The sequence below is a fragment of the Schistocerca piceifrons genome, chromosome 7 (assembly GCF_021461385.2).
Source record: "Schistocerca piceifrons isolate TAMUIC-IGC-003096 chromosome 7, iqSchPice1.1, whole genome shotgun sequence".
Taxonomy (NCBI): Eukaryota; Metazoa; Arthropoda; class Insecta; order Orthoptera; family Acrididae; genus Schistocerca; species Schistocerca piceifrons.
Genome location: NC_060144.1, coordinates 569,126,933 through 569,271,111, shown reverse-complemented (window position 1 = coordinate 569,271,111; position 144,179 = coordinate 569,126,933). Strand labels below are relative to the sequence as shown.

Genomic DNA, 144,179 nt, shown 5'->3' with positions numbered 1-144,179 from the left:
GGTCCGCTTCCTACCTGCTTGCTGACTGCGGACTTCAACACTTCATCACAGATGATCTGCAAGCCATAATCTACACACTGACCAAGCTTGAAGCATTCGTGCAGTCCCGTTACCAACTCCTGAACATCTGCTGAAGTCTATGATAATTATAGCAATTGGAGAAATAAATTAAAATGTGTGCAATGGTCGGTATTTGAACCCGGCCTTAGCACAAATTTTAATTCATTTCTTCAGCTACTACCATTATCGCAGATACAGTTGAGACTCAATTGTCTCAAGGTAAATTTAATCATATGACATCTATAGACCACCTATGCCTGATGCATACGCAGGATTTTCCCATTATGTGGAATACTGGGGTGCTATTCCAGTACCGGAGAGCCTCGACAATAGTGACAATTTAAGAAGGGTAAATAAGCTGAAGGGATGAATTGAAATTTGTGTTGGAGATGCCATTGGATTATGGTAGTCCATGCAAGTGTGTTAGCTATACTGCTGCGATGCCTAGTAGGCCTGGGGACCTAGATTCAAGTCCTGGCTATACCACAAAATTCATTTCTTCAGCTTCTTTCATTACCATAGAGAAAGCTGAGACTCAAATGTCTCAAGAAAAATTTCATTATATCTGCTGAAGTCTCGGTCGATCCATGGTGGATGACCAGGGCTCAGTCTTCACGACAACCGACATCCTGGACCACAGTCGCCAGCGCACAACGGGTGCCTCAGATGCTGCAGTTTTGCTTGTTCTCGAAGCCGTTGGACAGAGAAGTGCGCCTCATCAGTGAGCATTATTTCTTCATGAAGTTGTTGTCCGCTCTTTGTCTCATAAGCATCCAGTGGGCAAATTCTCGGCGCTTTTCGTGATCGTTTGGCTTCAGCACTTGTGTCAGTGGATTTTATAGGTCCAAAGGTATTCGTGCTTACTGATTCTGAGAATTTCCAACTTCCGTGGACATCAGCAAATAGATTTCACGGGATGTACAGGGTGATTCAAAAAGAATACCACAACTTTAAAAATGTGTATTTAATGAAAGAAACATAATATAACCTTCTGTTATACATCATTACAAAGAGTATTTATAAAGGTTTTTTTTTCACTCAAAAACAAGTTCAGAGATGTTCAATATGGCCCCCTCCAGACACACGAGCAATATCAACCCGATACTCCAACTCGTTCCACACTCTCTGTAGCATATCAGGCGTAACAGTTTGGATAGCTGCTGTTATTTCTCGTTTCAAATCATCAATGGTGGCTGGGAGAGGTGGCCGAAACACCATATCCTTAACATACCCCCATAAGAAAAAATCGCAGGGGGTAAATGGCTCAAATGGCTCTGAGCACTATGGGTCTCAACTGCTGAGGTCATTAGTCCCCTAGAACTTAGAACTAGTTAAACCTAACTAACCTAAGGACATCACAAACATCCATGCCCGAGGCAGGATTCGAACCTGCGACCGTAGCGGTCCTGCGGTTCCAGACTGCAGCGCGCAGGGGGTAAGATCAGGGGACTAATGACCTCAGCAGTTGAGTCCCATAGTGCTCAGAGCCATTTTGTAAGATCAGGGCTTCTTGGAGGCCAGTGATGAAGTGCTCTGTCACGGGCTGCCTGGCGGCCGATCCATCGCCTCGGGTAGTTGACGTTCAGGTAGTTACGGACAGATAAGTGCCAATGTGGTGGCGCTCCATCCTGCTGAAATATGAATTGTTGTGCTTCTTGTTCGAGCTGAGGGAACAGACAATTCTCTAACATCTCCAGATACTGTAGTCCAGTTACAGTAGCACCTTCGAAGAAAAAGGGACCAAAAATTTTATTGGCTGAAATGGCGAACAGATGTACAACTAAATGAAACTTTATAGCTCCCTTAATTTGCCGACAGATAGTGCTTAGCTCTGCCTTTTGTCGTTACAGAGTTTTAAATTCCTAAAGTTGTGGTATTCTTTTTGAATCACCCTGTATAATAACTGTATCACTCATGATGGTGATGATTTGCACAGAACGACTAATACGAGGACACTCCTAGGGTTTAGTGTCCATCTAAATTTTATTTGGTGCATTACGTTGACCAAACATTTCACGGAATTTGCGAACCGTATCTGCACAACATTTAGATGTAGTAAGCTTCCATTATGACAACACACTATTCTGCTGTGAAGCGCACCGCAAAGAAAACAGATTAAAATCGTACAACCTTCAGCGCTGTCAACTTAGCAGAACAGAAATGACGAGCGTTTCAAAAGTTCCGTTCTCCATGGGACAGCCTCTTTATGTGTCTGCCTGTAGAGTGTATTCCTCTTTTTCCTAGTAGTTCCAACATCTTGCGCTGCAACATTTGTCAAACGCTTTTTCTAGAGCGACAGTTCCTAGTAAGGTTTACTGGTTTTTGCATTGATACTTGTTTTTGCATTGATTGACTGGTCCGTCGGTTCTCGATAGAATATTTTATGCATTATGAACGGAAAACACATATTTATCTTTTTAACTGATGATGGCGTAGCAGTCGAAAATAAGTTTGCGAAATAAATAATAAATATCGCAGGATATTACACTAGTGTCCATTATCAAGACAACGTCACAACTGCCTCCCCAGTGCCTTTTCCCTAAGTATCCTATACGCAGAAAATCCTAAGAAATTTTGGTCTTATGACAAAGCGCTAGATGGCTCAAAACAAAATGTCCAGACACTCTGTGACCAAAATGGTACTGAAACAGAGGATGATAGACTAAACGCCGAAATACTAAATGTCTTTTTCCAAAGCTGTTTCACAGAGGAAGATTGCACTGTAGTTCCTTCTCTAGATTGTCGCACAGATGACAAAATGGTAGATATCGAAATAGACGACAGAGGGATAGAGAACCAGTTAAAATCGCTCAAAAGAGGAAAGGCCGCTGGACCTGATGGGATACCAGTTCGATTTTACACAGAGTACGCGAAGGAACTTACCCCTCTTCTTGCAGCGGTGTACCGTAGGTCTCTAGAAGAGCGTAGCGTTCCAAAGGATTGGAAAAGGGCACAGATGACAAAATGGTAGATATCGAAATAGACGACAGAGGGATAGAGAAACAATTAAAATCGCTCAAAAGAGGAAAGGCCGCTGGACCTGATGGGATACCAGTTCGATTTTACACAGAGTACGCGAAGGAACTTACCCCTCTTCTTGCAGCGGTGTACCGTAGGTCTCTAGAAGAGCGTAGCGTTCCAAAGGATTGGAAAAGGGCACAGGTCATCCCCGTTTTCAAGAAGGGACGTCGAACAGATGTGCAGAACTATAGACCTATATCTCTAACGTCGATCAGTTGTAGAATTTTGGAACACGTATTATGTTGGAGTATAATGACTTTTCTGGAGGCTAGAAATCTACTCTGTAGGAATCAGCATGGGTTTCGAAAAAGACGGTCGTGTGAAACCCAGCTCGCGCTATTCGTCCACGAGACTCAGAGAGCCATAGACACGGGTTCACAGGTAGATGCCGTGTTTCTTGACTTCCGCAAGGCGTTCGATACAGTTCCCCACAGTCGTTTAATCAACAAAGTAAGAGAATATGGACTATCAGACCAATTGTGTGATTGTATTGAAGAGTTCCTAGATAACAGAACGCAGCATGTCATTCTCAATGGAGAGAAGTCTTCCGAAGTAAGAGTGATTTCAGGTGTGCCGCAGGGGAGTGTCATAGGACCGTTGCTATTCACAATATACATAAATGACCTTGTGAATGACATCGGAAGTTTACTGAGGCTTTTTGCAGATGATGCTGTGGTGTATCGAGAGGTTGTAACAATGGAAAATTGTACTGAAATGCAGGAGGATCTGCAGCGAATAGACGCATGGTGCAGGGAGTGGCAATTGAGTCTCAATGTAGACAAGCGTAATGTGCTGCGAATACATAGAAAGATAGTTCCCTTATGATTTAACTACAAAATAGCAGGTCAGCAACTGGAAGCAGTTAATTCCATACATTATCTGGGAGTACGCATTAGGAGTGATTTAAAATGGAATGATCATATAAAGTTGATCGTCGGTAAAGCGGATGCCAGACTGAGATTCATTGGAAGAATCCTAAGGAAATGCAATCCGAAAACAAAGGAAGTAGGTTACAGTACGCTTGTTCGCCCACTGCTTGAATACTGCTCAACAGTGTGGGATCCGTACCAGATAGGATTGATAGAAGAGATAGAGAAGATCCAACGGAGAGCAGCGCGCTTCGTTACAGGATCATTTAATAATCGCGAAAGCGTTACGGAGATGATAGATAAACTCCAGTGGAAGACTCTGCAGGAGAAACGCTCAGTAGCTCGGTACGGGCTTTTGTTGAAGTTTCGAGAACATACCTTCACCGAAGGGTCAAGCAGTATATTGCTCCCTCCTACGTATATCTCGCGAAGAGACCATGAGGATAAAATCAGAGAGATTAGAGACCACACAGAGGCATACCGACAATCTTTCTTTCCACCAACAATACGAGACTGGAACAGAAGGGAGAACCGATAGAGGTACCCAAGGTACCCTCCGCCACACACCGTCAGGTGGCTTGCGGAGTATGGATGTAGATGTAGATGGTCATCTGACACATCCTCAGTTTTCTTTTCCGTTGCTCTGGTAATTATTCTGCGTAGTAATTTGGATGCATAAACTGTCATGTCGATTGTGCAATGAATCTCGAATTTATCTACCCCTGCTGTCTTCAGGATTGTGTGGCAACACTATAAAAAAGTAAGAGCGCTTATGAGGATGTTTTTCCATAGCTAAATACGATAATGGAGTAGCGTTCCCCACGCTAGATACACTCTTACACACAAATTGAGCGAAGAAATGTTCTTCGGGGATATATGCGAGTCCTCTTTAATTTCAAATCAAGTCGTCTAGAGGTAGGAATGTAGCACATTCGTGCTACACACACATCAGAATTCCCAAAGCTGGAGATGACGTATAACTATTATCCCTCGAATATGAACAAATGCTTCGCAGAATTCTTGACGCGTCGTATGCGTATCCAGTCTCTAGATTTCCACAACCTCCTCCGTCGTCGCCCTCAGGTGATTTATGCAGGCCGTGTGGTGCTTTATTTACTTGGCTGAATTATGTCATGGAGACGTCACGAAGTCACAGAACTTCCGTCTGCTATCAAAGATTCTGCCGATGTCTTTGATCGAAGAACATTGGTAGCGATGTTGATTTCGTTAGATAGTGGATGACTCAGTTTATTTGTCTGTCGCCTTACAGCGTGAAGTGCCTTTTACCATCGACCACTAAGGGTGCAGCCGCTGTCCCAGTTACAACTTAACAACTGTTGCTACGCGTTCTTATTTAAAGTCTTCTTTGATGACAGAATGCCAGTAGATCCTTGCGTGGCCAATATTTCCGTTTCATCAAACATTCCCCGATGTTGTTTTTTTTTATGAGGTTGTGTTCGGCAGCGGCAGGTTTGTCGAAATCGCGATATTTAATGTGGCGTCAGTGCTTCGTGCAGCCCTCTGAAATCGTTCGTATTGCCTGACCAAAAGTAGCTGCCACCACATTCACAAGGTGTTTCATTAATTACAGGAACACCAAGAGCGAAGCTGTCCTCTACTGGACACAGCGTCGCTTTTATTTTGTTGGGTGAATTGATGGGTTGGTTAATTGATATAGCCGCACGGGATTAGCCGAGCGGTCCAAGACGCTGCAGTCAAGGACTGTGCGGCTGGTTTCGGCGGAGGCTCGAGTCCTCCCTCGGGCATGGGTGTGTGTGTTCGTCCTTAAGATAATTTAAGCTAAGTAGTGTGTAAGCTTAGGGACTGATGACCATAGCAGTTAAGTCCCGTAAGATTTCACACACATTTGAACATTTTCTTTTTTTTGATTGATTGATTTGGGGGAGGGGACTAAACAGCGAGGACATCGGTTCCATCGGAGTAAGGAATGATGGAGAAAGAAGTTTGCTGTGCCCTTTCCATCCCGGCATTTCCCTGAAGCGATTTAGGGAAATCACGGAAAACTTAAATCAGGATGACCGTACGCGGCTTTGAGCCGTCGTCCTCCCGAATGTGAGTCCAGTGTGCTAACCACTGCGCCACCTCGCTTGGTGCGGTGGATTGATGCTGAAAGGCAAGGGAGAAATAAACTAAGTCATCTATCATCTAAGGAAATCGACATCGCTACCAGTGTTATTCCATCAAGTACATTGCCATAAATTCTGCTTGCATGTTGTTGTTGTTGTGGTCTTCAGTCCAGAGACTGGTTTGATGCAGCTCTCCATGCTGCTCTATCCTGTGCAAGCTTCTTCATCTCCGAGTACCTACTGCATCATACATCCTTCTGAATCTGCGTAGTGTATTCATCTCTTGGTCTCCCTCTACGATTTTTACCCTCCACGCTGCCCTCCAATGATAAATATGTGATCCCTTGATGCCTCAGAACATGTCCTACCAACCGATCCCTTCTTCTAGTCAAGTTGTGCCACAAACTTCTCTTCTCCCCAATCCTATTCAATACCTCCTCATTAGTTATGAGATCTACCCATCTAATCTTCAGCATTCTTCTGTGGCACCACATTTCGAAAGCTTCTATTCTCTTCTTGTCTAAACTGTTTATTGTCCATGTTTCACTTCCATACATGGCTACACTCCATACAAATACTTTCAGAAAAGACTTTCTGACGCTTAAATCTATACTCGATGTTAACAGATTTCCCTCCTTAAAATGCTTTCTTTGCCGTAGTCAGTCTACATTTTATATTCTCTCTACTTCGACCATCATCAGTTATTTTTCTCCCCAAATAGCAAAACTCATTTACTACTTTAAATGTCTCATTTCACAATCTAATTCCCTCAGCATCACCTGATTTAATTCGACTGTATTCCATTAGCCTCGTTTTGTTTTTGTTGATGTTCATCTTATATCCTCCTTTCAAGACACTGTCGATCCCGTTAAACTAATCTTCCATGTCCTTTGCTGTCTCTGACAGACTTACAATGTCATCGGCGAACCTCGAGGTTTTTATTTCTTCCCCATGGATTTTAATTCCTACTCCAAATTTTTCTGCTAGCATACGGTATCGAATTTCCGCGACTTCGCGACTTCGGCATGACATAATTCGATCAACGAAAAGAAGTACGAAACGTCCTACCGAGACCTACTGACGATGGGGATGGAGAAAGTCGACGATAGACTGAGATTGAACGCGAGTTTTGGGAGGCTAGAACTGCGTGGAGCATTTATCAATGAATGTCACTGCGAAAACCTACGAGGACGTGCTGAAAAATAATGCCTCCGAATTTTTAATGTGAAAACTCTTAAAGAATTTAAAAAAAAACGTTATTACCATTCTATATCTTTATTCTTCATGTCTACATATTTGCAGATCTTTGGCCCTAGAGGGCTCCAAATTGTTGGTAACATGGCGGTGTGTAACGAAACTATGTCGGTGCGTGATGAACACCGTTCTGTAATCGAGTTTCGAATTCGAAGACTTCGTCCACACGTGGAACATCCTCTCCTTCGAGATAACAATGCCAGATCACACACGAGCACTGCGTCATCTGCGACAATCCGACGCCTTGGCTTCACTGTCTTCGATCATCCTCCTTATAAATGCGATTTGGCCCCATCCGATTTTCACCTGTTTCCAAAAGTTGAAGATCACTTTCGAGGACTTCACTTTGACAGCGATGAAGCGCTGTAAGTAGAAGTGAGAAATAAATCTTTAGACATGAAGAATAAGTATGTAGAATGTTACTAACGTTTGTTTTATTTAAAAAGCTTTAAGAATTTTCACATAAAAAATTCGAAGCGTTAGTTTTCAGCATGTCTTCGTATGTGGTCATCTCCTGAATTTGTTTACTTCCTATTACTAATACAGAAGAGGGACAAACATATGGAAACACCAGAAAGACGACACATCAAACATGCCCAGCACGGCGCGGGAAAAACCGTTGGTATTCAAAACACCTTTCACTGGATAAATGCAAGTTGTGTGTGGTTTTCAAGAGAAACTTATACCAGCCTTCCTGCAAAATTGAAGCAAGTTCAGGCACCGATGATGGAGATGGGAAGCTACGACGTATCCTTCTCTCCAAAGTAGGCCGGCTGGTGTGACCGAGCGGTTCTAGGCGCTTCAGTCTGGAAGCGTGTGACCGTTAGGGTCGCAGGTTCGAATCCTGCCTCGGGCATGGATGTGTGTGATGTCCTTAGGTTAGTTAGGTTTAATACTTCTAAGTTTTAGGGGACTGATGACCTCAGATGTTAAGTCCCATAGTGCTCAGAGCCATTTGAACCATTTCTCCAAAGTAGAACACAAACGCTCAATAACATTGAGATCTTGAGACTGGCAGCAGGGAAAAGGAAAAGAGTTTCTGCCATAGTGACAGACACTCCAGTAAAAACAGCCCTCGAGGAGGAACAAAAAGGTCAAACGAAAAGAAGGCGAAAATATTGGAAAGAAAAATTAAATTATAGGCTAAAGAAGCACTTTTTCAAAAAGGAAGTACCAGCAATGGTAGAATGAAATTAACTAAATCCCTGCAGTAGGCCTAAAACGCAGGAAGAAACCAAGGCAAGACGACATCGATGATGGCGATGACCATGAGGAAGATGAAGACGCAATGTGCCTAAGGTGTCTCAAGCCTTTTTCAAACAGTCAACCTGGAGCACAATGGATTCAGTGCACAAACTGCAAGCGTTGGGCTCATCAGACATGCGTGAAAAATGAAATCCGTGGCATGTTTTATGGGTGTTATAACTGTGCTGATCCTTTGGATCTGGACAGTGATTAAAGTTGATTGGTTTGTATTACGACATTATAAATCCTAATAAGTTTAAGGTTTCCCATTGTCATAATAAAATGTTAAGCATTTAACTCAATATTCAACTTGATTTTATGTACGTTAAAGTATGTTTCTTAATAACTATTAGTTTTATTTACGTTTCCTAAAGTTATACTAGTTTAACTTATCAAAAGATTACACGGGTCAAACTGCCCCAGCCTTTAGGCCAACTTACCCCGAGGTATGGGCAGATTAGTCCACGTAGCATATGTCCAGTAATTAATTTTGTTTTTAATTTTGTAACTCATATTTTCAAGTTTAATAATTGCCAACCAGATTAGATAATACTGCTCTAGAATATAACAATAATTTCAGAAATTTAAATATGTAAAAAATAATAATATAAAAAAATAAAAAAGTATTGCCAACATGTCCTGGTCTCCCCTAACCGCCAGAATATTGACTGCAAGCGTAAAACATGCGTGAATTGTGTTATACAGGTGCTGCATGTCAGAGTAAGGGAGGGAGTTTCGTGTTTGTTGCACTTGGTCGGTCAATACAGGGACGGTGAATCCTGTTTGTGAATGACGCTCGAATTGTCGTTCGATGACGTTCCATATGTGCTCAATTGGAGACAGATCTGGTAATTGAGTAGGCCAAGGCAACATTTCGACACTTTGTAGAGCATGTGGGGTTACAACAGCGATATGTGGACAAGCATTATCCTGTTGGAAAACACCCCCTGTAATGCTGTTCATGAATGACAGTACAATAGGTCGAATCAGCAGACTCAGGTACAGTTTTACAGTCAGGGTGGGTGGCATGACCACGAGACTGCCCCTGCTGTCATACGAAATCCTGTCCCACGCCATAGCTCCTGTTGGAGGTCCAGTGTGTCTAGCACGCAGACAGGATGGGTGCATGTCCTCAACTAGCCTGCTTCTAACCAACACACGGCCATCACTGGCACCGAGGCGGAACCAGATTACAGCAGAAAGCACAACAGACCTCCACCCTGGCCTCCAATGAGCTCTCGCTTGACACTACGGAAGTCGCAAATAGCGGTGGTTTGGGGTCAGTGGAATACACGCTACCGGCCATCTGGCACGGAACTGTCCTTGAAGTAGCCGATTTGCAACAGTCCGTTGTGTCAGTGTGGTGCCATTGCTGCTGCAGATGCAGTACGATGCGCCAGAGTCATACTCTGAACACGACGGTCTTCCCTTGCGGTAGTGCCGCAGGGCCGTCTGGAGCTCAGTCTTGTTGAGGTCGGCAGCAATTCATTTACAGTGGCTGCGTTCCTGCCACGTCTTTCTGCAATATCCGAGAAGGAATACCTAGCTTCTCGTAGCTCTATTACACCACCTTGTTCAAACTCAATGAGGTGTCGATAATAGCGTCTTTGACCCCTCAGAGGCACTCTTGACTAACATCAGCTCATCACTCACGACGGTGTGTAATGGTACTTGAATTACGTAACCATTACAGCTCTCCTCATCTCAACCTCTCGATACCAGCAATATTCTACTGTGTTTCTGTAAAATAGTTAACATATTTCTGTGACAACCTTCAGATTTGATTTCATTAATGTAGAGGTACTTCGATACATCGATATGTATATATTCCAATGATATTATTCTTATGTGTATTCTTTCTTTTGTCACTATGATCTTTGATGTACTTGTAACTCTGATTTTTGGGCGCGTAAGAGGTTATTAGAGAGTCAAGCTTTGATCGTCGTGTTAAAAAGACGCAAATTGTAGTCAGCTTATGAAATGTGAACTTTAATAGTGAGGAAGATATTTTCAAGTATGTTTTAAATTGTGAAGTGATGTTTTGGAACGAGTTACGTGATATTGCAACAAAAGTAATAAAAAAGAAGTGTAACTTAAATTCGGAGTGCTGATTACTTTTTTACATCACCATTGTCCTAAATTGCAAAAGTTTAATCTTCAAGAATGGTTTATGAAACACATCTACAAAAGTTTTGAATATCGCAGAATAACACCTAGGCCTATTTGCATCCGAGCTTGGAATCATCACTACCTAGATTTTCGACGATTGAGCCATGAGTTCACGAGACCAGCGTGGGAAACACGAAAAGATGAGTGCCTAGTTTATCCATTATTTCGAGAAATGAATTTATTAACTGTGCTCTAATGCCACCTGCCACATAATATAACTTTGTTGATGCCCGAAAATGCAATATTTAGCAGCGTGAGCAACACTACAGTCATAATTAATTTTTTACCTTTGTTGTGGTAGGGTTGTTAGAAGTTGAAGTGTGTATTTAAAGAAAACTTGATTTGCATTCCTCATTGTGGCGCAGCTACCACCACTCTTATGCGACTAGCGCGAAATTTGAATAGACCTCATCTTTCAGATGCAGAAACACGCCTACAACTTTTTATTTATGTCGCACAACTCCTGCTTGCAGTTACCCATTTTTTTCGTCATTGTATTTGTGGGCAGAGTTCAAATGAACAGCTCAAATTGTTGCTGTAAACAGGGACAGAAACTGAGTGTAAACCATGGGTACTCCCAGAATTCGTGCGTGAGATTTTAACTGAAGAACTCACAGACGAGGTTAATGCAAGGATGGAGACAGTCAGACTAATGAAGCGAACAAGTCGCTCGCAAGGATGCGTGAGACTGGCGGTGGTCTCGAAGCGGTGACCAGCAGCTCAGGAAACCCACGCGCGTCTGCAGGGCGCTCCCCGCTCGGTAGAATGTGTACCCTCGAGGAGGTCTAGACTGCAGGGTCGCCGCTTACGAATGAAATCGAGTGGAATCCGATGAGCAGCTCAAGAGCTTAAAACTGGCACGAATTAACAGTGCTGTGTGTTCTTAGTTAATGATGAAATACGTAGCAGAGGACGCAAAGATTCTGAAAAACATGTGGTAATGTCCACCTTGATAAGAATCAATAAACGGTAACTCTTCTGTTCAAGTTCTGTTTAGTGTGACCAGTTGAGTAATTATTGCAGAACGACTATAGTGCGCGTCATTTACGATGGCGGCCGAGATAAGGTTTGTTCTGCGCATCTGACATCACAAAACACAGTCAGCCAATGAACAGAGAATGACGCCAGAGCTCGACTGCAGTGCTGAGCACGGACGAGTGTCTTCAGTTTTAGAAACGTTCAGTCATAAATAAGGTAATTGAACAAAAGCAATGTCTTGATAGCAGACTTTCTTTTATAGAATGTTCGAAAAAGCATTCTTTATACCAATTGCTTCATATTCTATTAATTCATTAAACCAAACAAGCAATAAGCCTACTAATTCAGGCGATAGCAAGGAAAGGTGTTTGTATCATTCTCACGAACCGCTTTTCCGCAATAAAGAACAGTGGTAATTGTTTATTTCCTATTGTACTTCGACGAAACGTGAGTAATTCATAGTCATACCAACAGTGGTTGTCGGTATTTTTAGAGTCATCCAGGAGTTCTGTTCAACAACGAGCTGTGTTAGCATAATGGTTAAGGTGACTAGCTGCTATGCAAAAGGTGCTGAGTTCAAACCTTGTTCAGAGATTTAAAAACGATATCGAAGTATCTAACTGCATGCATTTGTATGTAATTTTTTGAAATTTCTAGTGCTTTGTCTCTTCATTATAATCATAATAATTTCTCGGTTTTTCTAATTTTGTCCTCCAATATTTCTTTTCAGAGAAATTAAAAACAATGAAAAGGCATACATACAACATTCATGTTATCTGTGTGTTTGTATATCTTCTCTTCCGCAGTCGCTGTTTTACTGTTCGTATTGAAATATATTCTTTCCTGACAGTATTAATAGTATTATTTAGAGCAGAATTTCGGCTCGTACGTTGCCGAGCTACTTGATTGTCTGACGCAATTCTTTGCTTCGCTGCTTTTGGCAACGTCATATTCAATGTTTTCGTCGACTGATCTATGTTTTGGCAAGTATTTGCTCTCCATTGTGACAAACACAAATTGTTTGCGCACTGCGCCTCACGGACAATATGTTTTAGTTTCTATGTTTTATTACGTGCACAATTCAGTTTTGTGTAGTTCGCCAACTTTGTTTTAATCAAAACGTTTTGGAAAAAAGCGAAATGACTCTGGTATAAATAAAAGTTTTATTACGGTCGCTAAAGATGGAATATTTCCCAGTTTATAAACACTGTTTATCTTATAAAGGTTGTTCATTTTAACTGGGGACATGCTTTTGTAAGTCGACAGTTGTGTTTAATTTATTTTGTGTACTTCCTTTTGATTGATTGAAGTGCTTTAAAATAAAGTCAGACGCGCCTGGTGTAAATAAAACTTTTATTACAGTCGCGAAGGACGGAATATTTCTCAATATTACATACGACACCTATTTGGCACTTAAATTAAATGAGATATTGTTATACAGTAAATTTTATATGAAATTTAGGTATCTTGTCCACATTTCATTCTCAACATTGTGGCAACTAAAATCGACCATACGGAAAGTACAGGCTATGGACTTTTATCTCTGCAAACTCTTCAAAATTTCGTGCAATGGTTTACTACATTTAATGCTGACAGTAACTGCGCTGAAAATCGAAACAAAATTAAGTCATTTATGGGGGAAAGGTATCAGTCAAGAAGATGTGTGAAAATCAAATTTTTGGGCCAAACAGTTTATGTGAAATCGAATGATAAGTGTGCTAAAGCAGTCGAAACACCATGTCTCTGCACAGGCGAGCAGTGCAGTGCTGACAAAATCGCGCACAGCGTGGAATGCGGGGAGCACGTGTCTGTAGCAGCGAAAGGGTTAATGCGGCCGTGGAGGCTTTACTTCACAAACTGCGCGCTCCCCCCTAAACGCAAGTTTGCGAACTATACTATACTATGGCGCTGCTTCTCTCGGCGTGTGCGTCGTTTGCAGCTGACAACGCAGTAATCTCCCGCGTCTGGGCGGGCATGCGCGAGCCGCCAAGATGAAAGAATTGAACTATAATTGTTAAACGTTAAAAGTCGTTGTACATTAGAAAGTTCTGAGACAATGATTTTATCTTGGAACTCTTTCATTTGGTCCGTGTTTGCATAGAAAAACAGTAATATCAGAAAATTGAGTCCTCCTTGATGCAAAACACCTTGTTATTCGTTTATTTCTTTATTCTCCCAAACTAGTTTCGGCGACAAATATCACCATCATCAGTGGTTTTTTTTTAATCTTATTTATTGTATGTTACAGCATGTTTTAAGCAATTATTGTCGCTGTTTACTAACAGCCACTCACACGGTTGCAGATGACATAATGTTCGCTAAGGAAAAAACGGCAACAGAAAGAAGCGCACAGAAAATATGTCGCAAACAGCGACAATAATTGCTTAAAACATGCTGTAACATACAATAAATAAGATTAAAAAAAACACTGATGATGCTGATATTTGTCGCCGAAACTAGTTTGGGAGAATAAAGAAATAAACGAATAACAAGGTGCTTTGGTTCAAGGCGGACTCAATTTTCTGATATTACAGTTTTGAGACGTTATGTTTGCAACACACTGGTTTAACGACTGGTCAGACGTAGACGTTTTGGTGTTACGCATTACATTTTACAATGGTGAACAAGATCGAGGTACCGGCTAGTTTAATGGCTGAACACATTCATACGCTCTGGAAATCTTTCCAGCGACTTCGTATCTGTCCGTCTCATTTTGTATTTTAGGTGCAGGCTACTCTTTTTCAGGTCCTTGACAATCGTCTCACTTTTTTAGCACTGTTTAGAGTTATCAAATCAAATGACCTAAAGCTCTGCCATTAGTCATGGGAATAAAAATAATCAGAGGGAACAAGGTCGGAGCTATAAGGCATAGGTAGTAATGAACTCAACCAGAAACTGCACGACTCGATTTGTGACATGAGGCTCTACATTGTCATGATGAAGTCGACAACCAGGCCGAGAAAGTTCTAGTCATTTCCTTGCAATTTACTGCCTCAGTTTAGCCGATACTGACGTGTTCTATGCTGCTGTGACGGTAGTGCAAGAGGGAACTGCATGCAGGTAGATCATTCCATGAAAGTCAAAAAATGTGATCACCATCATTTTCCCTGAGGATGGAACTACTTTCGCCTCTTTTGATTTTGTGGAACCTCGCAATTTCCACATCGTGCTGACTCGTTTTCCTTCAATATAATAATAATGCAGCCATGACTCATCACAGTGATAATCGATTCCAAAAACGCATACCTTCCATTGGCAAAGAGGTGCAGCACCTCACGGCTTGTCTCCATTTGCAGAGCCTTCTGCTGAGGAAGCAACAGACGTGGCACCCCACTGGCGCAAACACAGGTCGTGTGGAGATGATCATGCATAATCGAAAGAACACTGCCATATGAAAGTCTCAACACTTCACTGAAGTTACATAATGTTATATGCTGATCCTCAAGGACAATCACAGCAGCTGCGTTGATTTTGACGTCAGCCATAGCAAAAGACAAAACACCAGGCTCACCTTGCTTAACGCAGACAAGTCGGCCTTGAACCACCTAAACACTGTTGTACGAGGTAGTTGATCTTTACTGTATGCTTACTGCAGCTTTTCGTTAAGTTTCAGTGGCTGTATGGTTTAACCGAACACAGAAATTTACTGCGCCATACTACTCCTCTAGCGTAACCTCCAGTGTTTGGTATGAAAAATGCAATAGAGCATTACTACCAGCCTAGCAATATGAGAGCGTTGCTGCCTATAGACATTAGCCACAAAAACCAGCTATTTTGACACATTCGTGGTAAAAATAGGAAAAAAAAAATCGCTCCCTGTCTTTGTTGATCAGCCCTTGTACGTCAGAGTAGATATCGTCTGTATTGTCATCCCTCAAAGTTTGGTAACATGGGGGCTTCTCTCTGAAATGCTCCCTTCACAATGTGTCTCCTCTGCTCTGTGGTTCTGCCGCATATATATAAAGCAGAGTGCATTTGTGTTTTTCTGCTACCTCCTCTCAAACCTGAGGATCGATTTCAATCAAATATGGCACAGAAACAGCAGTCCTCATGAGTATCTGCATTGTGGGGCTTATAACCTCCTAGCTCCAGTAGGAGCAGAGATACAGGCAAAAGCACACTTCTTTCCAGCCTCTGGCATATAGACTGCCCTGCACGACAGGCATGTTGTGTAGGAATAGCATCAGCCTGCCAAATCAACCTGCTTTACAAGGCAGATTACGTGTCAGGGGTAAGAAACGGTACCACAACATGTACACTGCCCTGTATGACAAGTGTGTTGTGTTGGAGTACTGTAGTATCGTCCTATTTTATCGACTTGCTTTGCATGGCAGCCTTTACATCAGGGGCACCTAATTGATTTTGGCAACCAAATGACTTTGAGGCCGCTGTTGTGGATCCTGCCCTACATGACAGGCATGTTGTGGGAGTAGTATGAGCTTGATTTTTTGAACTGTAGTGCACGAGCTACGCGTGCTGATGAGCATGGTTGTGAACAGGGTGAGATGGGTGGAGGAGAGTATGGACAGGGTGATTGGTAGGAATGAATCGACAGAAATAGGGGAGGAGAGGCACATGCTTGTGGCAGATGGAAGATGTGGGCAGATGGAAAAGGAAGAGGGGAAGGCGAGGATGAAAAGAGAGAGGCAGAGGAGTGTATGGTCAGAGGGATGGGGAGGAAGAGGGGGTGGAGGAATTAGGGAAAGAGAGGGGGGAGGAGATGAAGAGACACAAAGAGTAGGACGAGGAGATAGACAGAAGTGGGAGGATGACGGTGGACAGACAGAGGGAGGAAGAGGTGGACACAGAGAGGGAGACGGGAAGTGTGTTCAATGCACACTTGGGTGAAGCCACGGGGTAAAGACTGTTTAAGTCACTTTTTCCTAATATTTATCATAATGGTGCATTAAGGAAGCATTGTATTGTATTGTATATTAACCGGGGACATAGAAATGACGGAGAGGTTCCGTCCCCAATGCAGCCGCAGTGGTCCACAACCCCACGACGACTACCGCAGTCCACTTCACCCCTCCGCTGCCCCACACTGAACCCAGGGTTATTGTGCATTTCGGCCCCCAATGGACCACCCCCAGGGAACGTCTCACACCAGAAGAGTGTAGCCCCTACGTTTGCGTAGCAGAGTAACGGTGGTGTACGCGTACGTGGAGAACTTTGCGCAGCAATCGCCGACATTGTGTAACTGAGGCGGAATAAGGGGAACCGGCCCGCATTCGCCGAGGCAGATGGAAAACCGCCTAAAAACCATCCACAGACTGGCCGGTTCACCGGGCGCTCCTTCCCGCCCGGAAAGTCGTGCGTTACACCGCAGGCCAACTGAGCGGGCATTAAGGAAGCATACTGGCACGGAAGCACGGAGACATTATCAAGTGCGTTATAGTTACGTGAAGACTGATTTCATGTATGGTGAGGATTACTTGCTGGATGTTCTAGTGAGGTTATGTACAAAAATTTAAACTTGTACAGAGAAATTTATGTACAGGGTTAAATTTCGTTTCATAAATGCACCGGCACACCCATCAAATAATCAACATCACACTTCAGAGAAATATATGGGGTGGGTATAACCAAACTTGAGCTACTAGGGAGGACCTCCGTTAAAAACGAGTGATCGTAGGACTATCAAACTTTGTGGAAACATTTGTAGGGACATGTGGAAGAGAAGTAACGAATAAACCATTGAAAGAAACACATTTTAATTTGCACATGAAATATTAACATTCACGGATTTCCAACGCGCTTGGTTAATAAGGGGACAACCATTTGTGTCAACCAATTTGTGTGTTTGTCCTGCCAATGTTCATTGATAAACTTGACTTCGATATGAGTGTATGTACAATCTTGACCTGGTTTTATGCTATTACCGATTACACAATTTTGTCTGTTTGGATGATTTGAAAATGGGCTCAGTTAACCCGCAACTAGTCATCAATTAAATTAAAACAAACAATTTTGCAAAGTTGGCTGTTTTCTGCATGAAACAGGTTAACATTTGTTAATTGCATATCATGTTTAACATCCAGAGTACAAACGTTACTCAATGTGACGACCATCTCCATCCACGAGGGCCTCGAACTTTGCACAGATACCATTTCACACTTATTCGCAGCATTTTTCGAACAGTTGCCATGGACTGTTCAGCTATTGTGACACAGATCGTGCACTGCTTGAAGACTGCATATTGTGTCCAACATTCTCAGTCGTGGAAACAGTAACGTCTACAACAATTTGTGGTGCAAAGGCCGTCGGCCTCCCCCAGGAGCAATTCACAAACAGCCAGTTAGTTCAGACTTCAGAATCACGTTCTTCAAGCCCAGTGCGAAAAGAGGACCTCTGCGTGCTCCTTTAATGTGTCGTTAGTCGAGAAGAGCAGCGGCTTCGATGAAACAGCTTTATGAGTAAAGCCCTGCTCATCTTGTACAGACTAACGTTGACTGTCTGCATCTGTTATGGACACTGATGCTTGTGTTTCAGCCCTACGTGTCGTACCAGTATAGGCGCCTAACGGCAAGTCATGACACCAACACTACTCACAACACAAGTCATTCAGCGCACAGTCTAAAGATCGTTCCTATAAAGTTAGGTAATGTTGTGTACATAGTTCCGCGAAGTCAGCGCTTACACAACTTTCCCACTAGAGCGCACCCCGCTAAGCACAACAGCGCAGGTGCAGCGCTCGTCCGTCTCCGCACTACGAGATGGCGCTGCCATAGAGATGGAACAAATTCTGCTTCCGCCGATCCGCGTATTAATATATAACGCAGCCAATGAGATTGCTGCTTACGTAGAACCTTTTCTCCTCGCGGATCACACTCGCGCAGTGATACATGAACGCGCGAGGTATTATAACGAGTGTACAGACCTCCGATTAACCAGTCTGCATTAGTCTGTACCAGTCTGTACGAGTTCTACATTTGTCTGTACCAGTCTATAGTCAAGTTTCAGTTTGCGCCTAATAAGATTACCATATTCCTGTACATAGCCATGAAGATAAATGTATAGACACTTTGCCAAGTATCGGAGATATATGTGAGAATAAGGTTAACGTACCAATACCAAAGGAACTTCAGATTGTTAATTGTAAATAGAATCCAGAACCAAGTTAAGTAATTTTTATGCTTGTTATTATTTTAATAAATGTGTGTGAAAATTAATCAAGTTCTGTTTAAAGTTGGTCACCGTCAATCTGCTACTCTAAGCGTGCAAGTGGCATTTCTATCGTCTGACCTCACGGCAGAAGATAAACACGCCACGATAAGACCACGAGACATATTGCTGACACTCGCCTACTTCATTAGAGCGACAAATCAAATAATCTGATGGTGTGTGTACTGAAGGTCTTACAGTACGCACACCACAGGTAACCATACTGTATTTAGTTTTCCGTCTGCACTGGCTCAAATAGTGAAAGTTTAATTATAACCACCCTGCAGTAATGCACTTGATGGAGGCAGGATGCTGTCGAAACGCTTCATGCTAATGGTTCAAATGGCTCTGAGCACTATGGGACTTAACTTCTGAGGTTTTCAGTCCCCTAGAACTTAGAACTACTTAAACCTAACCAACCTAAAGACATCACACACATCCATGCCCAAGGCAGGATTCGAACCTGCGACCGTAGCGGTCGCGCGGTTCCAGACTGTAGCGTCTAGAACCGCTCGACAACACTGGCCGGCAGGATTTAAGTAAAAACAACTAAGCGCCGGCTGCGCTTCATGCTAGTATGTATTAGTAAAAAGTGACTGAAGAAGTTAAAATGATTTCATAAATTTATAATTCAGCCGTTGTCCTCAACCAGTTCCATACAACATTGAAAAATCTTGGTTATATATCATTCAAGACTGTTTCGAGAGTTTATGGTCGAATTCGAGCACTCTTTACACTGATCAGTGGTCACCGTTAGACATGAATACGAGAAGAAACAGGCGCGGTACGTCATACTGACTGCGTGAGTAGATAATGGCTACCGAGCGAGGTGGCGCAGTGGTTAGCACACTGGACTCGCATTCGGGAGGACGACGGTTCAATCCCGCGTCCGTCCACCCTCATTTAGGTTTTCCGTGATTTCCCTAAATCGCTCCAGGCAAATGCCGGGATGGTTCCTTTGAAAGGGCACGGCCGAATTCCTTCCCCATCCTTCCCTAATCCGATGAGACTGATAACCTCGCTGTTTGGTCTTTAAAAAAAAAAAAGAAAAAAATGGCTGCCACTGGTCGACCTCAGGTATGACTTCCACATCTCATCATTTAGTGGTGTGCGCGCTGTTAGCAGGAAGACACTGCAGTGCCTGACACGGGGTAGAGATACGTTGAGGAGGAGGGCACATCGTATTGGGGCGTGTTCTACCCTCTGTCACGTTGTTATTTACTGTCTGGACAGACAACCGACCCGTTTACACCTGGAGAGAGCGTCAAATGCGATGTAAGCCTGTTAAGAGCGAGAGTCGCCGCAGTGTAGTGAGGAAGCAGCGCCGACGTCCACGCTACCCTAAACTGTTGTTGAGGGTACCGAGGTACAGGGTCCAAGTCCTCAGAGCTACTGCTTCCTTCTATGAACAACACTATTTGTGCCCAAGGATCTCACTTCTCGGGTGTCTTACTACCCGACAGTGTGCGGCGGGGCGGGGTTGGCGGCTCTCGTTGCGATTTAATTATTGTCCACCTATCTTAGTGTAGCGCCCATTCACCACCCGTTGCTGTGCAATCGTAAGTACTATGTAGACGATGAGAAAAACAGCGTTGAAGACAACCGCCGTCCATACTTACGATTACAAAGTCCGCGAACTCAAGTAACAAGATAAACATGTAAATCTCTATTAATAACGGGCAAAGTGGGTGCTTCCTCCCTTCATTGAAAATGTTTGTTTGTAGACACTGATGTTTTATTACGGTCCTTTTCATTTATGGTGTCACCAAGCCCATATTTATGTTGGTAGTACATCTACTACTAGTTCGTGCAGCTTATATCACACGTAAGACAGCCAGAAATGTGCCAAGTCCGACCCGAAATATTACGAAATTCACTCAGGCAATACACTGTTACAAAACTAGTTCACATTCGGTCCTTTTCAGTGGATTCTTTGAAAGAAAATGATCGCCAAAATGTTCTGTACATGCATACGTAACACGCCACGCAGAATTATACAAAAAGGCCGACAGTTTCACACGCGGTTTTTTCTGCAACTAACATACAAAAACCTCTCAAAACTTCACCGAAATGTCCGTAATTGCCTCTGCTAGCACGGCGATGTAAACCGAGCGCGATTTAACGGTCATTTCTTCATCTTACAGATAATTTTTTCGGACACATTTAACATTACCTTCTTGTCCGACAGCAACTCCACGACTGCCTGAATGCCGTGGCTCACAGGCCATGTAACTCATTCAAATACGCGGGAAAGACTTCTGTCTCATTGGATGATCAAAATGATCATCCAGTCAGATTAACCTTTCATGATCAATTTCGCGCGCAAACCGCTTTTCTCCAATCAGCATTCGCAGATGCGTCTACGTCATTTTATACGGCAAAATTTCACAAAATGTTTCACAAAAGCAAACGAAACGAAAATCAAAAGAAAACTATGCTTGAAATATACTTTAGAACTAAGTATCCTCTTACTATCGTTCTGGCTGAACAAATGTAGCCCGGTGACATGACGTATTGTTATCCGTAAAAATTCCATTGTTGTTTGGAAAGGAGTATCCGAACATAACCGTTTCCAGTCAATGATCGGTTCAATTGGACCTGACGACCCAGTCCATTCCATGTAAACATATCGCACACTATTATGGGGCCATCGTCTGCTTGAAGAGCGGCTTGCTGACAAGTTGGGCCCATGGCTCCGTGGGGACTGCGCCAAACACGAACCCTACCATCAGCTGGCAATATCGATCTCAGAATATTGAATACACTAACGATTTTTGAAATGGAACGTCTCACGCGATTTGCTCAAACTACCATTCTTCGTTCAAAGTCTGTTTATTCCCGTCGTCCGACTGTAAAGACGTCGGAGACCTTTTGACGTGAATCACCTGAGTGCAAATGGCAGCTCCGCCAAAACGCTGCCGTTTTATACTTTGTGTACGCGACGCTACCGCCATCTACCAACGTGCATATCGCTGTCCCACCACTTTTGTCACCTCAGTGTAGAGTAACAATGTAACGCACGGTCTGTTGGTATTGTGGTCTTCTCTTCAGTCCAGAGACTGGTTTGATGCAGCTCTCCATGCTACTCTATCCTGCGCAAGCTTCTTCATCTCCGAGTACCTAGTTCAACCTACATCCTTCTGAATCTGCGTAGTGTATTCATCTCTTGGTCGCCCTCTACGATTTTTACCCTCCACGCTGCCCTCCAATGCTAAATTTGTGATCCCTTGATGCCTCAGAATACGCGCTACCAACCGATCCCTTCTTCTAGTCAAGTTGTGCCAAAAATTTCTCTTCTCTCCAATTCTATTCAATACCTCCTCATTAGTCATGTGATCTACCCATCTAATCTTCACCATTCTTCTGTAGCAACACATTTCGAAAACTTCTATTCTCTCCTTGTCTAAACTATTTATAGTCCATGTTTCACTTCCATACATGGCTACACTCCATACAAATACTTTCAGAAACGACTTCCTGACTCTAAAATTTATCCTCGATGTTAACAAATTTTTCTTCTTCAGAAACGCTTTCCTTGCCATTGCCAGTCTACATTTTATATCCTCTCTACTCCGACCATCATCAGTTATTTTGTTCCGCAAATAGCAAAACTCATATACTACTTTAAGTGTCTCATTTCGTAATCTAATTCCCTCAGCATCACCTAATTAGCCTACATTCCATTATCCTCGTTTTGCTTTTGTTGATGTTCATCTTATATCCTCCTTTCAAGACACTATCCATTCCGTTCAACTGCTCTTGCAGGCCCTTTGCTGTCTCTGATAGAATTACATTGTCATCTGCAAACTTCAAAGTTTTTACTTCTTCTCCATGGCTTTTAATTCCTACTACAGATTTTTCGTTTCCCTTACTGATTGAATAACATCGGGGATTGGCTACAACCCTGTCTTACTCCCTTCCCAACCACTGCTTCCCTTTCATGCCCCTCGACTCATATAACTGCCATATGGTTTCTGTACAGTTTGTCAATAGCGTTTCGTTCCCTGTGTTCGACCCGTATCACCTTCAGAATTTGAAAGAGAGTATTCCAGTCAACATTGTCAAAAGCTTTCTCTAAGTCTATAAAACCAAGAAACGTGGGTTTGACTTTCCTTAGTGTATCTTCTAAGATAAGTGGTAGGGTCAGTGTTGCCTCACGTGTTCCAACATTTCTAGGGAATCCAAACTGATCTTCCCTGACGCCGGCTTCTACCAGTTTTCTCATTCCTCTATAAACAATTCGTGTTAGTATTTTGCAGCAGTAACTTATTAAACTGATAGTTCGGTAATTTTCACATCTGTCAACACCTGTTTTCTTTGGGATTGGAGTTATTATATTCTTCTTGAAGTCTGAGTGCATTTCGCCTGTCTCATACATCTTGCTCACGAGATAGCAGAGTTTTGTCATGTTTGGCTCTCCCAAGGCTATCAGTAGTTCTAATGGAACGTTGTCTACTCCCGTGACCTTGTTTCAACTTACGTCTTTCAGTGCTCTGTCAAACTCTTCACGTAGTATCATATCTCCCAAATCATATTCATCTATATCCTCTTCCATTTCCATAATATTGCCCTCAAGTACATCGCCCTTGTATAGACCCTCTATATACTCCTTCCATCCTTCTGCCTTCGCTTCTTTCCTTAGTACTGGTTCTCTTTTCTCCAAAGGTCTCTTTAATTTTCATTTAGACAGAATCTATCTTATCCCTAGTGATATATGCCTCTACATCCTTACATTTGTCCTGTAGCCATCCTTGCTTAGCCATTTTGAACTTCATTTGAGACGTTTGTATTGTTTTATGCATGAACTATTTGAGCCGTGTGCGGCTCGCGTTCTTGCCATTCATAACTTGATGTCATGTAATAGCGGTAACGGCGTCTCGGTTCCTTCTTGTGTTAATGGTGCCACTGAGTTGCTAGCATTGTTTTCTCTGCGTGTGGCAGCGGCAACGGTTATCGATAGCCAGTAATGTGGTACTATCTCTGTTCGGACGGAGCAGCGAGGAGGTCCCGGGACCACTGGCGGCGTACAGACACTGTCGGACTGAGGGGCTGTAGCCGACGACCGAACCCAGGACATTTGAAGTTGAGTGAACCGTGTCCAGTACTGAAACCTCCACTGTTTGAGATCTCGCTGTTGTTTGCGTGTTGCTGCTCCCAGGGTCGGTGAGACCAACCGCAACAAGTGGAGTCTGTCAGGTTGGTGGAAGCTATCAGCCGCCTTCTGCTCCTCAATGTTAGTTTGGATTTAGTATTATTCTTATTAGTGAAGTGCAACCAGCGGTATTTTCTGCCTTGTGGCCGCTAACGCCCCAGTTACTTGCCCTGGAGGTTAATGTGTTAATGTACTTTTCCAGCAGTGTACCTTTCCTCATCGTGTTGATGCTGTCCGACATGGCGTGTAGTTCGACAGCCTCTTGAATTGTTCTGTGCACATGTTTTTGGGAGGTCTACCTTGGTTCTAGCGTTTCATTCGGCCTTTGGCGTGTTTCTGAAGACGTGATGCTGTCCGTCTCTTCGCCCTTGCCTAAAAATATTCCATCGTTGTACCGGTGATCGGACGTTAGGCGGATTGGTTAGTCGGGCGGTCGGCGCTTAAGCTACCCCTAGTGAGAGTTGCCATCCTGCTATGTGAATACAACTCTTGGCTGCCTGTCTCACCGCTTACACAGCTGTAGTCACCTTCCTCAGGTCGACCCAGGGAGCACTGTCTGTGGATCACTCCATCTTATTTGGGCATGTTGTCATAATTGTTTAAAATGTACCCTAATGTTTTAACATGTTATTGCCTTCCCCACCTGTAATTCCGGCCTTCAGCCGTTATTTGTTTGTAACACTGCTTGTGGCCTTCAGCCGACAACTTATAATAAGGCCTGCAGCCGTCACTATAGCTTGTTACAGTTCATTAAGATTGTTTTAAAGAGGTTTTAGTATTTTAAGATGCAACTGCCTTCCTTACTTGTAATTCAGGCTTTCAGCCGTTGAGTGTTCTGAAAATTGTTTGTGGCCTTCAGCCCCAATAACTTTGAATCCTTTCTTAATCAGGCCTACAGCCATTAATTGTTTGTAACATTGCATGTGGCCTTCAGCCGACAAATAATTTTCAATCCTGTTTTAGTGAGGTCTTCAGCCATCACTATAGCTTGTGACAGCTTATTAAGAATATTAGAAAGGGTTTTATTGTCCACCTTATTTGTAATTCAGGCCTTCAGCCCTTGTGTATTCTGAAATTTCTTGTGGCCTTCAGCCCAAGAATAATTTTAAACCTTCTTAATCAGGCCTTCAGCTGTTGATTGTGTGTAACATTGTTTGTGGCCTTCAGCCGACCAATAAATTGCAATTTTTTCTTAATAAGGCCTTCAGCTGTTACTATAGTTTGTTACCGTTTGATTGTTAAGAAGAAAATATCTTAGTATTTGTTAATATGTAACTGCCTTTCTCACTTGTAATTCAGGACTTCAGCCATTGTGTATTCTGAAATTGCTTCTGGCCTTCAACCGTTAGTTGTTTGTTACATTGCTTGTGGCTTTCAGCCGAGAAATAGTTTCAGTTCTGTCTTGATAAGGCCTTCAGCCGTCACTGTAACTTGTTACAGTTATTAAGTTTGTTAAAGGGGTTTTTGGTATGAAACTTCCTGGCAGATTAAAACCGTGTGCCGGACCGAGACTCGAACTCGGGACCTACCAACTGAGCTACCCAAGCACGACTTACGCCCCGTCCTCACAGCTTTACTTCTGCCAGTACCTCGTCTCCTACCTTCCAGACTTTACAGAAGCTCTCTTGCGAACCTTGCAGAACTAGCAGTCCTGAAAGAAAGGATATTGCGGAGACATGGCTTAGCCGCAGACTAGGGGATGTTTCCAAAGTGAGATTTTCGCTCTACAGCGGAGTGTGCGCTGATATGAAACTTCCTTGCCCGCGAAAGGCAAAGGTCCCGAGTTCGAGTCTCAGTCCGGCACACAGTTTCAATCTGCCAGGAAGTTTCATATCAGTGCACACTCAGCTGCAGAGTGAAAATCTCATTCTGGGTTTTTGGTATTTTAACGTGTGATTTTCCACCTTATTGGTAACTCAGGCCTTCAGCGGTTGTGTAGTTTCGAAATTGCTTCTGGCCTCCAGCCGACGAATAATTGTGAACCTTCTTAATCAGGCCTTCAGCCATTTATTGTGTGTAACATTGCTTGTGGCCTTCAGCCGACAATAACTTGCAATTCTTCTAATAAGGCTTTCTGCCACCAGTTTAGTAAAATCTTTAAAAATGATTGTTGAAAGTTTTGTTTTTTAAAAATAAAGTGTATGTGTTTTCTGTGCAACCAACGGAAACTGATGGGTTCCGTCCACACCTTTCCTGCTTTCCCTAAGTTCCACATCTCACTATTAAATACAATAATGGTAAAATTTTCGCAACTGCAACTGTTTCAAATGTGAACAGAATATTTGTTCGTCGGTACACGACCCCGTCATACCTTGAAACAGCTTTCCCATTTGGGATAGCCTTACTTTTCCGAAGCAATTTTTGTAATTTTAGAAAAAGACTACAACACTCGTAAATGCTATCATTTCAAAATGGAACAAGCCAACATATTAATTTTCTGTTACAGAATGGGAAAAGGCGAAAGTCTGTAAAGTGCTCCAGGATGCAATGCTCTCTCCTGCTCCATGAAGAGGACTGCACTAATCGTTTCCTTAACTGTATACTTTATAGACCACAGGAAATAGTCATCCTCCAATAGGATATTTCTTTCACAATAGCTATCCTCTTGATTACATGTAGTGTTACTGATTATTTCTTTTCAGATACCTGAAATTATGAACTCATGGTGCTAATTTGTAGTTCATGATGTACAGGTGGTAATGTCGTGGAATAATCACGCAACACACGCACAAATAGCGCACTTTTACTAACGAAGCGAGGGTACATGTCAGAGGCATCCGAACTCAACAATGTCACAAGCCAGACTGACAGTCAGAGAGTTTTGTGCGAGGTTCCGGTGGACCTCCCTCGGCGATGATGTTGTCGACTCACTTGATAGGTAAAAGATCGATCGTTAGGTTCTTGGGCGGGTCGTGAGTGAGGGCTTGTCACTGTTGGTCTTGTTGTGCCTCAGCAAACTGTTTGCAGTCGAGGTGAGATGACAAGGCGCTGATGCGCTAGGAATAGTCTGCCACAACGTTCTCCACACCTTTCTGGTGGCGGACGTCCAAGGTGGAGTGAGCAAGGCAGTCCTAAGTGCTGGAACCGTCTACGCAGATGTCCTGAGGTAGGTTTCGAATAGAGACGGCAAGCAGGCGACGGTCAGTGTAAATAATCAGGGGGCGTCCTTCTGCGCATTGCCTGAAGTGGTGCACTGGTCTGTAGAATGCTAACACACGCAGGTTACTTGCTTTGTGACAGCATGAGATTGGTTGAGAAGAAACGGAGTGGCTGCTGAATGCCCCACACTTCTCGTTGCTGTGCTGCGACGGTGGCTGAGTCACTCGCGTCTGCTGTTTGGATCTGCTGTGCGTCAGGGGGGCGGTGTGCTAAGATGATGAGTAGGGCAAGGCTGTCTTTAACGCGTTCAAAATCAGTCTGCATTTCGATCGTTCACGTGAGTTTGCGTTCGTATTCTTGCCCTAGAGGCCATGCGTTAGCAGTGTTTGCAACAAGGCTGCCTGTGGAAGTTGTTTTCTGTAGAAATTTATTATGCCTAAGAAGCTAAGCAGTTGTTGATAGTCTAGCGATGGTGGCAGTTGCTGAATAGTCTCTCTACGTTGTGGCGTGGGACGGATGGTATAAGCATTTATAATGCGTCCAAGGCAGAAGATTTTTTTGACTTCAAGTTGGCATTTGCCTCGGCCACCTCACAAAGAATTTCTTCATAGATTTTTGCAGAAGTCGAATCCTTCAACCGAGAATGCTTAATATTGGCACGAAACTCGGTTTTCTCCAATTCTGATCGCAGTCGACAGATTGACCAATTCAGACGCTTGTTAACAAAGAACAGAACACTGTGCATCGTTTGTACAATAATTGCAATAATCAAACTTACCAACTATGGTGGCCCAACAAAAATGTTCCATTCTTTCGTGGAAATTTGCCAGACTTAGCAAATCACTTAAATATTCTGTGAAGCAGTAGTGAAGGTGGCTAACTTCTTAAACAAATGTCGACAAGATGATCGTGGCTGAGTACTACATATTATTCTTACAGCACGTTCTTCAGCAATGATGGCTTCCTTTCTTGAAGATAAGATACGCCAGAATGCTAGTCCATATGACACTACTGATGAAAATATGTAAAATATATCAACTTGCTGATTTGTTTCTCCGCAATACTAGGGTACTCTCCTGCAGATGTCGAAAGAGGACACATTGCGGGGAAAGCGACTTAGAGACTTCACTGACCCGATCAAACACATCCCAGATGTGTTAAACTGTGTGAGGTCTGGCGGAATGGGGGCCAGTACGGCAACTGGAACTTGCCACTGTGTTCCTCGAACCAGTCCATCACACTGCTGGCATTGTAACATGGCGCATTATCTGGTTCAAAAATACCACTGCTGCCGGGAGACATTGAAAGTCGCGAGCTTTATCTTCTTATCTCGTGTTTTCTACTGAAAATCTCGTGCTTTTACTCTTGTTAACTTTACTATTACAGAGATCGCCTAAACTTTATTTTTTTTTTAATTGGTCCTGTGCGCAACAAATAACTTACTTGGTCTTTCTGCTGCCACTGCTTGATGTGCTGCATTTCATTATTTAACAAAAACATAAAAAACCTATTATTCATGCTGAGTGCAATGCATGTTCTGTATGGCAGCTCCTGCTGTTGCTGCGGCTGCTGCTGCTTACTACAACTACATATAATTCAAGAGAAAGGGTTTGGTCAAATCTAAACTCGATAAATGATAACCCAAACACGTAATTCTCTTTTTTTCCAAAACTATATTCTGAAAGCGATTCTTTCTCATTCAATTAACAAAACGCTAGAAGCTCTTTGAACAATCGCTTCGTATGTAAATCTGCCTCCAGTGGCATTAAAGCAATATTGCAAATTAATCAAACTCTTGAGACAGACTGAAATACCTCTCAATTTAATACATTGTGAAACAAGTCCCTGACAATTATAAAAGAAATCAATGACAAAAATCAATACCTAATCTATTCGCCTGACAATGGTTTCCCTTAAGAATTCAACTCCTACCATTATCAAAATCACCGTCTCCTGCTACGCACATACACAAACCCTAAACCCTTTTCTTTAAATTAATAACCGCGCTGCAAATTATAAAAAAAACATCAACTCAATACCAAATCCTGTGTCGCTGCTGGCGGACACGGCAGTACGGCAGCTCGGCGACGACCTCTCGCCCAACACACGTGCGCACCACAGCAGGCGGGCAGGCGGGCTCCTACACTGGCTTCCAAACTGCCACTAGTTAATCCGTGCGCTGCGAAGCGCGACAACAATACCTTAGATTCCAGAGCTTGTGTATGCGCGCTGTAGCCAACCTTTAAATCCTAAGAGAGTATTGCCAACTCTCAACATGATCGTCCTGAAGGGCTGTATGTGGTCTGCAATCAGTGTATGATACTCCTTGGGCGTCATGGTGCCTTGCAAGAGCTCCACTGGACCCATGGATGCGCACTTGAATACCCAGAGTATAATGGAGCCGTCGCCAGCTTGTCTCCGTCCCGCAGTAGAAGCGTCAAGAAGCTGTTCCGCTGGATGACGACGGATTCGGAATGATCAAGAAGGTATCGGAATTCATCAGACGGTGCAACGCTCTGCCTCTGCGTCAACGTCCAGTACAGATTGTCAAGTGCCCATTTCAGAAGTAGTTGCCGATGTCGTGATATTGAATTTGGCACGTGCATGGGTCGTCGGCTGCAGAGGTCCGCCAAATGAGTGTTCGGTGCACTGTGTGTTCAGACACACTTGCAGTCTGCCCAGCATTAAAGTCTGATGTTAGTAACGGCACAGTTCGCCGCCTGTCCCGCTTTACCAGTCTGCCCAACCTAAATAGAGATGGGGCCCCTCCACGCCCGCACCAACGTGGTGACCAAACCAAAAGTTCTACTGTCACCTCCGTAAACATGTTAGTTGTCTAGTAAGTGGATCACAGGATGCTGGGCTGTGATGTTGTCCGTGCGTCTGGGTAAGACTACGCATTAACACGGTCCATCAGGTGATAGATAGTGGACGAAACGCGAGTGAGGATAGCGATTTGAAGAGCAGAGGAAAAAAAGTGCCATGGCTCGTGCCGTGGGGAAAAAACCTCTGCGACAGTGGGATGGGTAGTAAGAGCAGTAGTGGCTTACTAGCTGCGATAGTTCGTGCAAGGTTGGATTTGTTAGTATAGGTATCATGCATCATTACCGTGGCAAGCGATGGCGATGTATCCCAGTTGCTGCAGCCACTACATTCCTGGAACAATCAAGATCGTTATACAGTAGTGGGAGATCGGCCATAGATCATCTCACTGTGTGGGGGATGTGTGGAGCTTGTCTGCATGCAGTGTACGGTACGGCTTCCCTGCGTGGTGCCAGTTATTCGGCAGTGTCTTCCAGCTGGATATCCAGTAATGGCGGCTGATTAACAGGGGCTCACCTGTACCGTTGTGTTTGCGTGTGCTTGGCCATAGGTGTTAGGTCCTCTGCCCAACCTACGACGTCAGACATGTGTAATGAGTAGTGGTCGCCCAACCCCGCGGCGTCTGGACGTGGTTTCACCTTGGTATCGCCACGTGTTAAAGACACTCACCGCCGCATTCCTCGACCACACGAAAAGTCGTGTGGTATCCGAAATGCTCGAGCCAATTCTCCAGGCCATCACAATCTGCCCTCGGTCAACCTCAGATCGCGGTCCTACCCCATTCTAGTCACAGACAGCACGCGCACTGATACTACAGGCAACATGCGTGTGTCTGGCTAGCAGTCATTCCTTGCCAGGTGACGCTGCTATGGCCTGGACGGGCTTATGTCGATAGTAGGTCGGTGGTCATAATGTTCTGGCTTATGATTGTATCTTTTACTTGCAAATATATCGGAAAAGCAAAGACAGTTGGTACTGACATAGAGAAAAGGTGCGTGTGGTCATTCGTTTAATACGTATATATCTCAGAATGAGATTTTCACTCTGCAGCGGAGTGTGCGTTGATATGAAACTTCCTGGCAGATTAAAACTGTGTGCCGGACCGAGACTCGAACTCGGGACCTTTGCCTTTCGCGGGCAAGTGGTAGAGCACTTGCCCGCGAAAGGCAAAGGTCCCGAGCTCGAGTCTCGGTCTGGCACATAGTTTTTATCTGCCAGGAAGTTTCATATCAGCGCACACTCCGCTGCAGAGTGAAAATCTCATTCTGGAAACGTCCTCTAGGCTGTGGCTAAGCCATGTCTCCGCAATATCCTTTCTTTCAGGAGTGCTAGTTCTGCAAGGTTCGCAAGAGAGCTTCTGTAAAGTTTGGAAGCTAGGAGACGAGGTACTGGCAGTAGTAAAGCTGTGAGAACGGGGCGTGAGTCGTGCTTGGGTAACTCAGATGGTAGAGCACTTGCCCGCGAAATGCAAAGGTCCCGAGTTGGAGTCTCGGTCCGGCACACAGTTTTAATCTGCCAGGAAGTTTCATATCAGCGCACACTCCGCTGCAGAGTGAAAATCTCATTCTGGAAACGTCCTCTAGGCTGTGGCTAAGCCAGTCTCCGCAGTATCCTTTCTTTCAGGAGTGCTAGTTCTGCAAGGTTCGCAGAAGAGCTTCTGTAAAGTTTGGAAGCTAGGAGACGAGGTACTGGCAGTAGTAAAGCTGTGAGAACGGGGCGTGAGTCGTGCTTGGGTAACTCAGATGGTAGAGCACTTGCCCGCGAAATGCAAAGGTCCCGAGTTCGAGTCTCGGTCCGGCACACAGTTTTAATCTGCCAGGAAGTTTCACGTATATACCTGTTCAAAACAAGTTGAGCACAGGTAACTGGCTCTAGTCGGAAACCAGTTGACTTGTTGCATCTTCACCATCCATTTTGTCGTTAGCTCCTAGTCTTTTATACGAAATCTGTAATTATTGAAAAGTAAACGACTTTCCTACATTTACCTTAAGTATAATTACAATTGGAATACAACCCTTGATCCTGTAATAGACTTTCCTACATTTACCTTAAGTATAATTACAATTGGAATACAACCCTTGATCCTTTAATAAACGTTAAAATGTATTTTGTAGTTTAGTTATACTAATATATTTGCCTGTAATACGAAATACCAGGTGATCAAAAAGTCAGTATCAATTTGAAAACTGAATAAATCACGGAATAATGTAGATAGAGAGGTGCAAATTGACACACATGCTCGGAATGACATGGGGTTTTATTAGAACCAAATAAATACAAAAGTTCAAAAATGTCCGACAGATGGCGCTTCATCTGATCAGAATAGCAATAATTAGCATAACAAAGTAAGGCAAAGCAAAGATGATGTTCTTTACAGGAAACGCTCAATATGTCCACCATCATTCCTCAACAATAGCTGTAGTCGAGGAATAATGTTGTGAACAGCACTGTAAAGTATGTCCGGAGTTATGGTGAGGCATTGGCGTCGGATGTTGTCTTTCAGCATCCCTAGAGATGTCGGTCGATCACGATACACTTGCGACTTCAGGTAACCCCAAAGCCAATAGTCCCACGGACTGAGGTCTGGGGACCAGGGAGGCCAAGCATGACGAAAGTGGCGGCTGAGCACACGATCATCACCAAACGACGCGCGCAAGAGATCTTTCACGCGACTAGCAATACGGGGTGGAGCGCCATCCTGCATAAACATCGTACGTGCCAGCACTTGTTTATCAGCCAGGCTGGGGATGATGCGATTCTGTAACATATCGGCGTACCTCTCACCCGTCACAGTAGCAGTTACAAAACCAGAATCGCGCATTTCCTCGAAGAAAAAAGGCCCGATAACGGTAGATGTGGTAAATCCAACCCATACCGTGACTTTCTCGTCGTGCAGTGGAGTTTCCACGACAGTTCTAGGATTTTCGGTAGCCCAAATTCTGCAGTTGTGGGCGTTGACAGATCATCGGAGCGTGAAATGAGCTTCGTCGGTCCACAACACGTTACTCAACCAATCGTCATCTTCCGCGATGTTTTGAAACGCCCACACGGCAAATGCCCTCCACTTCACTAAATCGCCAGGTAACAGTTCATGATGCCGATGGATTTTGTACGGATAGCATCGGAGGGTACGCCTTAGTGTCAACCAAACAGTAGTGTATGGAATGCCGGTGCGACGTGCGACTGCACGAGCGCTGACTACCCCATGCATAGACGAACCCGCTACAGTCTCCATTTCTTCCTGAACTGTCTCCGCAGCAGTACGCCTTGTGCTCGGTCGGCCACTACGGGGTCTATCGTCTAAACAACCCGTGGCTTCGAACTTCGAAATCATCCTCGCCACCGCTGTATTTGTCAACGGGCCTTTACCCGTTCGAATCCCCTTCCTATGGCGATAGGATCGTGACGCTGAACTAGCACATTCCCCATTCTGATAATACAGCTTCATTAAAAACGCCTTTTCAGGTAACGTCAACATGCTGCGCCTGCTGGCGCATCTGATTCTCTCTCTCATTACAGCTCCTTTTCTACACGATTGTCATGTGCAGTCACTGACGTTTTGCTGTCCAGCGCCATCTGTCGGACATTTTGTGAACTTTGTTTTTTTTTTTTTTTTGTTCTAGTAAAACCCCATGTCATTCCAAGCATGTGTGTCAATTTTACCTCTCTATCTACATTATTCCGTGGTTTATTATGTTTTCAAATTTATACTGACTTTTTGATCACCCGGTATTTATTGTTTTATCGTTTCGATATGTGCAATTGAATACTGAAGATATTGCATATATGTTTAATTTGTATTTTGTTACACAAATGTTCCACAAAAATTAAATATTTCTCTAACAGCAAAACAGGTAACACTTCGAAGCCCAGAAACATACCGGCTTCTCGTAATCAGGCGTCCAAGTTAGCACTGGCTGCCGCAAGGGGTCGCTCTATGAAATTGTAATTCGTTGTGTCGTGCATAGGTAAAAAGCTTAAGAATATTTGTGAGAATCTCAGTGGACACCAGCTGAGCTGGGTACTCACTTACATCGGGCGGGGTAGGTTGCTCCAGAGACAGCGGTCGCGTCCAAAGTGCGGGCAAATATTGGCCTTAAAGCCGCTCGTGTGAGGTTTGCTGAACGTCAGCAGCCCGTGAGCGCGTAGCCAGAGACACGTAGAGTGAATCATTAGGTCCAAGTGCAACTTACAGTCAAAGGACAGCGTGCACGTGGTCGGAGAATGAGGTACAACATTTTCGATGACAAGCAAGTGTGTGGACTCTGTGATGTGACGCCGGAAGTGTGCGCCACTAGAGGGCGTTAATACTGGGCGTTGCCGCAAGACAGTCAGTTGAGTTCAGGGTGTCAGCAGAGTCATGAGTCATGGAGAGTTGCAGAGTTGAGCACAGCTGAGTCTTTAGAGAATTCAAGAGCGGTCCCTGTGTCGCTTCGTACGATGGGATAGGGTTAGAAATTTGGAAATTTTAGTTAAGTTTTTATGGGACCAAACTGCTGAGGTCATCGGTCCCTAGGCTTACACTCTACTTAATCTAACTTAAACTAACTTACGCTAAGCATAACACACACACCCATGCCCAATGGGGAGCCGCGCGGACAGTGACAAGGTTTAGAAGACAGACGCAGGTCAGTATGGTGTCTCAGATGGTCTTTCCATAGCACATCACCTTCTCCACTCCTTTTATTTCCATCCCTTGCATTTAACCTGCCGAGTTCCTCAGCTGACAAAGCCCTGTTGTCGGATCCACGAGTCCTACACGCAGACGCCCGTTCGCAAAAGAGATGGGGCCCCTCCACGCCCGCACCAACGTGGTGACCAAACCAAAAGTTCTACTGTCACCTCCGTAAACATGTTAGTTGTCTAGTAAGTGGATCACAGGATGCTGGGCTGTGATGTTGTCCGTGCGTCTGGGTAGGACTACGCATTAACACGGTCCATCAGGTGATAGTGGACGAAACGCGAGTGAGGATAGCGATTTGAAGAGCAGAGGAAAAAAAGTGCCATGGCTCGTGCCGTGGGAAAAAAACCTCTGCGACAGTGGGATGGGTAGTAAGAGCAGTAGTGGCTTACTAGCTGCGATAGTTCATGCAAGGTTGGATTTGTTAGTATAGGTATCACGCATCATTACCGTGGCAAGCGATGGCGATGTATCCAAGTTGCTGCAGCTGCTACATTCCTGGAACAATCAAGATCGTTATACAGTAGTGGGAGATCGGCCATAGATCATCTCACTGTGTGGGGGATGTGTGGAGCTTGTCTGCATGCAGTGTACGGTACGGCTTCCCTGCGTGGTGCCAGTTATTCGGCAGTGTCTTCCAGCTGGATATCCAGTAATGGCGGCTGATTAACAGGGGCTCGCCTGTACCGTTATGTTTGCGTATGCTTGGCCACAGATGTTAGGTCCTTACAAGTATGTCTTTTGGTCTTTTATGTTTCCATCTATGGTTGTGGTCGTAGTTCCCCAGATTCGGAATAAACGGGTTCTGCGAATGTCTGGAGTTTCTGTATAGTCTTGTGGTGAGTTTGTGGATTACCTCCGTGAGAGTCTCAAGTCGGTATTCCCGGTGAAGGTCCGCGATGCGTGTGTATCGTGGAGCATTGCTTATGATTTTGAGTACTTTGTTTTGTATGAGCTGCAGACGGCGCAGGCGTGTAGGCGCAGCGTATCCCCAGACAGGAGCTGCGTACGTTATTAGGGGTCACATAAGTGTCATGTACATGGACCTCGACACCCTTCTGTTCAGTGTGCTACGCCTGTTGAGCATAGGATAGAGCTGTTTGAGCCTCGCGCTAGCTCGGTTGGTCATGTGTTGTATGTGGTCCCCCCCCCCCTCCCCAGAGTAGTTTCCTGTCCAGCCAGACACCGAGGTATTTGACTTTCTCGCGGAAACGGATTGGGCGTGCATGTAGAATGGTTCAAATGGCTCTGAGCACTATGGGACTTAACATCTATGGTCATCAGTCTCCTAGAACTTAGAACTACTTAAACCTAACCAACCTAAGGACAACACACAACACCCAGCCATCACGAGGCAGAGAAATTCCCTGACCCCGCCGGGAATCGAACCCGGGAACCCGGGCGTGGGAAGCTAGAACGCTACCGCACGACCACGAGCTGCGGACGTGCATGTAGAGTTATTGGTCTGCAGTAGCGGTGTTTGCGCAGTTGCTTCGGACTTCTAGTGAACAGGACGGCTTCGCACTTGTCGACGTTTACTCTAACACGCCATTTCTCCAGCCAAGGCTCAGCCACTCTGAGTGCAGTCTGTAGGCGTGACGTAATGTTTGATGGTTTGCAATCTTGCGCGAGGATGGCTGTGTCATCCGCGTAGATTGCCATCGTTGTGTTGTGTGTGGCTGGGAGATCGTTTATGTAGAGGTTAAACAGTAGGGGCCCTAGGATGCTTCCCTGGGGTACTCCCGCGTGTATATACCGTGTCGTGTTGATTGTTTTCCCTGCACGTCAGTGTTTAAACTCCTGTCTGTGAGGTATGAGTGTATTAGACGCACCAGCCCGTTTGCGAATGAGGCCGTTGTGCCATAGACGGTCGAAAGCCTTTTCGATGTCCAGGCACACCGCCCCTGTTGCTTTGTTTGTGTTGAAGCCATGTGTTATATGTTCAACGACCCGTAAGAGTTGTTGTGTTGTGACACTCCTAGCTTTATTCCCAAATTTACTTACTGACGTCCAGGATCTGGAGCAGCAGCCAGCGATCAGTAATACGCTGCGCCTCAGCACAGATGTCACTAGTGTTTTTGTTGACGGCGGTTGTTGCTTAAGACTGAATCAAACTGTCACATCCTTGAAGCTGCCGTTTTGTAACTCCCACTTCATTCTGCTGCGCCCTTCTCCTTGTCTGTCGCTTCTTCCCGTTTGTCACGATATGTAACAAATTAATAGTTATCACTTTCGCGTAATCATCTGCACAAGGGTCGACAGTGGCCACATCTGCCGCTTAGGCAGACTAAAATGGCCACCTAGCTCAGCGAATTTTGGAGGACGAGCGCCAGACTCGTTTATAACGTCTTTTCCTAGATTAAAAGAACTAAATCGTGACCAAGAAGTAGACTCCATAAAACGTGACCCTTTTTAACCACTTTTACTACTAATTAGTTGTTACTCTTTGTCGAGCAGCGTAGCACTATCAGCCTAACATATTGGCTGTTTCACAAAGTTTTGACGACTTGAAAATTTGAATAACGCGCGATAGTGGCACCATCTATTAGTAGTCCAGAGTGTCGAGCTTCATCCCACATACAGATATGTCGTACTAACCACAGCAGCATCGTGCGTTCGCGTTGGTGTGCTGTTCGCTTCGAGGAATCTTCTGTGCGCGTGCAACGTGCCTTTCGTAAGCATTTCGAGATTGAGCCGCGATATTCAATTCCTCCTTGTAGGACAATACTGAACTGGGTACGAAACTTCCGTGCAACTGCCAGTGCATCGAATCGAAATTCAACCGGCGCTCGGAAAGTCGTCTGAATTTCCGAGCAGGTCGAACGTATGCGTAGCAGCTTACAGGTGAGCCCTCGTCGTTCGTTACAAAAACGGCCGGCCGAGAAGCTTAAAACAGCTAAAAGATCAAACTTTCGATCAATTTTTCAGAATCTTTGTAGCAGTTACGAAAGACGTGTTCAGACAACTGGATGAAATGCCTCGACAATTGGTGTAGCCGCGAAGGGTCGTCATTTGTCCATTGCAGTATTTCTTAGGTAAATTTGAATAAATTTTGTACCTTGTGTAAAATTTTCAACTTTGTTTCGCCATTAGTTTGAAACCATCGAAACATTCTGAAACACCTTGTATTTTCTCTTGAGGGTCTACGTCGCTAAATTCCATGAGGCTTTTCACGGATTATGCTGTTGTAAGCAGAAAAGCCGCAACGCTAGAAAACTGTAACGAAAAGCAGGAACACATGCAGACTATCCACACTTGGTTCGGGGTTTGGCACATAATTCCTAACATAAACAAATGTAACTAGGTAGAAAGACCCACTACTTTATGATTATACGACTACAAAACAATCACTGGAAGCAGCTACATGCGTAAAATACGCAGGAGTGTGTCTGTAAGCAGTGACTTAAAGTGTAACGGTCACAAAAAACTAATCGCGGAAACGGCAGATGCCAGACTGATACTTACTGAAAGAGTCCTCAGGGATAGTCTGGCCACAAAGGAGGTACCTTTAAAACACCCTAGCTAGACCAATAAAGTAATGTTCCTTTTCAGTCTGAGATCCGTACCAGGTAGGATCGATAGAGGAAACGGAGAAGAGGCAAGGTGCTAGCGGAGGTGGTTTGCCACTGCCTTCCTCCACAGATTCGCTTACTAAGCACGAAGCCTCGCAAGGCGCTCAGCCTTCTCCAGTAGCACACGCTGCCAAGACGCGCGTTTTGCATCACGATGCGGTTTATTGTTAAAATTTCCGAGTGCGTATGTCCCTAGAAGAGTCAACCAATATATTACTCTCTACTGCGTATATTTAGCGAAAAGAACACGAAGACAGAATTAGAGAGATCCAATCGCTCTTCCAGGTCACCGTTCGCGACTGGAACAGGAAAACGGGCAATGTACCCTACGCCAGACACCAAATGGGGCTCACAGTGGCAGTCGACACGAGCGGCTTCTTGGGGCACCGAACTGGGCGGCGAGGAGTGGGGGTGGAGGGGGGAAGGAGGAGGGAGGGGAGCGGTTTCGGGTGAGATGACGCCAGACAGTATACGATAGAAGAAGAAAATACGCTCCTGGAAACGTGGAGCTAAACGTCTTGCGAGACAAGTGTGTATATGTGGTTAAAAGCTACATCTACATCTACATTTAGACTCCGCAAGCCACCCAACGGTGTGTGGCGGAGAGCACTTTACGTGCCACTGTCATTACCTCCCTTTCCTGCGGTAGCGTTCTCGCTTCCGACGCCCGGGTTCCCGGGTTCGATTCCCGGCGGGGTCAGGGATTTTCTCTGCCTCGTGATGGCTGGGTGTTGTGTGCTGTCCTTAGGTTAGTTAGGTTTAAGTAGTTCTAAGTTCTAGGGGACTGATGACCATAGATGTTAAGTCCCATAGTGCTCAGAGCCAACCAACCTCCCTTTCCTGTTCCAGTCGCGTCTGGTTCGCGGGGAGAACGACTGCCGGAAAGCCTCCGTGCGCGCTCGAATCTCTCTAATTTTACATTCGTCATCTCCTCTGGAGGTATAAGTAGGGGGAAGCAGTATATTCGATACCTCATCCAGAAACGCACCCTCTCGAAACCTGAACAGCAAGCTACATCGCGATGCAGAGCCTCTCTCTTGCAGAGTCTGCCACTTGAGTTTGCTAAACCTCTCCGTATCGCTATCACGCTTACCAAATAACCCTGTGACGAAACGCGCCGCTCTTCTTTGGATCATCTCTATCTCCTCCGTCAACCCCATCTGGTACAGAACCCACACTGATGAGCAATACTCAAGTATAGATCGAACGAGTGTTTTGTAAGCCACCTCCTTTGTTGATGGACTACATTTTCTAAGGACTCTCCCAATGAATCTCAACCTGGTACCCGCCTTACCAACAATTAATTTTATATGATCATTCCACTTCAAATCGTTCCGCACGCATACTCCCAGATAGTTTACAGAAGTAACTGCTACCAGTGTTTGTTCCGCTATCATACAATCATACAATAAAGGATCCTTCTTTCATGTATTCGCAATACATTAAATTTGTCTATGTTAAGTGTCAGTTGCCACTCCCTGCACCAAGTGCCTATCCGCTGAAGGTCTTCCTGCATTTCGCTACAATTTTCTAATGCTGCAACTTCTCTGTATACTACTGTATGTTACATCAGTAGCAAACGTTGTCCCAATTAAAGGTCCCTACACACGCATGTTTTTATCGGTCGCCCCACCAATTCCGTGTCACCCTACACACGACCCGCCCTGTTGCTGTGATTTACTTAGTTCGTTGAGTTTATGTCCGCCCCCGGTAGCTGAGTGATTAGTGCTACAGAATGTCAATCCTAAGGCCCCAGATTCGATTCCCGGGTGGGTCGGAGACTTTCTCCGCTCAGGGACTGATTGTTGTGCTGTCGTAATCATCATCATTTCATCCCCATCGACGCGCAAGTCGCCGAAGTGGCATCAAATCGAAAGACTTGCACCTGGCGAACGGTCTACCCGACGGGAGACCCTAATCACAAGACATTTATTTTTTATTGCGTTTGTTTTACGAAATCCCGCTTGCTTTTACACTGAAACAAAAACTGAGGTTTGCCTTGGCTGTTTCACATGTAATAAGGCAAAAAATGCCGAGAGAAAGCTGTCGGCAAGGAAGTGAATATCGATTAATCCTTTCGGTCATGGAGTCCTCATATGAGGACATACTAAATAAATGCTTAGTATATTAAAATTCGTTAAATTTTACCATTTGTGATTGTTTTCCTCAGACTGTCACAAGCAGAGAGTAATTGAGAACAGCGTCGACATCTTCTGTCAATCTATGGTACCACAAAACAAAACTGAATGTGTACAGTCACATGGTCGCTTGCCAGTAATCTTTGTAGCTCCCATCAGCCGGTTAGTATCTTCTGAGTCTAAGTAAAAAAAAAAAATATTTGTGCGTAGAAAGGTGCATTCTTGAAGGTGAAAACTAAAGATGTCTTTCAGAACGAGAGGTAAGTGACAAATTTATAACTTTATACATATCTCTAAATGAGGACATTGTGATTGAAAGGTTGTAATAGAAAAGAAATTTAGGACATTATTTCGCTGTCTTTTTAGTCATCTTATGGTGATTTCACAATGCCCCGTGTCAAAGATAGACGAAAGCCACTTACAGAAGAAGTTATATAACTCCTTAATACATCTGAAATTGACAATCTATCCGATGATCCTGGCGATAATTTTGAACAAGAGAACAATGATGGAGGTAATGTTAACGTTTTACATCATACGGTATATTGAAAGCTGAGAAGCCCAGACGCAAAGCCCGCTAACTGCATGATAAGTGACGCTGAGATAATCACGGAACACTCGTCCCATCCAAACGACAATGCATTGCCAGCAAGAATGCTATATTTGTGTAAGAATTTGTTACAGCGCAGCCAACCTAAAATTGATATTTCATTCGTAAATACATGAATTGAGTACAAGATAAACGCATCAGAATTAGGTGCTCCTAAAAGTAAGACCTTTGATTTGCTTCACTATAGGGCAAGTGTGGTCAAACTACTGACAAAATAGATAATCCAGCTGCCAGGAAAAGGTGAGAGTCCAAGTACTTCAAAATGAGCCAATACGGAAGGTCGCCAGAAGCTGAAGTTCGTTTGGACGACGTTAGGCATCTTCCAGTGGTCAGTGACATCGGGCTGCAAAGGCAAAACCAAATTTTACTATGTAAAATGTAACATTCACTTGTGTCTGTAAAGAAAAAAAATTGTTTCTTTGATTATCATTCTTCATTACGTAAGCTTTGTGTAATGTATGGTATATTGGTGAAATAAAATCAAATAAAACACTTTGGCTTTCCGACTTATACTGCACCCACTTGAACAGAATGTCCCCCCACCCCTTCCGGAGGCACCTCGGAATATTTTATACCTCTGAAAAATCATAATTTAATTCGAAGAACGGGATAGAAAAACCATGATTTTTTTCAGGAAAAAAATAATTCGTGACCGAAAGCGTTAATGTAAAGAAAGAAATTAATCCACCCTCTGCTACTTAAGGAGATGCAAGTCTATGATTTCTTAATTACCTAAAAATGGACGAAACATGCATTTTCAAGCCACTGAATATCATCAAACCATTTTTAGCGGAAATGAATACAGTCATGAGAGCTTACAGCCGTAAGCTGCGAGGAGAGACAGCTACATTACGTTTTCTGGTCACTGGTTGAAGTTAAGAAGACCTCATATTCAGTGCTGTTGTATCCTCTCAATTATTACCTAAAATGGTTCCTCAAACTTGCAGCGTGGTTTATAGTTGGTTGAGGAAATACATCATCGTAAAGCAAAATAAATAAAACGAAATAGGTTGTGCCTATTTTATTAACTTATTTATGTATGTAGCATAAAAGATGCCCTGTATGTTTAAGAACTCATTTCAGGCTGGATGAAGAAAAACTAAAACTTGTTGTGGCTCACACCATCTAATAAATCCAACAACAGATACATAAGAAATGAACCATTTAGCCGCTGTCAGAACTGTGAAAAATTCCAGAGGTTGCTCATAAGAGCAGAAGGCTTGGATATAGGCTGGGCTTTTTTAATACTTACAGGAAAGCAGCAAGCATATTTTATGAATAGATGTCCATGGCTGCTTATATTTTAGCTTTTGGGTTTTACTTCGTGTTGGATCTTCCACCACCCGTCGCTAATAGGATGCCTAAGGTTCAAAATGGCTCTAAGCACTATAGGACTTAACATCCGAGGTCATCAGAACTACTTAAACCTAACTAACCTAAGGACAGCACACACATCCATGCCCGAGGCAGGATTCGAACCTGCGTCCGTAGCAGCAGCGCGGTTCCGAACTGAAGCGTCTAGAACCGCTCAGCCACAACGGCTGGCCTGGATGCCTAAGAGATGCATCATTCTCTGAATGCTATACAACTATTCACACAAATAAGATTAGTAGTTTTATTTCTCTAAAGCAGTTGACAATACTTAACTTTGAGATTTACAAGTTATTTATTGTGGTCTTCAGTCCAGAGACTGGTTTGATGCAGCTCTCCATGCTACTCCATCTTGTGCAACTTCTTCATCTCCCAGTACCTACTGTAGCCTACATCCTTCTGAATTTGTTTAGTGTATTCATCTCTTGGTCTCCCTCTACGATTTTTACTCTCCGCACTGCCCTCCAATACTAAATTGGTGATCCCTTGATGCCTCAGAATATGTCCTACCAACCGATCCCTTCTTCTAGTCAAGTTGTGCCACAAATTTCTCTTCTCTTCAATTCTGTTCCATACCTCCTCATTAGTTATGTGCTCTACCCATCTAATCTCCAGCATTCTTCTGTAGCACCACATTTCGAAAGCTTCTATTCTCTTCTTGTCCAAAATATTTATCGTCCACGTTTCACTTCCATACAAGGCTACACTCCATACAAATGTTTTCAGAAACGACTTCCTGACTCTTAAATCTATCTTCGATGTTAACAAATTTTTCTTCTTCAGAAACGCTTTCGTTGTCATTGCCAGTCTACGTTTTATATCCTCTCTACTTCGACCATCATCAGTTATTTTGTTCCCCAAATAGCAAAACTCATATACTACTTTAAGTGTCTCATTTCCTAATCTAATTCCCTCAGCATCATATAATTAGCCTACATTCCATTATCCTCGTTTTGCTTTTGTTGGTGTTCATCTTATATCCTCCTTTCAAGACACTGTCCATTCCGTTCAACTGGTCTTCCAAGTCGATTGCTGTCTCTAACAGAATTACAGTGTCATCAGCGAACCTCAAAGTTTTTATTTCTTCTCCATGGATTTTAATACCTACTCCGAATTTTTCTTTTGTTTCCTTTACTGGTTGCTCAATATACAGATTGAATAACATCGGGGAGAGGCTACAACCCTGCCTCACTCCCTTCCCAATCAGTGCTTCCCTTTCATGCCCCTCGACTCTTATAACTGCCATCTGCTTTCTGTACAAATTGTAAATAGCCTTTCGCTCCCTGTATTTTAGCCCTGCCACCTTCAGAATTTGAAAGAGGGTATTCCAGTCAACATTGTCAAAACCGTTCTCTAAGTCTACAAATGCTAGAAACGTAGGTTTGCCTTTTCTTAATCTAGCTTCTAAGATAAGTCGTAGGGTCAGTATTGCCTCACGTGTTCCAACATTTCTGCGGAATCCAAACTGATCTTCGCTGAGGTCGGCTTCTACCAGTTTTTCCATTCGTCTGTAAAGAATTCGCGTTAGTATTTTGCAGCGGTGACTTATTAAACTGATAGTTCGGTATTTTTCACATCTGTCAACGCCTGCTTTCTTTGGGATTGGAATTATTATATTCTTCTTGAAGTCTGAGGGTATTTCGCCTGTCTCATACATCTTGCTCACCAGATGGTAGAGTTTTGTCAGGACTGGCTCTCCCAAGGCCGTCAGTAGTTGCAATGGAATGTTGTCTACTCCCGGGGCCTTGTTTCGACTCACGTCACACCGCCGTAAATAGAGGGCTACTATCATACTTCACACGAGAGATCGCTACTGCAGATTTCACCTGAGACGTCAGAGGCAACTTGGCGTCACGGGGAATATCTGGAGGTAACGGTACGAGGCCTGCCAGAAGAAGCGACCCACTGGCCGCGTGACGTCACAGCGCTTCCCCAGTGGCGGGGCGGAGCTGAGCGGATGACCAGCGCGTCCCGCCGGCGACCTTGCTCGCGCAGTGGCTGACGCGCGGCCTGCAGGCTTTTCCCGGTTCACGGTCGGCGTTGAGAGCTGCGCGCGCAGGCGCCGTGCAGCCGCGCAGGCGGGCGCAGCTTCGCTCGCAAACATCCGCGCCAGTGTTGTTCGGCGAGCGGCCGTGTGTGTTTGATGCTGCCACCGGCGTACACGATATTCTTCTGACGCGTGGCCAAAGCCGACCAGTGTGACCTCCCAACGCCCTGGGAACTGACTCTGCGCAGAACACGTGAGTACTGCTGTATCTACTCTTACACTCTGCAAACCAGTGCGAAGTGCGTAGCAGAGGGTACTTAGCCTGGGACAGTGTTCGATTTGTGCTTTTACCAGTGTGGAGGGGGGGGGGGTTTAGTATAATTATATATGTTACTAGCTTGGACCGTGGCGTTACCCATGGTTAAACAGTTATTTATAAATAGATGTTAATGCCGAAACTCACTATTCGCGCGTAAGCACGATCAGAAAAGCCATCCCTTGTTATATCTTTAAAAGTACTTTATAGATAAAGCTTATTTACAAAATCATCTACATACAGGTATTCGAGGGGAATTCAAAAAGTAAAGGCACATTTGTGAAAAGCTGTACTTTTTCTGCTGATAGAAAACTGAAACATGCGTTATTTTTCTACGTAACCTCCCTGGACTTCAATGCAGTTTTCCCGACGTTTTACGAGTTTTTTTTTTATTTCATCAGAAAATACGTTTATCGGTTGCATCTGTAACCAATTTTGCACCGCAGCAATGACGTCTTCATCACTTTCAAATCTTCTTCCCTGTAGTGCTTCCGTTAAGGGTCGAAACATGTGAAAACCGCTTGGAGCCAGGTCTGGACTGTATGGTGGATGTTCCAGCACCTCGAATCTAAACTCCTCTATTGCGTCGGCTGTCCGTTTGGCAGAATGTGGGCGAGAGTTATCTTTCTGCAGGATGACACCTCTTCAGTTTTACACGACGTTTGGATCTGATTGCAGGTTTTAGTTTCGTACGCGACACATCACATCCACCATACAATACAGACCTGGCTCTAAAGCCTCGTTTACGCTGGGGCGACGTCTTGCAACATTGTGGCATGCTACGGAAATGTGGCGTGCGTCGGCTTGTCATTTAGTTCTAAATATTTTGAAATGCTTAACTACTACATAACACTTTTTCAAAATTAATAAGCAAACATATTAATAGTAAGACTGTATTAAAAACTTTCAGTGTTCGGCTCCACAAATTTAAATTATATGTAAAGTTTTACTCCAGTACGTGGGAAATAAACATCCCAAGTTGGGATGCATAAACTAAAACCAGAGGGGATGGTCTGATGCAGAGGGGGGAAATCCCCCCCCCATCCCCCCTTGCAAATCGCACACTGCCCTCGGGACGTTAACTGAGGCTTCCGACTGTTTCATTCGCGTGCGCAGCGCAGCGCGAGAAGAATGATTGCTTGAACGACTCTGTACGCGTTTTAGCCCAATCTTGCCTTCACGGTCCCTACGGAAGTGATGCGTAGGGGACTGTAACATTCCTCAGTTAATGCTCGGCCTCGTAACTCTGAGTACGACTTCGCGTGATGGTTGGCTTCTACGTTCAGATATCTGCCAATTCAGTTTCCTCAGTATCCCCGTGACATTTTCCCAGCAGGCAATCCTGTATGCTCCATTTCTTACTGTACGTTCAATATCATTTTTGGTGTAGGTCCCAAAACATTTGAGCAACATTAGAAAAAGTAGAATAGGTCGCACGAGTGTCTTTTTAGGCAATCTCCTTTATAGGCTGGTTGCGTTTTCCAAACATCATATCACTAAATCCAGTTGTGACACCTGCTCTACCCCGGACTGAGCCAATGTTGTTGTTCCATTTCATATACTTAGGAGCCGGCCGGAGTGGCCGTGCGGTTCTAGGCGCTACAGTCTGGAGCCGAGCCACCGCTACGGTCGCAGGTTCGAATCCTGCCTCGGGCATGGATGTGTGTGATGTTCTTAGGTTAGTTAGGTTTAATTAGTTCTAAGTTCTAGGCGCTGATGACCTCAGAAGTCGCATAGTGCTCAGAGCCATATACTTAAGAGTTGTTACACCTAGGAATTTGAAAGACACGACTGATTCCAAGCATCATTCATTGGTGATGTAGTCGTAAGACATAGTTTTTTTTCGCGTTTTGTGAACTGCGCAATTTTAAATTTCCGAACATATAAAATGAGTTGCCAATCTTCGCGCCAGTTTCAGATCGTATCGAGATCTGACTGAATGTTTGTACACGTATTTTCAGAGCGAGCTCGATCACAGATGACTGCATCATCTGCGAAAAGTAATATTAACGCTGTATTCCAGCTCTTTAATATTAAAGACGTACAGCAACGACCCCAACGCTCCTTAAAAGTTCTGGAACCGCGAGACCACTACGGTCGCAGGTTCGAATCCTGCCTCGAGCATGGATGTGTGTGTGGTGTCCTTAGGTTTAACTAGTTTTAAGTTCTAGGGGACTAATGGCCTTAGAAGTTGAGTCTCATAGTGCTCAGAGCCATTTGAACCATCCTTAAAAGTTAACACAATGCGTCGTTCTTTAGACCATTTTAACTTGTATAGTATGAGACAGTAAATTCTGATTACCAAGGAACCGTCAATCCAGTAACAAAGTTTCATTTTCCGTACTATCGTATTTGCATTAATAAGAGTGGATATGCTACTGAGTTAAATGCTTTCCAAAGTAAAGAAACTACATGTTCTTCACTGCTTTGATCTATGGCCTTCAGGATGTTCTGTGAGAAATGCGCGAATTGGGCTTCGTATGACTGATGTATCTGGCAACGGCACTGTTGGGAATGTGTGTCATTCTGTTTGCGACATCTGCTGATATTTTGCTCCCACACGTTGAAGAGCTATTCTCCCGGCTTTGCTTGACGATTTTACTCATAATACAGCATGTTCCAGCAGTGGTGGAAGTACAGGATCGTGTTTGTTTTGCGAATCACTGTAAAGCGCGCTGCAAACGGTATTTACTATCGTACAACATGTTTTGTAGTGATGACATTCGTGGAAGGAGCGCGGGGAAGTACTGTTGCTTAATGACCTCGGTGCCTGCCGTAATTAATTTTCTTGAAAGCGATACATGGGAGACTGACGATTATACGCAATTTCCGCCCGGAAAACCAGTTCTCGGAGCTTTCTAAACACATTTTTACAAGATGGTCATCTTTCTTAGTGTCTGTTTGAGTGTTTACAGCATTCTCTTTCGAGGGAAATAACCCTGCTAGCTTTCGCATCGCTCCTCCGCGCACAAGATCTTTGCAGCCTACACACTTTGGTGGTATTTCTCTGCGCGACGCAGACGTGTTCTGTAAGAATGCCCTTTCCTAGTCTAATGAATACGAGCTATTGGTATATTTTCTGAAGTATGATGTTATATGTGACATATATGGTGAGTGGGATGTTTTCTTTTGTATGTTTGTCGTCGGTCGTGTGTTTTGTTTATTGTTTATAATGTGTCGTGTATTCCGTGGTCTATGTTAGGTTGGAAAGGCAATGTATCACATCTTATTGTTATTTTTTTAATATACGCTGTACACTTGAAAGTTATGTGGCCCTGTATTTTGAAGTATTTAAAACGGTTTGCAGGGGTTTATAGGAATACTAGTCTCGTCCAAACCCATCTACTCTCGTGTAGGCTCGACTTATCGGTTTTTAATTTGGTAATGTTATCAGCGCGGTACCGAGTTCTTAACGTACCCCGCTTTTGAAGGCGAGGGGATACTGCAGAAGGAACAATAAACGTCTCTTTGTAGATGCATCTAAATATCTGAAACTTTGTTCTTGTACATTAGTGAAGAAATAGATTCCTTCACCAGTTCAGACGACTAATATAAAATACACTCTGAAAGTGTCTTCAAATGAAACACGTTTGTAATCGCATGTAGCACTAAATTTTATTCTGCTTGAAATACTCGTCAAAATCAGTAACGATCTAGTCAGTGACTGCCAGATGAAAAATTGGGAAAGGTCTAACAAGGGGACCGCCGTCTCCTCATCACCGATTTCGTCCGAATTTGTGATGTACGCAGGGCCTGGCCAGAAAAGCAAGTGACCGAAGTGGGAGTTCCAGATGGGAAAGCGGTTAGAAAACAGGAGCATGTTTGGCGCGAACCGGGATAGGGGCGTGAGTGTAGTATAGTTTGTCAGTAGCGGTTGGCGTAGCGGAAAAAGCACACAACGGTAATCAGAGGGTCGTGGACACCACATCCCTATGGGGAAATTGCTGAGGTTTTTATCTTCTGTTTGTACGTTACTTACAATGCAAATAAACTGAAGTAATCCTTAACATACTTTTTGGTATTTTCATAAACGGCATACAAAGGAAAGTCAAAGGAAAATTTGAGATTGAAATAAATTTCCAGGAAGAGATTGTAAGGGGTGCACGAGAACTTCGTACGAAAAATTATTCTTATAGTTTTACATTACATAATTTATTTGTGCGGAAAAACAGAGTTCTACATCATACCACAGTTTGGCAGCAAACCACACGCAACGTGTGAATTCGCAGAGTACTGGCGACGATAGCTACTGATGTACAATGGACTCTATTCTGATCCAGTCTTCTCGGGGTGGGATGTCTTCTTCTCTGATGAGATAAGAGCAATTTTGAAGCTTTTTGATCATGTTCTGTACGTGTTGATAAAAATCACCGCAGGGTTTGCACTAGCGGAGTGCATTTCGGGAGGAATCATTTTAGTACTGCACAGTGGCAATCCTTCATCTTGAACAATCTCGTCGTATAATTGTGGTTTCGTTTGTGTTCCCCACGAGCTAATTAATAGAAATTTGTTGCCGCGCATGCAGGGCCTCATCACATCAGACAAACAATGTTTGTATAAAGCTGTTTAAAGTTTACCAGGTTTCGACGGAGTAGTGACAACATTCCTACGTTTTGTGACGTATTCATCTACCTCTCCAAAAGAACCAGTAGTCTCTTGCAGGTATACGTAGACTGCTTGCAATAATTTTGCAGAACGGGTTGTAGCGTATTGCCCTGTGTAGGAGTGAGTAACTGTGTTCCATTTCTGTGTATTTACAGTGTAAGTAACGTAAAAACTGAAAATTTATAAAAAGGTTTAGTCATAAGGATTTGATCCCACGATCCTCTTTCCGCTGGGCCAACCGCCGCTTGGAAATTGCACTAACATAAATGAGTCACGCCACGCCTGTCCCGCGCCAAAAATGCTATTTTTTTCCCCGCTAATCGTTACGTCATCAGGAAGCCCGCTACTGCCACCTTATCTGGCAGTCTTTCATATGAAATAAATTTGGACGAGATCAGTGATGAGGAATAGGCGCGGTCCCAGTTGTAAGACGTAACTAATTTTCACTCCTTGTCAATATTATACCGTACTCCTCCAAGAACATCTCACACATATAAGAAACTAAATCGCAATATGTGCCGTCGCGCGTTAAGTAAAAATATGCTGCAGGTTGCAGGTACCAGAGAAGTCGGTATTCGCACAACCGTCGTGCTATACTGCGTCATAACGCTGCAATTTTCTTTTGTGTTTGTAAATAGTGAAATGTTATGCCGTGATGAAAATGCCTTACATTGATGATGCTGCATTGCTGTTAAGAAAAGAACCGACGTAGAAGAAAAGCCATTCCCCAGAAAAAGTCTTCACTCTTGAACCAGATCCGTCTTGGACGATATTCATCAAACCCTGCGCCGCTTGCTGTTGATGTTTTTGTTTCAGTTATTTCCTGGCAACTTTCCTCCGCGCTGAACAAAGATTCTCAGCAAAAATTGTAGTGAGACAGAAAAGCTTTTTTGTTAATCGTTAGTAATGCGTGTGCCTGAAAACAGCTCACAGAATCGAATTCCGAATTGCACAAAAATTTGTCTACCTTTACCCTAGCCTTCACCTATTAACGGCGCGAAGTTCCGCCAGGAACGGCAAGTGAATCGGATTCCACGTCATACTGTACGTCTCATTTCACCAACAGGATTGCTGGGATAGGTTAGGAACACGATCGTCGCCCAAGATCCAGACGGTTGAGCCGCAGGAAATTAATAATAATAATAATAATAATAATTTATTATTATTATTAATAATGGGTAGCGAATGTTCCAGAGGCGCTAATGCTGATCACACAGGTCGACTTTGATTATAAGCTGTCTTTTTTTCTGCTGGCTGCGAAGTTAGAAGTCAAACTCTGAGAGTTTCGCAGTGGCGGTTCGAGCAAAATTTTATGACTCTGCTACAATGTGGTGACCTCTAATCTTTTGACTTACAGGGGTACATAACTAAACCGGATATATAAATTTTACATATATAAACTGAATTTCTAGGAATAAAAAAAGTGTCAGTATGTAACCTCCCCCTCACTTATCGACCTTACTGACAGTGAAAAATTAAACCGCGTGTACCTAATGGAAATTTGGGAAAGCAATCGTCACCGAAGTTAATCTGTCGGTAAAGAGGGAGGAAAGGGTTACATCTAAATGAAAGGAAAAATGCAAATGAAACTGGTGGAAATTAATTTTGAAAAGGGGTAAAGTTAATAAAGAAAGTAAATGTGCGGCCGTTACGTTAACAATTAACTAGCGGTAATTAGATATTTGAGATTTGGGGGAAATCACGGTCGCCAGTCCTAAGGACAATTACTATAGTAACTGAAAAAGAAAGGTTATTACACATATAATTAGCACTAGAAGCGTGGCAACTGAAGGTTGACACGTGTAGTGTGAAAACTGAAAGTTTGTGAGAAGTAATAAATTTCGCTACACTCTGACTTAATTTAGCTAAAGAATTAATAAAACCGGAAAATCGAAAGTTAATTTAGTGACTGAAGTTAATAGTGAGCTTTCTTTCTGAAGCACATCGAAATTCAGTAAAATACGGTTAGTCTTGGACTACCTCAACAATCATTTCAAAAGCTACTTGAATCTACGCAATTTAGAAATAAGAGATTTAACTTTGAACTTGAATTAAATGATTCTGAACAATTAACAATAGTAAGATTTAGTACGTACCAAGCTGAGCTGCAGTCACAGGTAAGCTAAAATATGGTAACAAAACTCGCACTCTTAATTTGTGCTTGTGTAATCTAAATTTTGTAGCCAGCTATGAATACCTTAACTGAACTTTGAAATTAAAGCAATGAAACCGAATGATGCTGGCGTTTGAATTTCAACGACACTCGGGTTCACTTCGGAAAAGGAAGGGACCCTGCTTGGCAATGCAATTGGGACAATGAGCAACAAAGGTTCATGCTACGTTGCTGTAATTTTGTGATTTGAACAGTTTGAAAAGCTGAGGTCTGCCATACAGTTCTGAAACTTTACGTGCTTTTAGTCTTCCTTGTTGGTTGATTGAAGGTTTGAAGTCGCCGATCGAGGAGGTGGCGACAGTCACTCATTGTCGGCCGTCGCTGTTGCAGAAGCTGGATGCTGGCGCGCCTTCTTCTCGACACGGTCACCAGGCGAAACGGGCTCTTGATGTGTGCCAGCTAATGCTTCCCGTCCGCGACACCGTGCTAGAAACTACCATAGCCAGTCGATCGCAATTACATGCTGCCAAACCCCGAAAGCCCGGCAACTTGCGGGAGCGTCACACAACACACCTGCTCAATCGCACTACTCCAACCAGACTCCTTGTCTGCCCGCGCTCCACGCGGCAGAGTTAACACTACCAAAGATCCTAATCACTTTCGTTCTTCACACGAACTATAGATGTATTCGTTCGATAGCATAATTTTCCCTAGGCAAGACCCAGCGTAAAATACAAATAATATTTACAAAACAAACCAATTATACATCGACATAAATACATAAATACATAAATACATCGACATAAATATATATATATATATATATATATATATATATATATATATATATATATATTAAAACAATTACACTATATAAAGACACAGAAATGTTATATCTTCAGGTAACAAAATAAGGAAAAAATTATGGTACAATAGATGGAAATAGGATGATATGCATTTCCGGCGTTACAAGTAACAGCGGGATTTGAACTCGACTCGACCAATTGAGGATGTGTTGGACCACATGGCCACGGGTCTGTTTAGATATCATATCCTCAAAGCTGAAAGAAAAATACCGACCTGGTACTATGGGCAACATAGCACTCATACTGGAAGGGATGCCATCTCATCAGAGCATGCGCAGTCGAAAACGGACACCTGCTTCCCTTGTCAGAGTTGATAGTAGTGGCGGCTGACCATCATTAAGGCAACCGGTACCGGTTTCTAGTTATCGCGGAGAGAGCGCTAAAAAACAAGTTTTCATTCATTTTATTTGTGTACCAGCACGTATTCGAAGAACAGTGGCATAATTTTAGTGAGACTTCCGGTACACACTCGAAGAGAGATGGCACAATTTTAGTGCAATATTTACAGTGTTCTGTAGCACATTAACGTATAACTGGCTGCTGCTGGAGCCTGGATAGGCGGTAAGACCGTACACCACGAAGTGATGGACTGCAGGTTTGAGTCCCGGTCCGGCACACAGTTTTAACGTCTGGAAATTTGAATGTATTTAGATATATTTGTCCTTACTTTGAACCACTTGCGAGTGAAACTTGTGAAAACTTGTTTGTTCGCTCAATACGCATTAATTTCTCGTTTTGTCTTAGGATCTACAGGTGAAATGTGAGGTCATGCGTGTTTTCCAATTTTTGTCGCTTCTTAATGATACGCTGACATATTTAAACCATATATTTGACTCCAGCGTCGTTTGTTATTCTGTACTCCGAAGATTCTGAATTATTTCCTGAACTCCTGCGTATTTTATTTACCCATACTCAAATCCAGGGCCGTAGCGAAGTGGATGGCGACATAGGCTCCCGCAATGGGTACAGGCGCAGAGGGGGCGAAAAGAACCGACAGGGAAAAAGTAAGCAAGAAAGACGTCTAAAGAATTGCTCGGGAGAGGTACGTGACCTCTTGTAGCCCCGGTGCCCCCACTCCGTACCAACGAGAGGAAGCATTTCCGTCGGCCCGCGACTGTAAATACAGGCTGTTGTCCATGTCATTTCGTCAAAGTAGGTTCATAAAGAAACGACTGTTAGCGCGCATAAGGCTCTCTCTCTAACACTGTTTTGGTTGTAGCAGTGTGATTGGTTAACACAGCTCACTCGTGTTCAGCAATAGTTCTTGCTTCTAGGATCACAGAAGTCGTCAGCGAACGAATGACGAAGCAAATATGCTGTTGTGAAACCGCCGGGCGAGTGGCCGAGCGGTTCTAGGCGCTTCAGTCTGGAACCGAGCTACCGCTACGGTCGCAGGTTCGAATCCCGCCTCGGGCATGGATGTGTGTGATGTCCTTAGGTTAGTTAGGTTTAACTAGTTCTAAGTTCTAGGGGACTAATGACCTCAGCAGTTGAGTCCCGTAGTGCTCAGAGCCATTTTTTTTTAAACCACGAATTGTTCACCTTTGGCCATCTACGCCTAATAATCTTCACCAGAGCGCCCTTAGCCGACACGTTTCAGGGTTCCTGCTGGGCCCCCGTAGCTAACAAACTGTCGCGGAACACACGGTCCACACAGCACGCCGGCCCAGCAGGCTATTCCCTACTACGTACCGTTTCTCGTTCCCACTGGTACACGGACTGCTGACGAGACCCAGATAAACTGCTCAGAGCAACTTCTGTACCAACTGCGTATGTTGTGGGGGCTTTATTTTAAGAGAAGCCGGAAATGAGAAGGTGAAACCAGAATAATAATAATAATAATAATATGAAATTAAAACAAAATAACAAAGTAGGGAGCATCTCTTCAAAAGTGTACACTTTTCCCTTACTGGCACACCGTGCCTCCCAGAAGTCGTTCCAACCTTCCCCATTCTCCTAAGATCGCCCAGTATGTGAGGAGGCTCCCAGAGACAGTAACTTTCCTCTAGTCCCGGAGGTGTCCAATCAGGTCGCTGTCGGCATCGACTGCAGGCCATTCCATTACACTGGTTCGCGATTGCTGCGCCACGGTGTACACGAGTTGAACGCGATGTACATCAGCGATATCATCTCGAGAGACGAACCAGTTGCCGAAATATTGACTGTAGGGCTGGCTAATAGCTTGGAGAATCCTGTCCCGACACTGCACAACCTTCAAATTGACACCGATAATGGCGAGGGGTGTCAGAACCCGAAACACGACTGAGCCACCTCGCAGCTGAACCAGCGGGATGTGCCATCCCCGAGACGCGCACGGGTCTACTGGCGGCCACGCTTGTCCCGTGACTCATCAGTCGTCGGACAAACTCTGCACTCGACAGTCAAGCCGACGCTGCTCATTTAGTTTCCATTCGTGGTGTTTACTTGCATACTTTCTCCGCACACTACAATGCTGGAGACGGGTTTGTGTTCGTAAGATAAGTTTTGAAATCAAGAGTTCGTGTAGAGTAGGTTTCGTGCTCTTGATAAACACACAGCTGGTTTGAATCATAATGAACAGAAAGCAAAAAGTTGTGCTGAATAACACAAATAATGTTGGGAGGGTGGTAAATTCTAGTGAATAGGGAGTTATCACAAAGGGACTCCCACAGGGTTCAATTTTGGGTCCTCTACTGTTCCTTGTTCATGTGAATGACCTCTCACTTAACGTTCAGCAAGCAGAATTGATACTTTTTGCAGATGAAACGAGTGTTATAATAAATCCCATTCCAGAAAAAGCAGCTGAAGATATTGTGAAGGATGTCTTTCAAAGAATTAAGTGCTTCTCAGAAAATGGACTCTACCTTAATTTTGAAAAAAAAACTCACTATATCCAGTTCTGTACACCGAATAGTCATACCGACAATTGATGTAGCATATGAACAGGGCTCAGTTAACAGGGTAGATTTCTCCAAATTTTTGGGTGTTCGCATTGATGACAACTTGAACTGGAAGAAGCATATTACTGAGTTCTCAAACAATTAAGTTTAGCTTCTTTCGCTCTTCGTATAATCGCTAGTCTTGGTAATAAACAGATCAGCCTCCTAACGTACTTTGCATATTTCCACTCAATAATGTCTTACGGAATAGGTTTCTGGGATATCTCACAACTTAGATATAAAGGACTGATTGCACAAAAGAGAGCAGTGAGAATAGTGGTGTTCACCCAAGGACGTCATGTAGACACCTATTCAAGGAGTTAGGTATTTTAACTGCACCATCAGAGTTCATATATTCGCTAATGAAATTCATTACAAATAATCCAGCTCAATTCGCGAAGAACAGTGATGTTCATACGTACGACACTGGAGGGCAAAAATGACCTTTCCTATCCGAAGCTGTCAGTTACTAAAAAAACAGTGCATTATTCAGCAACAAAAACCTTTGATCATTTGCCCAACAACATAAAGGGTCAGGCAGGTAGCAGATCAAGTTTTAAACCTAGCTTAAAATAATTTCTTTTGGACAGCTCCTTCTATTACATGGACGAGTTCCTGTTTCAAAACTGGTAAAATAAATAAATAAATAAATCGTACCTCTAAATGTAGTTGCATGTGTAGAACTAAAAATTTCAGTAATATTAGTATTAGCATTATTCATGTATTCCACATTATATCGATAAAATAATAGTGAAAATGATCTACGGAACATGACAACTAAACAAATCGCAGTGCCTTAAAAACGCTAAGCGCCGATACATTGCATTTGCATGCTACATATCACCCATAATTTGTAGTTAGCAGTTACCAGCTGGTGTTGTTGACCGCACATGACCACTACCAAGCAAATCTTCAGTGTTTTCCGTCTTACTGAGATTTGGGAAAAAAGGTTAGCTGTGAAATGTTTCTCACAGACTGAGAGCTGCTGAAAAATGTCCTCAGTACTCAGATGTAAAATTGTAAAGCATCCCCTCAAGAGTCTAGAAACAGTAAGAGCGGAAGGACATTAGAGATATTGTTAAAGTATTGCTTAACTCTTTGGAGCACGGTGGTATACATAGTATACCACCTTTTGAAAATTTTCTTGGCTCTTTGCACAGTGGTTTAACTGCACGACCACCACTCTAATATGCTCACCTAGTTCTCTACTTATCAGACAGATGGCACTCACTGCCTATAAGGAATCAGTTCCCGCCAAGAATTGCATAGATTACAACTGTGAAAGCTGCGTGCTGAGTTGTGCATGGTTTTTGCGTGTGAATAGTGGTTTATAACGAATTTCTTGTTGCGCCTGTGTTTTTTCCATATCTTGGACGTCACAGCTACGGTATGAACCCATGTATACATTCATATGCACAATCTTCCGTTATTTATATACAATTTATTTTGGTGGTATATTATTTGTACCACCGTGCATGTAGCAGTATTCTATTGCATTTCGTTTCCTAGTATAAAATTCGAAATCCTCCGCTACAAAGTTTAGTTTTTAATTGTGTTGTGACTTATTTTAGCTCTTTCTCCATTTTGTTTTGCTTACGTATTCTTTACTTGGATTCAGGCTGTTGTTTGAAAATGAAAATGTCAAGAAGAGGCTTACGAGATGAAGAAATCGAACGATTATTGTGTGAAATTCCATCAGACGAGGATTCCACTGTTGACACCACAGATGACGAATCTGATTATGAAGCAAGCATTGTTGCGGAGGCTATTGTGTCGTCTGAAGGCGAAGTTTCAGAGAGCGAGGAAGAAAGTGAGTCCACTCCGCCAAAACGCGCTGCTGACACAGCGCCAACTTGGGGACAACAATTCAATGCTACCTCAGGAATGCAGTTCGACAGTGAATCAGGACCAAGTGCTTTTATTAGGGACATTGATGATCCAGAACCTATCGATATATTCGAAAAAATATTTCCAAAAGAGCTAGTTCAGCTAATCGTTTTCCAAACAAATTTATATGCGACGCAATCTGGCAAGTCTTTCACTCCAACAACTGACAATGAAATACGAACTTTCCTGGGAATCAACATTTTGATGGGTATAAAGCGTATGCCAGCATACAGAGACTACTGGTCTAGTGCCCCAGAACTTCATGATCGTTATATTGCATCTCTGATGGCAGTAAATCGGTTTGGATGGTTACTGAGGAACATTCATCTGAATGATAACACATTGCATCCAGAAAAAGGACACCCAGGTTATGACAAACTGTACAAGCTGCGACCAGTGATCAAGATACTATCTGAATCTTTTTCCAAGTGTTACCAACCCAGCAAACACCTAGCAATTGATGAGTCAATGATCAAATTCAAAGGCCGCAACAGTATGAAACAATACATGAGAGATAAACCCATAAAGCGTGGTTACAAAGTGTGGATGCTGTGTGACAAGACCTCTTACAACTTGAAATTTGATATTTACACCGGAAAAGTAGGTGACACAGTGCAAACAGGCCTTGGGGAGCATGTAGTGCTGAGTTTGTCCTCTGAACTCGTAAATAAAGGCCATTATCTTTATTTCGACAACTATTTCAATAGCTATAACTTGTTGGCTGGTTTACAGCAGAGAAACATATATGCCTGTGGGACAGTTCAACCAACAAGGAAACATTTACCCAAATTAAAAACAGACAAAGAATTAAGCAGAGGTGAATTTGACTGGAGGGTCAGCAACTGTGGCATCCTCTACTTGAAGTGGAAAGATAAGAGAGCTGTTCATCTCCTTTCAAATTTTCACAGTCCTGAAGTTACTACAGTGACTCGCCGTGAAAGAGATGGTTCACGCATAGAGCTACCTTGTCCTCAAGCAGTGATGGATTACAATGCACACATGAACAATGTCGACAAGTTCGACCAACTGAAAAAATCATATGAAATAAGCCGGAGAAGTAAAAAGTGGTGGCACCGAATATTCTTTCACCTGCTTGATGTCAGTATCGTCAACAGCTATATAATTTGGAAGGAACTAGGCGATAGAGAAAAAATGACTGCCAAAGTCTTCAGGATGAGTATCCTGCAAAGCTTAGTAACCCAGAAAACACCATTGAGGCCATCTAGACTTCATGAGAGTCAAGTCCACGTAAAGAAAAACAAGCCATATGTTTCCTCACGCCAGCGTCTCGACAATTCATCCCACCAGCCAGAGCGTACTACCGCCAGACGTTGTGCGAAATGCAGTACAAAAAAGAAGCAAGTGCGCACTTTCTGGATGTGCGCTGAATGCAAAGTGCCTTTGTGCCTTAGCAAAACAAAAAGGTGCTTTCAAGATTTTCACAAAAAGGAATAAGAAACATATTTTATTTGTAAGGTTTGTAATTTGATTTTGTATTGTAAATGACCAATTGCCAGAAATAAAATTATTTTACATTAATTATACTAATTATTACTGCTTAGAGTAGAATTTAAAGGTGAGTTACAAGCACAAACCAAGATATCTCAAAAACTTTAGGTACGGCCCTAAGTGGCATGGTGGTATATTATATATACCACCATCTAAAACCAAAATCAATACAATAAAAAATTTTAATTCATGTTTTCCTTTATTAGCAACCCCACCAGACATAGAAAATGCATGTTTTATTAAAAAATTAATTAAACATAAAATCTGTGCATCAAAGAGTTAACGAAAACAGAATTTCGTAGTGTAGAGAAATATATCTGCAAGATTGAGGAATGCTGTTATTACTTGTGGTGTGTGTGTGTGTGTGTGTGTCGTAGTCAACTGAAAATGTTGCAATATGTAAATAACTTGTAGCATGTTGTTTCATATTATCTGTGGGCTAAATATTTTAAGATATTAGGTGAAGTTGACCTGTCCTATATTACAAGTACATACTTCGCACATAATGTAATGAAATAGGATCAAAAAATGTTAATCAGTCTTAATATGCCAACAGTCAGTGTCTAAATACAGAGCACATAGGTCGCTGTTTATTCCTTAACTACACGTTTTCTATTGCAGTTACTTGCGCCAAGCTCATTAAGAAAAATGGTCACAGCAAGACTAAGCGAATTTCATCTCAACTGCTTCCATGACGAGGCTATCTCAATAGCTGCGAGCGCAGTTCAGACTCTCCATGTCGCATTCCATGGGTTGACCGGTACGAAGACGGTAGCAAATTTGATCGGTTGTTGTGCGCGCGTTTGACGTTCATGCTGTGGACCAGCCGCCCTCAAAGAGGGTGGGGCGTAGTGAGTAAGAGAGGGGGGGGGGGCGCCGGCTTTCACTGAAACATTTATATTTCGTATTATGAAAGAAAAAGAATTTCTGTGAACAGATTGTCATTTCGATGAACCAAGCTAGGAAGCTCCACCATTGTTAATTTGTTGTCTCGTTCCACAAGAACTGTACAGCAAGAACGCTGAGAAACGTCGACAGTTACAGTTTATCTCTCAGCCCCTGTCACCGACCACCCGCAGTCTTAACTACTTGCCAAAGATTAACAACCACTAAAATCAGAACATTTTCCGCAATGGCATTAATCAAGACGGAACATCAGTCTTGACCGCAGCAGGGAAGGGAACTGAGAGTCGCTGTTTCAAAGATAAAACCAAAACTGGATGTGGTTTCTTAACAAAATCAATCGCACACGTCACACCATCATAAAAAATGTGAAAGTGTCAGAAAATTTCAGAATTTTGAACCGTATGCATTTTCACTCTTGTTTATTACTATTACTACTATTATTATTATTATTATTTGATGATCAGTTTGAATACAACAGCTTTTGAAATTGGGATTTAAATGTTGACTATTGCCCTGTCGTCACTTGTACGTTGTGACTGTACAAACCCCCGTTACTAGGTGAATAGATCTAGTATACAAGGATTGCTTTGTAGAGAGCGAGCGCGCGACGTGGTGTGCGATTAGCGGAAGCGCGTGTCGCGCCCACACGAGATTTGCGACGGTCGGTGTGATGTCTTCGTCTCTGGGTGACCACATGGCCCGCAGCTTGGGGCATTGTTTGGTTTTTCGCGCATTACGCGAAAACTATGTGACTTACGGTGAAGAGCGATGCGGCAATGGATTGTGCTCAGCAATATGCACCTTCTGAAAGATCGATGTTTATTTCGTCACGAGACGCAAATGTTACAGTAACCTCAAAATCGGTTAATATCACGAATACTGAAAGATTAATAAAAATAGTAAATAGCAACTTACAGGGATGAGGGAGCACTCATTAAAAACGTCTCGTCAAAGCGGATCGAGTGCCGTAGTCACACGTTAAGATTCATAAATAATTAAGCCCGTAAAGAGCAATAAACAAAGTTTGAGAGAAAACTGTTTATAAAATCCAATAGAAAATTCATGACGTAAAGAACGGCACTATATAATATTTTGAGTGACATCACACGTATTTTAACTAGTTGAGTTAACTTAACTTGCAATAGTTTACATTGTTTGCAAATTATTATCATTTATCGCCCATAATTAATTAATTATTATAGATATGGAGATTTTGAGCAGCGCAATGTGTAGATCGCTATAGATTACGTCTATAAACGGTGCTATATGCAGTTCTATGTTAACTTTGCAGTACAGATGTCAACAAACAAATTTGCGCTAAGTGGTAAAATTTTGCAAAAACTAAGACTTGATTTACTGGCGATTGAATAATCCTAGAAATTAATGTAAGATAGTAAATAAGACGTACTTTTTTTCGCAGTTCCGATGGTGTACTTATTTCTGTCGAGGGATGTATGTATCAAAATTTGTAACCTTAGCTGATGAGATTGGTACTTGCATAACCATGGGGTGGACATCCGAGCCTATAAGCGAGCAGCCATCTTGGCCAGGGGTCAGTCGTTTTGGAGGGTGGGTGGCGAGCGAGCCCCACTTGAGGGTGGCCAATGTGGTCGTTTGAGAATTATTTTTCGCGCCGATTTATTTCGACAAAGAGTATTGTTTAACAGTGAATATATTTGGTGAACTGGAAGTGCTACGATTATTTGTGTGAGTACGATTTACGAGGTGTATACATCGTCGTAAGTGAACATGTGGCGAACTGTGATTTCGCGCCAAAACTGTTAGAAGAAAGAGGACAGTGGGACTTGGGGTTCTCTTCGAATTGAGTAATTTTCGTTTATAGCAGCCTACATTACTGCTATTGGAGACTCGGAGTCAAATCATTATTAAAGTAAAACTGTAAACCGTCTCACCAGTGCTAATTTCATTGTGTGAAAAAAAGGACAACGCCAATAAATAGTGATTGAACTGTGTCGTGAAAAACTGATTTTGTTATAATAATCGCCTAATTTTTGGTTCCCGAGCATAAACTGTACTCATGTCTGAGTCAATAATTAATTCAAAAAGTATGACTAATGCGCGGGTGTGGAACAGTGTACTAACGCACCAAGTGTGAAAATCATCCCCTGAGACTTACGTTGGAGCCAAAATTTGCAATAACATTTTTAACCAACATTTGTATAAGCACATTCGTGTGAACTCTTCAACCGCACTACTTCTTATTTACCGCCCCGCCGCAACGTCGTGATCTTTCAAATGTTAAAACACAGTAAATGCATTGTTGTCCTGCCTTTTTTCTTGGATTCAAGCAAATTGTATTAATGAAATGAAATGATCGTATAGCATTGTTTGCCGGCAGTCCCCATGCGGGGAAGTTCGCCCGCCGTATTGCAAGTCCTTAGTTGACGCCCCTTCGGCGACTTGCGAGTCAATGATGATGAAAGACACACAACACCCGGTCATCATGAGTCATTCCCGCAGGGAATCGAACCCGGGACCCCGTGCGCGGGAAGCGAGAACGCTACCGCAAGACCACGAGCTGCGGACATTGTATTAATGAGTTTTTATTACAGCAAGATAAATGACAATACTTAACTTTGAGAGTTTACAATGATCTGTCGCAAGCAATGGGCGACAGACAAAATAAGAAAATCTCTTCAGTGTATACAATTCCTATTAAAAGTGAAATAATACAGTTCCTTGGTCGCTGCTATACAAGTGCCTTTCCTTGATGCTGCTGTAGAGCTCGTCTTGAACTGGCTGTGGCCAGGCTGCGCGGCGCTTACGTTCTCTTCGCCTAGAGGCCGCCGCTGTGTCGGTGTCGTCCTAGAGAGCGGTCGGTCAGCGTTCTATTGGCTGACGTCTTCACAGCCCTCTCTGCTCTAATGTTCCTGACCGGCGTGTCGGCGGTTGACTTTACACTGGAACATAAATGGAAAATAGTTAAACTTTCACTAAATAATTTGTAAAAAATATGTAGTGAAATACACATCTGCTCAGTTCCAATAACTGCACGTGCAGCTGGGTTATTTATAAACTAGTTGTAATTGCTAACTTTCAGTACCTGTGCATTATACAAATGTATGATACTTAAAAAAAGAAAACTTAGCTCTCATGTGCTCCAAGGACACACGCTAATTGTAACTGTTGTTGTAACTAACGGCTGCAATAATTAGAAGTAACCTGGTATCATGAGCCGTTTTTGTGAAGTGTGAGAAGTGCTGAGGAAAAAAAAGTAGGGAATGGGCGTAACATGATTTATACACTACTGGCCGTTGGAATTGCTACACCACGAAGATGACTTGCTACAGACGCGAAATTTAACCAACAGGAAGAAGATGCTGTGATATGCAAATGATTAGTTTGTCAGAGCATTCACACAAGGTTGGCGTCGGTGGCGACACCTACAACGCGCTGACATGACGAAAGTTTCCAACCGATTTCTCATACACAAACAGCAGTTGACCGGCGTTGCCTGGTGAAACGTTGTTGTGATGCCTCGTGTAAGGAGGAGAAATGCGTACCATCACGTTTGCGACTTTGATAAAGGTCGGATTGTAGCCTATCGCGATTGCGGTTTATCGTATCGCGACATTGCTGCTCGCGTTGGTCGAGATCCAATGACTGTTAGCAGAATATGGAATCGGTGGATTCAGGAGGGTAATGCAGAACGCCGTGCTGGATCCCAACGGCCTCGTATCGAGATAACATCTTATCCGCATGGCTGTAACGGATCGTGAAACCACGTCTCGATCCCTGAGTCAACAGATGGGGACGTTTGCAAGACAACAACCATCAGCACGAACAGCTCGACGACGTTTCCAGCAGCATGGACTATCAGCTCGGAGACAGTGGCTGCGGTTACCCCTGACGCTGCATCAGAGACAGGAGCGCCTGCGATGGTGTACTCAACGACGAACCTGGGTGCACGAATGGCAAAACGTCATTTTTTCGGATGAATCCAGGTTCTGTTTACAGCATCATGATGGTCGCATCTGTGTTTGGCGACATCGCGGTGAACGCAATTTGGAAGCGTGTATTCGTCATCGCCACACTGGCGTATCACCCGGCTTTATGTATGGGGTGCCATTGGTTACACGTCTCGGTCACTTCTTGTTCGCATTGACGGCACTTTGAGCAGTGGACGCTACATTTCAGATGTGTTACGACCCGTGGCTCTACCCTTCATTCGATCCCTGCGAAACCCTACATTTCAGCAGGATAATGCACGACCGCATGTTGCAGGTCCTGTACGGGCCTTTCTGGATACAGAAAATGTTCAACTACTGCCCTGGCCAGCACATTCTCCAGATCTCTCACCAACTGGAAACGTCTGGTCAATGGTGGCCGAGCAACTGGCTCGTCACAATACGCCAGTCCTACTCTTCATGAACTGTGGTATCGTGTTGAAGCTGCATGGGCAGCTGTACCTGTACAAGCTATCCAAGCTCTGTTTTACTCAATGCCCAGGTGTATCAAGGCCGTTATTACGGCCAGAGGTGGTTGTTCTGCCGGCCGCGGTGGTCTCGTGGTTCTAGGCGCGCAGTCCGGAACCGTGCGACTGCTACGGTCGCAGGTTCGAATCCTGCATCGGGCATGGATGTGTGTGATGTCCTTAGGTTGGTTAGGTTTAAGTAGTTCTAAGTTCTAGGGGACTGATGACCACAGCTTTTAAGTCCCATAGTGCCCAGAGCCATTTGAACCATTTTTTTGGTGGTTGTTCTGGGTACTGATTTCTCAGGATCTATGCACCCAAGTTGCGTGAAAATGTAATCACATGTCAGATCTAGTATAATGTATTTGTCCAATGAATACCCGTTTATCTACATTTCTTCTTGGTGTAGCAATTTTAATGGCCAGTAGTGTATTTCAGAAGGGGGACGCGACAGAAAACGCTTGAGAACCCCTACTGTAGACACCACAGTTCCATGGTCCTGATGGTCTGACCGACGTATGACGTGCCACAACTGCGCCTTATCCTAACAAAGATCAACCATCAGAGGCCACATGAAGGCCTCCAATAGAAGCTGGTAACCGAAAAACGCACTTCACTCCGTGTTTCCGCGGACTACGAGCAGTCCTGTTGGAAATGCTACCTGCGTGTGACAAAAAGGCTGTAGACATCTGATTCACGGTTGGTCGACATCGGAACGCGCGTCTGATGTTTATTTTATTACAACCGTTCTGGCGAATCGTCACTTAGTTGGTATACCTCCGGTGACAAACTTCCAGGGTTTGAAATTACGTGGTCCTTGTGAACCCATATTTGAAACCTGTATAGTTTACAACACGAATGTTACCGCAAAACACGCTGACAGGCTTATTGGGAATGGCTAACTCTCGTCCAGAACGTCGAGTAGGCTTTTGTAGAATATGTGCGAAACTTGTTCAGTACGTCATACGCCTTGAAGGAGCACATAGACGGGGCACCCGCAGATCTGCACTTACATAAACAGCTGATGTCTTGAAGCTGCTGGTGCCGTCGTGGAATGCTTTGGCGTGTACCAGATTCAGTGTCAATCACGCCGCACGGCTGTAATTGAACAGCACCTGCTGACACAGAGGACGTAAAGCGTCTTCTGTTGGTGTGTTATCGGCGCACACTGGTTGATGAACGAGGGAGCGAGCTAGCTCCACCGGCAGATCTCCATCGGTTAAGGGCATATTGCAGCAGACGCCAAAGCAAGCTTTGTCTTGATGCGTACGTCAAATTTCAACACAAATTTCAATCATATGTGGGGTCTGTATATTGAGCAAGCAATAAAGGAAACACAAGAAATATTCGGAGTAGGTATTAAAATCCATGGAGAAGAAATAAAAACTTTGAGGTTCGCCGATGACATTGTAATTCTGTCAGAGACAGCAAAGGACCTGGTAGAGCAGTTGAACGGAATGGACAGTGTCTTGAAAGGAGGGTATAAGATGAACATCAACAAAAGCAAAACGAGGATAATGAAATGTTATCGAATTACATCGGGTGATGCTGAGGGAATTAGATTAGGAAATGAGACACTTAAAGTAGTAAAGGAGTTTTGCTATTTGGGGAGCAAAATAACTGATGATGGTCAAAGTAGAGAAGATATAAAATGTAGACTGGCAATGGCAAGGAAAGTGTTCCTGAAGAAGAAAAATTTGTTAACATCGAGTATAGATTTAAGTGTCAGGAAGTGGTTTCGGAAAGTATTTGTGTGGAGTGTAGCCATGTATGGAAGTGAAACATGGACGATAAATAGTTTGGACAGGAAGAGAATAGAAGCTTTCGAAATGTGGTGCCACAGAAGAATGTTGAAGATTAGATGGGTAGATCACATAACTAATGAGGAGGTACTGAATAGAACTGGGAAGAAGAGGAGCTTGTGGCACAACTTGACTAGAAGAAGGGACCGGTTGGTAGGACATGTTCTGAGGTATCGAGGGATCACCAATTTAGTATTGGAGGGCAGCGTGGAGGGTAAAAATCGTAGAGGGAGACCAAGAGATGAAAACACTGAGCAGATTGAGAAGGATGTAGGTTGCAGTAGGTACGGGGAGATGAAGCAGCTTGTACAGGATAGAGTAGCATGGAGATCTGCATCAAACCAGTCTCAGGACTTAAGACCACAACAACAACATGGGGTCTTTTCAAAAATGTACGGAACTTTGGTCACAAAATTTTTCTGCGCTTACCTTTTCCTTATTGTGCATAGTCTCCTTCAAAATACTCTCCTACACAATTGCTACACCGCTCCCAACGCCATTTCCACTTCCGGAAGCGGTCGTGGTACGCCTTTTGCTGGATCGCGCGAAGCGCCGTCTGCGAATTATCTTTTATCTCGTCTATCGTTGCAAATCTTCGTCCTTTCAACGGGTTTTTCAACTTTGAAAATAAAAGTCTCATTACCAGTTATGATTCTCTTAAGGAACATCTTTTTCTCATTTCCGCGATCCAAAAGCTCTTCAGATGCAGGTCTTCCTGCTCTCGACTCCTGAGCTGTGAGACGAACTTGGTGGTAACACAGTGCACTCAAAGAAGCTATGCGAGGACTCCATGGCATGATCCAGCTGAAATGTTACATTCTTCTGCAATTTCTCGGAAAGTCAGTCTTCGATTGACACACACAATTTCGTTGATGTTCCTGATATGAGCGTCGTCGATTGACGTCCAAAGGCGTCCTGAACTAGGGTCATCTTTAACTTCCGTCGGCCATTTTTAAACCGTGTGAACCATTCATAACATAGAGTATGGCTTAAGCACTGATCACAGTAGGTTTTCTGCATCAATTAGTGTTTCTCTGTAATGTTTGATTAAGTTTCATGCAAAATTTAATGCAGACGCGTTGCTCCTCTAACTCCATCTCGAAATTCGGAAATTGTGCGACACAACAGCACTGAACAATAAGTAACAGACATAAAACAATTAAACTTCCGGCAGTTAGACATTAAATACAGGCATATGCTGGGATGTCTACCGCATTTCGCCCCAACAAACCATAGGCATGAAATTACTAATGTTCCGGAATTTTTACAACAGACTTAGTATTGTCATTCGTTCCAGTTTCAGGCATAACGCCAGATGTCATTGCGCCGCAAAAATGAAAAACTGGCGTCGCTGTTGTTGAATATGTACTCGGTTCTTCCCAAGGCCGTCGTTTTGTCTCCTCCCAGCTACGCTGAGCCTCATATTCCGTGGTTTCTCGAAATGTGCGCACTGGTATTTCGCGGAATGTCGCAGCCGCTGCGGGTTCCCTTCAACTGGCGTCTGGGACCTGCTCATTGCTATCGCGTGTCGTGGCCACAAATTACGTGATCGTGGCCTTGCTCGCCACTGTGGCTGCGAGCGTAGAGGGGAAAGACACGCAACGGCGTATTAGCCAGGGGACACTGGCGGCTGGCGCCCCTCCCTGATTCCTTTACAAATGTGAACGATCTGTGAGCAGAGTCAGTAATAAGAATTATGTTACACACCATAAAATGTGCGATTAGTATTTTCATCGACAGCTGTTTTTGCTTATAACTGATTAAAACACACGCTGGATTGACGCTAGTAAACGTCAGACGATGTTTAAACGTCTTATAACTCCCACTGCATTTCACCCTGCCCCTTGCAACCTGCCTCCTCCTTCCTGCATCCATCTATTGTCCACATTAAACAAAATATTTTATGAAGATTTGAGAGGAGCGAATAAACTTTCTAGTTCACTTATCTTGTCATGTTGAGTTCTCCTTGTCTAGTGGTCTGATTCTTGAAGCTGAAAGTGTCACATCTTAGGTTCTTACGGTTGGATCGAATCAAATAAATTTGAAAATTGCTGTTGCAGAATTTTACTATATCATACAGTCTTTTGATTTTTCACATTAACAAAGCCGAAATTACATTGTTCGTACAAAAATACGTCCATTCACATCAGAGGCATTCTTACGACTCACACTCCGCGGAAGTAACTATATTCCAAAGGGTTTCCAATTTTTCATAATAAATTAATTTCTAGTAGTTGGTGTTACATTATTAATTTCGATTATTGTTTCATAAATGAATTCAAAAATAAATATAATAAACAGTACAGGATTGCGTAATTAATAACATTTTAAGTGTGCCAATAATTCGCTATTTCAAATGTTTCTAAAAAATAATTTGAGCTGTATGTTCAGAGCTATTAATTGTCGTTTGTAAGATCAACACAAATTTTTTTTATGAAGTAATTCCTTTTCATAAATTTAGCTTGAAATATAACATACTATGCATAAAATTATATGAAAAGTTTCAGAAAAGCAGCTGAGATAATACCGACCTGTCCAAAACACGAAAAATAAAACTGGTATCGCCAAGTTCTGTTGAGGAAAGGTAATGCTAGAAGAGGATGTGCCCCTACGCCCTCTCCTTCTCCCTCCTTCGGCCCCATTTGACAGTCCGTGCCCCTTAACTCCCCACAAAGAAGAGTGATACTGGGAGATAACCTGTGTCAGGATACGTATTAAATTCCGGGTATCACTTCTGCGTAAACAACTGACCAGTGGTCGTGACTGTTGTACACTGTCTGATCAAAAGGATTCGGACAGCCCTGTGTAGTGCGGAACTGACAACGAGAGACGCTCCCACCGGTGTAAAAGGAGGCTGGGAATAGAGGAACACGGGTCCGCCAGCGCCAGCAGAGCTCAGTGATTTCGACAGTGGACTCGTCATTGGGTGTCGCCTCGGTATCACGTTCGTCAGTCGACTGTTGGTGACGCGACTGTGAAGTGCGAACGCGAAGGAACGATCACAGCTGACCCGGAACCAGGCAGCCCTCGCGCACTGGTGGACAGCGACCGTCGACAATTTCAGGGTGTGGTTGTAAAAAACCGCATGAAGTCAGCAGAAGGAAACACTCGCGGATTCCGAAGCGCTACCAGCAGTCCAGCTTGTACACTGACCGTGCCTACGGAGTTAAAAGGAATGGGGTCCATTACTGGAGCAGCCCCTCATGAGCCACACATTCCCGCAGATAGTACTAAGTGAGGCTTGAGGTGCTGTAAAGAGCGACGCGACTGGACAGTGGATGACTGGGAATGAATGATTTCGAGCGGTCAATTACGTATACCTTGTGGCAATCCGATGGGTCTGAATTGGGCAAATGCCTGTAGAATATTACCCCTAATTACCTCCTGTGTAGCTCCAACAGTGAAGTTCGAAGGAGGAGGTGTTATGGCATGGAGCTGTTTCTCGATCTTAGGGTGTGATCGCTTATTGCACTTAAAAAAACGCTTAATGTAAAAGGATATGAACATATTTTACAGTCTCTGTGCCGCATACAGCAGAGGATCAGTGTGGAGATGAAGCCTGTTTCTTCAGCATGACAATGCGCCTTCTCATAAAGCCCCCCTGCGAGTCCAGGGGTTAGAATAGGCCCGAGGTATTCTTACCTGTCGTAAGAGGCGACTGAAAGAAGTCTCTCACTTTTTGGCCATATACGTTCAGGTCCCATTTTCTGGTTTGAACTGCCACTTCCCACATTCTATAGTGTGGGCCATATGGGGAAGGATGCCTTAAGTGATGCACAAGTTGTCCATAGTGCCCTTAAATTCGATCTCCTGAATCACTTGTCATGGCTCTGCATTTCCACCTGCAATTCAACTATTTGAGTGAGGACACTTTCCAGGGTATGTCATCTTCTTCCGTCGTCTCCTGTCCTCTTTCGCCCGCATGACAATATTGGATTTCTCTGCACCCAATACCCAGCACAATAGCCAGTCTGTTGTGGTGGGGTCATCATGAACCCATTTGGTGGTAGCCCCCTGACAACACAGGGATTGCACTGCTGATGCCTGACCTGTAAACTCCCCATGTATGCCAAGGGGCAGATGCCTATCTTCGTGGGTCATCTGGACCCCTGGCGACAGCCATCATGCCAGATGGCCTTTGCTGTGGCTGGTTGGCGCCTTTGGGGAGAGCCCCTGATCGGAGTGGGTGGCATCAGGGCGGATGACCCGTAATGAAGCAGACTGTCATCTCTTGCTGGTGACGGTATGGCGCCCGCAGTCTTTAAGGAGGGCAAGACCGAACACGGTGCTGACAGGTATGACCCCAAATCGTTTCCCTCCCTCGCTACACCATGGGAGGAACTCAGGGCTACAGAAAGAAGAGAGCCATATTCGTCTCGGTTTTTAGTCTGTAGCAGAACTGATGGGGACTCGTTTCTACCTACGAAGTCTCAGGTTTTCGTTGAACACCTTGAGGATACGTTTGGAGAAGTGACAGCGCTGTTCAGGATGCAAAACGGCGCAGTCTTGATTCAGACAGCGTCCCCAGCCCAATCCCAAGCGTTACTCACCTTGACAAGCTGGATGATATTCCTTTTTCCGTCACCCACCATAAAAGCATCAACATGGTCCAGGGGATCAATTCCCATCGCGATCTCCTCTTGAAGTCTGACGACGAGCTCCGCGACAATTTAGAACAGCATGGTGTTAATTCCATCCAGAGCGTTTACAGGAGACCCAAAGACGACAGGGTTGTTACTGGTGCCTTCATCTTGGCCTTTGAGGGTGATTCATCGCCTGAAAAGGTCATGGTGATGGTTTACCGCTCTGCCGTTAAACCGTAAGTCCCTCCACCTATGTGGTGCTTTAAGTGCTGGAAATTCAGGCTAACGTCTTCCTGCTGCACATCCAGTGCCACATGTCGAGACTGCAGACGTCCGCTGCACCCAAATACTCCACGTGCGCCTCCTCCCACTTGCATCAGCTGTGGAGAGCACCACCACCCTGCTCGCCAAACTGCCCAGTACTCCAAAAGGAGTGGAAAATCATGGAGCAAAGACATATGCTGCAGCTACTTCACCATCGCCGTCCCAAGTGGCAGTGGTTCCTCATTCTGTGCCACAAACAGTGGGCCCTCTGGGTCCCCAGAACACATCCGCCCCCTTGTTTGTAGGGGGCAAATCTTCCTCCGTTGCTCCCAAACCACCTACTTTGGGCACAAGGCCCCTCAAACGCAGGGGACATTGGTCCCCTCCCCACTGCCAGAGAAGCAACAGCCCCCTCTGCCTCCTCTGGTGTGGAATGGCTCCCTTGAGACCCTCTCTCCCAATGTCGCCACTAATGCCAAAGAGGAAACTCGTCAGTGGCTAAAGGAGCCAAAATCTACTGAACGAAGAGCCTTAGAGACTTCCCCTGTGCTTGGGGCTGCTTTGGAGAAGTCTTCCCAGCAAGCCCCTAAACAGAAGCGAAAGAGCAAGCAAACAAAGAAGTAATCTGCAAAGAAACAGTACCCTCTGGTGCCCCAGCACCACCACTCCCCACCAATTCTGCATTTGAGGATGAGGTGGTGATCTTAGTGTCCCCTTAGGACCTGGATCTCAGTGATGCATCAGCCACCATAGGAATGGATACAAATACTCAGTTGGTGGCAGCGGGTGACCCTGAGGCATAAGCTGCCTCCTTGCGAACTTCGTCTTTCCAGCCTCACGATGTCCTCCTTCAGTGGAATTGCTGCAGTTTTTTCCACCACCAGGCTGAGCTATGGAAGCTCTAAGCTTAACACCCTGCTTTCTGCATTGCCCTCGAGGAAACCTGGTTCCTGGCTATGTGAACCCCTGCCCTCCACAGCTATAAGGGATATTCGAGGAACCATAGTGACTATAATCACGTGTCAGGTGGAGTTGGCGTTTATGTCCTAAGCTCGGTCTGTAGTGAACATGTGCCCCTTCAAACCCCTCTTGAAGCTGTGGCTGTCAGGATAAGGACGACACAGGAAATAACCGTCTGCAATGTATATCTTCCTCCAGATGGTGCAGTACCCCTGAATGCATTGGATGCACTGATTGATCAAATCCCTAAACCTTTCCTATTTTTGAGATATTTTAACGCTCGCAACCCCCTTGTGGGGTGGCACCACGCTTACTGGCAGAGATGTCGAAGCTTCACTGTCTCAGTTCGACCTCTGCCTCTTAAATACTGAGGCTCCCACACATTTCAGTGTGGCTCTCGGCATTTACTTGGCCATTAATTTATCCCTCTGCAGCCCAGAACTGGAGAGCACATGGTGGCCTGTGGGGTAGTGACCACTTCCCCATCTTCCAGTCACTCCCCCGGCGTCACGCCCACGGACGCCTACGCAGATGGGCTTTAAACAAGACAGACTAGGAAGCCGTCACCTCTGCTGTCACCGCTGAATCTCCCCCACGTGGTGCCATCGATGTTGTCGTTCAGCAGATCTCTAAAATGACTGTCTCTACAGCGGAAAACGTGATCCCTTGTCCTTTACGGTGCCCCCGGCGAAAGACAGTCCCTTGGTGTTCGCCGGAAGTCGCTGAGGGAATTAAAGAGCGTCGTCGAGCTCTGCAGCGACATAAGTGGCACCCTTCTCTAGGGCACCTAAATAGCCTTTAAGTGGCTCCGTGTCCATCTTCGCCAGCTTATAAAATGACGGAAACAGGAGTGTTGGGAGAGGTACATGTCGACCATTGGGTGTCATACTTCACCTTCCCAAGTATGGATGAAGATCAGACGTCTTTTTGGGTACCAGACCCCAACGTGTGTCGCTGGCATTAACATCAATGGCTTGTTATCTACAGACACAAACACGATTGCTGACCACTTTGCTGACCACTTTGCTGACCACTTTGCTGACCACTTTGCTGACCACTTTGCTGACCACTTTGCTGACCACTTTGCTGACCACTTTGCTGACCACTTTGCTGACCACTTTGCTGACCACTTTGCTGACCACTTTGCTGACCACTTTGCTGACCACTTTGCTGACCACTTTGCTGACCACTTTGCTGACCACTTTGCTGACCACTTTGCTGACCACTTTGCTGACCACTTTGCTGACCACTTTGCTGACCACTTTGCTGACCACTTTGCTGACCACTTTGCTGACCACTTTGCTGACCACTTTGCTGACCACTTTGCTGACCACTTTGCTGACCACTTTGCTGACCACTTTGCTGACCACTTTGCTGACCACTTTGCTGACCACTTTGCTGACCACTTTGCTGACCACTTTGCTGACCACTTTGCTGACCACTTTGCTGACCACTTTGCTGACCACTTTGCTGACCACTTTGCTGACCACTTTGCTGACCACTTTGCTGACCACTTTGCTGACCACTTTGCTGACCACTTTGCTGACCACTTTGCTGACCACTTTGCTGACCACTTTGCTGACCACTTTGCTGACCACTTTGCTGACCACTTTGCTGACCACTTTGCTGACCACTTTGCTGACCACTTTGCTGACCACTTTGCTGAGCACTTTGCTGAGCACTTTGCTGAGCACTTTGCTGAGCACTTTGCTGAGCACTTTGCTGAGCACTTTGCTGAGCACTTTGCTGGAGCACTTTGCTGGAGCACTTTGCTGGAGCACTTTGCTGGAGCACTTTGCTGGAGCACTTTGCTGGAGCACTTTGCTGGAGCACTTTGCTGGAGCACTTTGCTGGAGCACTTTGCTGGAGCACTTTGCTGGAGCACTTTGCTGGAGCACTTTGCTGGAGCACTTTGCTGGAGCACTTTGCTGGAGCACTTTGCTGGAGCACTTTGCTGGAGCACTTTGCTGGAGCACTTTGCTGGAGCACTTTGCTGGAGCACTTTGCTGGAGCACTTTGCTGGAGCACTTTGCTGGAGCACTTTGCTGGAGCACTTTGCTGGAGCACTTTGCTGGAGCACTTTGCTGGAGCACTTTGCTGGAGCACTTTGCTGGAGCACTTTGCTGGAGCACTTTGCTGGAGCACTTTGCTGGAGCACTTTGCTGGAGCACTTTGCTGGAGCACTTTGCTGGAGCACTTTGCTGGAGCACTTTGCTGGAGCACTTTGCTGGAGCACTTTGCTGGAGCACTTTGCTGGAGCACTTTGCTGGAGCACTTTGCTGGAGCACTTTGCTGGAGCACTTTGCTGGAGCACTTTGCTGGAGCACTTTGCTGGAGCACTTTGCTGGAGCACTTTGCTGGAGCACTTTGCTGGAGCACTTTGCTGGAGCACTTTGCTGGAGCACTTTGCTGGAGCACTTTGCTGGAGCACTTTGCTGGAGCACTTTGCTGGAGCACTTTGCTGGAGCACTTTGCTGGAGCACTTTGCTGGAGCACTTTGCTGGAGCACTTTGCTGGAGCACTTTGCTGGAGCACTTTGCTGGAGCACTTTGCTGGAGCACTTTGCTGGAGCACTTTGCTGGAGCACTTTGCTGGAGCACTTTGCTGGAGCACTTTGCTGGAGCACTTTGCTGGAGCACTTTGCTGGAGCACTTTGCTGGAGCACTTTGCTGGAGCACTTTGCTGGAGCACTTTGCTGGAGCACTTTGCTGGAGCACTTTGCTGGAGCACTTTGCTGGAGCACTTTGCTGGAGCACTTTGCTGGAGCACTTTGCTGGAGCACTTTGCTGGAGCACTTTGCTGGAGCACTTTGCTGGAGCACTTTGCTGGAGCACTTTGCTGGAGCACTTTGCTGGAGCACTTTGCTGGAGCACTTTGCTGGAGCACTTTGCTGGAGCACTTTGCTGGAGCACTTTGCTGGAGCACTTTGCTGGAGCACTTTGCTGGAGCACTTTGCTGGAGCACTTTGCTCGAGCATCAGAGAAGTACCCCCCAGCCTTTCGCGCCCCCAAACGGCGGATGGATAGAAAAGTCCTCTTGTTCACTACACGCCACAGTGAACCCTATAACGTCCCATTTACAGAGTGAGAGCTCCTCAGCGCCCTTGCAAATTGCCCCGACATAGCTCCTCAGCCGGATCGAATCCACAGTCAGATGATTAAACATCTCTCGTCTGACTAAAAGCGACATCTCTTAGTCACCTTCAACTGGATCTGGTGCAATGGCGGCTTTCCATCGCAATGGCGGGAGAGCACGATCATTCCGGTGATCAAACCCAGTCAAAACCCATGATGTGGATAGCTGCCGGCCCATCAGCCTCACCAACTTTCTTTGAAAGCTGCTGGAAAGTATGGTGTGTTGGCAATTGGGTTGAGTCGTGGAATCACGTGCCCTTCTGGCTCCATGTCAGGGCAGCTTCTGTCAGGGTCGCTGTACCACTGATAGTCTTGTGTCCCTCGAGTCTGCCATCGGAACAGCCTTTTCCAGACGCCAACATCTGGTTGCCATCTTTTTTGACTTACGTAAAGCATACGACACGACCTGGCGATATCATAGCCTTGCCACATCGCATGAGTGGGGTCTCCAGGGGCCCGCTCCCACACCACTGTGGCGTTTGACTAGCGATGGGAGCTTCTAGGACGAATCCAGTGACCAGCGTCCTGGTAGGGGCTCAAGTCCCTCCATTGAAGGTTAGGCATGCACAACTGCTCGCCAGTTATGTTTCACACATTTGTAGTTATCCTGCCCATCGAATTACCATCTCCTTTTCCCACCCATGGCGGTTCATCTTCCTCATCGGCGGCCCAGATCAGGGCCTACAATTACTGTTCGTGTCTGATCCCTTCTATCTGAACTGGAGTCCTTGCCTTTACCACCTATACTTGAGGTCCATTCACATACACCTCCATAGTGTACACCTAGGCCTCGGCTTTGCCTGGACCTTTGACATGGCCCTAAGGACTCAGTTAACCCTGTGGCTCTCCACTGTCACTTCCTCTCGATTCTTGACATGTACCGAGGGCATGAAGTGGTTTACACCGACCGCTCGATTGCTGATGGTCGCGTTGGCTTCGCGCATGTCAATAGAGGACATACCGAACAGTATTCCTTGCTCGATGGCTGCAGCGTTTTCACTGCAGAACTGTTGGCTATATCTCGTGCTCTTGAGCACATCCATTCATGCCCTGGGAAGTTGTTACTCCTGTGTACTGACTCCTTGAGCATTGTCCAAGATATCGACCAGTGCTACCATCGTCATCCTTTGGTAGCGACCATCCAAGAGTCTCCAGCAGTCCATCTATCCCCTGGAACGGTCCAGTCGTTCAGTGTTGTTTCTCTGGATCCCAGGGCACATTGGAATCCCAGGCAACGAACTTGCCGACAGGCTGGCCAAACAGGTTACACGGAAACTGATTCTGGAGATTGGCATCTCCGAAGCTGACCTGTGTTCAGTTTTACACCACAAGGTTTTATGGCTTTGGGAGTCGGAATGGCATAATGTCAGTACACCCAACAAACTGTGTGCTATTAAGCAGACTAAGAATGTGTGGAAGACCTCCATGCGAGCCTCTCACAGAGACTCTGTGGTTCTCTGCTGGCTCCGCATTGGCCATGCTTGGGTAACACACGGCTACCTCCTGCACCATGATGACGCACATCAGTGTCACTGCAGCACCCGGCTGACAGTGGCACACCTTGTTGTGCTGTACTCCTTTGGCTGCTCTGCGACGGAATCTTCAGTTACTGGACTCGTTACCATTAATTTTAGCTGACAGTGCCTCATCGGCTAATTTAGTTTTGCGTTATATACATGAGGGTGGGTTTTATCATTTAATCTGAGTTTTAGCGCATGTTCTTTGTCCCTTTGCGTTCTCCACCCCACTGCTTTTAGGCTAGATGTTTTAATATGTTGCAGAGTGGCTGGCTTATCCTTTTTATTCTCGTAGTCGGCCAGCGACGGTCATTTGCTCTCTTGTTTTTATCCCTTCTACCTGTTTCTTACGTCGACTGTGGTTCTCTTGTCCAATTTTGTCCATGTTAGTGTTTGTTGCCCTTCTGCAGTTACTCTGTTTTTTTTTCCTTTCTTTGAGCTTTGTTTTGTGTGTCTCGTTTGTTTTACTCCCACTCTTGGAAATATTTTAATGGGAACAAGGGACCAATGACCTAGCAGTTTGGTCCCCCCCCCCTTTTTTTTTAAACCAACCAACCTACCTTCTCATAAAGCAGCACCTTGTGAGGCAATGGTTTGTGGACAACGACATTCCCGAAATGAACTGGTCCACCCAGAGCCTGACCTGAACCCAATCGAATACCTTTGGAATGACTCTGAAGGGAGACTTTGCTCCAAAGTCCAGTGTCCAACATGACTGCCTTCTCTGGTTCACACTCTTGAGGAATAATAGGCTGCCATTCCACCGTAGACATCCGGGCACCTCCTTGAAAGTGTACACAGCAGGGTTCAAGCCGTCATAAAGGTGAAGGACGAAAGCACTCCTCATTAATGCCCATCAATAGACGACCGGACACTTTTGATCAGGTGGTGTAAGGGTGAACTGTACATTTACCGTCTAGTGCGCCGATTTTTGGGGGAGGAGCACCAAACTTATGACGAAAATTCTGAAACTTTCAAGAAATTGATCTCTTTGTTCCTTTGCGTTGTTAGTAGCTATCTTAATGACTTGCGTAGTGACGTGGCCTACTGTTCACAGTAAGTTATGCATCAGCATGATAACTTGCTTGGTTTAGGCCTACCTTGATCGGAAGTATCTTTCTCACAACTCGTTTGCGTACGTTTTAGTTTCAAAGGTTTACTCTATTATTTCCTACTCCCGTTGAATATACGCCCAAACACATTCCCACAAACGCAGGGATGATGCAGAAATTTTCTGGGCAGTCTTGTCTCGCAGGCGCGCAGCGCGACCCACCCCACCTACCATGGACGAAGATTTACGGAAGACGTGTTTGAAATCCGTGAACTTCTGAACGAGACTGATCGAAGGTTCACTCAAGGGGATATAAAGCGACTGTCCCATCTTGAAGAAATACTGTTTTACGTTCTCCCAAACAATTATACCCTCTACACCACGTTTGGATTTATTTGCTTGGAGTAATTACAGCAGCCTTCAATCTAAACAGGCTTCACGCATAGCTCGAAATGCTGTCAAGGATTCGGCATCTGCTCCTTCGCATTCACTGAAACAACGCTCGAAAAATCAGTATAACGGATCTTATGAAATAATTCGTTTCCTGAACTGTGGCAAGAGAAGCTACGGTGGGAAATTGTATGTTAAAAATTTTATCAAGTCTGAAAAGAAACAAAATACATTCTTTTTCAATTTTTTTTTCTTTTTCCTTTGAGATGCGACACACAGTATTTGTAAAATTGTCAAAACACCAAGGACCCATTAATATTTCTGTTTACAGACAGTACAAACTCCTGTTTTAAGTGGTGGTAGAGGGAAGTATAGCTAATGTCTTCCAGGCTACGTGAAGTCTTCAAAATTGAAACAAAACAGTTGTTTCCAATACGAAGAATAAAATTGAGCCTACATTTGTGGCTTTTAATATTTATGAATTATTTCTCAGCAGCAACACTGACTGCCTGAGAAACCTTCTTACACAGTCGGTAGACACGCATGCTCAACAGTTTTGTTGAAAGATGTATGTCTGATTCACATTAGAGAAAATCATTGAATGGGTTTAGAATGTATAACCAATATGTCAAAAAGAAACCAGTAAAAACTGGCAATGAATTCATAGAACGCATTCATGAGTTTTTGCATTAAGGGTGGGCGTGTAGAAAACGGCTGAATATATCGTAAAAGGAACAAACAGAAGACTGCACGGTAGCAGTATGCTAAATGAAGCTTCCTGTGTGTCTGGTAAGTTTACAGTCAGGGTTTATTACCGGGCCGGCCTGGGTGGTCGAGCGGTTCTAGGCGCTTCAGTCTGAACCGCGCGACCCCTACGGTCGCAGGTTCGAATCCTACCTGGGGCATGGATGTGTGTTTTGTCCTTAGGTTAGTTAGGTTTAAGTAGTTCTAAGTTCTAGGGGACTGATGACCTTCGAAGTCAAGTCCCATAGTGCTCAGAGCCATTTGAACCATTTTTGTATTACCGGTTCTGACTTATGGTAATGTGACATCGACTTGTAATGCGAAAGCCATTCAAAACTTATGAGGTGGTCAGCGCGACGGAGTATTAATCGAGGGGGACCGGTTTCGATTCCCGGCCGGGTCGGAAGTTTTCTTCTATTGCGGTGTGTTGTCGTCGACATTCCACAGTTGAGATGTCCGTATGCCACGTACAGTAAGCCAATTAATTAAAAACAAATCGGAGCTACGTAGCAAGCAGCTGGTCTTCCAGTGCCGTAGCTGAACGCGTGACTAGTCTGTGGTGACCAGTTTCTCCGAAATGTCTGCGGTATTCTGACCGATGACAACAGCATGGCGATGCAGCACTTTGCAGACTGACACGAAGCGCGCACACACTGCTGACGATCGCAGTTCCTAGACGTTCTGACCACTTTGCAGAATTCGTGGATCGGAACATTGAGTCACTCCAGGGCTTGACATACCTATAACAATGCAACCGTTTGAACGTAGCGGTTGCCAACAGGTGAAAACATGTCAGTCACAAAGACAACCGACTTCTGCCAATATGTATCGAGCTGAACTATGAGGTATTGGGGGGGGGGGGGGGTCAGTGGTGTATGGTTGAAGAGGTGGTTCCGGCATCTAAAATTTTAGAAATTAAGCACTGGGTCACTCTCTGTACCTCTCTTCGCCATACTGGCTTAGAAGTTCAAATTTTATGTCGACTGATTAGTTGTACCACAAAACTATTTTCGATTGTTGTAACGTCGGGCCGTTGCCGCCGCTTGACTTGGACTTCATGATGTACGGCGTTTCGGTTCTCGTTTGTAATGGCTTGAAAGACTGGGTTCAAGTAATTACAGACCGAACGTCCCGCTACCGAGCGCTGAATTTCACAAGTAATACAGTTCTGGCTATAGTGAACAGTCCGTCAAAAAGGAGTCTAACACAAAAGTCCCCTATTGTGCGCAACAGATAAATGCTTGGTCTTCTTGGAGACCTAAATTTGCATCTGAATGCCTAAAGAGACGTAACCGTTACAGTAACAAAGGTTCCCCCTCTAAGAGCGAATATCAATTTGAAAGCGCAATCCATACAAGGAAAAAAATTCTTTCCTTTAAAATGTTAATACCGATCAAATGAAAAGAAAAGCTTGCACAGTACTGTAAACTAGCAAAATAATCACCATCAACTCACTCACACACTCTCATCACTAAAACAAAAACAGTGAATCTCTAAACAAATAATTCTGAAAAACAAGTCATAATATCCAGTTTCCTTCCTTTAACTGAGATCCAGTTACTATCAAATCCAATCTAGTAATCTGGCGTAGCGCAACTAAAAGTTATCCTTTTAGCAAAGGACGCACGGGCTGTCGACCTCGTTTTAGTTTTTATCCGTCGTAGCAACACGGCGAAGGTCATTTAAATATTAGTTCTGGACCTCAGTTTCTTTATAGTATACTTTATAGACCTTTCTCCACATCCCTGTTTTAAGCTGTCTTCTCTTTCATCGATTGGGATTGACGTGTAGTCGTTTTTCAACTCCTCCCTGTCTTCGTGTTCTATAGTTTTGACATGCGCGTATGACTCTATAGTTGTTTTTGTGCACCCGAAAACAAAACACACCGAGCAACTACGTGTTACCTCGGTCAGACTTGAGTATGAAACAATGACAAATTAAAACATAATCCATGTCTCGGTTATTCTTCTGGATGACTTCTGCTATACATAAAGAAATGACGCATTATCCGCTAGTGGATACTGTTTTAAATCAATGGGAAAGTGAAAAATTTGTGTCAGACCAGGACTCGAACCAAGGCCTCCTGCTTGCTCGGCACGTGCACTGACCACTGCCCCATCTAGCCCCTGTCTAGCACAACTCCTGTCAGACTCAAAATTCTCAACTCATCCACACTCTAACCCTCCCAGGGGGTCACAGGTCTTCCGTGAGCTCGTGCGTGGCGCACTCGGGGCCCCGAGTTATTGCGGCCATTCTTCATTCCCTGGCTGCATTTCCTTCACCTGCCCCTCCCTCCCTATCCTCACTCCTTCCCCGTTGCCACTCCCCCCACCTCCCTCCGCTTGTCACACTTTGACAGGTTCGTGCTTGGCTAATACGGGGCCCCAGCCTTTGCAGCATCTTTTCCCTTCTTCCGTGCCACAAGTTTATCCTCTTGCTAATCTTTTTCCCCTCTCTTGGAGAACATGTCTGGCGTGTTATTGGGAATGTTCTGCATTGTCCGACGCTGATGTAATAAGTCTCGCCACTGTTTTTTCGCTCCCGTTTCCTTTCTTTGTTTCCCTTCTCCTCTCGTTGCTCTGCTTCGGTGTTTGAGGTTCCTCTTTCTTCTTCCTCCCTGTGTGCTCCTGAAGGCCGGCTCAAGCGTCTGACACCTAACAGGTGACTGGGTAACGCGTAATTTCCAGCCCCAGGTCGACAGGTAGGGTTTACACGTACCCCCTGGTACAGGCCAGGCCCAGGAAGGGGTGATTGCCTGAGCCACAACCTCCCCAAATTGCCGATTGGTCCCTCTGTCAGGTGTTCGGGAGGTGTGAACAATCGCCTAAGGCGGGTGCAGCCCCCTTGTGAAGGGGGCTCCCAGTTGGAAGGAGCACATCACCAGAGACACTGGCAATTATGGGGCATTTTCCCGCAATGAGCCAATCATCTTCACAACAATGTCTACAAAACGTAAACGTAATGAGGCTAATGATTCAATGACCCTTCTCACTGCACCACGGTTCCTCGTGGTATCACGTACTGAAAAAGGTCAGTCTTTCACCATGGTAAATCCGTTCATTGTCCAGAAAGATGTTGATGCAATTGCCAGCCCTGTGAGATCCTGCTCTCATTTACAAAATGACACTTTGCTTTTGGGAACTACTTCTGATTCCCATGCACAGCAACTGCTTGCTGCCTCGCTTCTCCACAGCTACCATGTTCATTTCGAGACCCCGTGGCATAATTTACACTAGGCTGCTTGAAGGTCTAACCGAAGACGAAATCCAATCTTACCTCTCTGATCATCGAGTGATGAAAACGGTCGATTCTTCCTTAGTGCCAACCTGCACTCTTTTTCTCAGCTTATGTAGAGGGGTGCTTTCACCCAAGATCAAAGCAGGCTGTGAAATTATTACAATCCTGCCGTACATTCCGAACCCGATGCGCTGCTACCAGTGTCATTGTTTCAACCACATTAGAACGTCTTGCCAACACCCATCCAAATGTGTAACTTGTGGTAGGGATCTTCACGAGGGCGATTTCCCACCTCCTTCTTCCCACTGTATCAATTGAAATGGCGGCCGTGCCACTTCCTCTTGGGATTGTCCCATGTATCTTGATGATCAGGCTGTTGAAGAGATCTGAATAAAGGAAAATGTGCCTTACCCAGTCGCTCGCAAGTTATTGGTTAGTCACAAACCCTGTATTATCCCGCCTGGCACCTATAGTTCTGTTCTTGTTACCCCCTCGCTCCTTGAAGGTCATGGCCACGCAGACATGCAACCTCAAATTCATCTCCGAGGTTGTGAAATCGCCCAGTGCTAAGGCAGCATCGCCATGCCCTCATCCAGCTGTGCAACAAGCCATCAAACTCTCGTCTCAAGGGGCGAAGCCACCAGCTACACAACTGGTAGGCCAGAAAGGACAGGAGGAATACTCCCGTGATGACTCCCTACGTCCCTCCAGCCAAACACCTCCTGAGTCTTCCTCTAACCAGAAAGGCTTGAAGTCCACCAAAGGCAAATGGTCTTCTCCTTCCCTGACTGGAAAATCCTCTTCAACATTGTTGCCACGTGATACCTTAGCCTGGCCAGCCTCCGGTACTCCACAGACCGACAGCACAAGCAAGCTGATGCTTCTGTGGACCCCATGGAGTAGGTCCTCGTGCCTCTGTGCCATTTAGCAGCGACTCTTCACAGGCTGTCACTCGGCAGCCGCCGAGTGTCACCCCTACATCTCTTCCTCATGTTTCCTCTCCTCCAGTGGAAAATTAGCGGCCTTCAGTCCCACAAAGGGGGTTTACAGCTGCTTTTAGCATCGCAGCGTCCCCTTGTACTCTGCCTTCGGGGAACTAAATTGCGCCCTCATGACTGCTTTTAGCTTTCACATTTATTCCTGGTTCGTTTTGACCCTCCCTCTGAGGTCGGAAGTCCATCTGATGGGGGCGTCATGCTGCTCATATGGGATGACATTTATAGTCAACCCATCTTCGTGACTACCCACCTTCAAGCTGTTGGAGTTTGCCTTTTTCTTGCCCGCCTGATTTTTCCCCCCTCTGTACTATTTAGATCCATCCACCATTCGATATCACCAGGGCAGACTTCCTTCAGCTTATTGGGCAGCTATCTCTCCCTTTTCTGCTACTTGGTGACTTTAATGTGCATCATTCCCTTTGGGGTTCTCCCAGAACCTGCCAGAGAGGTTCCCTCTTGGCTGATCTTCTTGATCAACTCAACCTCTTCTGCTTTAACACTGGAGCACCCACTTTCCTTCCCAACTCCTTGCACACCTATTCCCGTTTAGATTTATCCTTCTGCACTGTCCACCTTGCCCATCGCCTTGAGTGGTCCATTCTTTCTGACGCCTGCCCGAGCAACCATTTCCCCTGTGCTACCCATTTGTTGACCCCCTACCCCACCTGTGGCACACCCAAATGGCGGCTTACTAAGGCTGACTGGCGGCTTTACTCCTCCCTGGCGACCTCGAAGAACAAGATTTCCCCAGTTATGATGACCAGGTGGAATATCTCACAAACGTTATCCTTACTGCTGCAGAACGTTCCATTCCTTGCACTTCCTCTTTATCACGACGTGTCCCAGTCCCTTGGTGGGCTGAGGCATGCCACGATGCAATTCGCGCACGGAGACGTGCTCTCCGCGTTTTTAACTCGTGTGTCGCCGCGTTCTTCGGGACAGCAAAAAGCTAGGTAGATTTCATTCACTAGTTCTTTTAACAGTTCCACTCCTTCCTCTGTCGTGTGGGCCAATTTCCAATAGCTCTCTGGGACCAAGATCCATTCGCCAATTTCCGGCCTGACAATAGCAGACAATGCTATTGTGGAACCTTTTGCTATCTCCAACACCTTGGGCAACCATTTTGCGGAAGTTTCGTGCTCTTCCCACTATCATCCTGCCTTCCACCATCGGAAACGAGCGGAGGGGGCTCGGGCGAGACCCTTCTCTTCTCAGAATCGGGAGTGCTACAATGCCGTCTTTACTATGTGGGAGCTAGATCATGCTCTCAGTTCAACCCTATCCTCCGCCCCAGGGCCAGATGCTGTCCACATTCAGATGTTGCAGCATCTTTCTCTTGTGGGAAAGCACTTTCTGCTTAATACGAACAACTGCACGTGGGCAGACGGCACATTTCCTGGACTTCGACCTTCACATGGAACTTCGCGATAATACCTTCAGGTACGCTGATGACACTCGGACTGACCGTAGGGTCGGGTGTGCATTCGTTATTGGCATCCGTGTCTTTCGATATCAGCTTCCGGCACACTGCTCAGTATTTACAGCCGAGCTATTCATCCTGTATCTGGTCTCTGAGTACATACGGCGACACACTTTTCGATTGTGTCTTCTGGTCAGAGTCACTCGGCGCCCTTCAAAATCTTATGTGCACTGTACACTGTCCATCCCTTAGTGCAGTGGGTCCAGGAAAACTGTCACTTGCTCACTTTTGGTGGAGCCACTGTGATGCTTATGTGGGTTTCTGGTCATGTCGGTCTGCCAGGGTAAGAGGCTGCTGACGCTGCTGCCAAGGCTGCAGTCCTCGTACCTCAGCCCGCTAGTGCCTGTATTCGCTCCGTTGAACTCTGTGTTGCTGTCTGTCAGGAGGTGGTGTCCCTTTGTCATCGCCAATGCACTTTGTGGTGGTTCTTTTTATGTATGTATTGTTGGTATTTGTTGGTTATGTAAAGTTGGAGTGAGTATTATTTTGCCTGCTTCACGACGGGAAAACTATTTACGCCATGGTACTTCTCACAGTTAGTTTGCCCGACAAGCTGTTTTTATATCCGGGTTCCCGGGTTCGATTCCCGGCGGGGTCAGGGATTTTCTCTGCCTCGTGATGACTGGGTGTTGTGTGATGTCCTTAGGTTAGTTAGGTTTAAGTAGTTCTAAGTTCTAGGGCACTGATGACCATAGATGTTAAGTCCCATAGTGCTCAGAGCCATTTTTTGTTCTTATATCAAAAGACACCACCAACACACAATATTCCAGGTATACGGCTGCAGTTTACTTTTGTTAATTGTTCTTTTCATTTTTGTGAAAAGGCAATGCTGAGGAAATTCCGCAATATCCCTTAAGCGGCGATCAAAACCATTTACTGAAATCACGTTAAATGAATAAGGTTCAATATTAGACAAAGTGACTACTATTACTGTTTCAGAAGAGGAACCACTAATCAAGAGAAACCTCCTACATTTACATTTATTTTTAATTATTTGTCAAAATTAGCAAATATTAAAATATTTATTACTACTCTAGGCCGTTATCATGTAGAACAATGGCGTTGACCTCAGCGCCAGTGTTCCCCTATAAAATTTGCATAAATCTTTAATATATATCACTTCATGAATGTACTTGTTACAATAAAACATTAACGACACTTTTAAGTAATATTTGATTATATTTAGTCTAAATATTACATGAAACTTGGGCGCTTTAGTGCCTCGTCACAAAACGGCTTCTTACACAACCAAGAAACAAAAGGGAAATGTCTGATCCTTTATCAGAAGGAACAGAGATTACAATAACAATCAGAGATCATATTAGTTGAGTACATAGTCTTTTCGATTTTTCTGCGATAATATTTATTTCATTACGACGTCAGTTTTGTTAAATTTGCGAAATTCTTCAACATTATTTTTTCACGTTATGTGGCGTACGCTACTATCTCCTTTCACAGGAATAAGCTCCGGCTTATTACGCGTCTACCAGCGGCTTGGACGCTCCCGGCACTCCCACCAGGGGGAGCTAATTTTAACGAGGTTGCGTATTGGGCACTGCGTCATCGTTTGATAAGTGGCGCTACCCCACCACTTTGTACACATTGCTCCCAAGTTTTAACTGTCCATTTCCTGACTGAATGCCCAGTTCTCAACCGTTTACGTTCCTTCTTGGTTTTGCCGTCTGCATTATCGGCCGTTTTAGCAAATGACGCGGGAGCTGTCGACCGTTTTACTTTTTTATCCGCCAAAGTAGTATGGCGAAGGTCATTTAATTTTTAGTTTTGGACCTCCGTTTCTGTATGGTGTCTTTCTTAACCTTTTCTCCACGTCCCTGTTTTTAGCTGCCTTCTCTTGGATGATGTATACACAGGCGCCGTGCCGGCCGGTGTGACCGAGCGGTTCTAGGCGCTTCAGACTGGAACCGCGCGACCGCTACGGTCGCAGGTTCGAATCCTGCCTCGGGCGTGGATGTGTGTGATGTCCTTAGGTTAATTAGGTTTAAGTAGTTCTAAGTTCTAGGGGTCTGTTGACCTCAGATGTTGAGTACCATAGTGCTCAGAGCCACAGGCGCCGACTCCATGGGGCCTGAGGGGGCCCGAGCCCCCTCAAAAATTCGTGCGTCGCCTTGACGCTTCGAATCATTACGATGCCGCGGGTATATAAAGACCACACTGCTGTCGCAGTCATTCAGTATAGATAGTTTCATTCAGTGCATGCTGCAGAGGTGTGTAGTGTTCAGACTTTAGTGTCTAGTGGCCTATTTTATGACTATATTTTATTCGTTTACTTTAATCTGTTAGAGTATTGTGAATTAAGTTTGCAATGGATAAACTTGTTACCAGAAAGGCGCGCTTGGAAGTTGATGATACTGCTAGTCAACCTCCAACAATTATTGTCATTAGTTGCTTCGTCTTCTTCAGGTGAGAACCGTTCACAGCCGAAACCTGGACAATCTGGTAAGGGAAGTCTTGCTTGATCAAATATATATGGCTAGAATATTTAGCATCTACCGAAAAAGTTTTTTTTCAAGACCTGCAAAGAGGCAGATACTAAAAATCTATTACAATTTTCTTCAAAAAAAAGGTACATTTACTTCCGTAGGGTTTTCTGACAAAAGGCTCTGGAGAAATTCTGTCTCGATGCAAATACGTTTAAGAATAAAGTTGTTGGGAAACTAACTTCTGTCACAAACCAAAGTGTGGCTTCCCAATTGAATGAACAGTTAGATAGTGATACGCAGAAAGACCGTTTAGTTCTTGAGACAGTTTTTTACTACCGTGCGATTTCTATGCTGACAAGGACTAGCAATTAGAGGGCATGAAGATGTAAACTCATTTTTTTTTCAATTGTTGGAACTCCGAAAGAATGACATACCTTAGTTTAAAGATTGGTTAGGGCCTTCGGGGTATAAGTGGACGTCCCACGATATTCAAAACGAAATCACTGATCTACTAGTAAAGTCTGTGTTGAGAAAGGTATTGGCTTCAATCAAGAAGACTGAACATTTTTCTATTATGGTTGACAAAACAAGCGATTCTTCGATTCACGAACAACTGCCATTTTGTATTTGTGCTGGAGATGATTCCTGAATCATCAACTAAGACTCTGTTGGCTTATACGAGACCTTCAACACTGAATCACAAAATCTATTTAGTACTTTAAGACGTTTTTGCTCGTCTTGATTTTTCAATGGATAACTTTAAGAGGACAGTGATTTGATGGTGCCTCGAATATGAGAGGTAAGTTCAAAGCACTAAAAAAAGTTAGTTTTGGATATACAACCAAAAGCACATTATGTGACTGCACTGCTCACAGTTTGAACTTGGCACTTGTAGACAGTCTCCGCCATCTTACGTCTATGAGTGATATTATGGCTTTAGCCAAGGACTTAATAAACACCGTAAGGGAATCCAACAAAAGGATGGGACTTTCCAGAAGCATACGCTGTGAGAGAGCCAACGACCGAGCTGGTCTACGACCCCTATGCCCGACTCGATGGACTAAGCGAGCTTCAAAAGGGTTTCAAAAAGATCCTCCAGTTTTGCAACACCCTCAGTGCCACCCGCCCACGTTTTTTGGACACTTCAAAAATGTCCTGTACAGAGAGAACGTGTGAAGAGACTCCTGGTCGCCTGCCAGTAGACATGCCAGGACGGAGGTGTGTCCAGTTTTGAACGGTCACTTGTATTTATTTATTTATTTAGCGTATGGCAAGTACAAATCACGTATGAAAAATCGAAAAGTACATAACACACAAAACAGTTACAATATCAGAAACAAACAATATCTAGGTTAGAAATATAATCGATTGAACTGTTAGTCGCATCCATGAAGCCCCTTTCTGGCCCAGGGTAGGCCAACTTGTGGTTCCACACTGTACACCAGGGCAAAAACTGAAGTCGCTGAGGTGCGCTCCAGAGGGGTGAGAGTACTTTCAGTGCGGTTGCTAGGCCACGACGTCCTTAGAAGAGGGTTGCAGCGTCCGTGAGGTGTCGGCAGTGCCAGAGATTGACGACGACGACGTCGTCCTGGTGCTCACTGCACTGCGAACTGCCTTTTTTTCGATCGCAAAATGTTTGAAGGTGAGCGTTTCAAGCGGAACTGACGCGCTTTATGCCACCCCCTGAGGCTTTTTCGTGTCGATTCGGACCGCTAGTTTGTCTGGTAAGTTTTCCTCGGCCACACAAAGTAAAACCGCTTAAGTTCAACGCTGGGCGTAGCGGTTCTGACATCCATCGCGGAGCTGTCAAAAGAAGAGGTGAATTCAGAATGAGATTTTCACTCTGCAGCGGAGTGTGCGCTGATATGAAACTTCCTGGCAGATTAAAACTGTGTGCCCGACCGAGACTCGAACTCGGGACCTTTGCCTTTCGCGGGAAAGTGCTCTACCATGTGAGCTACCCAAGCACGACTCACGCCCCGTCCTCACAGCTTTACTTCTGCCAGTACCTCGTCTCCTACCTTCCAAACTTTACAGAAGTTCTCCTGCGAGGAGAGACGTGGTGCTGGCAGAAATAAAGCTGTGAGGACGGGGCGTGAGTCGTGCTTGGGTAGCTCACATGGTAGAGCACTTGCCTGCGAAAGGCAAAGGTCCCGACTTCGAGTCTCGGCCCGGCACACAGTTTTAATCTGCCAGGAAGTTTCAGCATAAAGCATCTTTCCAAAAGGAGGTCATATATAGCGGATGAGTGTCGTGAACCAAATTTTCTCGTTGAACACAAGTGTTCTACAGTCTCATGTAATTATAGAACATCCATTTCCAATCCAGCAGAAACATTAAGTCATTGCGTAGATGCACAATAGGTTATGTTCCTTTTGACATAGAAGTTCCGTCTTTTTATAAACTCTGTAGACCCTATACGTGGAGTCGCGTAGAATTTTTTGAGCACGATAATACGTGGTTTACTTCAAACACATTCGTGCGCTGTGAGATACACGCACCCCTCGGCCCCTTCCTTCTTTTGCTCGCTGCTTTTATTGCTCGCCTATTGTTATGGACTGCAGCTGTCAATTCGTGCGACAGTATTGATTAGAGCGTTGTAGTGTACAGTTCAAATGTGTGTGAAATCTTATGGGACTTAACTGCTAATGTCATAAGTCCCTAAGCTTACACACTACTTAACCTAAATTATCCTAAGGACAAACACACACACCCATGCCCGAGGGAGGACTCGAACCTCCGCCGGGACCAGCCGCACAGTCCATGACTGCTGCGCCGCAGACCGCTCGGCTAATCCCGCGCAGCAGTAGTGTACAGCTTTATTTCTGCCAGTACCACGTCTCTCCTCGCAGGAGAGCTTCTGTAAAGTTTGGAAGGTAGGAGACGAGGTACTGGCAGAAGTAAAGCTGTGGGGACGGGGCGTGAGTCGTGCTTCGGTAGCTCAGATGGTGGCGCACTTGCCCGCGAAAGGCAAAGGTCCCGAATTCGAGTCTCGGTCGGGCACACAGTTTTAATCTGCCAGGAAGTTTCAAGAGGTGAATTGTGGGTAAGAGGGCTGCCTCAGCTCCCCCCTCCCCCATCGTGTGGCACGTCCACTGCGGTGTTGGGCAGAAATGTGGTGAAATGTGGCACCAGTGTGACATCAGTCGTCCACTTTATACCTCACATGAACTCCTGAGCTCTGGCCTTTTTCGTAGCACGTATCTACCTGTGCCTTGCTGTTCGAATCGTCGCCGGGCGTCACTCCTCAGGGCGCCACTGTTTTGCATCGTTACAGAAGAAAGTTGTAGGCACCTTGGAGCCAAATTTCAAACTTACAAGTAGCAATGGGAAATAAGTATGGGGTTTCAAAAAAGTGATCCTTTGTGTTGTGCAGTGTGTTTTTTTTCTGTCTTCATTGGTCATTTTTTGAGGCAAGTGGATGGCGGAGCTATCCCGGCATTCACCATCAACTAGAGGAACTACCCCTCGTTCCGTCTCCGTAAAAAAATATCTGCGAACCTGTAAAATTGGTAGTAGTGCTTGATCATGGAGAAACTTGTGGATTTGGGTGGTTTTTGGAACGTGCGGTTCTCGTGTGGAGGAAACTGCACACGCGATGCGACCTTTACTAGGGTACTGCGCTAACGTTCGAAATTTTTATCAAGTAGACGTGATAGAAGACATCACACGAAATTAGAGAGACGCTAGTACATTCGTAACAGATCGGTCTAACCCATAAGAATGCTTAAAGAAGGTAGGCCTACTCAAACAGGAACCAAAGACTGAAGACTGTGCGGCTGTTCTGCTTGCAACGTATATCTCGGACTAGGATCACAAGAATAACGAAGAGAAGAGCACGTTACAAGGCATACAGTAAATTTTTCCTTGCGCCATACGCGAAAAAAAAAAAAAAAAACGCTAAATCGCTAACATTGCCACGAAGACAGCCCTCTGTCATGCAGTGAACAATAGGTTGCAGTGTATGTGGATGCTATCTCATCGGATACTAGTCTTAGAAGTTTATTTCATCACTGAAAAGTTTCTTCGGCTTGATTAAACTCAAATTACCTTTTACTTATATCACGTGGCAAAAAAGTCTTGAACTCGTGTCGAAAGGGAATCCAGCCTGGATAAAATCTAACCAATAATTTAGAATGCAAATATGGCTCTGTGAAGCTATTTCCCCTAGTTTCGAAAATGATGCCCTCTCGTGACTTGGCTACGCAGTACTATCGGGTTTTTCAGTAGTGCTCTATATTGACGTTGTTTCCCCAGATCCTAAGCAGGTTAAGTGGTAATAAGTCGAATATGTGTCGTGAAAAACCAAGACCAAAGCTGTATCTTTTTTCGCGATTTGCATTTAATTCTGTAATGATAGCTTAATTTTATTCTGTTCCTCTGTTAATTGTGTAACTGGTTGGGTGAGTGAGTTCGAAATCGGAGGAAGGGAAGGACGTAGCACTTTCAATAGGAGCATGCCCAGCGAAGCAGAGTTGCTCTTCAAAGGAAGAAGAAACCGGAGTACTGACAGGGTTTAATTCTCGAACCACTGCAAGGATGAGTCATCCATATTCGGTGTCACCGAGTTGAGAAACAGCTGAAGTTGCTGCAACTGAATACGGCCTAAGGGTCCGATGGAATCCTTTTGAGATTCTATACGGAATTCGTGACTGACCCATCTCCTCTTTTGAACCACAATATACTGTAGATCTAGCGAACAAAAAAAAGAAAGAGAAACTGTGCCCAATAGCAATAGTTGGAAGGAAGCGTGCGTCACACCCTTCCGCAAGGAGGAGAGTAGAAGTGGTGCATAAAATTGCAGCAAAATGTCATCGGCGTCCAACTACCACAGAATCTTGGGACATACTCCGAGCTCACGTATGATGAAGTATCTCGGAGTGGCCTCCGCCTTGCAAATCAGCTAGTGTTTCAAAAACACTGATCATGCGGAATCCCACTCTCGCATTCTGCCCGTGACATTCTGAAATCCGTGGATCACGTAGGTGCAGCTTTCGTTGACTTCCGAAAAGCTCTTTACTCAGTTTCGCATCAACACTTATAAACTACGGGTGTGAAATGACATTTGTGGCTGGATTGTGAAATATTTGTGACTGGATTGGGGATTTTTTGGCAGTTAGGAGGCAACACGTTATCTTGGATGTAAAAGTAACTTCGGGTGCATCCCAGAAAAGTGCGTTGGGACCCTTGCTATTCCTGTTGTATATTAATGATGTTTGCAGGCAATGTCAGTAGCAACCTCAGACATTTTTAAGCTGTACAGTTATGTATAATGTACTACCTGAAAACAGTTCCACAATTAGTCAATAAGACTTTGAAGAGATGAAGAGATTGGCATCCTGGTTTAAGTGTTCAAAACTGTTAGTAGTGTGTACATCGAATAACGAAGAAACGTGATATCCTAAGAGTCACAATATATAGGGAAATGAAGTGGAATGATCACATAAATGCAGTCGAACGTAACGCAGATAGCAGACGTAGATTCATTGCTAGGATAACGAGAAAATCTAATTAGTTTACGAAGGAGATTACTTACGAATACTTTTTGGCGACAGGGAGATGGAGCTTGCACTGGATAGATTAGCATGGAGAGCTGCATCAAACCAGTCTCAGGACTGAAGACCACAACAACAACAACATAGAATATTTTTCAAATGAGTGCGGCCTTTTACCAGATAGTTCTAACAGGGGGTACTGAATGCGCACACAGGGGCAACACGTATGCTCGCAAGTTTATTTGGCCTGCGAAAAGGTGTTGCGGAGATGCTGAAAAGTCGGATCAGAGAAATTGTTGTAGACACACGCCAACTGTCTCGTGAAGGCCTACTTACAGGGTTTCAAGAACCAGACTTAAATGAGGACTCCAGGAATATATTAACGCCTTAGCTGTATCGCTCTCGTAGATACCGCGAAGATAAAATTACATTAATCCATACGCCAATGTAAGGGAAGAAGCCTCGGCTTGCGCAATGGAATGTACCCTCTCCCACGCCGTTCGGTGGTTTGCGGGATGTACAAGTAGGAGGTGTTAAAACCAACCTTAGGATTTTATTTTCATTTTCTATTTCCGTTTTATTCAAAGGCTCAATTTCTTATGCCAGAATGTAGAAAGTTCTCTTTGTTTAATAGCATTGTGAAATAGTGATCGTGTCCAGTCCGTTGAATTTTTCACACTTTCGCATTTCGGACCTATTTGAACTTGCAGATTAGTGCGTAGTTACAGTTTGGAAGGACGTTACACTGAACTTAAATGGTCCGTGACTGATTAATTGGTCAGAGGTCGTCGTCAAACTGCGGGCCGCGGTTCTATCTGATTTCATAACAATTGCATCTAGCAACTAACAGTCGAAGCCAAAAAAGTGATCCAACGGCTACTCAGGTGTCGTTTTCCTGCTCGGTAGCAGATAAAAAATACTTAAGATAGTAACATTTTAAGATGTGCTTGGTTTTAATTGGGCAACGGCCTTGCCGCAGTGGCTACACCGGTTCCCGTGAGATCACCGAAGTTAAGCGCTGTCGGGCGTGGTCGGCACTTGGATGGGTGACCATCCGGGCCGCCATGCGCTGTTGCCATTTTTCGGGGTGCACTCAGCCTCGTGATGCCAATTGAGGAGCTACTCGACCGAATAGTAGCGGCTTCGGTCAAGAATACCATCGTCACGACCGGGAGAGCGGTGTGCTGACCCCACGGCCCTCCTATCCGCATCCTCCCTGAGGATGACACGGCGGTCGGATGGTCCCGGTAGGCCACTCATGGCCTGACGACGGAGTGTGTTTTTTTTATGACGTTTGTGAGTTCGGCGTGACCTTACGGGCTGTGTGTTAGCCCGGCTACTGCCCGCTTAGACTTTTAGAGGGTGTGGGAGGGATGGTAATGTTTCATTGTTTTGTAGTACCGACAACTTAAGGGCTCAAACGACTCGTACCGACCGGATGTTATGGTATAAATTTTGATACGGAAGTAACACGGATTCAAGAATGCGCATTACAAAGATAGTCGTCTTCAAATGCGGTACATTTCTATAGCAAGGAATATGAAATCACAATAAAAATGTTGTATTACAAAAGCGCATTGAGTAGAAGAGTAGTAAACATTAATTTTGTAATCGTGTCTCATATTGCATAAGGCATTTAAATACACTCCTGGAAATGGAAAAAAGAACACATTGACACCGGTGTGTCAGACCCACCATACTTGCTCCGGACACTGCGAGAGGGCTGTACAAGCAATGATCACACGCACGGCACAGCGGACACACCAGGAACCGCGGTGTTGGCCGTCGAATGGCGCTAGCTGCGCAGCATTTGTGCACCGCCGCCGTCAGTGTCAGCCAGTTTGCCGTGGCATACGGAGCTCCATCGCAGTCTTTAACACTTGTAGCATGCCGCGACAGCGTGGACGTGAACCGTATGTGCAGTTGACGGACTTTGAGCGAGGGCGTATAGTGGGCATGCGGGAGGCCGGGTGGACGTACCGCCGAATTGCTCAAAACGTGGGGCGTGAGGTCTCCACAGTACATCAATGTTGTCGCCAGTGGTCGGCGGAAGGTGCACGTGCCCGTCGACCTGGGACCGGACCGCAGCGACGCACGGATGAACGCCAAGACCGTAGGATCCTACGCAGTGCCGTAGGGGACCGCACCGCCACTTCCCAGCAAATTAGGGACACTGTTGCTCCTGGGGTATCGGCGAGGACCATTCGCAACCGTCTCCATGAAGCTGGGCTACGGTCCCGCACACCGTTAGGCCGTCTTCCGCTCACGCCCCAACATCGTGCAGCCCGCCTCGTGGTGTCGCGACAGGCGTGAATGGAGGGGCGAATGGAGACGTGTCGTCTTCAGCGATGAGAGTCGCTTCTGCCTTGGTGCCAATGATGGTCGTATGCGTGTTTGGCGCCGTGCAGGTGAGCGCCACAATCAGGACTGCATACGACCGAGGCACACAGGGCCAACATCCGGCATCATGGTGTGGGGAGCGATCTCCTACACTGGCCGTACACCACTGGTGATCGTCAAGGGGACGCTGAATAGTGCACGGTACATCCAAACCGTCATCGAACCCATCGTTCTACCATTCCTAGACCGGCAAGGGAACTTGCTGTTCCAACAGGACAATGCACGTCAGCATGTATCCCGTGCCACCCAACGTGCTCTAGAAGGTGTAAGTCAACTACCCTGGCCAGCAAGATCTCCGGATCTGTCCCCCATTGAGCATGTTTGGGACTGGATGAAGCGTCGTCTCACGCGGTCTGCACGTCCAGCACGAACGCTGGTCCAACTGAGGCGCCAGGTGGAAATGGCATGGCAAGCCGTTCCACAGGACTACATCCAGCATCTCTACGATCGTCTCCATGGGAGAATAGCAGCCTGCATTGCTGCGAAAGGTGGATATACACTGTACTAGTGCCGACATTGTGCATGCTCTGTTGCCTGTGTCTATGTGCCTGTGGTTCTGTCAGTGTGATCATGTGATGTATCTGACCCCAGGAATGTGTCAATAAAGTTTCCCCTTCCTGGGACAATGAATTCATGGTGTTCTTATTTCAATTTCCAGGAGTGTATAAGTACTACTATTGTTATTAATAAATAAATCATCCGCTCACAACAACACTTAGTCTGGAATCAGTCTCCCAAGTTTGTGTCGCAAAGAGCGGCAGCAATCTGAAACAAAACAGTCGACACGAGGTATTAGTGTTAGCGCTTGGGGGCCGACGGCCAACTTCCCGCGCCGTTGCTACAGCCAGTCTGCTGATTTATGTAGGTTACCAATGAGTGATGAGAGCGGACGTCACTATTGACTCTTCAGTAAAACAGTCTGGGGACGACCACAAAACTAGTGCGTTACGCATGCTGGCACGAGAGCAGCGGAGGCTGTCCGGCAGTGCGTGGCGCCAACGTGGGCGTGGCTTATCGATTCACGCGCAGCCAGTTTCCGAGTCGGTTGTAACTCGAAGACGCAGTCCGCATCTCCGTGCACATTCTCTTGAGGGACGTCGGAATCCACTGATGTGCCAGCGATTTCAAATGTTGTCCTATTGCACGCATGGAAAGTGGGAATAGTTAGACATCCTTAACGTTTTCCGCCTTGTCAGCTATTCAAAACTTAAGTTCAGTTTTTCGTTTAGCTAGGCTACTCTTCTACACGAGCCACAGACTTTGTTTAAATGCATAATTCTGTGCTTAAACTGTGGAGCCTTCAGGCGAAATATTGTGCTCATTTAATAGAGTAGCTCTTACTCTTAGTACTGTGGCAGGACCAACCCATAAACTCTGAAAGCTGTTGAGAATTTAACACTACACGGCACCTTTGAGACAAAATCATTTGCGATAGATCTAAGCAAGACGTTTGATTCTGTGAGTCCTTAAATTCTAACACAACTCTCTCTTGTAGTCAACAAAAGTTGAAATTTAATAATAATCACTCTGGATCTCGAAAGCTTTCTAGAGGTGTTCCTCAAGCTTCTGTGCCTGCACTTTTTTCTGTGATTTATGGAAACAACCTCCCTGTTATCGCGGCATGCAAATCTGTTCTTTATGCTGTCGATACTACTCTCATTGCGGCTCGAAATGACTTGGGGAGCCAGATGGAACAGAACAGAAGCAAACTTAGAATATCTAGTAACTATTTTAAAGATAATCATTTAGCTCTAAATGGAGATAAATAAGGGACGTAATTTTTAGATTTGGTAATTCTGGCACCGGCTGTATGTCCGTTAAACTGCCGAGTGTAAATTGCAACTTAAAACTGCCATAGAAACATCCTGATCCCGCCCAGTGATTGAAGGAAGCACACCGTACTGGGTGCAGAATGGTTCGCTCAGCTTCCGCTGCAGATTCTCTCAGCATTATAGCTTATACGGAGAAAAAGGAGGAAGATAACAAAAAAGGCGAAAGCTGATCCAGCGCTTCTGGATGCACAGGACTCCCCCCCCCCCCCCTGCCACCCCTCACCATGCTGCTGGTGAATGTATCGCTGCTCAACAGATGGTGCTCAAGGCTTTGGGACATGATAAATAAAGCAAAATATTTTCTAGGCGTTATATTCATTCCCAACAAAGAAACACAAGCATTTCTGAACATTCACTACCAAATTGAGGTCACTTACGAAATAGAACTTCCGTAAGTCAATGAATTTGAGTCACTGCTTCTATATGGAGCAGTGAATGGCAGCCATCTTTACGTCTGAGACTAGTACTCATGCCACCTAAGTGTTACGAGCTCACTTAGCCTGTAATTCAGCTGGAGTCTGCAAAACAGAAGCGGGAGTGCCGCTTGAGTTTACAGCATGTTGACGAGCTGCAGGTTACATCGTGGCACACCCTGCTGTCTGCAGCAGCACAGGCCGCTGAAGATAGTGCTTGTCATCAGGGACGCACAGTCACGTCTCTTCCATCACTCTTGCCCCCACCAAGAAACGTTCTCACTGATTGGTTTTCGACATGCTTCCAAACTCAATATTTTACAACTTTGCGTGGTTCAGAATATTATAGAAAATTACCATTACATTGTTTAAAATAGAACATTATGTTCCTTTATGGGCATTAATACGAGGGCTACCCACAAAGTACATTACGTTTTCGTTTGTGTCCGTTAGGGGCAGGGCTAGCGCGGCCATCTTGGTGTCATGGCATTCCGCCGCTCAGTCGGCATCCTGCCGTGCTAGTGAGAGGTTCGTGCTGTACTCTGTTGAGTTACTGAGACAGTTTGAAACGTCAGCGTTAATTGAAAATGCTGCGAAGTGTGAAGTGCGTGCTGTAATAAGGTTTCTGACTGCAAAAAAACTGTACACCGATAGAAATCTATCGGTAGCTTTGTGAAGTGTATGGGGACAACATAATCACTGAAGGTGGAGTGCGTCAGTGGGTCATAAAATTTAAAAATGGCCGAACTAACGTTCACGACGAAGAGCGAAGTGGAAGACCCAGCATAGTGACTGCCGGACTTCTCGAAAAAGTCGATGCCGCAGTCCGTGAAAACCGTAATTTCACAATAACGGAACTCTCCGAATTTTCCACAAATTTCACGAAGTTTGTTGCACGAAATCATTACTGGAAAGCTTGGTTACCACAAGTTTTTTGCAAGATGGATACCAAAAGTCTTGACAGAGATTCACAAAAATCTGCGAGTGGCTGCAGCGTTAACGTTTTTGGATGCTTACGAGAAAGATGGCGACTCATTACTCGATCGCATCATTACTGGTGACGAAACATGGGCTAAGCATCTGAACTGTGAGACAAAATTGCAGTCAATGCAGTGGGGGCACACAAATTCCCCCCAAAAACCCAAGAAATGCATGCAGACAATGTCAGCAAGGAAGGTGATGGCGACTGTCTTTTTGGACAGAAAAGGTGTGATTTTTGTGGATTTCCTGGAAAGAGGCACTACAATAGACTCTCAAAGGTATTGCCAAACTCTGCACAACCTTAGAAGAGCAATACAAAACAAGCGCAGGAGAAAGTTGGGCTCAAAGATCTTGCTGATTCACGACAACGCCCGGGCCCACACGGCAAATGCCACTCGTGAAGTTCTCGAATCTTTTAAGTGGGAGTTGTTTCCTCATCCGCCGTACAGTCCCAACCTGGCACCGAGCGACTTCCAATAATTCCCAGCAATGAAGAAGTGGTTGGCTATGCAGCGTTTTGATGACGACGCACAGCTTCAAGAAGAGGTAACCACGTGGTTGAAGGAGCAGGCGGCCGAATTTTACGACGAAGTAATTTCCAAGCTCGTCCATCGCTATGATAAGTGCCTTAATTTAAATGGCAACTATGTAGAAAAGTAGTATTTAAATGTGGCTTTCATCTGTATATAATAAAAAAAATTTCCAATACTTTATTTATTTTTAATTCCAAAACATAATGTACTTTGTGGATAGCACATCCGTTTCGCCTGGCCGCACCGCTGGTAGCCGAACATCTGGCCGTTCACTGGCGGAGGAAGCTCCCCCTCCCGGCCATCTTACCAAGATGGCCGATGAACCTATAGAACCAATGGACGATGACTGTCCGCCTACTGATAGCGGCGGCAGTGCTCGCTCAAAGCCAGGCCCTCAGCGGCCTTCGAGGTGACCCCTTCTTTCATCTTCCTTTTCTTCTTAAAATGGCACTTATTCACTGGAATATTCACAGCATTCACTTGAAGTTGCTGCTCCGCTTGCACCGTCCGCTCATCGTGGCCCTCCAGGAAACGAAGCTACGCCCATGCGATCAAATTGCCTTGGCACACTACACCTCTGTGCGTTTTGACCTACCCCCTGTGGTAGGTATTCCGGCTCATGGAGGGGTTATGTTGTTGGTCCGGGATGATATTTACTATGATCCCATCACATTGCACACTGGCCTGCAAGCAGTTGCCATCTGAATTACTCTCCCCACTTTTACATTTTCCGTTTGTACCGTTTACACTCCATCGTCGTCTGCTGTTACCAGGGCAGACATGATGCAAATTATTGCTCAGATACCTGCACCATTTTTGTTAACTGGAGACTTCAATGCCCACCATCCCCTTTGGGGCTCTCCAGCATCCTGTCCGAGGGGCTCCATGTTAGCAGACCTTTTCAACCAGCTCAATCTTGTCTCCCTCAATACTGGCGCCCCTACTTTTCTTTCGGGCATATCTCACACCTATTCCCATTTAGACCTCTCTATATGTACTACCTAACTTGCACGCTGGTTTGAGTGGTATGCACTTTCTGATACATATTCAAGCGACCACTTCCCGTGTGTTATCCATCTCCTGCAGCATACCCCCTCTCCGTGCTCATCTAGTTGGAACATCTCCAAAGCAGACTGGGGGCTCTTCTCTTCCAGGGCGACCTTTCAGGATCAAACCTTCACAAGCTGGGATAGTCAGGTCGCACACCTCACGGACGTCATTCTCACTGCTGCTGATGAATATTCCATCCCTCACCCTACTTCTTCTCCATGTCGTGTACCGGTCCCTGGTGGACCGCAGCATGTAGAGACGCTTTACGTGCTCGTCGACGTGCTTTACGCACCTTTAAACGCCACCCTACAGTGGCGAATTGTATCAATTATAAACGATTACGTGCACAGTGTCGTCGTATTATTAAAGAAAGCAAGAAAGCCAGCTGGGCTGCTTTCACAAGCACCTTCAACAGTTTTACTCCTCCTTCTGTTGTCTGGGGTAGCCTGCGCCAGCTATCTGGTACTAAGACCCACTCACCAGTTTCTGGCTTGACAGTCGCGAATGACGTCCTTGTGGCCCCTGAGGATGTCTCCAATGCCTTCGGCCGCTTTTTCGCAGAGGTTTCGAGCTCCGCTCATTACCACCCTGCCTTCCTCCACCGAAAACAGGCAGAGGAGGCTAGGCCACCTAACTTCGGCTCCTCGAATCGTGAAAGTTATAATGCCCCATACACCATGCGGGAACTTGAAAACGCACTTGCCCGGTCACGGTCCTCCGCTCCAGGGCCAGATTCTATTCATATTCAGATGCTGAAGAACCTTTCTCCTGCAGGTAAAGGTTTCCTTCTTCGTACTTATAATCGCATCTGGATTGAGGGACATGTTCCCGCATGCTGGCGCGAGTCTATTGTTGTACCGATTCCTAAGCCGGGGAAGAACAAGCACTTGCCTTCCAGTTATCGACCCATCTCACTTACCAGCTGTGTCTGTAAGGTGATGGAGCGAATGGTTAACTCCTGTTTGGTTTGGCTGCTCGAGTCTCGACGCCTACTTACCAATGTACAATGTGGATTTCATAGGTGCCGTTCTGCTGTTGACCATCTGGTTACCTTGTCGACCTTCATTATGAATAACTTCTTGCGGAAGCGCCCGACCGCGGCTGTGTTCTTTGATTTGGAGAAGGCTCACGAACCTGTTGGAGGGCGGGCATTCTCCGCACCATGCATACATGGGGCCTTCACGGTCGCCTCCCTCTTTTTATTCGTTCCTTTTTAATGGATCGACAGTTCAGGGTACGTGTGGGTTCTGTCCTGTCAGACACCTTTTGCCAGGAGAATGGGGTGCCACAGGGCTCAGTTTTGAGCGTCGCTCTCTTCGCCATAGCGATCAATCCAATAATGGATTGCCTCCCAGCTGATGTATCAGGCTCCCTTTTCGTGGACGATTTTACCATCTATTGCAGCGCACAGCGTACATGTTTCCTGGAGCGCTGTCTTCAGCGTTCTCTTGACCGTCTTTACTCCTGGAGTGTCGCCAATGGCTTCCGTTTTTCTGCCGAGAAGACAGTCTGTATTAACTTCTGGCGCTACAAAGAGTTTCTCCCACCGTCCTTATGACTCGGTCCCGTTGCTCTCCCAATCGTGGAGACAACAAAGTTTTTAGGTCTTACATTTGACAGGAAACTTAGCTGGTCTCCACATGTGTCATAATTGGCTGCCCGTTGTACCCGTTCTCTAAATGTCCTCCGTGTTCTCAGTGGTATGTCGTGGGGAGCGGATCGAACCGTCCTACTTCGCCTACATCGGTCGATCGTCCGCTCCAAGCTGGATTATGGGAGCTTCGTATACTCCTCTGCACGGCCATCCATCTTACACCGCCTCAGCTCCATACATCGGGGTTTATGTCCTGCGATTGGAGCGTTTTATACTAGTCCTGTCGAGAGTCTTCATGCTGAAGCTGGTGAATTGCCACTCATCTACCGGCACAATATACTGCTTTGTCGGTATGCCTGTCGGCTACTGTCAATGCCCGACCACCCGTCTTATCGTTCCTTTTTTGACGACTCTCTTGACCGTCAATACGGGTTGTATGTCTCTGCCATGCTACCCCCTGGAGTTTGCTTTCGTCGCCTCCTTCAACACCTTGATTTTTCACTCCCTGCAACCTTTTGAGTGGGCGAGAGCCACACGCCACCTTGGCTCCAGGCTCAGGTTCGTGTTCACCTTAACCTAAGCTTGCTCCCAAAGGAGGTTATCCCCGGTTCGGTATACCACTCCCGTTTTGTCATTAATATGACCTTCATTTATACAGATGGCTCTAAGACCAATGACGGGGTCGGGTGTTCTTTTATTGTCGGGGCACAAAGTTTCAAATACCGGCTCCATGGCCATTGTTTGGTCTTCACAGCTGAGCTCTTTGCCCTCTACCAGGCTGTTCTGTACATCGGCTGCCACTGACTTTCTGCTTATGTCATCTGCTCTGATTCCCTGAGCGCACTCCAGAACCTCAGTGATCCGTTTCCGGTTCACCCTTTCGTGCACCGAATCCAACACTCTCTTCAGCAGCTGGTGGACGACGGTTCTCCGGTTAGCTTTATGTGGGTTCCTGGCCATGTCGGTATCCCTGGGAACGAAGCTGCAGATGCCGCGGCCAAGGCTGCGGTCCTCCAGCCTTGACAGCTTCTTGTTGTGTTCCTTCATCAGATTGTAGCAGGGTCATTAGTCGGCGTATTTTATCGCTGTGGCATGCCGATTGGGCTGCACTTACAGACAACAAGCTTCGGGCCTTGAAACCTCTTCCCGCGGCTTGAATGTCCTCCTCACGCCCTTCTCGGCGGGAGGAGGTCGTTTTGGCCCAGTTACGAATTGGACACTGCCGGTTCAGCCATCGCCATCTGCTGACGGCTGCGCCGGCGCCATTCTGCCTATGTGGGCAATTGCTGACGGTCCGCCACATTTTAACGTCCTGTCCGGATTTTAACACACTGCGTCTTGATCTTGGCCTGCCATGTACTCTAGATGCCATTATAGCGTATGACCCAGGAGCAGCTGCTCACGTTCTTCGTTTTATCAACTTGACAAACCTCTCTAAGGACATTTGATTATGCTGTTTTTTTTTAATCCTATGCCTGTGTCTGTCTTTTATCGTGTTTTCCCTTTTAGTTGCTGTTTTAAACTTGTGCCTCGCGGTGCATTCCTAACATAGTCTGGGCGCTAATGACCATTGAAGTTGTGCGCCCTAAAACCACAAAAAAAAAAATCACCATGTGAGCAAGATGCCAGGTTGACGTGAACCTTCTCAGTGAAGACTGTGACTGAGGTATAGAGCTGTGATGTCATGTCACTTGTCGAGTAGTTTGCACAATGAATTTACCGGGTCAGGAATGAGGCGTGAGAGTTCAGCTAATTGTGGCAGAGAGACAGCAGTCATCATTCTCGAATGCAAGGGCATTGTGATTAAGGAGCCTGCGATGCATCTGTCGGAGGGAGGTTGTAACAGCATGACTGAGTCACGGCGAAAGGTGTCGGTGGCATACTACACAATGACGGGCTATGACGCTAGTACCTGCACTGGTATTGACCAGAATGGCTATGAGATGATGCATCTCATTCATCCTGTGGCACAAGTTTGGGTCCCACAAGTGAGGCGGGCAGCACATGGATAGATAAGATGAGAAATGTGAAGGTTGTCTGTAGAATTGGCAATGAAAGGAACATATGGAAAACACTCACAAGGGACAGGATGTTGGTGCACATGATAACACATGAACAAATAACTCCCATGGCACTAGAGGGAAGCCTACATGGTAGAAACTGTACAGGAAGACAAAGATTGGAATACAGCCATAAAATAATTGAGTGCAAGTGCTACTCAGGGAAAGTCAGTACAGGCTGCATTAAACCAGTCAGAAGACTAATTACTCAGAGAGAAAGAATATAAAGGTTACTGAAGAGGCTTCTGTAGATGTCTTGTTTTGATGTCTACATAAGATTCTTACTGCACACTTCTGTCGAATAAATACTTTTTTAGCCTCAGCAGCACTGCCTCAGACGATTATGCCATTGGGTAGTACTCAGCGAATGTATGCAAAATGTACCTAGCACTGCTGTCTGTAGATCTAAAAAATGAGAGAGAGACTTCTACATGCAAAGCAAGCAGAGTTAAGATGTTTGATTACCTTACTGACATACCAGTTCCACTTCAGTTTATAATTGATCTATATGCCTGTAAATTAAGACTTGTAGCTTCCTACTGTGTGTGTCCACTGATTTGTCTGCTACTAAAAATCAATTTTATTTCTTTGGAATTGCATTGACTGACTTTTTCTAATATTAAGGGTTAAGGTATTTGCTGTGAATCAGTTGCAAGCATATTTTGCTATTCTTCTGACTATTTTGTATTGATGCATTTTGGATATTTACCATTACACATATCAACAAACGTAAGTTTCTGAACAGCCTCCCCATTCCCATGGTAAATAATTTATGTAGGTCAAGAAGAGAAGCAGACCAAACACCAAATCTTGTGAGATACTATGTTCAATACTTCCTGGCAGACCAAAACTCTTTGCTTGACTGGGACTTGAACCTTGTACCTATGCCTTTTGTGCGCAAGTGCTCTACTGACTGAGCTGTCCAACATGACATGCCCTCATAACTTTACTTCCACCAGCACCTTGTCTTCTAACAGACGGTAGACCACTTACCCACGAAAGCTGAAGGTTCCAGGTTAAAGCCATGGTTCAGAAAATGGTTTTGATATGACAAAGTTTAAAATCAGCACACACTTCACTGTAGAGTGAAAATTCATTCTGGATCCTACATTTAATGCTTTCCCACTCTGAATTTTATTAGTTTGGTATCATTTATTACTGAGGATCTTTGTTCTCTATTGTTAAGATATTTAATGTATGGTGAGGAAATGCCCTTAATGCCATAAAACTGCACATTTGTTATTAGAATTTTAAGAACTACACAATCAAAGATATTATTGTTAATTTCCTACATCACTTCTCTAATTTTGCTGCAATGCTCAAACATTAAAAAAAGCTCTTATTTTTCCTTGTATTGCTAAATTATTGTCACAGGTTGTGAAACATTTATTTTAAGTTGATTTGTTTCCCTAATATGGGGTTGAAAATTGTCACATTGACCTAAATTTTTAACAAATTGGTTCCACTTTCTAATACTGTCCCTGCTAGTGATACTATGAAAACTGGCTTTGAACTTATTACCGTTAAAAGAAAAGAACTTAACAGATGCTTTCTAGTGTAACTGTTGTCTTTCTTTTGTTTGCAGATGGAAAGTAATGGATCACCAAATTTCCCAACAAAGTGAAGTGGATGCACAGAAAGCATTGTTAGATGCACTACTGGGAAATGATTTCCAGACATTCTGTAACTTGCTTGAAAGAGGTCAGGTTAATCCTCTGTATCGCTATGGCTTCCCTCACTTCTCTACTTGTCTAGAAATAGCATCTCGCCATCCTGAAATTCCAGCAACATTTACAAGTAAATTACTGGAATGTGGTGTGAAGCCAAATGTCAATGTAGTTGTACCTGAACCAATACACTACGCTGCCAGGTGAGTCTCTCTCTCTCTCTCTCTCTCTCTCTCTCTCTCTCTCTCTCTCTCTCATGAACACCATTTAGATGAACTTCTTTAAATTACTGCTGCCATAAACTTGGCACAACTTGTGTGGCACAAAGGATTGTCCCATATAGCAAAAGGTCGCTATTATGAATCACAAAGTTAGGAAACAACTAACTGATTGTAAAAAGATATGAGTCACTGTGGTTGTCAAGATAACCGTAGACTGGTATCTGTGAATGCAATCTGTTTTAGAATTGTGAAATATAAGTTATTCGTGGGAATTATGATCTTATGGAGACTGAAAATTTTCTCTGTATGATTCAACACAGTCCACAGATAGACATTTTGTGAAACTCTTGCTTGTTCTGTATATTAATGTAATCAAGAAGGCAATAGGTCATCATACCCAGACTGACACTGTGTTCTTTTATTTCTGTTGCATTGACTTCATTTCCTCACTGCTGCCAGGTGAATAAAATACGATCACACAGAATATTGGTCCAGCTTTGTGATTTGTTTAAGGGCTTCATAGCAAATACAACTCAACACACACTTTTGAATTGGTCTAAATTGTCAGATGTTATTTTAAAGTTACTTTGAGCATGACCCATCTGAGAGTGTTTGGATGCTGTTACTGTTCGCAATGTATCGAGATGAACTGGTGGACAACATTAAAAACTCAGTGGGACTATTCACAATCGATGGTGTAGTAAACTGGAAACTGGCAACATGATAAAATTATTGCAAAATTTAAAAAGACCAGCCAAGAATCAATGCTGAGTGCAGGGCCTGCAGCTGACTCTCGTTGTAGATAAATGTAATGTATTGCAGAAAGATACTTTATTATTTGATTACACGACTGGTGATCAATGACCGAGGACAGTAACAACTGCAAAATACTTAGGAGTATGCTTCTGCGGTAACCAAAAACGGAACAATCGCATGGAACTAGTTGTAGAAAAAATAAGTGCAGGACTGAGGTTCACTGGAAGAATCTAAAGGAGAGAGTTCAAACATGAAGTAAAAATGTAAACTCTGTCCACAGGCCTCGGCAGGCCCATCTGGACTGAACAACTACCACATCATCTGCTGCCACTGGCATCATTGGATGTGTGGTATGGAGGGGATTGGTCGTGTCAGCACATGGCTTAGTGCATCACATTTTGCAACAGTTTTTTTCTCCTCTCTCCTCCTCTCCCATAGACATGTTTCTTCTTATAGATTAACCTTTTTTCTTAATATTCAACTTTTTATGCTTAATATGGTTTCAAAGAAAGGAAAAGAGCCTATAACAATTTCTTCATTGAGGATGATTGACTTAATGATAAATTACCTTAGCAGTTAAAAATACATAAAGAAATTCCACTCACTAAATGGCAGGAAAGCTGTAGTTACACAAATAATTATTTGGAATGGGAGGTGTTTTTATCTCATGAAAGAGGCAAGTGAAGGAATTGAGACTAGTTGGGAATTAGGTAGGAAAGTCACCCAGGATTTCTGTGTTGGAAAAACACAGGTTAAAAAAAATTGAGCACCTCAATAATGAGGAGAGAGATTGTTATTGTTGGAAATGCTGATTAGAAAACAAAATATAAACTAATTAATAAATAATGGAAAAATAAGCTGAAATACAAAATTTTTAGGTTTGTAATTTAACTCCATGTTGGCCTTACAAAGCTACTTTCTCTTAATTCATACTTTTAATAGTTCTCCTCATTGTGCTCATTATTTTTGTCTATACAGAAATATGTGTGTAGTATTAATGGACATTCACTTTATTTCCACACAAAATAAGTACCAAACATCAAACTTGACCACCAATGGAAATGTGAAGAATTATTTGTTTTTTACCACCAATGGAAATGTGAAGAATTATTTGTTTTTAATTCTGTTACAACAGGTGTGGTAATGCAGCAGTCCTCGGAGTTTTACTATCGCATGCAGCAACGCGGGTGAATGCGGTGGACAGTTCGGGTCAGAGTGCCCTTCATTACATTGTGCTGGCCTTCAGAGATGACTGCCTTCCAGAAGCAGCTTCAGGGTTTGAGTCTTGCATTGAAAAGCTCATAGAATGCCAGAGATTTGATATAAATATTCTTGATAATACAGGGCTTTCAGCAATTCATCTGGCTGCCAATAAAAAAAGATGTAGAGCTGCTACTGCTATTATTGAGAAATCAAGGTAATGAAAAAGGAACATCATATAAACATAGCTGTAGCTCTCACTGTGCTTTTGTAAGAGAGCTTTATTTGGTGTTATGGCATTGTATGTATTTCATCTAGTCTTTGAGAGTAGAAATTAAATCATTGTTACCAGGTTACCAATATCAGTCAGCACCACCAAGTATTTTACTGGATCACTGGTCATTTTGTACAGCTCATTGAAAGTTAACACTGAAAGCATATAGTGAAAATAGATATAAACAGTTTCTGGATAACCTGTAAAACTGTTTTCATCTATCCATCCATCCATCCATCCATCCATTTATTCATTCATACTCTCACTCAGCTTGTTACATAGATTTCATTGAGAAAGGAAAAATTCCTGTGTGGGAAAAGCCAGATGCAAATAGCATTGTTAGCTGCCACTAGCTGATGATGCTCCACGCTTTTCATGGGGCACCTCCATCCCCCTTCCACTTCCCTCATACACTTTCATATGTGTCATAATTAGTAACTAATTATGATATGACACTCACTGTGTACAACTCTAACTCTTGGCTGCCCTGACATCCAAGAGATGGCTTGTGTCTTCGGCACACCAGTGTAGAAGTTATCACAGATCCAGCCAACGAGGTAAAAAAAAAAAAAAAAAATAAGAAAAAATTTTAAAAAATTGTATGGTTCCCACTTTTATTTATGCAGCCTACATAAGCAGACTTACAAATTTTCCTTTATGCAAGTCCATGTGTGCCAGATTGGTCAGATTCAAAAATCTACATCCTAATGTGTTACAACACTGTTCCTGACCTTTTTACTTAATCTTCCATTCATTTTGTCACCACTTGCGTCTATCATAATACACTGTATTTTCTCAAACATTTTTGAGTACAAAAAAAGACACCTCGTATGGTACTATAGTATCAATTGTAACCTTAATTTGTGCTTTTCAGAAACTTTTGGTCACAGTATCCTCATTGTAAATCAGTTGTTCCTTAATTTCATTATATATTTTATGTGAAAAAAGTCATATTTTTTAGAATTTTGTGACTCTTCCAAATGTAATAGTTAGGTGAATTTTTGTAAGTTGATATTCATGCGTAACCAGCTTCATAGTAAATAGGCATTTGTTTGCAGTTACTGTCAATAACTAAAATATCAGGTCTCATCAACAGCAGTGTATACTGTCTGCAATTATCATAAATTAGGCTACCGATATTTTTATAATTGTTAGTGAGCATAACCTGGAAAGAAACAGTTGGTGCAAAGTTTTCCTGTTTTTGTAATAGATATCTCAGTTTGGCTGTTAATTACTTCAGTTCTAAAAGGCTTTGGATACCTGCAGCATATCATTCCCATAAATTAAAAGATAATCAGCAGGCTTGGTCCAAAGTTATTTGTTTACTATTCAGTAAAATATTGGAACAGGCATAGTGCAGCCCCATTGTATATGCTGTCCTGAGGCATGGGATGAGTTATGTAGTTGCTATTCATAAGCATCTACATCTACATCTACATCTACACATCACCATGAGGTGGATGGCAGAGGGTATGTCCCATTGTACCCATTATTAGGGTTTCTTTCTGCTCCATTTGCATATGGAGTGCGGGAAGAAAGATTGTTTGAATGCCTCTGTGCATGTAAAAATTATTCTAATTTTATCCTCACGATCCCGGTGTGAGTAATACATGAGAGTTGTAGTATATTCCTAGATGTAGTACATGCCTAGAGTAATTTAAAACCAGTTCTTGAAACTTTGTTAATAGACTTTCTTGGGATAGTTTACATCTGTCTCAAAGTCTTCCAGTTCAGTTTCTTCAGTATCTATGTGACCATTTGTGCCGCTCTTTCCTGTGCATGTTCAATACCCCCTGTGGGTCCCGCACACTTGACCAATATTCTGTGATGGATTGCATGAGTGATTTGTAAGCAAGTTCTTCCAATAAACCAAAGTCTACCACCTGTTTCACCCATGACTGAACCTATGCGATCATTCCATTTCATATCCCTACAAAGTTTTACACCCAGGTATTTGTATGAGTTGGCCAATTCCAGTGATGACTCATTGATATAGTCAGAGGGTACTATATTTTTTTGTTTTTTGAAGCACAAAATTTTACTTCTGAACGTTTAAAGCAAGTTGCCAATCTCTGTATCATGTAAAATTGTTTATCCAGCTCTGACTGAATATTTATGCAGCTTCTCTCAGACAGTACTTCATTACAGATAACTGCATCATCTGCAAAAAGCCAACATGAAGAGCAAGGGTCACAACACACTTCCCTGGGGCACACCCAGAGCTACTTCTACATCTGACAATGACTTTCCATCCAAAATAACATGTTGTGTCCTCCCTACTAAAAAGTTCAGTCTAGTCACAAATTTCATTTGATACCCCATATAATCATACTATTGACAGTAAGTGTAGGTGTGGCACAGAGTCGAATGCTTTTCAGAATTCAATAAACACTGCATCTACCTGGTTGTCTCAACCAAAAGCTTTCGGTATGTTATGTGAGAAAAGTGAGAGTTAGGTTTCATATGATCGATGTTTTCAGAATTGATGCTGACTGACATTGAGGTAGTCATTCTGTTCAAGATATCTCATTAGGTCTGAGCACAAAATATGTTCTAAGATTCTACAACAAATCGATGTCAGGGATATTGGACAGTAGTTTTGTGGATCACTTTTACTACCCTTCTTCTAGACAGATTTGACTTGTGCCTTTTTCCAAGAACTGGGCACAGTTTTTTGTTCGAGGAATCTATGATAGATTATAGTTTTGAGGGGGGGGGGGGGGGGGGCTGCTAACTCAGCAGCAAATTCATTATAGAATCTGATAGGGATTCCAATGGGGCCTGAAGCTTTGTTCAATGTTGATAATTTCAGCTGTTTCTCAACACCACTAGCACTAATACTTATTTCATTCATCATCTCAGTGGTACAAGGATAAAATTGGGGCAATTCTCCTGGGTTTTCCTTTGTAAAGGAACATTTGAAACTGGAGTTAAGCATTTCAGCTTTTGCTTTGCTACCCTCATTTTCAGTTCCTGTCTCATTCACTAGGGAATGGACACTAACTTTGGTGACGCTAACAGCCTTTAGGTACGACCAGAATTTCTTTGGGTTTTACGAAATGTCATTTGAAAATATTCTGATAAGGTAGTCACTGAAGGCATCACACACGTCTCTCTTGATAGCCAAATGCGTTTCATCCAGCATCCCTCTTACACTTCGTTTTACACCTCTTATGGAGTAATCTCTGTTTCTTTAGAGCAGCTGGAAATCATCTTGATGACTGTCAAGTGATTGAATGCTTCTGCAAACTGATGTGTTTGGAGAGCTACCAAGAGTTGTGTTCTATCCTCAACTATGGACTCTGTCTCTTCTGCAGAAAATACTGGAGCTATTATACCACTTATGCGCTCGACTGTGAGTGGCATGTCAGCGGCGGGTGTAGGCATCTTTTACAGGGCAGACAGGGACCAGAGAGGGCTCAGAATGTTAGACAGCCCCCTAGCCGATAAATGCTACCTTCTAAGGAGACTGAAACTGAGCCTGTGAGACACACTTCATTTGTTGGGAAATGTGCCAAGCCCTGTGTCTGGGGGTGGCAAACACAAACGAGCAAAAGTCTAGTAATCCTCAGCAGTTCAAATGCACAGCAAATAATGGTGCCACCTCAGGCAAATGGTAGCAAGGGAGGAATACCACGTACAATCAGTATTTATGCCTGGGTACCTCATTAAGCCTGCTGAAAAGACTATCCTGGCAGCCACTGAGTGGACAGGGTGCAACCAAATGCAGATGTTGGCTCTCATTGTGACAAACAATGCCTCTCATTTGGGCTCGGAGATCGTACTTGAATCATTCCAGTTGTGATGAAGCAAGCTGGGATATTTTTGCTTCCCCTCTCGTTTTGCCAACTGCCTACTTAATTTTTTTTTCATTTTTGAACTAATTACCATTAACATACTTGGGTATAATCTGCATTGTCATAAAAGAGAGAGGGTGGCCCTCAGTTTTAAAGACTATAGCACCAGATCTAATTTTGTGCTTAGTTTTATGTATGTAACTGATTTTCTAATTTATTTTGACTATTCCTGGGTAGTATCTTTTGTTATAGGGTGAAATCAGTAATTGTTTTGTAGCTTAAATTTTATTGTTGACGTATCAACAAATATAAATTATGTAATAATTGTAAACATTTGGAATACAAAATGCTAGTATTCTTAAAGTAACTATTTTGCTTTAGTCGAAAACATGTTAGCAACACCAGCCCTTAATTAATTTCAAAGTAATTAACAGTCTTGTCTAAAGTATTGTTTGTGTAACTATGCTTGTTAATTTCACAATTTAAACAAATAATTTGGCCTAACTCATGTAGAAGAAGAAACTGTTAAAAAGACGGAATTTTTTGATGTATTCAGTTAATTTAATGGGTTAAGTTTTAATTGTAATTTCTGTAAATTTAGCTTCAAACAGTGTGTAGTTTCAGCACTTATTATTGTGAGGGTATATAAGGGCACAGTTTTTGGTCATGAGACAGTCAGTCCACGGCCAAGTTTCAGACGAGGAACCTGTGTTGGTTATGACATCATCAATGCATCAACTTAACAGTGTAATAGGTGTTAAACGATTAGGCCGTGTGTTAAAACAGTGACAGTGTCTGCACTATATGTAGCTTTCTATTCTTCAAAAACTGTGAACTTTCTGGATAGGCTTTTACTGCTCGTAGATGTTCAACAGTAAATTATCGTTGCATTATGTGGATTTTCACTTGCTAACTAGTAATGAGGCTTATGGGAAGTTAGAACACCATTGCACTAGCAAGTAACTGTGTGTTATTGGGGGGTTGTGAAAAGTGAAAGTAAAAGACTGTGAAATGAAACTGTGCATCTGTCAGCTACATCATTTACACTAGACAGTAGTTGCACATCCAACCCCAATTTTTTCAGCCAGTACATAGACACCGAGGACAACAAATGACAAACGAAGAAACAAAGTGGGTGAACCTCTACATAGTGACTGGTAGAAGGTTGAGAAGATCAGCCCTGCTCATGGATTTTCAATGAATCTTACAATTTGCAGCACTCTCTGTAGAATAGATCATGGGCCCCCTTGGTGCTGATTTGTGTGGAGGCCTTGAACCTGAGACACACAAAATTCTGTCACAAGCTAGGCAGCAACTTCCTGGACTTGTGCCATAGGGTTGAGAACTGTAGGGTCCCCCTAAATGGGCCAGGTGTGCACTCTAGATCAAAGGCTGCTGCCCAGACAGCTGACTGCATGTGGGATGTACACAAGGGTGCTTTAGATTGGGTGACTCTCCACCTAATCCAGACAATGACAGCTGTAAGAGACCCAGGAGAATTACTGTAACATCCAAAGGAATGACCACCACCACAGACAGAAGTATTAAAATCCAATTAGTTAGCTGCAGAAGCATTCGCAACAAAGAGCCAGTGTTTGGATCACTCCTGACAAGCAGTGAAGCTAACAAAATGCTAAGTGCAGAAATCTGGTTAAAATTTAGGCATATATTGAAAGGATAGGGAAGTGGAAGTAGTGTAATTGTCGCAGTAGACAGAAAACTCAAATGCACCAAGATAGAGATTGAAGCTGCATACAAGGCTGTTTGGGAAAGACTTACTATGAAGGGAAGGCATAAAATTGTAATTGGATCCTTCTATCAACCAACAGACTCACCTATGCTGTAATTGATAACTTGAGAGAGGAACTCTGTTCACTTGCGAGTACTGGAATACTTAGTTTTGTTAGTGGTGGGCATGACAAGACATCCTGTGAAACATTACTAAATGCCTTCTCTGGAAACTACATAGAACAGAGGGTTCAGAAGCCTGCTGATGATGGAAATGTATTACATCTAATGGCAACAAACAGACCTGGCCTCTTTAAGGATGTGCACATCAAAACTGTTATCAGTGACCATGACATGGTTGTGGCAACAATGACTTCTAGAGTACAAAGCCTAACTAAAACAAGGAAAAAGAAATATATTTTCAGTAATTTGGTGTCTGTGTATGTGTGGATGGATATGTGTGTGTGTGTGCGAGTGTATACCTGTCCTTTTTTCCCCCTAAGGTAAGTCTTTCCGCTCCCGGGATTGGAATGACTCCTTACCCTCTCCCTTAAAACCCATATCCTTTTGTCTTTCCTTCTCCTTCCCTCTTTCCTGACGAGGCAACCATTGGTTGCAAAAGCTAGAATTTTGTGTGTATGTTTGTGTTTGTTTGTGTGTCTATCGACCTGCCAGCGCTTTTGTTTGGTAAGTTTCATCATCTTTCTTTTTAGATATATTTTCAGTAAATTAGATAAAAAATCAATAGTGTCGTATCTCAGTGAGGAACATGAAACTTGCAACACAGGGCAGGAGCATGTTGAATTATGGCTAAAGTTTGGAAGAACAGTTGACCATGTACTGGGTAGACATCTACCCAGTAGAAAAGTTTATAATGGGAGGGACCCCTCTATGTATACAGCCACTTTAAAGAAACTTCTAAAGAAACACAGACTACTGCTTGGATAGATGCAAAAACAAAGCATGGACTCTCCCTGTCAGATTCTATTTTGAAATTCTGGCTGAGTTAGTCCCTCTTCTAACTATAATCTATCATAGACCCCCCCTCAAACAGAAAGCCATGTGCAGTTGTTGGAAGAATGCATGCAACAAAGCTGTCTATAAGAAGGGTAGTAGAAGTGAGCCACAAAACTACCATCCAATATCCTTGACACTGATTTGTTGCAGAATTGTAGAATATATTCTGAGCTCATTCCTTCCTTCCATTTATTAGGTGTCTTAGTGATCTCCTCCACGTCAACTTGGGACACACATACAGATTACGTATGTCGAAAGCTATCAAGAGTTATCTACCTACTAGCCAAACTACACACATGTGTTACACAAGATTTATTGCTTTAGTCATACTATGCCTTCTTTCATTGCCATCTACAATATGGCATTCTTTTATGGGGTAACTCTCCAGGAGCCAAAAAAATTTTCACTTGGCAGAAGAAAGCAATTAGACGTTTGTACGGAATCACTGACAACAAGACCTCATGTAGACCTTATTTTAGAGACTTAAAAATTCTCACAGTCCCATCTCTTTACATATATTGTTGCCTATTAAACATAAAAGAAAACTTAAACCACTACACTATAAGGAAATCGGTTCATCAACACAATACTCGACAAACAAATATGATTGATATACCCACAACCAGGCTTAAGAAAACCCAATCTAGCTATGAATACATAGGCATAAAATTATTCAACACTTTACCCGTACAGGCTCAATTGGTTTCAATGGATATTTTCAAAACTAAAACCAAAGTGTAGATGAAGAAAAATACTTTCTACAGTGTAGAAGAATTTCAGAATAGTTGTAAAGATGATCTAATTTATTGATAAACTAAGGCTTACTATTATGTATAGTTATGGATGTAGAGGCAGGGTACAACACTATCTTTTTTTTTTCCATGTAATATTTTTGCTATATGAAACATAATGTACAAATAGCTATAATACTTCTGACAACATTGATTGCATGTTAATGCTGATAAATTATGGCTTACTGTTATGTATGGATCTAGGTGTAGAGGCTGTTGTAAGCTAATAGTTTACAACATTGCCATATTTTTACTATGTAATATTTTGGTATGTAAAACATAATGTACAAATAGCTGTAACTCTTCTGACGACATCGATTGCATGTAGGTGCTGAAAGATGGATAAAATAAATAAATAAATAAACTAGCAGGAATTCCAAAGACACCACTAATGTGAAAACCCAACTTGCGCTTTTCTCACATGACATACTGAAAGCTTCGAATCAAGGCAGTAAGGTAGATGCAGTACTTCTTGATTTCTGAAAGCATTTGACTCAGTACCTCACCTACACTTACTGTGAAAAGTTTGATCATAAGGGGTACCAAGTTAAATTTGTTGACTGGATTGAGGACTTTTAGGAAGGAAGGATGCAGCTGTTATCTTGGATGGAGAGTCATCATTGGGGGTAGAAGTATCATTATCTATAATGAAGTACTGTCTGAAAGAAGCTGCATGAATATTCAGTCAGATCTTGAGAAGATTTCAAAGTGGTGCGAGGATTATCAACTTGCTTTAAATGTCCAAAATTGTAAAATTTTGCACTTCACAAAATGAAAAAATGTAGTACCCTATGCCTATAATATCAGTGAGTCACTATTGTAATCAGCCAACTTGTACAAATACCTGGGTCTAACACTTTGTAGGGATATGAAATGAAATGATCACATATGCTCAGTTGTGGGTAAAGCAGGTGGTAGATTTTGGTTTATTGGTAGAATAGTGGGGAAATGCAATCAGTCTACAAAGGAGATTACTTACAAATCACTTCTGCAACCAGTTCTAGAATATTGCTAAAATGTGTAGAACCAATAGCAAATAGGACTAATAGGGGATATTGAACATATACAGACAAGGGCAGCACAAATGGTCAAAGCTTCATTTGACCCATGGAAGGGTGTTACATTGATGCTGAAGAAACTGAACTGGCAGACTCTTGAAGGCAGACATAAACTAACCTGAGGAAGTATATTAACAAAGTTTCAAGAATCAGTTTTAATGATGACTCTAGGACACCCTCTGTATCGCTCATATAGTGATTGTGTGGACAACATTAGATTAATTACAGCATGCACAGATGCATTCAAACAAGTATTCTTCTTGCACTCTATACACGAATGGAATGTGAAGAAACCCTAAAAGATGAATCACCCCTGAAGATAAACACAGTTAAAATGGGTAATTCATTTTTCCTAAGGAGTGTAACAGAGTTTGAGATCATGAATATAATCTCAAAACTCAAAGTAAAATCATCTAGTGGCTGGGATGACATATCATCCACACTACTTAAAAAATGCAAAAATGAGTTAATAAAACCAATAACACATCTAATTAACAGTTCAACTGGACAGGGGACCTTTCCAGAGCTTTTAAAAATCACTGAGATACAACCAGTGTATAAAAAGGGGGCTATCACAGACAAATAACTACCGGACAATCTCTTTGACTTCAACACTTGGTAAGCTGCTTGAAAGAATAATTCTAGATCAAATGGAATCATTCTTCTGTAAATACAAACTATTAAATAAAACACAACATGGGTTTTGAAAAGGATGCTCTACAATAACAGCATTAGCAACTTTTTTCCGTGAACTACTGAACTGGCTGGATAAAGGAAACAAAGTTATAGGGACTTTCCTAGATCTGTCTAAAGCATTAGATTCTGTGAATCATGCAGTATTGTTATCCAAGTTAGAAAATTATGGGATAAGAGGAGTAGCTCTAAAATTACTAAGTTCTTATCTCTGTGATACAAGACAGTGCACAAAATTAAATTATAAGAATGAAAGTAAGATCCAAACAGTAAAGTCAGCATATAGAACTCTCAATTGTGGAGTTCCCCAAGGAAGTATACTTGGACCATTCTTGTTTATGGTATATATTAATGACATAACACAGCCACAAAACTCCAAACTAGTGAACTATGCTGATGATACATACACTCCTGGAAATTGAAATAAGAACACCGTGAATTCATTGTCCCAGGAAGGGGAAACTTTATTGACACATTCCTGGGGTCAGATACATCACATGATCACACTGACAGAACCACAGGCACATAGACACAGGCAACAGAGCATGCACAATGTCGGCACTAGTACAGTGTATATCCACCTTTCGCAGCAATGCAGGCTGCTATTCTCCCATGGAGACGATCGTAGAGATGCTGGATGTAGTCCTGTGGAACGGCTTGCCATGCCATTTCCACCTGGCGCCTCAGTTGGACCAGCGTTCGTGCTGGACGTGCAGACCGCGTGAGACGACGCTTCATCCAGTCCCAAACATGCTCAATGGGGGACAGATCCGGAGATCTTGCTGGCCAGGGTAGTTGACTTACACCTTCTAGAGCACGTTGGGTGGCACGGGATACATGCGGACGTGCATTGTCCTGTTGGAACAGCAAGTTCCCTTGCCGGTCTAGGAATGGTAGAACGATGGGTCCGATGACGGTTTGGATGTACCGTGCACTATTCAGTGTCCCCTCGACGATCACCAGTGGTGTACGGCCAGTGTAGGAGATCGCTCCCCACACCATGATGCCGGATGTTGGCCCTGTGTGCCTCGGTCGTATGCAGTCCTGATTGTGGCGCTCACCTGCACGGCACCAAACACGCATACGACCATCATTGGCACCAAGGCAGAAGCGACTCTCATCGCTGAAGACGACACGTCTCCATTCGCCCCTCCATTCACGCCTGTCGCGACACCACTGGAGGCGGGCTGCACGATGTTGGGGCGTGAGCGGAAGACGGCCTAACGGTGTGCGGGACCGTAGCGCAGCTTCATGGAGACGGTTGCGAATGGTCCTCGCCGATACCCCAGGAGCAACAGTGTCCCTAATTTGCTGGGAAGTGGCGGTGCGGTCCCCTACGGCACTGCGTAGGATCCTGCGGTCTTGACGCGCATCCGTGCGTCGCTGCGGTCCGGTCCCAGGTCGACGGGCACGTGCACCTTCCGCCGACCACTGGCGACAACATCGATGTACTGTGGAGACCTCACGCCCCACGTGTTGAGCAATTCGGCGGTACGTCCACCCGGCCTCCCGCATGCCCACTATACGCCCTCGCTCAAAGTCCGTCAACTGTACATACGGTTCACGTCCGCGCTGTCGCGGCATGCTGCCAGTGTTAAAGACTGCGATGGAGCTCCGTATGCCACGGCAAACTGGCTGACACTGACGGCGGCGGTGCACAAATGCTGCGCAGCTAGCGCCATTCGACGGCCAACACCGCGGTTCCTGGTGTGTCCGCTGTGCCGTGCGTGTGATCATTGCTTGTACAGCCCTCTCGCAGTGTCCGGAGCAAGTATGGTGGGTCTGACACACCGGTGTCAATGTGTTCTTTTTTCCATTTCCAGGAGTGTATTTTATTAGCTGGGGCTGTAGAGCGGGCAGCATTCCAAAGCAACAAAGAGAACTTTGAAATGATCACAGAATATCTAACAGTGAATAAGCTTACACTGAATAAGGACAAGACTGTAGTAATAAAGTTATTGCTACATTTTAATAATACTCATACTCAATCACTTTCTACAGTTGAAACATCTGACAAACATAAGTTTTTAGGCCTATTGATTGATGAACATCTCACTTGGAAAGAGCATATCAGCTTACTAAAACGTGTTGCAAATAAAGTAGCTCCCCTTGTCCTTAAACAAGTGTATTATAGGTTAATATACTCACATCTGCAATATGGGATCGAGGTCTGGGGTGGGGCACCCACTGTCTATATGGATCGCATTTTCAGGCTTCAAAAGAGAGCAGTTAGTCCTATAGGGACTATTTCAAAAATTATAAATTACTGACTGTTTACTCATTGTATGTATTTAAGACCATAATGTTTGTAAAATAGAACAAGGATAATAGCATAAAGAACAGTGACACCCATAATTACAATATTCGAGCCAAAAGTGACTATCATAGGATACGGACTAACAAGAAAGCTACAGACCACACTCCATATGTAACTGGGAGACAATTCTATAATAAGTTGCAAAAAAATAGAAAACAACTCCAAGGCAATCTTTTCAAGGGCAAGTTGAAAAATGTTAATAGAAAAATGTTAATAGAAAGATGTTTATACTCATTAAAAGAATTCTGAGCTGCAGTACTGTTAGTTTATCCTTTTAGATACTGCAGTATATTAGTGGTGGTATTGTTATTATTGGCTAACTGATGTATATAATCATTATATGTATGGAGTGATATACAATGTGCTACTTGATGTATATATTCATTCTTGGAATGAAATGATATTGATATAATTGTACAAAAAATGACTATGTCCAAGACTGTAAAGTTAACATGGACAAATAAAAATTATTATTGTTATTATTATTATTATTATTATTATTAATAATAATATTAATAATAATAATAATAATAATAATAATAATAATAATAATAATAATAATAATAAGGCCCAGGAAAAGAATAGGTCTCCGGAATGTTCTGCCAGTCGTAAAAGGCGACGAAAAGAACAAACCACTAATAGGGCTAACCCCCCTTTTAGTGTGATTACTTGGTTCAGGACAGAACTAAAGAAGCCTCGGACAAGCGCCGTCATGGTCGGGGACGACGCTTGAACCCTATGCCCGCCCACAATGGTAACGACACTGCTAGCCAACTGGAAAATGATTTAAATCCAAATAGAGGTGTTTTGCAGGATATGCTTCCTGCAACCACCCTAGAAGGAAAACAAAGACAGAGGATGAGATGGTCAGATGAAGTTAATCGACACCTCATGTTCTGTTATTACCAAGCAACAAACCTAGGAACCAACACAACTGGATACAGATCACAAGTATAGACAACATTTATTACCAGATACCCGGAATTAAAACTTTTAACAGAACAACGACTAGCTGATCAGATCTGTGTAATAATAAAAAATAACAAGATACCCCAGTCAGAATCAGAAAACATCAAACAACAAGTGCAACAAATACTGGAACAAAATAATGTGCAGTCAGAAGAAGAAGAAAATACAGTAATGGACTCAAACATCCCAGAGCAAACAAACAAAGACCAACACGCATCAATTAAACAATCAGAGGAAAACGATATCTTAAGACAGCCACCAGAACAAGCACAAATAGAACACGAAGAGACACACGGGTTAGATATAGAAGAGAAATTTCAGCTGACATATATAGAATACAAAGACACAAATACAGACATCAGACCATTCTTGCATTGACCGCCAAATAACCCACAAGTCGAAACAACAATAAAAACTATCAACACAATCATACACAACAAAATAAATCAAAATACAACTATGGAAGAGTTACAACTACTGGTTTATATAGGAGCACTCACTACACTAAATATACACACTAGGCAGAGATCAGAACAAACCAACACACAGAAGAAACCCACAAAACCAGCATGGCAATACAGGCTACAGATCAGAATAGAAAAACTGAGAAAAGACATCGGACAGCTAACACAATTTATAAGAAATGAAATATCAGACATAAAACGAAAAAGGTTAGGTAAAATCTCACAACAAGAAGCAATAGAGCAATTAGATGAAAAGAAGCAGAAATTACAAGCATTGGCCAAACGACTTAGAAGATACAAAAAAAGTGAAAATAGAAGGAAACAAAACCAAACATTCAACACAAACCAAAAGAGATTTTACCAAACAATAGATAACACACACATTAAAATAGACAATCCACCAAACATAACAGACATGGAACACTTCTGGAGCAACATATGGTCAAACCCAGTACAACATGACAGGCATGCACGGTGGATACAAGCAGAAACAGACACATACAAGATGATACCACAAATGCCTGAAGTGATAATTTTGCAACATGAAGTCACCCAAGCAATTAATTCTACTCACAATTGGAAAGCCCCTGGAAATGATAAAATAGCAAATTACTGGCTAAAGAAGTTCACCTCAACACATTCACATCTAACTAAATTATTTAACAATATAATGGAAGGAAACATTCCACGTGGGAAAAATTATATATAAAAACAAAGATGAGGTGACTTACCGATCAAAAGCGCTGGCAGGTCGATAGACACACAAACAAACACAAACATACACACAAAAGTCAAGCTTTCGCAACAAACTGTTGCCTCATCAAGAAAGAGGGAAGGAGAGGGGAAGACGAAAGGAAGTGGGTTTTAAAGGAGAGGGTGAGGAGTCATTCCAATCCCGCTAAGGTAAGTCTTTCCGCTCCCGGGATTGGAATGACTCCTCACCCTCTCCTTTAAAACCCACTTCCTTTCGTCTTCCCCTCTCCTTCCCTCTTTCCTGATGAGGCAACAGTTTGTTGCGAAAGCTTGAATTTTGTGTGTATGTTTGTGTTTGTTTGTGTGTCTATCGACCTGCCAGCGCTTTTGTTCGGTAAGTCACCTCATCTTTGTTTTTATATATAAATTATTTAACAGTTACATTGCAGACCCATACACATTACCTGATACACTTGCGCATGGAATAACCTATCTGAAACCTAAAGATCAAGCAGACACAGCAAACCCAGCTAAATATTGCCCCATAACATGCCTACCAACAATCTACAAAATATTAACTTCAGTCATTACACAGAAATTAATGACACATACAACACAGAACAAAATTATAAATGAAGAACAAAAAGGCTGCTGCAAAGGAGCACGAGGATGTAAAGAGCAACTGATAATAGATACAGAGGTGACATATCAAGCTAAAACTAAACAAAGGTCGCTACACTACACATACATTGATTACCAAAAAGCCTTTGATAGTGTACCCCACTCATGGTTACTACAGATATTGGAAATATACAAAGTAGATCTTAAATTGATACAGTTTCTAAACATAGTAATGAAAAACTGGAAAACCACACTTAATATTCAAACAAATTCAGATAACATCACATCACAGCCAATACAGATTAAGCGTGGAATATACCAAGGAGACTCATTAAGTCCTTTTTGGTTCTGTCTTGCTCTGAACCCACTATCCAACATGCTAAATAATACAAATTATGGATATAATATTACTGGAACATACCCACACAAAATCACACATTTGCTATACATGGATGATCTAAAACTACTGGCAGCAACCAATCAACAGCTCAACCAATTACTAAAGATAACAGAAGTATTCAGCAATGATATAAATATGGCTTTTGGAATAGACAAATGTAAGAAAAATAGCATAATCAAGGGAAAGCACACTAAACAAGAAGATTACATATTTAAAAACCACAGTGACTCCATAGAAGCGATGGAAAAAACAGATGCCTATAAATATCTAGGATACAGACAAAAAATAGGAATAGATAATACAAATATTAAAGAAGAACTAAAAGAAAAATATAGACAAAGACTAACAAAAATACTGAAAACAGAATTGACAGCAAGAAACAAGACAAAAGCTATAAATACTTATGCTATACCAATATTGACCTACTCATTTGGAGTAGTGAAATGGAGTAACACAGACCTAGAAGCACTCAATACACTTACACGATCACAATGCCACAAATATAGAATACATCACATACATTCAGCAACAGAAAGATTCACATTAAGCAGAAAGGAAGGAGGAAGGGGATTCATCGACATAAAAAACCTACATTATGGACAGGTAGACAATTTAAGAAAATTCTTTCTAGAACGAGCAGAAACTAGCAAAATACACAAAGCAATCACTCATATAAATACATCGGCTACACCACTGCAATTTCATAACCACCTTTACAACCCTTTAGATCATGTAACATCAACAGATACGAAGAAAGTAAATTGGAAAAAGAAAACACTGCATGGCAAGCACCCGTATCATCTAACACAGCCACACATCGATCAAGACGCATCCAACACATGGCTAAGAAAAGGCAATATATACAGTGAGACGGAAGGATTCATGATTGCAATACAGGATCAAACAATAAACACCAGATATTACAGCAAGCATATTATTAAAGATCCCAATACCATAACAGATAAATGCAGACTTTGCAAACAACAAATAGAAACAGTAGATCACATCACAAGTGGATGTACAATACTAGCAAATACAGAATACCCCAGAAGACATGACAATGTAGCAAAAATAATACATTAACAGCTTGCCTTACAACATAAACTTATAAAACAACACGTTCCCACATACAAGTATGCACCACAAAATGTACTGGAGAATGATGAATACAAATTATACTGGAACAGAACCATTACAACAGATAAAACAACACCACATAACAAACCTGACATCATACTCACCAATAAAAAGAAGAAATTAACACAACTAATCGAAATATCCATACCCAATACAACAAATATACAAAAGAAAACAGGAGAAAAAATTGAAAAATACATCCAACTGGCTGAGGAAGTCAAGGACATGTGGCATCAGAATAAAGTTGACATTATACCAATTATACTATCAACTACAGGAGTCATACCACACAATATCCATCAGTACATCAATACAATACAGCTACATCCAAACTTATATATACAATTACAGAAATCCGTAATTAGTGATACATGTTCAATTACCCGAAAGTTCCTAATGCAATATAACATATACTGTACAGTTAAAAGGAAGTGACACTTGATCAAGGTCCGCGTCACGTCCCATTTTTAACCAGACTTAACGTCTGAGAAAGTAAAGAAAAAATAATAATAATAATAATAATAATAATAATAATAATAATAATAATAATAGAAGGAAACAAAACCAAACATTCAACACAAACCAAAAGAGATTTTACCAGACAATAGATAACACACACATTCAAATAGACAATCCACCAAACATAAGACATGGAACACTTCTGGAGCAACATATGGCCAAACCCGGTACAACATAACAGGCATGCACAGTGGATACAAGCAGGAACAGACACATACAAGATGATACCACAAATGCCTCAAGTGATAATTTTGCAACATGAAGTCACCCAAGCAATTAATTCTACTCACAATTGGAAAGCCCCTGGAAAAGATAAAATAGCAAATTTCTGGTTAAAGAAATTCACCCCAACACATTCACATCTAACTAAATTATTTAACAGTTACATCGCAGACCCATACACATTCCCTGATACACTTACACATGGAATAACTTATCTGAAACCTAAAGATCAAGCAGACACAGCAAACCCAGCTAAATATCGCCCCATAACATGCCTACCAACAATATACAAAATATTAACTTCAGTCATTACACAGAAATTAATGACACATACAACACAGAACAAAATTATAAATGAAGAACAAAAAGGCTGTTGCAAAGGAGCATGAGGATGTAAAGAGCAACTGATAATAGATGCAGAGGTGACATATCAAGCTAACACTAAACAAAGGTCGCTGCACTACGCATACATTGATTACCAAAAAGCTTTTGATAGTGTACCCCACTCATGGCTACTACAAATATTGGAAATATACAAAGTAGATCCTAAATTGATACAGTTCCTAAACATAGTAATGAAAAATTGGAAAACCACACTTAATATCCAAACAAATTCAAATAATATTACATCACAGCCAATACAGATTAAGCGTGGAATATATCAAGGAGACTCATCAAGTCCTTTCTGGTTCTGCCTTGCTCTGAACCCACTATCCAACATGCTAAATAATACAAATTATGGATACAATATTACTGGAACATACCCACACAAAATCACACATCTGCTATACGTGGATGATCTAAAACTACTGGCAGCAACAAATCAACAACTCAACCAATTACTAAAGATAACAGAAGTATTCAGCAATGATATAAATATGGCTTTTGGAACAGACAAATGTAAGAAAAATAGCATAGTCAAGGGAAAACACACTAAACAAGAAGATTACATATTGGATAACCATAGCGACTGCATAGAAGCGATGGAAAAAACAGATGCCTATAAATATTTACGATACAGACAAAAAATAGGAATAGATAATACAAACTGCCAAACACCCATCCAGACTCTGTTTTACGCAACCAGAAACTTTACCAACACATTCAACACCTCCGACACAAGAGGAAATCACAAACATAATCAAAAATCTCAAAAACAGGCAAGCATGTGGAGAAGACACAATTACAGCAGAAATGCTCAAGCTTGGGGGAGAAACATCAGTAGATGCACTACACAAAGAACTTGAACAAGTATGGGAAACCAAGAAAATCCCAAGTCACTGGAAAACTGCCCTAATTCACCCTTTGTTTAAAAAAGGTGACAAAAGGGATGTTAACAACTATCGTGGAATATCGCTTCTCCCAGTCCCATACAAAATTCTATCAAAAGCCCTGCTCAATCGTGTATCACCAATTATAGAGGGAAAACTTGGAGAATATCAAGCTGGCTTCAGACCAGGAAGATCCTGCGCCGAATAAATTTTTAACCTCAAAACAACAATGAACTATTTATCTACAAGGAGCAAGAAATATTTCATAACATTCATTGATTTCAAAAACGCTTACGACTCAATCGATAGGGACCCACTCATCAAAACACTTTGAGAATATGAAATAGATGAAATAACAATCACCACAATCAAAGAAACATTAACAAATACAACATCAAAAGTAAAATTCCAAGGAGAAATTTCACGGCATTTCGAGGTCAAAACCGGCGTCAGACAAGGAGATGCGCTGTCCCCGGTACCCTTCAACTGTGTTCTGGATAAAGTCATAGCAGAATGGAGAAAACTCACGCAAAAACATGGAGTTGAGAAAGTCCAAATTGGAGGGAAGTGCTACAAAGCCATTGAAACCAACTGTTTTGCCTTTGCTGATGATCTCACCTGTTTAGCTTACACACAAAAAGACACAATAAAACAAATAGAATTACTTAAAGAAACTGCTGCAAAAGCAGGCTTGCAAATTTCATTAGAAAAGACAGAAATCATTACAAATATCAAAAATCCACCAAAGAAAATAACTACGAAATACGGGAAAATACAGGTATCTAAACATTTTAAATATCTTGGAGAACTAATTCAGCCAGTGGCGAAAGGTCATCCAGCCTGCAGGGCTAGAATACAAAAACTAGAGACAGCAACTCACTACTGCAGACAAATGTATTCAAAAAAATGTATATCCAAAAATATTAAACTCACACTACCAGACTGTCATTAGACCGCAGATACTATATGCGTCAGAAACACTGGCAAATTTTACATACGCAGAACAGATAGAAAATCGTGAAAGAAGAATTGTGAGGACAATTCTTGGACACAGGAAAATAACAGATGATCAAGGCAAGCCTGTATACAGACTAAAAAGCAACAAAGAAGTGTATACGAAGTGCAGCAAAATTACAGACAAAATTAGAAAAAGAAGATGCTCCTTTTATGCTCACATCATGAGGATGAACCTGAATAGGCTTACAAAACAAATATTTTCGTACATCGCAAATCTAAAAAATAAAAATTTATGGTTTATCAACACAAAAAAGAGATCTAAAAGAAATGGACATAGATCAGGAAACAATATTTAACAGAAACCTTTTTAGAAAAAAACTGAATTCATTCACGGGTTTCGGTGTGAAAATTAAGAAGACTTGTGGAACTAAATGGTCTGAAGAGAGAAAAGCCGCCTTCAGTGCAAGAATGTAAGAAGTGTGGACTGAGTGAAAGAAGACTTCCCAGAAGCGCAAGAAATAACTGTTTTCACGGTCTTTAACGGCCAAATTTGTATAATAATAATAATAATAATAATAATAATAATAATAATAATAATAATAATAATAATAATAATAATAATAATAATATTAAAGAAGAACTAAAAGAAAAATTATAGACAAAGGCTAACAAAAATACTGAAAACAGAATTGACAGCAAGAAACAAGACAAAAGCTATAAATACTTATGCTATACCAATATTGACCTACTCATTTGGAGTAGTGAAATGGAGTAACACAGACCTAGAAGCACTCAATACACTTACACGATCACAATGCCACAAATATAGAATACATCACATACATTCAGCAACAGAAAGCTTCACATTAAGCAGAAAGGAAGGAGGAAGGGGATTCATCGACATAAAAAACCTACATTATGGACAGGTAGACAATTTAAGAAAATTCTTTCTAGAACGAGCAGAAACTAGCAAAATACACAAAGCAATCACTCATATAAATACATCGGCTACACCACTGCAATTTCATAACCACCTTTACAACCCTTTAGACCATGTAACATCAACAGATACGAAGAAAGTAAATTGGAAAAAGAAAACACTGCATGGCAAGCACCCGTATCATCTAACACAGCCACACATCGATCAAGACGCATCCAACACATGGCTAAGAAAAGGCAATATATACAGTGAGACGGAAGGATTCATGATTGCAATACAGGATCAAACAATAAACACCAGATATTACAGCAAGCATATTATTAAAGATCCCAATACCATAACAGATAAATGCAGACTTTGCAAACAACAAATAGAAACAGTAGATCACATCACAAGTGGATGTACAATACTAGCAAATACAGAATACCCCAGAAGACATGACAATGTAGCAAAAATAATACATTAATAGCTTGCCTTACAACATAAACTTATAAAACAACACGTTCCCACATACAAGTATGCACCACAAAATGTACTGGAGAATGATGAATACAAATTATACTGGAACAGAACCATTACAACAGATAAAACAACACCACATAACAAACCTGACATCATACTCACCAATAAAAAGAAGAAATTAACACAACTAATCGAAATATCCATACCCAATACAACAAATATACAAAAGAAAACAGGAGAAAAAAATTGAAAAATACATCCAACTGGCTGAGGAAGTCAAGGACATGTGGCATCAGAATAAAGTTGACATTATACCAATTATACTATCAACTACAGGAGTCATACCACACAATATCCACCAGTACATCAATACAATACAGCTACATCCAAACTTATATATAAAATTACAGAAATCTGTAATTATTGATACATGTTCAATTACCCGAAAGTTCCTAAATGCAATATAACATATACCGTACAGTTAAAAGGAAGTGACGCTTGATCAAGGTCCGCGTCACGACCCATTTTTAACCAGACTTAACGTCTGAGAAAGTAAAGAAATAATAATAATAACTGGTACAAAGGGACATAGCCTGCTGTTGTGCAGTTTTTAGTGGTTTGTCAAAGTGGATGTAGAAGTCTCATATCTTGATGTTTTTGAAATATCATCCCGAAATGTAATTTTAGAAATGATAGTGCCAAATTATTTGAGACATCCAGCAGTTAAAATTAAATGGTTCCTCCCCACTGTATTCACACGCAGAAAATTTTGATGGCCAGTTCTGATGATACAATACACATTTTTTATAGATAGATGAATCACATTTCTTCTATAAGCATGTCCACAATACAATAACTTGGCTTTAATTCAGTGACACTCTGTTCTTTGGATATTTCAATAAAAACTTGATGCAGTAGCAATATATCATCATAATATACAGTGCATGTTGTTGTCGTTTAGACATTTGACAACATAATTAAATTGTCCAGTAAGTAGGTTTCATGGCACAGTCACATTTCTATTTTGTAAGATTACTATTGCATCTGTGATTTTAAGATACACAGATATTATTCCACCAGAACAGATTTTCAGAGCTATAATTCCACTCTAACCACCATAGTTGTTACTTCTGAGCTTTCAGATTGCAGACTTTTAGATACATGGATGTTAACAATATGACTGGAGCCCTCAGACTATTTCTTACTGACCAAAATAACTGTTCTGTGAACTAATGCGACCAGCGGACTTTAACACCGACCAACACAATTGTGTTATATGATTGATTTCCAGTCGCATACTCAAGATTCTGGAGTGAGGTGGGCTATTTAAAGATTGGCATATGGATATTTATTAGTCTCAGAAACTACATAATGTGTTGAAGATTGGCTTAGTTAGATTTTGCTATTTTAGATGCACTATGACTGAACTGAAAAATGTTGAAGGTTAGTAAGTTATAAAAGTATGTAGAAATCTTATGCTTCCACCTTGGGAATACTCTAATTGCAAGCATGGAATCCCTCTTTAAATTTATTTTTTGTGATATCAAATTACCAAAGTAATTGATTACTGATCTATTTAATTAGTGAGGTATGTAATCTAGATCAGAAAAAATATAGTGACAAAAATATGATGTCGAAGTTTATAATCCAACAATCACAGAGGTAAAATTGGCACTTGAAACTATACAACATGTGAACTGCAATTTTAATTATCTTGGAAGTTAATTAGTGTCATAATTTAAAGTATGGTCTCAGAAAGAGTGGAATGACTGCTTTTGAATGAATGGTAAAAATACTTCTTATTCTGTCAATTTGTTCAAAATGTTTTCCTCATTATATATTGTAGTAAAACTCTCAGTTAGCTACAACTTCCAATTAACTGAGCTTCTAGTAAAATTAACTGCATAACTGAATTCAGCAAGTTCAATATAACCATCTGAATAAAAAATTTTAATGGAACATCAACTAAATAACACTTTCAGAAATGTTCATGTACAACTATATTAAAATGAGTACTAAGATCAGGGAAAATATTGGTCATTTGTGGAAGTAAAAGTATTAACAGTTGAAGGATACCAACTAGTTGTGTCTCGAGATATTGAATGAAATGCATTTGACTGATTCGAGAGCACTGCGTGAAGCTTTCAGTGACACTTTATGAGAATATTGTCAAAACATCTTTCACAAAGCCTAAAGAAATTCTGTTCATGTGTGAAAGCTGTTAGTGGCACCAAAGCAGGTGTCCAGGCACTTTCGGGTGAGACAGGAAATGAAACTGAAGGTAGCAAAGCAATAGCATAAATGCTGACCTGTTTTCCAACATTCCTTTACAAAGGTACATGTGGGAATATTGCCCAGATTTAATTGTTGTCACTGAAAAGATACGTAAAATATAGATTACTGTCAGTGGCTTTGAGAAACAGCTGAAATCATTAAAACTGAACAACGCCCCAGGGCTTGATGTAATATGTACTAGATTCTACAGTGAACTCAAGCTGACTCAGCCTTTCTTTAAATTATAATCTATCATGCTGGAGGTGACAGGGGTAAATACAGGGAGCAAACAGCTATTTATAGTTTGTACAGAAACCCAATGGCAGTTATAATAGTTGAAGGGCACAAAAAAGAAGCAGTGGTTGGGAAGGGAGTGAGACAAGGTTGTAGCCTATCTCTGATGTTATTTAATCTGTACTCTGAGCAAGCAGTAAGCAAATAAAAGAAAAATTTGGCATAGGAATTAAAATCCAGGTAGAAGGAATAAAAACCTTGAAGTTTGCCGATGACATTGTAATTCTGTCAGAGAGAGCAACAGACTTGGAAGAGCAGTTGAATGGAATGGACTGTGTCTTGAAAGAAGGATATAAATGAACATCAACAAAAGCAAAACAAGGATGCCAAAGGAATTAGAGTAGGAAATGACACTTTAAGTAATAGATGAGTTCTGCTATCTGGGTAGCAAAATAATTGATGATTGTCAAAGTAGAGACAATATAAAATGTAGACTGATGATAACAAGAAAAGCATTTATGAAGAAGAGAAATTTATTAACATCGAGTATAGATTTGTGTCAGTAAGTCTTTCTTGGAAGTTATTTGTATGGAGTGTAGCCACATATGCAAGTGAAAGATGGGTGATAAACTGTTTGGACAAGAAGAGAATGGAAGCTTTGAAATGTGGTGCTGCAGAAGAATGCTGAAGATTAGATGGGTAGCTCACGTAACTAATGAGGACATACTGAATAGAATTGGGGAAAAAGAGTAATTTGTGGTGGCACAACTTGACTAGAAGAAGGGATCTATTGATTGGACATGTTCCGAGGCATCAAGCAATCACCAGTTTCTGAAAGTATTTGTATGGAGTGTAGCCATGTATGGAAGTGAAACATGGATGATAATCAGTTTGGACAAGAAGAGAATAGAAGCTTTCGAAATGTGGTGCTACAGAAGAATGCTGAAGATAAGGTAGGTAGATCACGTAACTAATGAGGAGGTATTGAATAGGATTGGGGAGAAGAGAAGTTTGTGGCACAACTTGACTAGAAGAAGGGATTGGTTGGTAGGACATGTTTTGAGGCATCAAGGGATCACAAATTTAGTATTGGAGGGAAGCGTGGATGCTAAAAATTGTAGAGGGAAACCAAGAGATGAATTCACTAAGCAGATTCAGAAGGATATAAGTTGCAGTAGTTACTTGGAGATGAAGAGGCTTGCACAAGATAGAGTAGCATGGAGAGCTGCATCAAACTAGTCTTTGGACTACAACAGTAACAGGGCTCTCAGAACAGAAAATCATCCCAGTAGCTGGGAGAAAGCACAGGTCACACCCTTCTATAAGAAAGGTAGCAAAAATGACCTATAAAACTACCATCCAGTGTCCTTAAAACTCATTTGTTGTAGAGAATTAGAACATATTCTGAGCTCAAATGTAATGAGGTATCTTGAACAGAAAGAGCTGCAATGTGACAACTAATATGGACTCCAAAAACATAGATCATGTGGAATTCAACTATCACTTTCCTCACATGACATACTGAAAGCCATAAATCAAGACATCAAGTAGATGCAGTATTCCTCAATTTCCTAAAAAACACTTGTCTCAGCAAGACATCATTGCTTATTATCAAAATTATAATCATATGTGGTATCAGTCAATATTTTTGACTTGAGTGAAGATTTTTTGGTAGGGAGGACACAGTAAGTTATCTCTGAAGAGTCATTAGCAGATCTAGAATTACATGCTGACTGAATGGAGTCAGTCAACTATAGCACCATTAGTTATGATGCATCAAGATGCGCACTGTTTCTGACTGTAATACTTGTCTTATTGTGTTAAACTTCTAACATAATATTATACACCTTAATGAGTAGTTTGACATTGTTGCCTCCACACTGCAACTGGTATGTTACCAAGATAACATTTTAGTAATATAGATTCTTCTGGAGCCTTATGATACTCTTCTTTTGTTAAAGAATGTGCAAGCAATATTCCCTCACAACCGAAATACTTCACAAAAATGAAATAAATTCTGTATGAGATAAGTAATACATAGACTTTCATTTGCAGGGCTGCACACCGTGATCTAGATGTGGACAGACATTTAACACGTGGGCGAACAGCGCGTGAGGCGCTGCAAGCGGAGCTGCCAGATGTGTGTCTGAGACTGATCACTCATGGTAAAAACTTTCCTGCCAGCAAGAAGCGTCTTCTTGAGGCAGTGGATCTGGGTGACTTTTCCCTTTATCAGCGACTGCTAAGGCGAGAAGCTGCGAAAGATGGGTTTGATGCTGATTTCTGGTTCGAGAAGCCATATAATACTAGACTTCTTGAACGAGCCTGTGGCCTCAGAGACTCAAAACTTGCTGCAGAATTTGTCAGAGTCACTCTTGATGCTGGTGCACATCCATCTTCTGTTAATCTCTGTAGCAGAAGGTAAGAAAATTAATAATAAAACAACTAGATAATGATAGAGTACAGCAACATAGCCTGAAACTATAGGTTGGAGATAATGACTGAAGGAAAACTTGAAAGTAACACATGTAGTTATTAATATAATAGAAGGAAACATTACACGTGGGAAAAATTATATATAAAAACAAAGATGAGGTGACTTACCGAACGAAAGCGCTGGCAGGTCGATAGACACACAAACAAACACAAACATACACACAAAATTCAAGCTTTCGCAACAAACTGTTGCCTCATCAGGAAAGAGGGAAGGAGAGGGGAAGACGAAAGGAAGTGGGTTTTAAGGGAGAGGGTAAGGAGTCATTCCAATCCCGGGAGCGGAAAGACTTACCTTTGGGGGAAAAAAGGACAGGTATACACTCGCACACACGCACATATCCATCCACACATACAGACACAAGCAGACCCAGAAGCAGCGCTTTCGTTCGGTAAGTCACCTCATCTTTGTTTTTATATATAACATGTAGTTATTACTTGGATTTATCTTTGCACAGTGAAAATTACCCATCCTGGTACTCTGGTAGTGAGGTGACAGTTTCTTCCACTTTCCCCCCCCTCCCCCCCACCTCTCCCCTCTCTGCCACAGCTCATGATATTTTCTGCCTTGTGTGTTTCCACAGATTCTTTAATAATGGAGTGCCAAAAAGATGTTTCTGTGACCAAAATTGTTTTATCCTACTCCATTGAATGTATTATTTAATAGGATGGATAAAAAAATCTACTCACCAAGTGGTGCCACAACACACACATAAGACTGTTGTGATTGGCAAGCTTTCGGAGCCAGTGGCTACTTCAGGCAGAAGGGTTGAAGGGGGAGGATGGAGGGTGAATGAAAAGGACTGGAGAGGTCTATGAAAAAGGGCAGATTTCTGCAAAGTCACCCAGAAGACTGTTTCCTTTCCTTCTCATCCCATACAGTAAATCTCCCCAAACCCATGGCTCTGGGTGACTTTCCCGAAATCTACCCCTTTTCTTAGACCTCACTAGTCCTTTTCCTTCACTCTTCTTCCTTCCCCTTCCACTCTTCTGCCTGAAGGAGGGGCCACTGGCTCTGAAAGCTTGCCAATTACAACAGTCCTTTATGTGTGTGCTCTGCTGCTGCTGGGTGAGATAATTTTTTTTATCTATCCAATTAATTAATTTGAATATAATAGAGGGAAACATTCCACATGGGAAAAATATATCTAAAAACAAAGATGCTGTAACTTACCAAACGAAAGCGTTGGTATGTTGATAGACAATAAACACACACACACACACACACACACACACACACACACACACACACACACACACACAAAATTTCAAGCTTTCGCAACCCAAGGTTGCTTCATCAGGAAAGAGGGAAGAAGAGGGAAAGATGAAAGGATGTGGGTTTTAAGGCAGAGGGTAAGGAGTCATTCCAATCCCGGGAGCAGAAAGACTTACCTGTGTGTGTGTGTGTGTGTGTGTGTGTGTGTGTGTGTGTACCTGTCCTTTTTTTCCCCCTAAGGTAAGTCGTTCCACTCCCGGGATTGGAATGACTCCTTACCCTCTCCCTTAAAACTGACATCCTTTCGTCTTTCCCTCTCCTTCCCTCTTTCTTGATCAAGCACACTTGGGTTGCGAAAGATTGAAATTTTTGTGTGTGTTTATTGTCTCTATCAACATACCAACACTTTCGTTTGGTAAGTTACAGCATCTTTGTTTTTACATATAATTAAATAATTTCATCAATAATTGATTGTTTTTGTTGTTCCATTGAATGTGTGGTGCAGACACAATGTCTGGCAATAGCAGATGTGCTCAGTTGTGAAAGGTGAGTGGAATATTGATGTTTAGTGCAGTGCTCTTCCGCAGTGCACACAGTCTGACCTATATCAGCTGTATCACACTGGTAGGATATTTTGTAAACTCCATCCTTCTGCAGTAACAAATTTTCGTTAACTGAACCCAGCAAGTCAACAATACTAGATTGTGGGTGGGAAAACCGCTTTAATGTCAAAATTACAGAGGATTACTGGTACTTTAAATGAAATATTGTCAACAAAGCGAAGAAAAACTAGAGATTTAGCTGGGATGCTTCTCTTCTTATCCACTTCCTGGCTCTCAGTTGTAACTGATAATGCCCTGTTAATGTGTGGGGTAGAATATCCTTTTGACTTCACCACTCCATGGCACTGCCATCAGTCTGCTCAAAATATTAAAGTTCGTTTAGTAAGTTTCATGTGGACATCATTGCTTTGTTTTGGCATGCTCATTCCTCAACCTGTTTCCTGTTAACACTTTCGCTGCGGCATCAGTGCAGGTGCGCAACTCTCCAGTGTGGCTCACAACTTGCGAGTGCGTGCTGGTAACACCCCGAAACGGCAGGTACTGCTCGTAACCGACGCTCCTAAGCACGCCTGAGCTACAGGATGATGTCAAGACCTTGTAAGATGTGTAGGATCATGTTCTACACCGACTTATGGTGACACCTTAGATCAATTACTTCAAATAAGCTTAGACTGTATTGTCATGTATTGAAGTCTGTTTGGTGTCTGACACCTATAGGGGTCACACAGGCATCATTCAAATGTTCATTAGCCACCATTACGAACAATATACGTTCGATAACTGACCACACAAAACAAAAGTTTACACGCTATGATGCTAGCTTAGACACTGCAACTAGACTGAGTAATCCGATGGTGAGCGTGGACGCTTATAAGCATCAGCCGCACTGGCGCACGGCTTGTTGTGATGCCTAAAAGCGTCAGCCGCAGCGAAAGTGTTAAAACTATGAATATTTTGAACAGACTGATGGCACCACCATGGATAGCTCTCCATCTCCCCTGATTACCAATCTTTTTATGGAGGATTTTGAGGAGAGAGCACATGAACCATCAACCCATAAATGAACTGTATTTTTATACAGTTTTATACTTATGGTTTTTATACTTTTATTGTGTGGTCTCTTGGAGAAAAATAAATTAAGGAGTTTTTACATCACCTCAGCTCCATTCGTAAGAACATCTGATTCACTATGAAATTAGAGAAAGATGGTTGTTTTCCTTTGCTGGATGTTTTGGTTGGACAGGAGAATGATGGCTCTCTGTGGCATGCAGTTTATCACGAGTGCACACACATCGACATATGCAGTCGTAGAGTTATCGCCCATCACAAACTATGATTGTACTTAAAATACTTGTTCATAGAGTTCACCCACCTAAATAAAGTGTCCAAGAAAAATAGATATTCTACCAAACATATTAACAGAGCACTATCAGTTAAAACAGAAAACCAGGAAATGGATAAAGGAGAGCTTTTCTTCCCACTTTTGTAAATATTTCATGCAAAGTAGCTATAATCCTCAGTAATTTTCAGTTAAAAGTGGTTTTCTGCACAGCATCTAAGATTTTACTTGCTACGTGCAATGAAGGAAAATTTGTTACTGTGGAAAAAATACATTTCCAGAGTAGTATGACATCTCCCTTACTTTATGAATGCATATGATTTATTTACCGGTGCATTAATATAATTACTTATATATTTGCACCTGGAGAGGATGTAAGTAAGGGCGATGCATAGCAAAGTATTTTTGTTGTACTTTCCTTCTAATTAAAACTCCAGGTCATACAATTTGTGGATGTTTATTTGTTGATGATAACATTAAAAGACTTGACTACAAAGTGAACCCCTAGGCGAACTGACGCTGCATTGCCGTGTTTGCTTATATATATTCCAAACAATGAGTGTTCATTACTTCAATTATTACACCATTGTGAAATTAATAGTTACAATTAAAAGTTACAAATATACAAAAGGTTGACAATCGGATTACTTACAGCATAAAATATTAGTTCATTACAGATGAGTTTTTGGTTAGAAATGGTAAAATTTAAGATTGAAAATTAAATATGACTTTTTCACAATAATGCATTTCATTAATTTAATAAATACAAATCAATTATTGATCAGAAAATATTGCTAACATCTACGTAATATGTACACAAGTTCTTTAACCTTTTTAATGGCTCATAACTTTGAAATATGCATCCAAACATAATTAATGGAGTTAATTACATGTTCTAACAATGATCAATTAATTAATTTAGTAATGGTAATAATTCTAGTTTACAGATTTGAGTTTGAAATTACAGATCACTCAAAATTACGTGAATTTAAATTTGGTTCTGGTTTTTGATCGATTTACAATAACGTTTTCTAAACTGAACTTTCGAGATCTAACTGCAGTTAATTAACGAAAGTAATAAAGATGCTAACATTTATAACTACTTCTAATCAAATGAATAACATACTGATTATTATGGTTCTGAGTAAATATTGATGGCTCATAGTGATTATTATGTTGCATATTTACATATTATTCACTTAATCGTAAATTTTGTTTAAATATCATTCATAGTATTATATAGTACAATTACATAACAGGAAAAGGTGCCATAGTGGCATGATTTTTATTCTTTGTGTAACAGAAAGTACCGATACCTGGCTACAGATTCTGGGTATCGAATATTATAGTAATGCTGGGGGGGGGGGGGGGGGGGGGGGGGGGGGGGTGAGTGGGGGGTGGGGTGGGGGGGGGGGGCGGGGCGGGCAGAGGGTGGTATGTTACAGTAGGATGGCTTACCTAGGCCAGACCACATGCACCATGGTAGAATACTGCACTGAATGTCAGTTTGCACTCACATTTTGCAACCAAGCAAGTCTGCTATTGTCAGGCATTGTATCTCCACTAGACTTTCAATGGATTATGATAAAACGATAATTTTGTCCACACCAATATCTTTTTGAGACTCCATTATTCAAGAATCCATGGAAATACAAATGTTGGAAAATCTAATGAACTGTGACAGCTGCATAATGGGTGCAATCCCATCTTCTCCATGATTTGCTCGAATCAAAGACAACAGAGTGCATTGATGGTCATGGCAGGCGGTAATGCAGAGGACAACTAATTTCCACAGTTCCACCAGCAAAAGCGCTACTGCCAGGAAATTTGGTCGCTCTGTCAACATGATTTTGATGCATGTGCAAAATACTCAGAGCACACTATATATTGCAGAAAGGAGGACATCCCCGCCAATCTTTTGTGGACTACCTGAGGATGATTGGCAGATGCCCAATCGAAATGTTGTGGGTGTAATTGATGGTAACTAGCTAGAAGCCCAAACTTTTTTCATAATTGTCCTTTAAAATTACCACTCATTCAAAGATGCAGCAAGAAATGCAATGTTTACAGTATCCTCTTGTTTAAAATATCTGCAGTTGACGATGTAGCTCAAATGTGCTTCACTCGGCAAACGTGTGGTCTATCCAGACATCGCTGTACTTGCTAATCATTGCTAGTCACTGTTAAAATTTTTTAGTTTCATGTCAGGTTACAGCTAGGACCACTGATTGCAACCTGTAATATGTCTCAGAAACAGTTTAGTTGTTACACATCTTACTTCAGTCCCAACATTATGGTGTTACAACTGTTATTGCACAAAATGTCAGTCCATGTCAAGAAGTTAGTTCTGTTACCACAAAGTCACAGTCTGTACTGTTCTTATAAAACATTCAACTTGATATAATTCTCTCTTCTGTCCCAATAAGTAACTTTCACCTTTTTAGTTTGTGATACAATAAGTTATAAAACACTACTATAAGCTGTGTTTTTATAGTGTTTGCAGTTAGCTCTTTTCAGCAAAATCTGTCCCCTTGGCAGACAGCTTACTGCACTGCCCACATATTTTGCCTTGAAGTTCGCTTTGGGATGACAGTCAACAATGTGAGAATACATTGAAATTTAATATTTTAAATCTGCAATCCTGGATACACATTGAACAGTTTGTGCTGTACACACACTGAATGCCATTACACAATAACCAGGTGACTTGGCTGATTGCATATCATATTTTCAAGTTTAATTTTTTGAATGTTAATCCATGATGTGAAGCAATCTAATACATTTAGTTTTTTATCTTAATTGTCCACAGTTTGTACTGAAATTGTATGCATAACACCAATAAGTCTCAAAACAGGTGGCCACAAACACATCACTTCCCTGGTCATGCACGTGATGTGACAATCGGTATCCTACATGCTCTTCAGACACCACTGATGGCGTTTCATCTACCGACGCCCCGATACATTCGTAAAGGTCAACTTGTCTCACTTAGTATCACACGTATTACAATGTTTCAGTGTTTTAACAATTTTAGTTGAAATGATAATATTACATTTATGTACAACTTCATCTGTAAAGAAACCTATTAAATGTGCAAGAGGAGGAAATTACCAACAGCAATTCCTCAAACTCTCAATTACGAAATAAATCTAAAACTGACACTACTGCAAATTCTCCTTGTGCACAATCAAAAGCCAAAGGGAATTGGAAGGAAAAAAAAAAAAAAACAATGTATTGTATTAGTATCTACACAAAATGTGGCTAACTTGAAGAAGGAAAAAAAAATATCAGAAAAGTTAAGAAATGTTGAGCATTATTTCATTCATATTGTTATATAATTATTGGTAATACCTACTGACTCAAAATATTTAGATGAGTTATAGTAGTAGTGGTTGAGGCACTCTTACTTTTTTGTGTTATCTAGGGATTTCTAACTTTCTGTTGTTTGCCAAAATGTAAAAAATCTATTCTGAACAAAAGGTAGGGATGCATAGTCCACACTGCTGTTGATGGCCATCTGAAGACTGGTCTGATGTAGCTCTCCACACCAGTCTGTCCTGTGCAGGCCCTCTTCTCTTAACAGCTTATTATCCAGGTTTCACTTCCATACAAAGCTACACTCCAGTCAAATACCATGAGAAAAAACATCTAGATTAGATTAGATTCAGTTTTCATTCCAAAGGCCCAAAAGTGAGAGGATTCTCTTGGGTGTGGAACATGTCAGAAAGTATAATATAATATAAAAAAAATGTAAAACATTTGAATGTAGTACTTACTACCCTTATAATCTGTCAGAAGATTGTCAAAATTGGTGAATACATTACAGTAAACTGGAACTGCTAATATTTACAGAATTAATATACTGTCAGAATGAAACATTGTTATGCACTTTTTATAAATTTATCATACACAACATACCTAATCTTGACTGTTGTGACCAAGTGCAGTCAAAACTGAAATCTAACACACATTTTTATTTAAGCTGGTCTAACATTTCCTGTTAAGTTATTCATCTATAGACTACAAGAAGTTTCCTATCAAAAAGTCTTTCAAACTCTGTTTAAACTGTGCTTTTAATGATCACTGGCATTTTGTTGAAAATATGTGTTCCTGAATATTGGATTCCTTTTTTGGACCAAGGTAAGTGATTTTAGGTCTTTAAGTAGATTGTTCTTATTCCTAATATTGATACTATATATTGAACTATTGGTTGGAATTAGAGCTATATTACTTGCAACAAATTTCATTAATGAATACACATACTGAGAAGCAGTGGTTAAAACACAAAGTTCCTTGAACAGATTTCTACATGATGTTTCTTGAGTTTACACCACAAATGATTCTTATTACACACTCTTGCACACTAAAAACTTTTGCTCTGTTTGATGAGTTACCCCAGAATATGATCCCATATGCAGAGCTCTGCGAGACATTCACCTCCACCCACCCACCTACCTACTAACATAATTACTTCTCTCTCCCTATTTTGTTATTGTTGATCGAGCTGATGCCATTTACATTTTCAGCCTTCTCACTTTTGCTAGTAAGTGTCACCCAGCTAGAAGGCATTCTTTACTTATTATACTGTCTTAGTCCTCACTTGGGGCTGGTGGTGGAGGGGTTTGACAGGTCAGATATGGGTGGGATTTCTCTCACCACAGATGAGGCACGGACATCCCTCATCTGTTCTGAGCTATGTGCCAACCCAGTCAATATACTTTTAGGTCTCTCTAATTATTTCTCTCAGCTCTAGCATCAATACTGCTTTCAGTGCCTCAATTTTACCATTCTTATGCACTCTCATAATATGATTAACCCACTAGAAAAAATACATTTTAGAGATAGATAAAGATTACAAAATAATAAGTGTTACAGAGAAATAAATATTGCAAAATATATGTTTACAATAAAAATATTCGGTATTACAAATACAAATTTGGGCACACATTTGCAATTTACAATACAAGAAATGTTACACTGTAGTTCAGGAACTCTTCTAATGTATAAAATGATCCTTGCAATAGGAACTGCCTGAAGGTTTTTTTTAAACAGATCATCATCTACCAAACACCAGGTAGGAATATCAACAATGTCAGAAAATAGAGATTGCTACTTACTGTAAAGAAGACACATTAAGGCACAGACAGGCACAATTAAATTAAAAGATACTTGGATAAGCTTTCACTCAGTCTTCATCAGTAAAAGAGACACACACACACAAACTATTCACACACAAACTAGCAAGCACACCTGTGTGTGTGTGTGTGTGTGTGTGTGTGTGTGTGTGTGTGTGTGTGTGTGTGTGTGTGTACACATTGTTAAAAGTATAAAAATGTATTAGTGAACTTAAAATTTTACTTTAATTTTCAGGACTCCAATGCATGTAGCAGCTGCAGCAGGCAACTGGGCAGCACTTAAGCTACTTGTTGAACATCCACTTGCTGAAATTAATGTGAGGGATGGTAATGGACAGACACCTCTCCACATCGCCGCATTTTGTTTGACTTCTGAACATACACATGATTGTTTAGAATTACTGTTGAATGTGGGTAACATTGATGTGAATGCAAAGGATGACTTTGGGAGGACACCTGCTGATGTTGCAGGATGTGATGCTGCTGTAGTAATGATAGAAGAAAAAGGTGGAATCAAAAGTGGAATGTCTCCACCTGTTCGGCTTTCCAGTCGAAGAGGTCCCACTCACTTGATAAAACCTGCAATTCAGTTCATGCGTAATGCAGGTGATGGTGTTGCTCCACTTGATAGTACTATTTTGTTTGATGGTGAAGGTGAAGACATTTGGCCCAAGTCCATACCTGAGAAGAAGATACTTTTTGACTTTATGATCCAAAGGAGGTATGCAGAATTTGAAGAGTTGTTTGAAAAAATGTCTTTTGAAGAAAACTTTCTGAAATGTGATGAATGTGGTTACACATTCCTGCAGTATGCTTGTGAAAGAGGTCTTCATGATTTTGCAAAGAAACTTCTCGAAAAGGTAGATCCAAATGAAACACATGAAAAAAATATGAGAACACCTCTTATGTTAGCCTGTCTCCAGAATGACTCTCACATGGTTCATATACTGTTAAATACTAAAGTTATCAAAGTAGTAGATACAAACATTTCTGATCATAAACAAAATACTGCCCTACACTATGCTGCTAAAAATGAAAATATGGACATCATATTTGAATTATTAGGTCATGGTGCTGACATACTTGCAAAAAATATGTTTGGGAAGTATCCCTTATCTGTTGAAGAAATGGAGAGGTTGCTAGATAAGAGCATAGAAGTTAGAGATAATATGTTGCCAAGCAATGATGATTTTGTTCTAATCTTCAATTATAAAATGTTGATATCTCAACAAAACCAAAAAAATTGTTTGAAAGACTGTAACAGCAGTCTAATCCAAAGCAGCCCATCAAAAGCAGAAAGTAAAAATGGAAAATCAGTTTTACTTGGACCCAGGTCTCAAGTAAAATATTCTGAAATGAACTTCTTACACTCACTTAGCAGCTCATGTGAATATGCACCACTCTTAAAGCATCCACTTATCACTAGTTTTTTGAGAATTAAAGATGACTGTATGAGACCATTCCTGTCCTTGAACCTCATACTCTGTGTTGTTTTTGTTATTACATTAAATGTATACATTATAATTGAAGTTGGTAAACTGAATGAAAATTCCACAATGGTGCATTATATTCAAATGTGCTTTTGTGCAGCTGCTTTTATATGTACCATGCTCATGTTACTCAGAGAAACTGCACAGCTTGTTTTAAAAACAAATTTGTATACTAAAAATTGTGAAAATCTGTTTGATCTGTGTCTGGTACTCACAGCAGCACTTATTCTTCTTCATTGTCCTCTTGGTGCATTTACTCAGTGGGCCTTTACTATCGCTATTCTGCTGTCGTGGCGAGATCTTTTTATTGTGACTGGCCGACACTACAAATTTTCAACTAATGTACAAATGTTAAAGGCTGTGTCATTAAACTACCTACAGATTTTAAAGTCTTACATATTCATAATTTTTGCTTTCTGTCTCAGCTTCTATGTAATATTCTCACAATCTACCAATCAGCCTATGACAAATTCTCAAGGTAATAATACTGCAGATATTTTTAATCAAACACAAACTGGTGGTGGAGGAACTGAAGCCATCAATTTCTTTGAAAATCCATTAAAAACATTGTTAAAAACTGTCATTATGATGACAGGAGAATTTGAAGCTAGCAATCTTCCTTTCCTGACAGACATTTGGCTTACTTCAGTTGTATTTTTGCTTTTCTTATTTTTTCTACATGTTGTATTACTAAATCTTTTGACAGCTCTTGCTGTCTCTGATGAACAGCATATAAGGGGAAATGCAGAGATTTTGAGTTTAATGTCTCAAATACAACTCTTGTATGAAATTGAAAATATTGCACTTAGTTTATATACATTATTTAAAAACTGTAAATGTATTTCAAAACATTTTCAGAATTTGTTGTTGTTTTCAGGAAAATCATTAGAGGAAGCTTGCTTGTTTACTTGGCCCAATAAAGGGACACAAGCAAGGATTTCAGGAGAACACGGGGATATTGTAAAAAGATTTAATTCAAAAATAGTAAATGAAGCTAAAAGCATTGTGACAAACCACAGATTATTTTCCCTAGAGAATGGAGGTGACACAGATGGCTTGTCAGCATTGATACAGCACATAGAACAAATACAAACTAATGTAAAGCTGCTTTTAGAGGAACAACATGTAAAAAGTGGTAAAAATATGGACCAGAGATCAAACATATAAAAATGAGTAACACTTCAATTATGAATACTTGAAAATTACTTAAGTTAGATTCATAGACACTCTAACTATTACGTTTATTATTGTATCATTGTGGAGGTACGCTTGTTATGAGAAAGCTCTGCTAAAGCAGCTTTAAATATTTTCAAAAAAGGAAACACTAAAGTTTTTGTAGCAAAAAAGGGTTTCTTCTATGAATTCATAAAATATGTGTGTTTTTGTGTACCTAAAAAGTTACTCCATACAAATGTTAATCTTGTTGTTTTATACAAAAAAATTGTAATTTTATAGAAGAAATGGATAATGTTTGAATCTCAGATACCTAAAGTTATTGGCAGCTTGTAATTTGTATTTAGAGGCTGTGTACTAATCTGACTTTTGATAAAATTCTATTTTTATAAATATAGTATAAATTAAATAGTTATTATGTGAAATAAATATTGTTTGTTACTTAAATTTTTCAGCAATATGTGTAATATCTACTGATTACAGACACAGTGGCATTTTCCCAGTGCAATAGCCATCCAATACAATTCTTCAGATTAGTTATTACAAGGTTGCACAGTTGCAAAATATAATACTAAGCCTAAACATAAGCAAAATTAACTACTTTAAGATCTATTTAAACTCAAATACTGAAAGCAAAGGATGGTTAACAGTTTATAATGAGTGTCTAATGTAATTTATTGGTTGTTACAACTACAAGCATTTTGAAATAACTTGCCAACTTAAGTGAGTGTGAACACAATTTGCTGCCCAGTATGGTTAATGTCCAGTAAGATGCATAATTAAACAATTTCCAGAGTCAAAATATTTGGTTTGCACTTTCAAAGTACAAACTAACCTAATGACCACCTCATATGCTGCTGCAAGAAGTTGTCAATAATTGCCACTAAAAACATTTATGTGAATATTGTCTCCCCCGTAGTGGTGGTGCACGCGTGAGCACCCACCCACCCACCCACCCACCCAAAGTTGAATTAGGAAAAGGGGGCAAAGTTCAGAAGAGTCACCCAGAAACCCGAATCAGGGGAGACTTTCCGGACAGGATTTCAACCCTTCTGCCGGAAGGAACAGCCAATGGCTCCGAAAGCCTGTATACCAAAAACCTTCTTTTTTTTTTTAATGTGTGTTCTTCTGCCACCAATTGATCAGTAGATTTTTTTTCTGCCCAATTACTTTATATTGTCAAAAATTGATTATCTTCATTGACACAGAATTATGCTTCTTCAGAAACATATACCACTGATTTCATAACTTATGCAGTCACAAATCATGTTCTGTATGTCTTGCATCTTTAGGA

The 144,179-nt window shown here is 42.7% G+C and overlaps 1 protein-coding gene and 1 pseudogene across 2 annotated transcripts; both read left to right on the top strand.

Moving 5' to 3' along the window:
- The first annotated feature begins 44,363 nt into the window (after positions 1 to 44,363).
- Positions 44,364 to 143,826, top strand: LOC124805107 (serine/threonine-protein phosphatase 6 regulatory ankyrin repeat subunit A-like). Of its 2 annotated transcripts, XM_047265555.1 has the most exons (6): positions 44,365 to 44,533; positions 104,380 to 104,664; positions 106,574 to 106,855; positions 131,532 to 131,897; positions 140,458 to 140,943; positions 142,590 to 142,766. In XM_047265555.1, the coding sequence occupies exons 2-6, from the start codon at positions 104,390 to 104,392 to the stop codon at positions 142,630 to 142,632; spliced, it is 1,452 nt and encodes a 483-aa protein (XP_047121511.1). In that variant the 5' UTR covers positions 44,365 to 44,533; positions 104,380 to 104,389; the 3' UTR covers positions 142,633 to 142,766. The 2 variants fall into 2 exon arrangements, with proteins under 2 accessions (XP_047121510.1, XP_047121511.1); XM_047265554.1 differs by having other exon boundaries at positions 44,364 to 44,533; positions 140,458 to 143,826.
- On the top strand, positions 92,892 to 93,009 carry LOC124709157 (annotated as a pseudogene).
- Positions 143,827 to 144,179: the final 353 nt, after the last annotated feature.

Coding starts and splice junctions, on each gene's coding strand:
- LOC124805107 (XM_047265554.1), top strand. CDS start 104,390: ATGGATCACCAAATTTCCCAACAAAGTGAAGTGGATGCACAGAAAGCA. Junction 104,665..106,573: donor CCAATACACTACGCTGCCAG/GTGAGTCTCTCT, acceptor CTGTTACAACAG/GTGTGGTAATGCAGCAGTCC. Junction 131,898..140,457: donor GTTAATCTCTGTAGCAGAAG/GTAAGAAAATTA, acceptor TTTAATTTTCAG/GACTCCAATGCATGTAGCAG.